We start from the raw sequence: 101,301 nt of genomic DNA on the forward strand, positions 1-101,301 counted from the left end.
CACCCACCTCCCCACGCAGCCGGCTCGAAGGCACGGACTAACACAGACGTTTCCCCCATCATCCCCCTTCCCCAGGCAGCACGGCTCAGTCCTGCTGCTTCTCAGCGTGTTGGTCATTCACATGAGCCCAAGGCTGGCGCAAAGCCCTCCCTGCCAGGTTGCGTGGCTTTGGATGAGCACATCCCAAGGGAGGTAAGATGACCCCCGTATCTCTCTAGAGGGTCGATGGCACTTTGACTTGCTGTGATGTTGCCCCAGGTTTAGGCAGGGCTGCAGTGTCCTCGTTCGGGACGCTGTCCATCCTTTTTGATTCATGGAGGGACACAGCACTTTCTCAGCTTCTGCAGCCCCCGGCTTGGGTCCTGCTTGGCAGGAGAAGCAGGCTTTTGTCTGTGATACAGCCTGAGTTCTGTATCAAGATAACTCATTGGAAATAGTTGTCTGTATGTCAGCAATTTTGGAGAGCAGGCTCTCCGATTCACTCTCAAAGCAGTAGTCAAGGTCAAACTGAGATGGCAGTTTTGGGGTTGATCTGGACTGGCCAAAGGAAAAAAAAAAGAAAAAAGAAAAGAAAAAGAAAAAAGAAAAGCAATTTGCCTCTGCTAGGATTTCACAGCTAGGAATTTCCCCTAGAAAGGGAAATTGATGTCACAGCAGACCTGCTTTTCTGTAATTAAGACATAACCTCTAGACCATAAATGGGGGCAGAGAGGTCTCCAAATTGGCAGAAGGTGTGGACTACCAATCCATCCCACAGGCAGGCAGACAGAGACACCCAAAATGAGCTTATGTTTGTTTTTCCAGTAAGAGAAATGCTATTTTGAATTCAGTGCAGGAAAAGAAATTTATAGACTCTTTCCACCCCAGTTCGTTTCCTTGCAGTCTGTACTTAGTCAGGAACTAGTCTTCACGAAATAAAGTATGAGATCAATGTCTCAGAGAAAAGGGATCCTGCTCAGTATAATGGCACTATTCATGGCATAAGCTTACCCCCATGTGCAAATATCTGCATATTCTGGTCATCTGTTGCTCACATTCCCTCATGTCTGCTTACACATGTCAAAAAGTAGGAACATTTGAAAGAAAGAATAAATCCAGGAATACAGGCAGATAAACAGGTAAGTTCTTTTCTTAAACAGCTGCACTATGCTATGCTGATAGCATCTGCAAATATTTGGAGGCATTACTACACATCTGTGTGTGGATGTTTTGACCATTCTTTGGGGTTGAAGAATATTTACACCACTGTAACCATAATGTGTGCTTAAAGTCCCACCCTTTCTTAAAGTCTCACAAATTCAAACACCATCAAAAATTCATCCTATCCAAACAGAAAAAGGAATGTTGAATTTGCTATAGCATATTTACAGATACAAAACTCCTTCCAGAGACCTGGCCTTAAAACGTGGCAGCAGTTTTGTCAAGTAACAGAGCTAGAGCTGTTCTGTGGGCATTACATAAAATGACAAGTTGTATTTATAAAGGAAGGGGCTAATAAAAGTGCAAAAAGGGAAAGAAAGTCTAGGGATAAGTCTTTGACTATTCAGAACCAGGAGGTACATGAGGGAAATAATTGTTTCCAGACAGGAGCTAGGCAGCAGTCCACATTGTGTAGTGAAGAAAGAGCAGACAGCCTTCAGCACACTTGTTTCCAAACAAGGGGAAACCAAATGTTTGAGGTTAGCCTAAATGGAAAACACAAACGATACAGGTTGCTAGTCCAATCCAGGGACAAGGATGGAAGCAAGAAAAGAGAAAAGTTTCTTTCACAGACACAGACCCTGGGCACTAGTACTGCTGTAGTTACTTGATGTTGTTGAGGCTCCTTCTCTGTGGCTTTGGCAGTGTTGCCTTAGGTGCTGTACAAAGAGAACAAAAAGATCGTTCCACTCTGACTCTCTCAGTGCACATTCTTCAAGTAAAACTCCAGTGCTGGGTGTTAAAAGATCTTGCTTCTCCTTAAGCTATGTTCTTAATTTAAATTTATACTTCCTGCTTCCAAAGAAAATACTATAGCGCTTAAGGATACTGAAACAGGCTGGGTTAGGGCAAACAGTTGATCCAGCCAACTTTCGTCTTGTCCTTATTCAAGGGAGTGGAGCCATTAAAATGAACAGGATCTTCCACTTAGGAAGGGCACATATCCACTGCAGAATGTATTTAGTCTGAAATAAAGTGAGGACAGACACTTAGAGAAGGGCATGGAGGTGTCCTAACTGTGTAACATCTCCCACTGACACACTGGCTAAGAGGCATTTAGGGAAAGAAATACCACAGCTGTCAAAGTTAATGGCCTCCCAGCACCTCTGTGTACTTGAAGGGAAACATGTTAATTACCATGTTTCATGGAAAATTAGTTGTCCTGAATGTGCTCACTGTGCCCCATGAGCAGCACGGGTGGCTCAGCTGTGCTACAGCTGCTGCACTCCGGGGCCTGGGGCTGCTGATCACTGCGGGGTGGTGGCTTTCTGTAGGAGTGATGGGGCAGCCCTGCCCAGTGGCATCCAGTAGGAGGAACAGGAGACCAATACAGTACTGGTGACACTCTCAAGCACAGGTAGAGCTGTCATTTCCTATTTTATACACCCTCTTTCTGTGGAGTTGAGGTCCTGGTCTGCATGGACTGAATTGAAGAAGAACCTCTTCCTCAATCCAAACCAAAGTAACAGGCAAAAAAACCAAATCCAAAACACCTACTGAAACAAGATCCTATACTGCAGAAATACCTCCTTCTGTGGAGAGGGGAGAATACTTGCAATACTTGTAATCACTTGAATCCTTGAAGACACATAATTAATATGGTGTAGGCTGCATTATAAAGCTAGAACAGGAGAGGATGGACCGCAATCTACTTAGCATCAATCCAGTTGTAAAAACGAATACAATCCTCAAGTACCCTCCTCAATCCATTCTTTCTTTATTATAAGATTCATTTTTTAAATTATTACTCCCTGTCATGTTTTGGACTGGTTGGGTAAGACAGCCTTCCCTGTGTTTCAAAGATGAGTTGTCTAAACTGTCACTGTTCATCCCATCCAGCATCAGGACCATCAGCACTCTTGCAGTGGAAGTCAGTATCTGACAGCATTTCCTCACCAGTGATCTGAATCTTAGGCTTATGTGAAATCTAGAAATTAATGGATAAATGCAGATTAATTAATTCTGCAGTCAACAGATTGACTTTGTGTTCATGCCACCATGACAGAGAGAGAGTAAATCTGGCTAATATTTTACAAGAAAAAGACCCACAGAAGACTCAAGTGAAAACACGACACTGAATTATGTGCTGAGAATTGTCTCTGTTCAGGCAGGTGGCTGTCACAGGCATGACACACATCTGCCCTGTTTGGGCTGGCAGAGGAAACAGAGGCCTGAGAAAAGGCCTCTGGGTGCTTATCTTGCACCAGCCTTTTTGCCTTCCTTCAGTGGTAAAACAGGTCAGAAAGAAGCTGGTTTTCCCAGCTCTCAGTGACCTCTGAGTTGGGTTATTCAGTCATTTTCTCCCTTCCCGCTATCGCACAAGAACACACATAATGGTAGAATTAAGCAGTGACTGGTTAATATTCCCTGTGCCAGCTCCTGTTCAGGGAACAAGAACACAGGGCTCTGCAAAGACACCTGTAGCAAGTGACTGTGATTTAGGGCAGTCCTTGTACTGCACCTACATCTGCCTGAGCTTGTACGTCCTCCAAGAGCACAAAGGAACCAGTTTTGTTCCCTGGGAGCCTCCTCCACGCATTCCTGGCTGAGCCTCGCCCTGTGCTGCAGCAAGACCTACAGCTCGGCTCGGCACAGCCAGGAAAGGCAGCCAAAGATCTCGGTGATCCGTTCTGGGCTCTGCCCCTGCTGTGCCATGGGGCCTGACCAATGAGGTGACTGCCCACCTGCAGAACAAGCAGGATGGACTGAGACATCCTGTGTCTCATTTCTGGGGACTTTGTGTCTGTGACCTGCCTGAAGGCTAACACACACCTGGGGGCCTTGAGGGAAAGCATACATACATATCACGTATCCATGCCCAGCACACATATGCAGAGCTTTAGTGCTGAGCTAAGAACGTCAGTTTGCCTCACAGGCTTCAGGATTTGCAGCTGCACTTTGGAGAACTGTTACAGAGCTCAAGAAATTGAGATGTATGTATGGAAAATATTATGCATAGTGCATTACTCTAACAAGGAGTTATGTACACACAATATAGGCAAGAAAGTTTAGGAACTCTTGAATAAGCACAGGATATGACATTTCCTCTTGATGCAATGCTTATATGGCTGTGGTACCTTTCCCTCAACTGGTAAAGTCCCCAGGGTGAGGATGTGAAGGTCTGATGTGAAAGCTTGGTTTTATGTCTGGGTATGGCCAGCAGTTTCAGTGCCACCCTTCCTGTTTTTTCTGGATTCCAGGGAAGAGCCCAGCTTTGTAGTTGGTGTGTGCCACAGCTGTGGTCCTCTGTGCTGCAGCGGGGCTTTACATAGGCACTTTGGCTCACAGTTGCTATTTGCAGATAATAGGAATATAAACATGTGCATGTTTGGGGACTAACTCATGATTCGGCATAAATGTTTCCTTTTTTTGTACAGACCAAACTGCAGTAGAAGCACATCAAGTAAGTATTACAAGTTTTACTGACATTCAGTAAAACTAAAACCATAAAGGGGAATCCTTCCCCATTGGGGCTTGAGGCTACTAAAAGTTGTTCCCAGGTCTGTTGCTGAGGGAATAAAACAATTAGAACTCAAATACTGCTTCGTTATCAGAAGAAGTTTTTCCTATTCATGGGCCACAGTTGTTCCACTAGACTGTGACCACACAGCCATAATTGAGCAGCTTTGCATTTATTTGAGATAGCTACAATCACAGCAGGAAAAAGACAAGCTGTTTTCCAAGTGAGCAGTGTGTGTCACATAGACTTTTTTGGAATCAGTAGTATATTAAGGGGCTGTGAGATTCCACTGCACCTTTTAGGGATGAGATGAGCATGGAATCACAAGAAATGCTGTCCAAGTTTCCACTCTGCAATGAGTGATAGCTGTGTTTTGAAGAAGTGAGAGAGAGAAGGCACTGAAGAAGACATGATTAATAATTTTAAAGTTCATACTGAGCTGTAGCCATTTAATTTTAAATAAAGCAAATTGGTTTTCTCCAGAAATCTATTTTTGCTTGCAGTATAATTATTTTAAGGATTTACCATAATATTGCTATGATGAACAGATGTTTATCTTTGTTCCTATGCCTTTGAAAGGAGAAAAAGCTGAACTTTGAAAGAGTGCAGCACAGTTAAATAAACTAGCAGGTCTAGGTCGATTCTTCATAACTTTAAATATCTAAAGCAATAGAATTATGAAAATATTCCTAAATGATGTTGCCAGACAGAAGAGTATTATCTGTGCTGTTTTCTGTATGCAGCACTGTTCATTGCTATGCAACAAATCGCAGAGGTCAGCAGACCCTGACCCTGCAAAGCAGCTGTGTTATAGCAGTCACTGGAAAACACCAGTCCTTGCACATAAAATTGCTTCAAGCAAGAACATCTTTCCCAGAAAGACTGAGATCTGCATGCTGGATCATGCTTTTCCTCTGAACAGCTAGAGGTAAGTAAAGCCCTTATGGAAAGAACAGCATACGTGTCCACCTAGGATATTTTCAGAACTGTCACAAGTTTCTATACATACATCCATACACACAAATATGCCCAGGCATAATAAGGGGGCATTTTAATAGCATAAAGAGCAGCTTCTTCAGCTGCAACTAGCACTAGTCAGAGCCTTATCTCCCTGCTGCTCCTTGCCTCAGCTCTGAGGATAACCAGTCTTGGAGCACTCTGGAGACATCCACTCTTGGAGCTGTGAACTGCTCTCTGAGCTGCCTCCCAGCTCTGGATTTGAGCAACAAATTGAGCAATGCAGCAAATCGAGCCACCTCCTCTGGCTGGTCTGCCCAGGACAAGCCTCCCTCTTGTGCTGCCCTTCCTCCTCCCTCAGGTATTTCCAGGTTGTTCCTGGATCAGCAGAGTTATTTATTGCTGAGAAGGCACCTGTCTAAGAGTTTTAAGTCACCATGGCAGAGTTTCAGGTCATTGCCATTTCCCACTCCACTGCCATGAGCTCTCTAATACCAGGCAACACTACAGCTTGAGTTTTCACCTTTGTGTAACTAAATTGAAGAGTTTAAACCTCAGGCATGTTTAGATGCCTGAGTTTGAAGACAGATGACAAGAGCTGGGATGCTCCCTCACACCACCATGAAGTCTGCCACTCTTCACGACTCTCTATGCTCCAAGGGAGGGGTTCCCAATCCTTCTTTTCCTTTGCAAAACATGAAAGATATTTCATGGTCTGGCTGCTTGAAATTAGGACACTAAAGACACAGCTGGGGAAGATGAAGGACTGGCCCAGAGAGGAGATATTAACCATCCATTTCCTATCTTGCTGAATGGGGGCTGATGAGCTAGACCACAGCATTAATGGTTCCTAAGTGTTATGTATTTTCTCCCCACTTCCTGCTGGATGGGGACTGATACCACAGAGTTCCAGTTGGCTGCTCTTTTCTTCCCAGGAGAATTCACGTATTTGCTTAAGTAACTTAATGAGATGAAAAAGCAAGTAGAGAAGAGGAGAGATGTAGGGCCTGCAGGTCCTCAGCAGAAATGTTGTGTTTACTTCCCACTTTTTCTTCACTCCTTTTCCATCCTTTGCTCTCCTCCTTTCTGGGCACCCCTATAGGGACTGTAGCCCTCGATGTCTGAACCAGATTCTCCCATAGTGCTTGACAGCAGCATTCCAGACTGGATTAGGTAGGACTTCAGGACGGCCTGAGCCAGGCAGAGCTGGCAGAAGATGGAGCTGCAGAGGGGCATGGCAGAGAGGCTCAACTCCTCCCTGGTGGGGAGCTCCCATGGCTCCCTCCAGCTGGGCCTGCACACTCTGGCCACTCTGCCCATGGGCTTCTGCTGTTGGAGAAAAGCAGGACTTGTCTGGCGAGTGGGACAGAAAGACACCCTGCCTGGACAGAAGGAGCATGGCAATGGGACAACCAGGAGAGCTGATGAGGCTCTGCTGGCTCCAGTGCCAGCTTTGCCCTCAGACATGGTGGCTTCTTTGATGCCTGTTCACCTACTGTGGACAAAGCCTGCACCCCCAGCTAGAGGCACTGGAAAAGCTGGCAGCTGTCATGGTCTTCTCTCCACTGGGAACAGTCTGAAACTGTTTTTTCTTCATGGCTGTTTTATCAGGAGCAGGAAGAAAGCACCCAGACAGAGCACTAGGATTAACTTCACAAATGTGTCTCCCTTTGACTAAATGTTTGAGCTTTGCCAGTTCCTTTACATTCTCTCCCACTGGCTGAGGACAGCCTTGTCCTGAATAGGAAAATGGGAACAGTGGAAGAGCACAGATGTCTGACATCTTCCTGTCTTCTGGCTCAGAGAGAGGGAGATTAATAAAAGCTGCCAGAGAAATGCCTTGGAATAACCCTTTCTGGTTGGAGACACAGTATCCTGGAAACACCCATCATTTGGCAGAGACACTCACTTCATTCCTTAGCTACACAAGCAAATTTCTTTAACTCTTCTCAAGATCATTTCTGGACTGGATTGCAAGTGTTTTCTGTTAAAACAAAAATAAACAAACAATCAAAATGCAACAACAACAACAACAACAAACTACTTTGTTTCTTTCTGTTTTACATATGTGGCATTTCCTAAAAGGAGCAAAATGTTGAAACAATGAAATATTTTTTCTTTTTTACAGCCCTATCTTTCATTAAGAGACAGTTTGCCTAACATCTCTTCTTCCCTGTTAAGATGATAGATGGGGCTGAACAAGACTTACAGGATCCAGTGGGGTGCCATTTGCGTCACCAGCAAGCAACAGTGGTCATCAGGGAATGTTCTACCATTTCAATTGCTTCAAAGAGAGATGAAGAGGAAAATGGAGCAAGCTAAGATTTATTACAGTGAATGGAACAGACTTTGAAGTTAGACAAATGGAAAATTCTATTATTTGCAGGAACACATCCTATGTGAAGCTGTTGAGTTAGGCAAGGCTCCGGTTTTAGAGGAAACATCACATGAATGTACTCAGACTTGAAAGCTCCAAGAACAACAGCTGGAGACTGCCTTAGCAATCTAGAAAGTGGTGCATCAGTGATGAACCAGAGAATGAAATTCATCATCACTGCCCTGCTCAACAAGCTGGGCCCAGCTCTCCCCTGGATGTCATTCCATTATAGTTGCTGGAGGGACACTGGAAGGGACTTCAGAATAACAGGTGAAACTCCAGTCTTCTACAATCAGCTTCCATTTTGCTGCAGAAGGCTTTCCTTTGCACACTTGAGACTACCAGAGAGGAGGAGATGAACTCTAACAACTAAGAAAAGGCCAGCCATCAGATTTACTGCCTAAACAGTGATCTCACCTGCAGAGATTTTTACATGGCCTCTTACACTTCCCCACTCCTAACCTGAAAGCCCTAAAGTACCTGCACTGTCACATTCCCATCCTCTCCCAGGGAAATCAACCTGGATGGAAAGTGACAAGTATACACAAGTTCTGTGAACTCTTAGGACCACTTCTGAAAGCTGAGCTAAGGAGAACGAGAGACAAAATGCTCATGTTACTGGAAGTGGTAAGTGCCCTAGGAAGCCTCCCTGAAATTCCTGAGGCACACATTTCCAACTCTTCCTCTGCTCATCCTCACTGAAACTGCTAAATTGTCCATATTTTGATGTTCCTTCCATGCCATTTTCTCTCCTCCAGTCCATCAAGCTCATGGACAGTTCTGCTCATGGAGAAACCTGTAGTAATTCCATGGAAGCAAAAAGACTGAATCTGATAGGAGTGCAATCAGACCATGAGGATTTAGTAGCAAATTTTACAGGGGAAGAGAGAACGGGGGGTTGGGGCTGTTCTAAAATAAATTGTTTGACCAAACACTTGGTATGTTCTTTCCTCCTCGTTCCTTTCTGAACACAGTTATTTGTCCCAGATTCACACACTTTCATGTCCAAGCTAATTTCTTTCACAAGATTAATCAGCAGCTGGAGGCAGGTGATATTTAGACTTTGACATTAGATTGTCAACAAATATTACATTTCTCTCTCTCTCTCTCTTTTTTTTTTTTTTTTTTTAACTAAACAGCTGCAGTGATGGCTTTGCTGGCTGGTGGCCAGCTGAGTCTCTTCACAGAAATGTAACAGTCATTGCCTCAGTTTTCCCATATTCCCAACTTGTGTGCTCTCTGATGGAAAATTTGACTTCCATGGCAAGACATTTAGTAGCACCTACAGTTGCAAGTCATCCAAGAAAAATACACTGCAAGGACCAGGAGAGTCCTTACAGCCTTGACAAAACAAGGGTTCATCCATTTTCCTTTGGAGGGAAAATAGTTCTGGGGCAGCTTCTGTGTCCTAAGGTAATTGAACAAACAGATTTTCATTTCAAATGGAAGATGGATGGAAGAAGGTGTGAGTCCCTTAGATGCAAGCTGTCAATATGAACACACATTTCAATTGCATTTACAAGGAAATAAAATCAGCCTTTGGACATCCAGAAAAATAATTATGATCCTTGCAGGAAGAGTGCAGGACAACTTTCTGTTGATGAAATGTGCCTGGCCGTTGTTAAAAGATGTCATCTACCAGGTTTACCAGAGAGAGATAATGTCTGGAGTCAGTACTGCACTTCATTCTCTGTTAAAAATCTGATTGATGACACTCATCTTTTTCTCCCTCGAAACTATACTCTCCCACTCTTAATGCTTAAATGATTCTCAGAGGGGTCTTTTTTTTTGCTTAAGCTTGGGGTGAATGGTACCGTTTGCCTGGTACAATAAATTGTAAAAAGGGAAGGTTGAGCCTTGAATTATTTAAAAACTACAGGGGCTTTGTCATGTTCTGTCTCAAACAAAGTACTGGTTTAAAAAGCCCACACCTGGTCTAACCTGCCCTCAGTGATAAATTCTGTCTTTGGGAAGGTAGTCTTGAAAGGTCAGTTTTGAAGTAATTTTCATTTTCATTTTCAAAGTGTGCATAACACACTTGTGAGCATAAATGTTGATGAGTTTTGGTTGATTTAGTTTAATTGAGACAGTAGCTGTATTGCAGGTAAATGGATCTGGAATAGCAGGAGCACTCAGTTTTCCAAATCATTACAGAAGGATGAGATTACAGTCAAATATTTTATGTTAATATGCTTAAGCACTTAAAATTATGGAAGCTTTTTCATCAATAAGTGCAAAATTATTCCAGCAATTCTGAGTATCAGCAGGATTTGAAAGCCTTTAATTAATTTTGTTTACATTTGAAATAATCAGAATAATTTCAGAATAATAAACTACATCAATCCCTGGGAAGACTCACACAAAGTGGATTACATCCCACCTGAAATAAGTTTTGGCTGTGTCACTTAGATAATCCATTAAAAATCCCCAAAAGGGAATTGTAACTGGAAACACGAATTATAGTCTGCATATGTTTCTCTGTTGTGTCCAATGAAAAATACCTACTGATTTGAATAGGCTACAGATCAGGTCTTATACTGTACACCTAAATTGGAAATTCATCTGTCTCTGGGACAGAAACTCATCAAGTTCTCTCTTCCAGAATTCAGTTCAAAATCCCTTCTGTTTCTGAGGAAGTAACATTTTCCACATTTCCTATTTTCACTTGTACTATTCAAAGATCGAAAGCAAGGATTAACATACAAGATGTTAAATAATCTGCTGAATTCAAATCAGTTTCCACTGGGTAGGTATAATTTTTTCCATCCACATTTAAGTTAAGCACACTGGACCAGCCTTTCTTTTAACAAGCTGATGCAATGTAAACAGGATGAATGAATAGGTAACTCCCTGCAGATGGAAGAGCTCTGAGCATTTGGCAGTGAGGAGGCCAGTCCTGCCCATGGCACAAGTCAGAAAACAGAGGGCAACAGCAGTGACAGTGATGGCCAACACAGTGCAGGGAAGCAGCAGCAGAGAAAGCAATAAGGCCAAGCCAGGATCACCCTGGGATCTCAGGACTGCATTGATGGCCTTGGCTCTTGTATTTAGAGAGAAGGACAGAGGTAAATAGCTAAAAATAGCTCAAGCCTTTTTCCTCATCCCTGTTTTCTCATGGTTACTTTTGCATTATGAACTTCAGTGAAGCCAACACACTAGGTGGGTTACTTGTACTTGTCCTGTGAGTGGCTGTTCTTTGACACAGGTATTGTCTGAGCTCTTGTTTTAGTAATTTATCTGCAGCTGCCTCGGCTCAGCTTGGCCCTGCCACAGTTTTTCAGCCTGCATGGAGAGCCTTTGTTTTCCTTCATATCCTCTCCCTGCAGGTGAACAGCAAAGTCCAGACAATTTGCTCTGTGTATCTGTCTGGGCCAGGCTTTCCATGGTGCTCAGGAAGCTCAAGGAGCTTCTTGCTCTGCCCAAGCTACCAGCTTCTATTAGCTCTGTCCATAATATTCCAGTACTTCTTGGGCTCACATTCATTCTCCTCACACTGCAGTTAGTGTTTCATAAAACTCACGGAGTCAGACCCAAATGCTGAAGGGAAGAGAATCACTGACTCCTACAGGCATTGAATCAAATTTTTCCTTTACTGAAAGACATGCAGTCTTGTAGAGCGGGTTGAATTTAAAAGCTCGGTGGAGCATCATTGGTTTTGCTGTTTGGGTTCCTGAAGGGTAAATGTCAAATAAAAGCATATGAAACCAACCCAAGAAAGGGCTGGAATGAGTAGGTCCTGTCTATTTCATTTTGAAAATGTACTTAAGCGACCTTTTATTTACAGTTAATCCTATGGAGCAGCCACTGAGACACTACTGAAAGTAAAGAGCATCACTTCAGTACGTGAAGCAGTGCTAATGAAACCACAGAGCTGAGTTATTCTACAGAAGAAATGGAGAGACACAGAAAACAGATTTTTGTTTTATTTTAGCTGGAGAACCCACAGGTAAATAGAAGAGTCCAGGAGGTGCCAGTCAAGGTACCACATGGAGAAGGGAAAGCCATGCCTAGAGGAGAAACAGCCCCACAAGCACAACAGTGGCTGCAGCCCCAGCCCTGCTGCTCAAAGCTCTGCCTGGGCAGTGAAGCAGGAGCTTCAACTCAAGAACAACAAGTGTACAAACATTTCTGCATAGGTGAAAGGTGCCCAGCAGAAAAGGTTCTAGTTTGGGGCTCTGCTACTTCTAACACTTTCCCTCTTCCCCCTGGGGCACCAGCTCCCAGAGGCAATTGGATGCAGCACTGACCTTTCAGGACTTATGAAATGCAAACACAGCTTTATTTACTTCCTGACCCTTGGCTCAAAAACATCTGCAACTTTAAATGAAAAGCAATCACTGTGATTTAGCAACTTCTTTGCCTCTGCTTCATTTTGCCAAAAGACAGAGGCCACGCTGTGATATGACTATGGGTGTTGTGGTGACATTTGAGAACTATCAGCTGGGCTCCCCAGGCAGCTGGCACCACTGCTTTTCATTTTGCATCTTGTCTAGCAGGACAAGGGTTGGCTGGTCAGGTAAAGGGCCACAGCTGGAGATTTCAGTCAAAGTGAGAAAATACATTGAAAATGAAGCCTTCTTCCTCAGAAACATCTTGAGTTTCTGTTCCAAACAAGACAGTTGAGTTGGCAGTCTGAACTTCTCTTGTCCCTCCAGTTTGTGACAGAAAAGCTGCTGCTGCTGCTCCTTTTGCACCTATACTAGAAGAAAAATCTGATCAAGTTTTGCCAGATCAACCCTGGGCCATGAGCATAGGTGCTATTTTTTTTGAGGAGAGCTCTTGATAAAGCTTTTCATCCCTTTTCTTCCTGAAGAAACTCTGGAAATTTGTTGGAAGCAATTGGTTCCAGTCAATTTGTTGTGGTGATGCTGGAAACTGCATAGTGGTCGCTGCAGGATTCTTCAAAAATAAAGGACTTCTGCAAATATTTGAAACTGAGTCCATGCAAATGCTCATTTGTCAACTTAATCTTCATGGTTTCAGCAAAATGGAAAGGGATTCTCCAGTATCTGCCTCATCTGACAAGCTTCAAGCACTAGCAGCAACAGGTTGTACTTTTGGCAAGGTAAATCAGTTCCTTTGCACATGAAAGAACTCTCAGGATGTCTGGTAGGACAGATGTAGGTACATACACGGTAAGCCTTTACAAGCAGATGAGGATGGTAGAGAATGTCTTGATTTTGTTTCTCAGGTTATTCTCAGCAAATCTTGATGCAGTATTTCTTAGCAGTAGAAATACTGAAAAAAATAGGTTTTGGTTATTTCTGATTACTTTAAGCCCAGGAAGTGTAAAGACAATGTCATTATATTTTTGTGCTTTTTTGTACTTAATCCATATCTTGCTGTACCAAAAATTTATATTTTCTTGTGGCATCTGCTGAATGCTGACAAGATAGATGTTAGCATCATGTTAGTACCTACAAGTCCATCGCACATTGAAGTGGCTGAAAACAACTAATATTTGTGTTTATACATCAATTTTGATGCTTTGGAAAAGTCTACACTTCTCTGCTCCCTAATGACAAAAGCACAAGGAGGGTTATGACTTAACCAAACTGTATTGTAACATTTTATTCAGCCTCAACTTTGGGTTCAAAATGCCCCTATGAGGCCTTTTTTGGTTTCCACTTTTGTCTTTTTTTTGGAATCAAATTCGTAGTTATCATAGCTTATCTTTCTTGGTTTGGAAATGATGACAACTAACTTGTGTCCTCTGCATTTTTTTGGTACTCTTCTGTTATGTCCCTTATTTCGAGAGAGATGACATCACTTGCCATGAGCCTGTTAGTTTTGTAAAAAACATCACCTGATGCACTCTCACCAGACCCAGGTTTGAAGGAAGGCTGCCTGAGGAGAAGTCCAGATATGCAGCTGTGGTAGGAACAGCTTCTGCAGAGGAGAATGATCCCTTATCACCATGACTCCACAGACACACTCTGGTTGGTGTCCAACTCCATCTGATATTTCACCACACAATAATAACTCTTTTCTAGTTGGTTTGTCCTGTCTCTCCAGTCTCTACACCCTGAGGGGCTGCTTTCAGGGAGATGAACTGGTTTGTCCCAGCCAAGGGAAGCCAAAGGCCCCAGGCACTAGAGGTGTGCTCAGCAAAATCCAGAAAAAAGGGCAGCAAGTGGCTAATGCAGGAGCTGCACCAGTAGCAAAGGCCATTCCCATAAAAAACATCACTCATATTTCCTGGTGTGCCAAGCCTCCTTCCTCCCCTCAGGTCAGACTAAGGGAGAGTGTGAGGCACAGATTCGGGGTTTTCCTGTCCATCCTACATTACGTGGGGATGTAATGGCAGCATTGCAGCTGGCAAAGCTGCACAGCTGTTCTAGAGGAGTCACACACCTTCCTTCCTGTCTCTGTGGTGAGTGAATATGCTTTTATGGCACACTGGAAATTACACAGTCCAGTGCTCAGTGACTGCTGAATGCTCAACAATGGCATCGATCAGGGACTCTGGGATTTGCCAGAACAAGTGTTGTTCAGGAAGCAATTCCCTTTCCACTCCTTCCCTTCCTTTGCTCCCCTTCTTCTTGCCTTTCTCCCCATCTTTCCTTCTCTCCTTTCTTCTTTCCTTCTCTCCCTCCTCTTTCTCTCCCTCCTTCTGGAGAATAGCTCACACTATTGTTTATCACCATATAGTATTGCTCGCCACGAGGAAACTTTGGAAACCAAGGAAAACAGAGACCTTGTGACAAAACTCAAGTGAACAATGGCTTCAAGGGCAGTCAGCTCTTGGCAGCATGAGCACCATGGTGAGCTCAGCATCTGGCAGGACAGACCCTGAATTAGGATGACAAGAGGACAAGGAAGCACAAAAGAACATTAAGAAAAGATGAAGAAAGATGCATTGATTTGAAGAAAGATGGGCAATGCAACCCTGCAGGTATTTGTTTAGAATTCTATGTTGCACCATGATCCATATACAAAAGTTTGATGTGTTTTCTCAGAACATCTGGCATAAATTGGACTGCAGACTTCCAAAAAGTCTTAGTTTTGAAGGCAGCAGAGTTAAAAGTTTCTGTATTGTTGATTCTTTGTCCCATCTGCCATTCTTTCTTTCTTTCCTTCTCTTTTTACCTCTTCTTTCTCCAGCGGTGAGGATTGGTCAGCTCATACAATGGTTAGAGTCAACTTGATAATTTGCAGACACTAATAGAGGTGTTTGGGTTCATTGTTGTGTATGTTTGAGTAGCTGCTCTTTATGATTCAATTTTTCTTCCATGAGTCAATTTATGCTTGTTTCAGACTTCACAAGAACTATTTTTCAGCAAAAAGTCTCCCATCACTGTAAGTCCTTCTATAAAGGTACACAGGAGGCTGCTATCATTTGTATGCTGTTTCCACTCCCTATAGATTTCAGTGGGAGAGTACATCCTATCTGTAGAAATCAATTGAATAGTTCTAATAAACCACATAATAAGAGATGCTGACAACTAAGGCATATGTTTAGAGTGATTAGCTGTCCATCAACTTTGCAATATAACTTGGCTGAAAAAATTGTTGTTAACATAGAAAGGAACTATTTCAGCATGTCAGAAATGTATTGACTTTACAACAAGATCAAAATAGATCACAACATCAGACAGAGTTCCTCCCTTTGACTAAATCTGGTGGATGTAAAATAGCTTTGAGAAGATGCTTCTGTGAGAAATGAGAGATGTGGGTCACATCCTTTCAGATGTGGGTTTACACTGCCTACATGACGGCTTGTGTTTGAAGAAGAGGTGGCCACTACCATCAACTATTTTATAATGTTAATCTACTATTTAACTTTCCTTTTTTTTTCACTATAAGAAGGAAGGATTTAATTTTGAGTTGAGTAAAGTATGTTCCACAAACCAGAGCAACATTTTACAGTTTTTCTTATGAATGCAAATACAACCCATATAGCTGTACTATGGATCAGTTCAAACTGATTTCAGTTTGAAATTTCAGTCCAACTCTGATTTACTTGGCTCAGCTACCCAATTCAAAATTGATTCAAATTGCCCTTTGAGTCAGAATCTCATAAACATAAGGGAAAAGCACGTGTATATAACATGCAGGAATCTCTCTGCACAAGAATTTACTCTCCAAGTCAGGTGTCAGAAAGGTTCTTATCTCTGTGAATATTTAGTAAGTCTGTTCAGGAATTGGGAAGCCTGCTTGGACTATGAATATTCTAAATCAGTGCCCAAGCCAGAAGCTCTTCTTTCCTTGCTGCCCAAATTTCCAACTTCCACTTCCTTTCTCCAGCAAAGATACTCTGGCTCTGGTGGTTCAAGGCTCTCAGAAGGGCCTTAGTGTGCACAAGGTAGCTCTTCAGAAGTCATTAGACATATTAGCTCAGCACTGGGATTAGAGTCAAACAGAAGTTCTGTGTTCAGACAGAACCTCTACAGCAGGAACAAGTTCATCTTTTCAAGGTCTAGGAGCACTCCTCTGCCATCCCCTACTGAGTGCCTCTGCTGTGGCACTGGCTGTTTTAACTGCAGCTTGGGATCTGAGGGCTAGACTTGATTCAGCACTCACAAGGAATCTTCCCTGATTAAGCAGAGTAGGCGTTGAGTTTATAAGAAGTGTCACAGTGGCTGTCTGAGACAAGAAATTACTTTAAGACGTGAAATGTTTTAACGGGTTTCTAATATAGCTGCGCTGGGTGAAAAAGTAAATTAATCTCAAATTGTTATGGAACCTCCTGTATACATGTTGCAATAAACAGGGGTGTGAAAAGCTCTGAGAAAGACACAGAAGAAAGAAATGCAGATTAGGGAGGAAAGCAGAGGTGGGTGAGAAATGATCTAAATGTTGGCATTGTGTGCAGTACAGTGGGCATTGCTCATCTCCATGAACAGCATAGCACTTTGCTCCCCCTTCCCTCCCTGGAGGGGCTGCCTCGAGACACTTCTCACTTGTGGGATTATCATCTTTCCCATGCAGATGGGAAAACCAAGGCAGGGAAAGGTCAAGACCAACATTTTAAAAACTGATTTTCGGTGGCTTGATTTCTGCATGTCTAAAAGGAAACCAGTCTTGTTTCCTTAACGAAAGCCATGACTTTCATGAACCTCATGACCTTCATGAACCTCATGACTTGCACAAGCATGGACTATTGTCTGCTCAGCACATATGAAAACAAGGTCCAAGGAGTCTCAGATTCAGCATTTGAGATGAGTACATGGGACATGTTGGTCTCTTAAATGCTACTGTAGCTCATACAGAAAGTTACTACAATTAGTTTCCATTTCTAATATAGTGAAGGAATCTTCTTTTTAAATAATATATCTGATTTGGATGTTACTTATCACAGCTTTTGTATTCACATTGTAATACAAGCTGTCCACTAATAACATGGAGGTATCTATAGAGTTGCATTTGCTTTTTCCTGACATTTGTATGAGTAAACTCATCTGACTTCATGGGGTAGATGAGGAAACTGCATCTTCCGAAATACATGCCATGAAGAACTGTAATTTTTTTTCTTTTGGATAGGGGTATTGCAGCTCCTTTGACAGCACTACACCCACCCTCTGTCTTGCTGAGTTTTACACTGCCTTCAGTGACAGCACAGATGCTGGTGACTGTCAGGCAACATGGCCACAGAATGGTGGCATTTTTTTAGCAAGGATTTCAAGAACGGAAAAGCTCCTGACTGAACTAAGAGGAAACCAAGCTGACTGCCTGGCACAGGTCTAGATTTTCTCAGGGCAACTTTGCAGTTGGAAATGTCAGGGAATTCAGACTGGATCAGTGAGCACCAATCCAAATTCTGGTGCCACACCTCCCTTTGCTCAGGTGCTCACTTTGGCTCTACCACAGTGCATTCTCTTTTCTGCTATTTTCCCAGCTTCCATATATTAGGCCCACACTGTTTCTATTTGTGCAAGTATCCAATTCTTAATATGGCTTTAGGAAAAAACCAGCACACCTCCACAGATACCACAGACATTTTGGAAAACCTGTAGCTTGCATTCAAATTAATCTTTGTTATTTTTATTTATTTGCAATGTCCTCTCCTCTGTAACTATCTATTGAATACTGACAATGTCAAATCTCTGTGATGTTCTTTCATTTCTCTCTCCTCAACTATTCTATGTCATTTTGTGAGCTGTTAAATAGCAGCTATACATATATATACATATAATGATCTCCAGGCTCTACACAGGCTTAGGAGACAAACACAGACAGGAGCAGATAAAAGAGTTTATCCTGCCCCAACAATCAACTCTGTCTGTTTGTGAAAACTGCAGCATTGTTGGAGAAGATTAAATAGGAAAGCCTTATAAATATGATTGCCTGGCAAAAGATTCGGAAAATACAGAAATTATAAGTGAGATTAAGATGAGAACAAGTTTTGAGATACCAAACCTTAGTTACTGGACAACTAGAAAACAATAGCATAGCCAGCTGTAGGCAATCCCCCCTTTGATTAAACAAAGCCCTCTACCTACAGACAGGTCCAAAGGTCAAAAGAATGTCCTGTCTGACCCCTCAAAATGTATGGTTCATCCCACACCTGTAACCCTCCCCTGAAGCATCAGGTATCTGTAATCCCATTGGCACAAATCTTGTTCCGCGTCCACTTTGAAGCCTCGATAAGGTGTGCCCAGGGGATTGGACTCTCTTGGAACGCTCTCTTGGAACCCTATCTTGGCATCCTCTCCCACCCCTGGCTACCTCTCTCTCTCTCTCTCTCTCCCCTCCTATCTCTCCCTGCCCCCACTCCCTGGGGCCTGCCATGAGCTGTGGCTGGCAGCTCCAAGCAGGGCCCCACACCCTTTACAATAAACCGTATATTCTAAGACCTGACTTCAGAGATCTCTCGTCTCCATCCATCCGGACCGGCCAGGAGCCCAGCGCTCCCTACACAGCATGACTGTGTTTCATGAAGACAGTTTTTGACCAAGGATGAGTGTCTCCCATACTGCCTGCAAAGTTTTGTTGCCCTGGAAACATGTATTATTGTTATGTGGAAACATCTGTGAGATGTATGGGAACACCAAGGTGATTTGGATGAAATATGGCAATGGAATGGCAATAAAGGTGTGCTTAACTGTGCTTACAAAAAGTTACAGATGAGAAGTATTATTCATCAGCAAAGTACAACATCGTGCAGAATTTTAAAATAATTCACTTCTGAAGTTTTTCTTTAAGCAAATTGATGCTTGTCAGATATGGAAAAGAGGAGGAAAGTTATAAAGAAGATGAGGAGGTAATAGTTACTGTTATTTCCTTAATTTGAGATCTATGCTTGAATGCCTTTGATATATAAAATAAATACTTTGTTTTTTTCTTCAACTTACAGCTTCATTGTACAAGAGGGGGAAAAAAGCCTCAAGGTTTTGAAAAGCTACAGTTTAACTGTGATTTAACGATAGATTTTCCTTTAACCTGCTTTATTTCATCAGTAGAAAATCCCTGTATAAACTCTCTTATTTAATTTATCATAATATGTTATAAACTCTTCAGTTACTGAATAATTGAGAATCAAACTAGCTTGATTCAGTTTAACTAGGTCCATTCAAAACCTAATTTAGGGCTTGATTAAATGGTGCTAATGTAAAGTTAAATAAACTAAGTGCCAGTAAAAGTTATTTAAGGAATTGCCACTCCTGCTGAAGGGTAAGGAGTTTAAAACAAACTCATTTTATTTACTTTAAAAGTTACTAAGATAAACTATTCTAAGTGCTTCTGTGCAGAAAAACTTGCAGAGCTATGACAATGGACTCAGCTGGAAAACTGCTCCTTAACATGAGCACATGAGTGAAGCACAGAAAATAACTAAACCTTACACCTTTTATAAACAAAAATCAAAATACAACACTTTTCCCCTTTCCCCTTAGGGGAATGAAAAATACAAATTTGCCGACATTTTCTCAGTTTTCTTGCCATTGCTGCGACAGTTGTGGCTCTAGCCGTGGGAGCACTGGTCATGATACAACTGTGCCAGCAGAAACAAGCTGGGCTCAGTCTGAGTCCTGACGAGCGAGGTGGAATCCAGCAAATAACGTGGCTTCAAATCAATCGTTCTTGTAGCATCAGGAGTTTCGCAGCACGAGCCATTTCACAGATACATTCTCTATAGAAGGCTATATGAGCAGAGAATGTATTTTGCAGGGATCTGATTACACTAAAAATTCCCTGAAAGGCTTGTCCCAGAGAGTCCCCGGGCTGAAGCTGCAGATGTCGGAGCTCATCCCACTCCTGACAAGAGGGATGTACGCGGCAGAGCTCTGTCCCCTAGTGGGCAAGCGAGACGCTCCTTCACAGCTCGTGCATGGGGAATCTCCTTCCAGTGAAACGGGGAAGGATTTATTTGAATATGAATGTATAATTCACAATCCTCACTCACGTCCCCCTCACCATGGCCACCAACAAGCCCAAGTCAATTATACAGTTCATTTGAGTAGTTATGGGGAACTTAATGAGGAATTTTTATTCCCTTTTTAGTTTTTCCTTTTCCATGTGCATTTTGAAAAGATGTTAGACATTTTCTTTCCTTTTTCCCAGGACAGACCTCATTTCAGTTAAAGTCATTGTCTTCAAAGAGAGCAGAGGAGTGTGAACTCAGTTTTCCAAGTCACATGAAGAGGCTTGCTGATTGCTCAGAGCCTGGGACTGCCTGAAGGATTTGTCCCAAAATCTGAAAAGCAAAAGAGATACCAACAACCTTAAAGGCATAGTGCTGCTTGTCAGACTGGTTCATTTGTCTCCTCTCCCAAAGGGAAATTTCATCCTTTAGCAAAACTGTACAGAACTTGTACATAAGGAGGCAGGATAAGCTGTCTGAGAAAGACAGTGGTCCAGAGGATACCATGGCTGCAGGAGCTCTGCTCCCAGGCAGGCACAGGGCACTCCCACTGGGCTCCTGCTTGATGGGCCTGCCAAGGACCTGTGCCTAAAAGCAAGATTTTGGTGGCATTCCATTGACTTGGATGCATCGCTGAGTGCTTTGTGACTGCACACTACCAGATTTAATTCCTGTTCCCTTCCCACCACTTTGGCCTTGTCTGTTTAGAGAGAATCTCATATTTAGCTCAATTCTATATCCTTTAGAAAGAAGCCATCTACACAGCTCCTGGGATGCTGTAGACCTGGAAGGAATGGACCATGAGGTGATCTCAGGTCTGTGCAACACCATGGGGGATTTGTATTGAGTGAACATTCATGACACATCTTATGAGTATCCCCTTAGCACGAAGTTGAGCTTCCAAGGGTCAGGCCCACAGCCTACAGTCTAGGGGACTTTGGATCTGTACTTAGCTCTGTTTTAGACACAAGGATACACCACACTCTTCAGTACTGGGGTTTAAATCTGAACTGGCTGGTCACATTTGAGGCATCAGGGATACACCAATGTGGGAACACTCTTTAAAAATCCACACAGGAGTGTGATGCCAATACATGATTCCCGCCCACAGGTGGCACTCAGTCATGAGCCCTGGCTGCTTGCTAAACCCTCTCATGAATGAGATCTCCTTCAGTTATGAGAAAAATGTCAGCTTTGGTACTCAGTAATGACCTTTCCTTGAGGGACTGCAGCTCTACGGAGTGGAATAAACTGGGCAAGACTCCTGGAAAGTACTGTCTATTCCAGAACAAAACTCCAGTGTGCTGGGCCTGACCCTATTCATATCTTCTGTGCAAGCACAAGAGGTTTTAATGTTATTTTGACAGGTGGTGTCATGTCTGTTTCCATTCAAAAGCCAAGGGAGTATCTCTGTTTGGATTTGTGTCAGTAGTCCTATTTCCGGGTATTATTTACATCTCCTGAAATAAAACAGTCACAATTCCTTGGATATATTTGAAGGACTGCAACAGTTTATGACCAAAACTTCCCTGAGATTTCCTACCATAAACATCTCAGGTCCAAAATGGAACACATTAGGGCAATCCCAGAGCACGTCCCTGTGTACTTCAGAACAACCACCAGCCTGGTGAGAGACACTGACCTCCCAAGTCATAGAGCTGTGATGCAGTTGGGCATGTGATTTCCCTGGCAATGAACACCCTCTGCATTATCTGTGAGAGATCCTTTAAGGAAATGACTGCACAGATCTGTTAAAAAAAAAAAAAAAGAAAAAACCAGAAATATATTGACATCCATAACATACAGTAAAAGGCTTTGCTCAAAGAGCCTGTTAACTTGCTCTCAGGTCAGATGCTTCTCATGTGATGCAGCTAGGAGAAAACATGTGAAAAGGCATTCTGACTGAAAGCTGCATGGAAGGAACAGTCATAGATGGAGACACCAAAACAACTATTTGTCTTCCTATTACCCACTTTAGGCTACATAAAGAAACACTGAGCTAAGATAGATTTTTGCCTCATGCTACAAATGAGGCAGGCAGTATATGCATTCTGAGAAAGACGGCTGGGTTTTACATAACCATTTTCTTGTGCTTCCATGAAGGTTAAAATACGTGAATTTTTTTCCTAAAACCCTTTGCTAGGTTGCATAAGACCTACACCTCTTTGCATTTGTCCATCAGAGTGAGAGCAAAAAGGGAGGATCTAGTCAGAATGTGGAAAGAAGCAAGGAATTTGTTTGTCTCTAAATTTTAGTCCAGAGTAGGCACCTGTGAGCCCTTCATACAGCAGAGCAGCACTTTTGAGAGAGATAAAAAGCTGCAAGTTTAGCTTCTAAAGCTGCTGATAAAGGGCAACTGGGCTTGTAAAACCAGTTCCTATCCCTTCAGCCCCTAGAAGAAGGAGCCTAAGAACAATTTCCCTATCTTCTGCACAGATCTATGGCGGGCTCAGCTGGACTGACAGCTGCCAGTGAGGTGAAGAGCAGCACAGTTCAGACTGTCAATGCTTTGGCTTTGAAGATGTAAAATGTTTTAAAACAGGTGATAAATCTTTTTACTATTATCCCAAATTTGTGTCAGATACTTATGCTCCATGTAAAAGTAAAGGGGAATAAAAAGATTGTCAGGTGTGGAAAATCTGAGTGCAGACAAAATTACTCCTTTCCCTAATGTTAATCTTAACAAAGCAGCTGAGCATAAAATGTGTGAACCATTCAATCCATCAGGAAAATTCCCATTAAAAAAAAATCTCCAGCTGGATCAAGTGTCCAGTGAAAAGGAACTCAAGACTCAGCACAAAGACAAAAGGTAGACACAGCCTTTGAGGGAAACCTGTTAGAAAGAGCTCTGATAGTGAAGAGCTCTTGGCTAGTGAAGAAGACAGTCAAGCACAGAGTTTATCAATTTTTCCAGACTGAGTTTACCTTGGCAAAGCCCAGCTGGCCATGCTGGGATAGGCAGCTCTCTGGGGCTCTGAAGAATTTTCCATGTAGCTTAGTTCTGTGTGCAGTGTTCAAAATAAGAATTACAGGTACAAAGAAGGTGTATCACTTGTCACTGATGGTGCGCAGGGAATTTGGGAAAAAGAATGTGATGGCCAACTTAAGATTTGGAATCTGCAGAAGATTCCATTTTGTCCAGTGATTTATAGCAGGGCACTTCATGTATTTGTACCTCGTGTCTCCTTCATTACCATCTTACTCTTCCTTCCATATACAGAATCATGGGTGCCATGGAGCAAAGAGGAATGTGAATCTCCCTGTGTCTGTGTCTGTGCCTGAGGTTCTTCCTGAAATGACAACAGCAACAGAGAGAAATTGCCATGACTCCAGTTCGTGTCTCTGCCCCCACAGATGATAAGCAAGTGCTACAGAGCTGCCAGAATCTTAATTTCACTTGGCTGCTGCTTGATGAAGCAATGGGAACAGAGGCAGGAGTGGTTTTCTTCTGACTGAAGAGCAATTCCATCTATCTACTGGATTATCTTGCTTACTATCATGCTTTTCTTTCTTCTTTTAATTTTTAATTTTAAACAAAAACGCTTACAGTCTGAAAATACAAACTCCCCACACCCATTGCAAACAGGGTGAAATTGTAATTTTCCTTATTCACCCCTCTGATTTCTAAACTGAGCAGGGGTCAGACAATTCCAGCAGAACTATTCCTTGGCCATTTCCTCTGGTTTCTCTGTTTACCCTTCCACACCTCTCTCTTATTATTCCTTTTATTTCCATCAGGATCTGCATGCTTGCATATAATTTTATTTACTGAAGGGATAAGTTGATACCCATTTAAGCCTTCCAAAACTTGAAAGGGGTCTACAAGAAAGAAATGGACTTTTTACAAGGGGATTTAGCGACAAGGGGGAATGGATTCAGACTGTAAGAGAGTAGGTTTCGATTATGTATTAGATATTAGGGGGCGTTCCGCACTGTGAGGGTGGTGAAGCGCTGGCACAGGTTGCCCAGAGCAGCTGTGGATGCCCCATCCCTGGAAAGTGTTCAGGAACATGTTGGACTGGGCCTTCAGCAACATGGTTTAGTGGAAGGCTCCAAGCCTTCCACTGAAAGGGGTTGGCACTGGATGACCTTCACGGCCCCTTTCAACTCCGGCTAACCCGGGACTGCGCCTGAGCCGGGGCTGGGGCACCGCCCGCACCCGCCCCACCATGGCGGCGCCACCGCCTCACAGGCGGCCACCGGACACCGGGCGGGCGGGGACAGCCGCCTTCCCATTGGCCGAGCCTCTTCCCGTTCTTCTCTTCTATTGGAGGAGAGCGGCTCGTAGGCGGGGACAGTCGCTGAACGACGGCTGGGGCGGCGAATGGGCGGGCGCGGCCGTCCCTCCCGGCCGGCGCTGGGGCGGGAGCCAATGGGAGCGGCGGGGGGCGCGCGCGGTGCCGGGAGCAGGTAAACAGCGGGGCCGGCCGGGGCGCGGGGCCGGGATGGGGCTGCGGGATCGGGATCTTCTGCCGGCAGGATGCTGCAGGCTGTGGGTGGGGCGGGACGGGCCAGGCCAGGCCTCGCCTCGCCTCGCCTCGCCTCGCCTCGCCTCGCCAGCCGCCGGCGTTCGCGCGGGGTCTCGGGGTCGCCGCGCTCCCAGAGCTGCTTGTATCTCTGTGTGTATATACGTACATATGTATGTCCTTATATAGGTGCATATTACATATAAAAAATGACATATTTCCATGTGTGTTTGTGTATGTACGTGCGTTAAAATGACTGTATACCTATTTCTCCTGGGCGGTGGCGGCGTATCCCGGCTTTCATTTGGAAGCGCCTGCGGCGCACCTTCAGAAGCAGCCAGATCTGCGTTCAGAAGGGCAGCTGGGGAGCAAGAACATCTGCATGGGAGCTCCTCCGGCCTCCTGCAAAATCTCTGCCTGGCGGGGTAGCGCTTGTCTTGGGGTTTTTTCCCCGCTTTTCTTTAATGTTTGTTGTCGGTGTCTCGGGCCGGGCTGGCCGTGCACCTTGGATGCGCAGGGACTCAGCCCAGCCCCGCTGTGTACCTGTGTCCCCTCGCGGGCCCAGGGGAAAGCAGCCACTCGGCCAGGACACAGGAGCTCAGCCCCAGCACAGGCGTCCTTGGGTGTCCCCGAAGTGTCACCCTGCTGGCTCTGATGCCCTCAGCAATATTGGGACCAATGTGAGCTACTGCTCCCGCATGAGGAGTGTGAGCCGGGCTTTGCGGTGTTACTTGTGTGAGTAGTTACGCAGGGCTGTGGTGCCTTTGTGCTGTGCAAGGAGTTGGCCGATAGAGTATTCAGGCTCAGTGCTGGCAGAATAATCCTTCTAACCCTCTCCTTCTGACCCTCTCTGATTTCAGCTCTGCCAGCAGAATTGCCCTTTGGGGCTACGTCTTGTGCCTTTCTTGTGGGACAAGAGAAAGTAGTGCTAGTTCAGCCACAATGAATAAAGAAAGATACAAATCTTTACAACTTCCCATAGCACATTTTTTTGTTATTTTTGTGATTGGGGGCTGAAAGTGAGTGGTATTTGCATTCCTGATACGGTGTGTTCCAAGTCCCCTGTCATTTTAGCAGCACGTCCATTCTGACTTTATTTATCGGCAAGAACATGAAAATCTTTCCTCCTAATTTTGGCCCCACCACTTCTGATTTCTTAAAAGTTTATTTTCTTCTCTTCATATTTATCAATAGCAGTGGTTGCTGCAGCCAAAACTTAAGAGAACATCAGGTTGTCAGTATCATCCCAAAGCTTTCTCTTGATCTAAATATAGCAAAGAAAATACATTTTTCTTAATCTAATTGCCATCAAAGAGAATGATATGGATAAGAAGGAATTTTAACTGTCAAGTGGATAATTAAGTATTTTGCCAGGCTATAGCAGCTGTTCTGTGCTGTATATTGTAGTGGTATTATTTGTGATGGATGAAATGCAAAGCAAAGGATTTAGATTGTTTGCAGCATGAAAATAAAAGGCAAACTGAAGCTAGATCTTAATGTTAGTGAACTGGCCCAGTTTAATCAAAATCCATAAAGCTGTTTTTTCACAGCTTAGGAAGGAGGTCTCTTGCATGAAGGATATCTGGAAAGAGAATCGGTGACTCCTGCTTCCCTTCAGGATTCACAAGACTGCTGCAAAGCAGGAATAATTGCATTCCCACCTCAGCTCCTCTAAGAAGCACTTTCTACTGGCCTAGTTTTTGTCCCCTTTCATTTTTGCCATACAGTTTTTAGAGCTGGGTCATTTTGCTCTTAAGCATTGTATGATTTTTTTTGAGTGGGACCTGATGGTTTGAGAGGCAGAGAGGAGAACCTTGCCTGATATAACTTAGTGCTTCAGTTTGATAATGGACTGGCACGTTGTTTAATGTAGATCATGCTCTAAAGCTTTCTGTGAATACACATACAGCTTACATTTATCTCACTGCTCCATGTTTTCAATTCCTGAGCTGTCCTTCCCCCTTTTTCAGCTCAGCCTAGAAAAACAGTCAATATGCACAGACGTGTTTGCTGTCATGAGCATGAGTAGGAAAGAAGGCTCCCTTGCTTTCCATTGTGGTGTATGCAGCATCCTTTTGGCAGGCAGAAATTATTTCCACAAGGCCCTTTTCCTTAGTTTAAGTAGTGAAATGAGACCGGAAAACAGTATGGCTTTGTAACACCCCTGTCTTAGCTGCCTAGTGCTCTGTGGCTCCCTTTTTGTTTGTCAGGCAAGTCCCAGGCTTTCAGTTCTTTCCCTCTGCTCAGCCCAAAGGGGGCTGTGGTGCTGGGCACGTGTGTGAGAGTGACCAGGGTGGTCCTTCCTCCCCTGGAGGACAGATTGCTCAAACCACAGCTCTCTCAGGCAGCCAGCACAGTCTTGGTGCCAGTTCAAAGTGCACCTCTGATGAATAAATAGTGGCATTAGACAAAATCCCTGCTGGGTCTGTGGTGAGGCAGAGGGGGAGAGCCAGTGTTCCTGCCCCTGTAAACCATGCTTAGGCCCCTGCTTAGGTAAGAGCCACAAAGCCACATTGCCAAGGGTTTTGCAGACCTGAGGTGAGGCTGCTTGTCTGGCAGCAAGCAGAGGGCTTGACACCTTAAGGCTCAATCCTGCTGGAAGGGGGATGCACAGTGCTCTGTATTCCTGGTGTGGGCATTGCCACTGGGGCTGCTCCCATAGCCACCCTCGAGGCCAGCCTTGCTGGGACCTGGCTCTGTGACAGCAAAGGAAAACTGGTGCCTCACTGCGTTTTCAAAAGCAGGACACAGCTGATGAGCACCTGGTGTTGGCAGCAGAGAGTTGGAGGGTGGTGAGACAACCCCTTTGGCAGGACAGTTTAGATCAATCTAAGGCAGCTGTGACTTCAGTGTCTGCCATAGGAGCTCCTGTAAAGTCTGGGATCCCGTGGGGTGTGTTTATGTCAACCCTCACTGGAACCACATCTGTATAAACATGGGACAGTGAAGCTGTGTTCAGGTCTGAATCTGCTTGCTGACCAGAAGTATCATGGCACCTTTGCATGTCCATATCCTTGTTGGGGCAGCATAGGAGAAAATGTGCTTAAAATTGTATTTCAGCATGAGTTTATTTCTTCCCATGTAACTGTGAAGGTTAGTAATTGGCACAGTGGTTTTGCTATTGGTTTAACTCCTCCAGTGGGCATAACTAGGGTATTGAAAGTAGGCTAATGGGCTGTCCCTTCAAAGTCCTCTGCAGAATTGCTCTCTTTATGTAGCAAAAATGATTTCTTAAATAATGTGAGAAAAAGTTCTTCAGTATTTTGATTGGGTTGTTGAAACCTAAATATTGGTTTCAAACTATCAGTAAATAAAGCTTTATTTATTTCCTCCCTGGTCTCTGGCATGAGCAGAAGGTTTGAGAGTTATTTAAATCCCATAGGTCACAGATCCTGTGGCATGCATAACTTATCCTGTTCCTAATCCAGAAGTATGTCATGATAGAATGGTTGTGGATCTGACTTCTTTAAAGACCTAAATCCTAGAACTGGAGTGGATTCTAGTGTCCCAGGAGTAAATTGTGAGCCCTCAGGTGCTCAGTCATAAGAGTGTGTTAAGTATCCAGAGAGGAGATCTTGTTCTCTGTAAGAAATAAGCACCCAAGTGTTAAGCAGCTCACTCGGTAAGAGCATGGGATTACTATGAAGCTGACAGGCCTGGTGTGAGGGTTAGCCCTGCTTCTGTTTCCCATAACTGTACCACTTTTATCACCAAAGGAGGAACAAAGTGATATAAAAAAACAAGAGAAGCCAGGGGAGGAGCAGATGTCTGAAAAATGTTTCACTTGAGTGGATTGAGGTGATGTTCTAAAATTTCTTGAAGGTCCAGATGCGTTGAGGAGGCTGTGAAAGAAAGCGGGGGGGTTCTCCTTCTTCTCCCTCTTTCCTTCCTCCAAAGTGAATTTCAGTTTCTTTAGTGAGAAGAAAGAATATCTCACAGATCTTCAAAGTATATACTCTGATGTCAGGGTGTGCTGGTTGGGCTGTGAATGTATGATTCAGATTTAAGTGACTGTGTCCAAATCACGTGGCTTCTTCAGCTTCCTCTTCTATTTCCTGAGACACAGGAGCTTGGGTAAGGTTCTGTTGAGGAGAGTTGTTGTGATAGATATAACTGCTAACAATGCATTAGAGCTATGGTTTTGCTTGTGGACAAATGGCTGAGTATCAGAAAGTAATTAATTACTTGCTTTGTTAAGGTGACTTAATAAATGGTAAAAGGAATTTTCCTATTAGTTGCATTTATAACTTCATGAAATCCCGATTTTAAGGCTGTTCTGCTGTATTCAGGGCAGTGCACCTTCTCCCTCTGGTGCCTAGAAAGAAGAGCTGTTCCTTTCCTTTCTGCACTCTGTCACTGCTTTGCCTGTTTTTCTGCTTAGCAGTAGATGAAAAGAGGCCAAGCATTTCTAGCCCCCACATTTATTCTCCGTGGTTTTGCCCATCCAATTAGTTTTGCTTTTAATCACAAGACAACATAAGGAAAAACCCACAAGTGGCTCTCCTGAGGAGACAGGCATTTCCCTTGCTATGCAAACCTCTTAATCAGCAAAGAGAAGCACTGCTAATAATATTAATCTGGTTAATAAACAGTCATAAGGCAGCATGTAGCTCCTGATTAGTGCCTTATGTAAAGCTGAGGCTCCAGGTTACTGAGAAACTTCTGCTCCTTGCTGATGCTCACGGGAGTGTTGTGTAAGAGGTGAGCTCTCTGACAGGCAGCCAGTGTGTGAGGTGAAGCTGTGTCTGGCTCCTGCCAAACAAACACTGAGCACTGAGAAACCTCCTTTGTGGAAGGTAAGGTGTACTGATGGGAGAGGGGAAATAGAGGCAGCAAGTGTGAAAGCTGTGGTAAAGATAAAGTAAGTTTCTTCAGTGCTGCATTTTGCTGATATCCGTGCCTGCAGCAGTCCCAGTGACTTCAATTGAACGGATTGTCATGCCTGGGTGAGGGCAGGATAAATCTGCTGTTGGGAGGAGATGGAGCTGCATGGTGTGCTGGAGCCTCCCTGCTGAAATCTGCTGAATCCTCTTCAGACTTTCAGTTACTTGCAGTGTGGTGTTCACTGTTTTCTTCCCCTCTGCTCTGCTTGTCCCCACAGCCTTGAGTAGTGCTTGGCCGTGCCCTCCTGAGTGCTCCCTTGGGAAGTGGCGATGATCACGTTCATGAACAATTCGGACAGCGAGGAGGAGCCCTGCAATGAGAGAACATCCCTGATGTCTGCAGAGAGCCCTCCAGTACCCTCCTACCAGGATGGCCTGCAAGCCTTGGAAGCAGGGGAAGCACAGGCACACAGGGTAGGTGTGTGTCCCTCATGGGGAGTGAGGACATGGGGTGTGGTGGCAGAAGTAGTCCTGCTACCCCTCAATCCCTCTTACCAGACTGGATTCTAGGATTGGCTTTGGTGTTGTTTCCCTGGTGTCACTCTCAGGCAGCAGCAGCACTGCCTGTTGCCATTTCCTCCACTCTGACTTTTTCCCCATTTTTATCTCCATATATTCTCCTCCCTTTTCCTTCCTTTTGGTAAAGATACAGGCTTTTAATCAGGACCTGATGCACATATGATTGTTGCAGGATATCCTTTTTAGCCTTCTTGTTTTGCCAAATACCCTTTGTCTGCTCTGGTCAGATGCAGCTAATGTTAGAACAGAATCTAGTCCAGCTGCCAGCAAAGCAGCAGGATAAAGCAAGCACAGCATTGCTGAGAGAGGAGGAACATGTCAAGCTTTTGTCACCTCAGATTACATATTTTCTGTCTCGTTCTGGGCATCTTGCCCTTCATGTTCATGTGTCTGTCTATATATGTGCATTTGAAGAGGTCCTTATGTACTCATGGAATTGGTTTAAAAACACCATTGCAACCTGTTTGCAATGGAATTTAATGGAATTTCTAATTGTATTGGTCAGTTGGTATCTTTCTATTAGGACTCAGCTGCTATTCTGTGGTGGCCTACAGGAGCCTTGTGAGATATGATTAAACACAAAGAAAAGAAGCATCTTGCACATTTGCAAATATTTCTTTTCAGAAGAGGCGAGCAGGCAGCAGCCGTGGCGTGAACAATATCGCTGGTGGAGAAATGTCTGGCTCGGGTGTTCCAGTGAGAGAAAGCGCCCTGGAAAATGAAGAGGAGGAGCTGACTCTGAAATATGGAGCAAAGCATGTAATCATGCTCTTTGTGCCTGTCACCCTTTGTATGATTGTTGTCGTCGCCACCATAAAGTCAGTGCGCTTCTATACGGAGAAAAACGGGCAGCTGTAAGTGGGGTCTGCAAACAGCCTGAGCATCTGGGACCCCCTGCTCCACACACACGCTCTGTGCATGCAGAGTGCTCCCTTGGCAGGCTGGGAGAACCTTTACACACGTAAAGGTGGCTGTAGAAACATACAGAGAGCTTACTGAAGTATGCTATGTTCACCTGTGTAAGTTTTTCCCATACCTGCATTACACTGATCCGTTAGCACTGTCATTTAGGGTGCCCTGAGTGAGGCCTGTGAGCAGCATAATAATGAAGCTGCTTCATTCTGCAGCAGAAAAGGCCCAGGCTGAACTCCTAGACTGTTCACTCACTAGCTGGCAGCAATCAGGGAATAGCATGTTCATTTGGATGAGTGTCTCATTTCCTGGTGATATTTCTGGTTCCTAAAGGCTCATGGTGTGGGTACGTAATTCCATCCAGCTCCTGCTGACAGTGCCTGGCTCCTGGGGCCTGGCTCCCGGGGCTGTAACTGTGCTTCACATATGGCGTGGAGAGAGGGGGACTGTGGTCCCTTGAACAGAATCAAAGGAACAAAATGGGGAAGGGTGTAGTAGGGTGGTGAGAAGGGATAAAAGAGTCCAAGACTCTCCTACCAAGTGTGGAAAGAAAGGGTGTCCCCATTTCAGAACAGCACTTGGGAACCCAGCTGCTCTGTAAGAACGTGCTTTTGATAGAGACCACTAATCTTTAGTTGATAATTAACTTGAGCCCAGCCTACATCTCATGTTTGCTGTCCTTGGCAGTCCTACCTCCCTTTCTTTCCCACACACAGAGAGGTCTGGTTTTATCTGGGACAGATAGTTGGAAGAGAATATCTATACTTTATATGGCTTTTGCTTTATCCTGCAGGATCTACACCCCTTTCAGTGAGGACACCCCATCTGTGGGCCAGCGTCTCTTGAACTCGGTGTTGAACACCATCGTAATGATCAGTGTCATTATTGTAATGACCGTGTTCCTAGTGCTGCTCTATAAATATCGCTGCTACAAGGTAAAGCACTCATGGCACAGCCTTTTCCACCTCTGTGCTGTGAGCCTGGGATCAAATGGGCCTTGCATGGCAGTGAGAAACACAGGCACTGCATTGGCTCATCCTCATCTTGGGCACAGCAGGAATCATACTGTGCAGAAGTCTTCGTCAGTAGTGATGGAGCTGTGGCTCTGAATAGGCTTTGCTATTATTTTGTCACTAATGGCAGGCCTTTCAAAACAAGGTCTGCTACTTTGTGTTAGTCAGGTCTGAGTCTTCTGCATCTGATCCAAATGTTTTGCCATTTGTACTTTTGGACTAAGTTGTACTATTTACTGTGAATACCTTCTATTAAGACATTTCACACAAGCTTTGTGGGAACTGGTATTTCTGCCTGTGGAAGCTATTGTAGAAGAGCACAAGGCTTGAAGGGAAAGGCACATTCAGGTTCTCTGGTGCTCAGGGAATTCTTGCATGTGGTACCAGCCCAGCATTTGAGCTCTGTCCATTCCTGCTGTTTAAACTTATCCCAAAGACAGAGTTTATTTTACAGCCTTGGGCAAACCCTTCCTCCTTCCTAGCAAACAAAAAGAATGTGCTCACCTGTATGAGCTAGCAATCTGTCTGAATACCCATGAAAATGCTTAGGCCAGAGACTGAAATAAACCCAAACCAGCTAAAACCCTAAGAGACAGAATACAAAATGAGAGTGGGATAACTGAGAGGAACTGGTTGTCCCTCCTCCTTCACTGACCATAGGGAAGGCAGGGTCTTTGGACACTGGAGGAGGAGTGCAGAAGGAGGCTATTGGGCAGCAGTTCTGTGACCTGTGCAGGGGTACAGCCTCTACAATCACTGTCTCTTCTTGCCCTCGATAGTTCATCCATGGCTGGCTGATCCTGTCCTCCCTGATGCTGCTCTTCCTCTTTACCTACATATACCTTGGGTAAGTGGGAATGGTGCAGGTAACCTGGCAGTTCAGGGCTCCTTCACCTCTTTGCTGAGAATACCCACTTTGAACAAGGAAAGGAATCTCTCCCCTTCTCCAAATGGACATTTAAGTGCTGTTAGAAGAAGATAGCTTTCTTTTTTAAAAGCTGGAAAAGAAGATCTTTAATAGTCAATGCTCAATTTTACAAAAATCGCGGGGAAGTGATACCGTGAGCATGAAATGAACAGGCTGAATCTTGTGGTACAGAGGCCCTGGATTGAGAAGCATGAGGAAAGGCACTTTATGTGCTCTGATTTGTCTTGTTTCTTAAACAACATTGTTTCTAGCTCATTCCCTTAGCTCCCAGCTCAGGTGAAAGGAAACTTTTAACTTGGTGACATTTGCTACGACATTTTCATTTTTAACTGTGAGCAAATTTCACCTCGTGGGATGACACTGACAGGATATCTTTGCTGTAGACAGTCATGTAGCCACAGGCCTATGCTCATTTAAGACTTGAAATCCTGCCTGCTCAAACCCTTGGAATTGTTGTTGAGCTGAAGACTGAGGCAGTGTGGTGATGGCCTGTAACACAGCACATCCATCTCATGCAGGAGGAACAGAGCTCAGAGCAGCCAAGTAGCCAAAGGGCATGTTCCCCTTTCATGATGACAGTTAGTCTATTCTGCTTCCTCCTGGTGTAGCTGGGGGCTTTTTTGTTTAACTACAGCCTTACTTTTTGTTTAACTTTGCATGTCACTTGCTTTCACTGCTTAGCTAAATTTTCTTGTGATATTCCAGTGAAGTATTGAAGACGTACAACGTGGCCATGGATTATCCCACTCTGTTCATAGTCATCTGGAATTTTGGAGCTGTTGGAATGATTTGCATCCACTGGAAGGGTCCCTTGCAGCTCCAGCAAGCTTACCTCATTATGATCAGTGCTCTAATGGCATTGGTGTTCATTAAATATCTACCTGAGTGGTCAGCATGGGTGATTCTAGGTGCAATCTCCATCTATGGTAAGTCTGGGTTGTGACTCTCAAGGTGTGGCTCCTGGAGAGGTTGCTCTGTGGCAATCTCAGGACTCTCTGTGTTTTTTTCAAAAAAACCCCAACTTTATGGTGCTAAAAGCTTTAGAAAGTGACAGATGGCAATTTAATTTGACTCCCTGCCTTGTCTCTTGCTAATTGTCCGTGTAGGTAGTGTACCTCAGCCAAGTCTTTCTAAGAGGATCACCAAGTCAGGGAAGGACTGAACCTCACCTAACTGCATGGTAGGGGTGGCTGGATTTTTATCAGTAGCAGACCTGACAGTCTTGCAGGTTTTGTTTATTGTTATCAAGAGATCATGGATTTTGGTATAAGTTTCAAGAGAACCTGCAGAACAAGAGGGAGGAGATCTGATGGAGGAGAGAGGGGAGGCAAAGAGGTACTGGAGTGGAGGCCTTCCTTCATGTGAAACACAGAGCCAGTGTACGTAGCGATGGATTGTGGAACGTGAACAAAGCACCCCCACTCCTCCTCTAATTAAATTTAACATCTCAGTGAAATGCTGCCATCAGCTTTCAAAGAACTCATGTGGTATTCTCAAGAGGCATTTTATAGGATTAGTGCAGTGAAAACTCTTATTATTACATTAAGGCTTGGAGACGGTATTTTAAGTGAACAACACTTTCAGGGACTAGAACAGCTAGAGTTATGCAAAGTGGTGGAAAGAGACATTCAGGAAATCATCTGGTTAATATGGATAGATGTAAATTTGAGGGGAGGATATCTTCTTAAAGATAAAGAATGTAAAATACGCTGACAGTTCAAGATGAGATTGGTCCTTTTCTTTCTGCAGATCTGATGGCTGTTCTCTGTCCCAAGGGGCCATTGAGAATGCTGGTAGAAACTGCGCAGGAGAGAAATGAGCCCATTTTCCCTGCATTAATTTATTCCTGTGAGTAAGATTACAATGTTAACATTTTTAGCCAGATGAAGCTCTATTAAACTATGTGTCAAAGCAAAGAGCACTGTCTTAGCTACTTTCTTGCTTTAAGAATGGTGCCCAATTATGTTCTGGAATTTGTAGCAGACCTTGTTTATCAGTTACAATGTTGTTAACTCTAATTATAGGAGGAGCCCACCTTTACCTTGTGAAGCTGGATGTTCAGAAACAGATTTATCCTTTCATGAATATAGTGTAGAATATAGCTCTTTTTTTCTGCACACAAAACCCTGCGTGAGGTGGGCAGCAGTCTTTGCCAAGTTCTGTGATGAGGTGATGCTCACTCAATACATTTATTCATGCCCTCTATACTGTACAGATGGCAGTGCTTAGAATGTATTTGCTTTATTGTTCATTGTTTGGATCCTCACTTTGCAAAGGGCTCCTTGAAAGTACTGCTCTGCAAACAGAATCAGTCATCTCTCCCCTTTCTTGGGCTGTTTGACTACCATGGTGTCTGGTGCCCTAGTCCAGAGGTATCCACGTGCCTAAGATAAGATTGTTGGAAGGGAGAAGACTCAGCACTCATGGGACCTGAACTCAAGTGGACCTTCATGGACCTCAGTGACTTTTTCATTACATCACTTGGAAGATGAAGGGTTACTCCCAAATGTTTGGTGCTAAGCTGAGGATGCCTACACTCTGTTTTTTTTTTTTTTTTTTCATCATTTAATGTTATATAAATGCTTTTATGTGTTCCAAGCAGAGTTTCAGGTCACCTGAGGTGCCTTCTCTTTTACAGGAGATTCTGTTACACTGACCTGAAACAATCTAGGTGAAGTCTCTCACATGCTTCAGTTAACAAACAAGAGCTTCCCTAAAGGAGAATGCAGTTCAGCAAATAATAAATACTGAACAAAAAGTTCTTGTGCAGAATGTCAGTGTCTCCATTGCAAGACTACATTCTGTGGCTCCCTCTAGATGCAAAAACATCACCTAGGCTGAGCTCATCATGGAATAGCAGGCACTGTGTTTGCTTTGGCTTATTTTGTTTAGCTTAGCTTCTATAAAATCAGGGAGACTTATGCACACTTAAATAAAAAGCTGATTTGAGTTCCCTTCTGCTGATTTTGGAATTGTTTGTATTCCTTTTCAGTTTAGGGATCCCAAGAATAAACCCCCAAACATCAGTTGCTATTGGAACCAAAACAGAAATATGCAATATTTTGACAGGATGGAGCCACAACAGGCAGAGAGAAAACTTGCATTCTGACAACTCTTGTAATCCCTCACTTCTGTGCTGTACCTTTAGCAGAACATGAGTAAGCTGTGTTAGTTGACCTCTGGTTACCTTTTGTATTACCATCATTCCCTGGGAAATTGTTTTCTTTGAAGAGAAGAGCCAGAAATCAGGAAGAAACCAAAGGAGTTGAGGACCCTGGTTCTGGAATTTTGCTTTCTTTAATCCACAGAGAAGATTATATTGACTCTTAGATATTTGTGCTCTGGGACTTTCTATAAACTGAATGGATGCATTGCCTTGGCTTTCTCCCACCTTGTTGTCTCAGTGTCTAGGGAAACCAACTGAGTGTTTTAAAGCATTTACAGAGGCAAGGGTTTGTATTTTTAGGGACAGCTAAATACTTATTTCTTCTGAGCTATAGTGGCCAATGTTTTATGCAGCTGATTACTTTCTTTCTTCCAGCTGCTATGATGTGGACAGTTGGAATGGCAAAACCAGTCACAGCAGCAAGAGGACCAAGTCAGCAGCAGACATGGGATGCAGGTTTGTTTGCATGTCTCTCTCCTATACAGAGCACTGTCCTACAGAAATAATAAATATGTTTGAGACTGAATGTAAACATAAGCCCCCAAATCCTGACGGATTAATTTTTTTTCAGTGTTGTTACTTGCAGAACTCAGTGATGTTCATAAACCTGCTGTTAGGACTGGTAGCAAAGATGAGCAGATTGTGTAGGAAGTTCCAGTAAAAGGTCACTTTTATTTTAAAAAACCCCAAACAAACAACAACTCAAAGAGAATTGTCGTTCAACTCACATGTTCAGTGTACTGAAGTCAAAGCTGAAAGTGGACTAGTGAGGGGTTATATTTTTCCATACTGTGGATGGCAAAGTACGACATAGGCTCCTAAATACAATACTGATGAGCTGGTGAACTTCAGTGTTGCATTCAGACCAGTGCCATGGAGCACCTCTCTGTAAGTACAATATGGCTCACCCTGCTAAAGAAAATAAATGTTTTTACCCTTGGGTAAAGCCTTGTGTTAAGACAGTTACCCACCAGCAGCTTTTGTGATTCAACTTTACATTGTAGCTGGTTCTGCAGCAATTTGCTTGCCATTGCTTTTGTCTTCTTAGATGCAAAGTAAATTGCAGTTTTAAGGTGATTGAAAAAAATCTTACGTGTGGTTTTGGGAGGATTTCCCATGTAGCCCTGTTGCATTTCAGAGATGACAGTACTTTTGAATGTTAAGGCAATAAATGTGTGCAAAGGCTGGATAACTGAAAATGCTACTTATTTCAGGATGAAGCAGCTGACATACCAAAGAATTACAGGGACACAATCCTGCTGTGAAATGGGGTACAGAATGCTCTGTGGAAGCTCTGTGTCCCAGATCAGTCTGCTTGCACCTGCAAGCAGCAGCAACCTGTCAAACTGACATGGACTGAAGAGTTTGTAGGAGCTTCTGAAAAATAGGAATTGTCAGATAAAGTCATATGTGACAGACTGGCTGCTTCTGAAAGTACTGCCAAAGGCTCTGTCAGATGTGCTTTTATAGAGGGGGGAAAAAGGTTAAATTTGTGAACAATGAAATGTGTCCGCTTTCTACATGTGAACAGTCTCCAAGAACGTCAGTGTGACTCAGGACTTCTCTCACAAATGGCAGTCCTCTTAGTCATCCATTTTGGTTATATGACTGGTTAGGGAATACCTGAGCACCTCCACCCCAAAGGTATAACGCTGTGGGAATGCACATTAACGTCAGTGGGTTTGCCTTGTCATTCTGGCCTGTGCAGAGCAATGTTAGGTCTGTGTACATGCTCACTTGTTAAAGCCATTGAGCTCCTGGGTGGCTGCCAGAGATTTTCCCTCAAAGCCACTAAATGTCTCTGCTTAACTGCTCCTGATGTGGAGGAGACAAAGGGCTTACCCTCTTCAGGGCAGCTTCACAGGAGTGTGGATTGCATGGTCTAAAACATGTTATAAATGTAGCTGTTTCTTGTGATTATTTTTTTTTTCTTTTTTTTTTCTTTTTTTTTTCTTTTTTTTTTTGTAATCCATTCTTGGCCTGTTTTTTGGAATCAAGCTGAGGATGGGAGACAACACCTCAGGAGCCCTTCACATGCAGAGTCTCAGATGTCAGAGACGAGGAGTCCTGTTCCAACCCGCCCCGCCACTTCTTTAGAGGAGCTTGAGGAGGAGGAAAGTAAGAGAAGCTTTATATGTCAGAGCCTGACATTTTTACTCTTTGTGGCTAACACTCTGTTACCTAGTTTGGTCTAATCACAGTTAATTTGAATAGTTGTGCTTGCTGAGCAATGAAGGTCTTGATTCTGACTGTGTATTACCTCTTGCTGCTGCATAATCTATTCTGGGATTGTGATTCCAGTGACATCTGTTGGCTACATGTACAATTTAAACAGTTCCTTTTTCCCTTTGACTCCTGTCCTTCTCTGTCCTTGTGCTTCCTCAGCTGATTCATTTGTAAAGCAGCCCAGGGAAGCACCTCAGAGAATGAGAGAGAACAAAGCAATTAGTGGGAAGAGGGGCTGGAAGTCTCAGGCTCATCAGGAATGTGTGGGTCCAGGTTGGTAGCCAGGACTAGAAATCTTTACCTGCTCCCCAGGGGACAAGAATTTGTTGAGGAGGAAGCAAAACAGGAGGCTGAGAGTTAACACTTGTTTTCTTTTTCCATTTCTTTCAGGGGGTGTAAAGCTGGGCCTTGGAGACTTCATATTTTACAGTGTGCTTGTTGGGAAAGCAGCTGCCACAGCTAGTGGAGACTGGAATACCACACTGGCCTGCTTTGTAGCCATTCTCATAGTAAGTGAGCAACTTTTAAAAGCTCTGTCACACCCTGTTCAGCACAGAATTGTTGCCAGAAGTACCAGCAGCTGAGCACTGCTGAATCAGTCCAGGTAATCTGCTAGGTATTTAGGAATACTCTGTCTCTAGGCTTTAGACAGCCGCTGCAGCAGAATGATCCAGGCTCATCAGAGCAGAGCCAAGCGTGGATATGGTGGGGGTGAAACAGCCCCAGGGAACTGCTGGTGTGTTTGCTTCAGCCACAAGAGTCAATATTAGGAACTCCACACTGATTAGCAAGTGTAGTTAAAAAGGTTAATGCTGTTATGCTAAGGGGTGCTGATAGATAAGAGGGTGAGGACTTATCTTATTCTACTATTTGAATGGGAAAAAAATGAGAAGGAAGACTTAGTTCCATGGAAATTATCAGTAAGGGCAGATGACTAACATACTGTAGCTGCTAAAGAGTCGGTCCTGCCAGGTCTAATGAAGACACATTGTTAAGCTTCCATCTGAGTGGAAAATAATTACTATGCACTTACTGTTTACCTCAAAATCCTCATGGAAATTAACCAGAAAGACAACAGCAGGATTTTTAGAATGTAAAAGAAAATCGATTGCTGTGTCCTTCTTGGGCCTCTTAGATCCCAAGGACAGTGCAAGTGACTGTCATTTGTGAAGATTGTGCATCAAAAAGCATGAGAACTAGAAATGAGCTGCCTTCACTGGAGTCTGTTCAGTGTAGCTTTCTGACCCCACAGGTCAGAGAAACCCACAGGATCACCAAACTCCATATGCTGCAGTCCAGCATGGGGGGATCCCTTTGCTGGGGGAAATGTTCTTGGTCATCCGTCTTGTGAGGCCACATGCCCCATCCAGTGTCCTTTTTGGTGCTGTTAAAGCTTGTTCCATCTCCTTCTGCAGTTTCATAATCTTGCTGCTACGTGGCTTTCTGGTTCCCAAAAATGCCCCCCCAGTTTCCCAGCAGTAAGCACATCTTAAAAGGGATATGAGATTTAAAGAGCAGGTGTAGGCCAGATATGGTCCCTGTGAGAATAAGAACAGAACTACAGGCTCAGGTAGATTGTGAACAAGTTTGCAATCTAGAAACACTGATTAAAAAAAAAGAATATAAAAAAATCCTGTCTGCTGATCTTTAGCTAGTGGATATTTTTGGAGCCCAGTGTCTTTGAAGTTTTGTCATCATGGAAGAATTAAAAAGGGTTCTGATAAGAGAAGGAATCTAGAGGTACTTAACCACACTATCTACCCTGAATATACGAGATCTTCCTCACATGCTCCAAAGAGCCGATCTTAGCCTGCAATCCAAGTAAAACCAGAACTCACCCATTGTAATAAGCAATCCAGCCAAAAGAACAGCAGTGGGTATTTGATTTGGTTTTGGTTTTTTTTTTTTTTGTTTTTGTTTTTTTTTTTTTTGTTTTTTTTACCCTAAGGTACCTTGTAAACTGGGAATGTGTTGTAAGTATTAGAGACCTTCAGTGGAACTCCTATCTTTGCAGGTCACCAGGATTTAAGTGCTTTTGTCTGCTGGATCAGTACTTCATAATGACACAGAACAAGGAGTAAAATAATGTGTAAAGAAGTTAACCTCTCAGGGTCAGCTGTACCTCTGTATTTGCTGTTTATACCACTTTCTCAGCAGAGAGCTGTGCTCAAGATTGCTGAGGAAAAACGTGGCCAACTTGTGTGAAAGATGAAGCTGTGGGCACCTACGTATTCTGTTGCTGGTAGCTCAGGCAGTCTGCAGTGCTCTACAGTGCATTTAGATAATTATCTGTATGTTGGCTTGTTGATGACAGATGTATTTCTGGTTGTCTTACTATTATCTCCTTGTGTTTTTTATTCTGTTCTCTCTGACAGGGTTTATGCCTAACACTTTTACTGCTGGCAGTTTTTAAGAAAGCACTGCCTGCTCTTCCCATCTCCATCACCTTTGGCTTGATCTTCTACTTCTCAACAGACAACCTTGTGCGACCTTTCATGGACACTCTGGCCTCCCACCAGCTGTATATTTAGAAGAAGTGGGAGTTAGAGGATTCTTTTTCAAGCTTTGCTGTGAAGTATGGTACAATGTTTGGAATAGGTCATAAAGTTTTTACACTTAGTGCCATATATTTGTAAGGAAAACACTAATTCCTTGATATGCTGTGTACTAAAAATCTAATAGTTACATGTTGAACTGAGATTTTTCACAGGACTCTTGGTGAAAAGCCTGGCTCCTTGCTGATGTCAGAGTGTTACTTTTATTTTATTTGATGTGCACAGTGGCTGTTGTGAGCACAGAAACCTGTATGTGGCATGGAACACTGGAGAGGTGAGGGGTCTGATCTTCCAGGAGCTAAGTAAGGTGTTTTAGCCCTGGAACTGCAGTCATCTTTTACCATACTCTAGAATTTCTAGGTCTTCACACATTTGAAGTGTTGTGCAAACATGAGGTACAAGTGATTGGAACAGCACAGCTGGCAGCATGCACAGAGCAGTGTGTGGGCCATTGGAGAAGTAAGGCTGAACTTCCTATGTTGGCTGCTGTGCACACAGCATCTGTTGAAATTGCCCCAAAGGCCCATTTATTCTGACCTTAGTTAGACATTGTGAGCCATGAGGGATCCAGACAGGATGTCAGTGGTGGGATGTTGGAACATCAGGCTCCTGGCTCTGAGCACATCCACCAGTGCAGCAAGCAGCTGATGGAGGCAGGGCTGCCCCTTCCAGCACATCAGATCCTCAGCGTGTGGGAACAGATACTGCTCTCTCCTCCCAACATTTTATTCTTTAGGAAATATTTTTCTGGGTCATTACTACAATCCTGAAGTGACCCTAAGGTGGAAATGACTGAACAACTCCAGTAAATCAGACCTGTAACTTACTACGTGTGTTTCTGGTCTCATTTCTGTGCATTGTTGTAATACTCCAAAGGAGGATTTACCTTCCCTTTATTAAGAGGTCCTCTCGTAAACTGACTGAGACTTGGTTTACCTAGGTTTTTGTACTGTTTAAAGATTATTTTTTTAATTACAAATATTAAAATAGCTATTTAGTGTCAAAGGACTCTTTTGGAAATATCCAGTCATAGTTTGTATCAAAATATTGGGGTGCAAACTTCAGTCTGTTGTTACATTACTTGTAGGAATAGCTGTACACCGTCAAGTGAGTTCATGAAGAAAATCACAGTGCTTGACATCAGTAAAAAATACATAGCACAGACTGAACCTTTATGTTTTGTCCACCATTGAAAATAATTTTGTTTCTACTCTTTGAGTCAGTTTTTCAATAGTTGCCAAAGTTCTGTGATTCTTTCTTTTCTTTTTACTTGTGTCTGTTACTCAAACAAGCTCAGTTTTCTTTGACAGCTGATCAGTGTCAGTAAATGTAACATTGTGTGAGAATTTATGAATAATGCAAAGTCATTGAGAGACATAGACCTTAATTTCTGGAAATATTTTTTAGCCAAGGCTTTGAATTACACATTTTTTATGTAGTGCTTTTTCCAGTAGACCTGTTCAAGCTCATCTGTTTTGATATTTAACAAGGACATCACAGGTGATTGAGACTAATTTTTAAAAAGTGCATAAGGCTTTTTACAAGGAGTGTGGGGGTGTGTGTATGTGTTTCTCAATCTGGACAAGTCAGTAACTCTTGCTCTGTGTTAGCTTTTTGTGCTCATTTCTCACATTTGCAATATTTGGACTTAACAACTGTAGACAGAGTTAACTATTACTAAAAGGTATTTCCTTTGGAAATGTAAATCAGTAGAGCTTTGTTTGCTGATTTTTAAGGTTTATGTGAGAGCTGCTTTTTCTATTTGTTTGTTTGTGTTTGTTCTTTTTAACAAAAACAGTTATGGGGCCAAATTGGACTAAAATCACTGGGAGACATAATTTTACTTTTTGCATTGCATAGTGTAGAGAGGATATGAATTATTTGTATCTACTGAAAGAAAAATCCTGCTTGGCTTATCAGGGTTGTATTTCTATGAAAGCAGAGTTGATACTTGAAGGAAACTGGGAGGGGAACCTTCACATATTGAAGATCACCACTGGTTTTCTGCAGATACCTGCTTGCCAAAGACTGGCCTTCCACTTCTGCAATTCTGCAGAACTTACAAGAATTTTAATTTAAAAGGTAACTGAGCAAGAGATTCTGGCAGTGCAACAGAATGTATTGTCTTGGTGAGTGAAAGGAGTATATCATGGATATATTGGAGTGGTTATAATTGTATAAAAGTTCATATGTATTTACTACAAATATATATTTGTGTTTGTGTGTGCATATACACACAGACATGCAAATTTTAAAATTACGTGGAGTGATTTCTCATCTCTTTAGATGTTTTCACCTGTGCATAAAATGAAGTTCTGTTTGTGATGCTAACATTGTGCAGCATGGCCTAAGATGTGAAATGCGGAGGGCAGGATTTACCCTACTCATAGCTGGCTGCTGCATGACATACTGACTCAGTGACCTGGCAACTTGAATCAGCAAAACATATCTCTGCCTAATGTGTTCATTCACCAGTGTCAACTTGCTGCATGCTCTGAAACAGCACAGCTGCCAGGTACACTCAGGTGTCACTCAACATCTGAAGTCCTGTAGGAACTGCTATGTGGTGGCATTTTCCTGTGAGATCCTGCTTACACTCACCCCTCCTCGCCAGTCTGAAATGAGTGTTTCATTGCATCTAGTCTCAAATGTAGCTTGGGCATACATCAGTCTTAAAGAGCTAAGACTGAAGCCAAGTCCGCAAACAAAAATGTAGTGGTGAGCCTGCCTAATGCAACCCCCCCCAGTGAAACTTCTGGTGGGAGGTCTGGGGTTGTTTTGTTTAAGTGTCTGCTGTGTGTTAAAGACTGGAGATGAGCCCTGTCCTCAGAGGATGCACAAGAATCATTAGAGTCATAATGAAAAAAACAGAAACAGGATAGTCCTTGCAGAAGCACACAGCTTTAATTTGATACTCATGGTCTCATTCATCCTGACTTCAGGCTCTTTGTTCTTGCCTTCATAGGTACTTCCAGTTAATCCCACTGTGTTTGCTTTCCTCTTCCTTGTAACTCAAACTGGGTTTTGGTTTGAATATAGAGTTATTTTTCTTTATTGTTTCCCTCAGTCCCTGATCTCAGTTTCTGCTTTAGAGATGCTCCTTGGCAGCCACGGGAGGGCAGTAGGTCTATGTGGAGAAGTATCAGCCATTTTAAAGTACTCTGCCATGTGCCCCTTGTTTTTCAGAGACGCTGGAGACCCTGGAATCTCCTTCGTGGCAAGAAAAGAAAAAAAAAAAAGGAAAAAAAAAAAAAAAAGCAGGCACTCCACACCCCAGCACAGCTGTAGTTTTGGCCCAGCATGGGAGAGACTTTCAGTGAGAACAAGCTCACACTGAACCAGAATTAATTTAAAACCAGCTGTTTTCAGTGTGATTCCATGTTCAGCACTGCAGTCCTGCATGAGATGCTGCTGTTACACTCCATTTTGTTTGGGCTCTTTCCCCCTTTTTTTAATAAATCATCCAGTCCTAGTTTCATTCCTCAAAGCCCCAAGCATAAGCCAGGGGCTCCTCCAGGCATTGCTAAATTCAATTTATTACATAAATAAAGGTTTCTTCTGAGCATCTTCAAGAAGGAAAGGAATAATTACACTTACAGATTTGTCATTCTTCCTCTCACTTCCAGTCTCCTATCCCAGTAGGTCTTGCTAATCTGGGAGGAAAAAAGAGCACACAGCTGTCCTTCCAGCTCTTGGCACTGAGAAATCTAGGGATCAGCTAGATAATGTTGGATGGGCTTTGAGCACCGTGGTCTAATGGAAGGTGTCCCTGCCCATAGCAGGGGGGTTGATACTAGATGGTTTTTAAGGTCCCTTCCAACCCAGACCATTCTATGATTCTCTGTTGTTTGTGTCCTCAGGAGGACCAGAGGGTATCTTATTTTCTTGAACTTGGTTGTTTTGTAAGAAAGCAGTCTGGAGAGATGTGATATCTTTGCCAGAAGTTCTCCTACAACACTATATATAACACTGTATACCCCCAACATACATTGTATTCCTCATTGAATTTATCCTTTCTTCCTCTGCCCTCAGTCAGATAAAGTGATGTGAGCTGTTCTCATTCTACAAGTGGGAAACAAAGCAAGAGAGTAAATCATGGAATTGTAGAACAGTTTGGGTGGGAAGGGACCTTAAAATCAATTAGTACCAACCCCCTCGTATGGGTAGGGACCTTCTACTAGACCAGGTTGCTTTATCCAGCCTGGCCTGGAACACTTCCAGGCATGGGCATCCACAACTTCTCTGGGCAACCTGTGCCAGTGTCTCACCACTATCACAGTAAAGCATTTCTTCCTAGTACTTAATCTTAACTTACTGTCTTTCAGTTTGAACCAATTCCCTCTTGTCCTATCACTACATGCCCTTGTAAAAAAGTACCTCTCCCTCTTTCTTTTGGGCTCCCCTCAGGTACTGGCAGGCCACATGACCACGCTGGGTTTGAGCTTGGATACATAAGGAAGATCTGTCAACATCAGATCATGGCATCAAACACCATCACACAAGTTACTGTTACTTATTCTTTACATATTGCTTTGCTGCAGGTTTGCCATTACCCACCTTTTGCCACTTCAAATGCAAGATCTTTGCCCTGAGCACTGAAGGAGTTAAGCAAATATGAACTGTTATCTTCTTTGTGCAACACATTTAACAGGTGCCCAAGAGCACAATATGGGAGGTATCAGTGCTCAGCACTATTTGTGGCTCACTGTTAAAAATATATAAATAAACAGAGACTTTGAAGTGGAACTAGCTAAACTCCTGGATATAGAAACCTGAGACAGGTACAGGGCCAAGTAGATGGAGTGGAAGTTTTCCAAAACTGGGAACTGTTTGAGCCCTATCAAATGCAGCCTGAGGTAAGTGACAGCTCCCACGGCCAACTCGGGATTAGATCTCTGATGAAATAAATGCCAGGAAGCCTGGCACTCATTAACCTGCCTTGCAGAAGGGGGTGGAGTAGGGAAAGCATTAGGCCTATTTTCTCCTGGATCGTTAGTTTCTATGATTTCAAAGAGACCTTGCTCACCCTGGTCTAAAATATGAGTATCTCCACAGCTAACTTGAATTTAAGCAGATCAGGAACAATGCATAAAGTGAAAGTGTGGAAAACTGATCCAGCCTATTTAACTTATGCCATGCCATCTTCAGCCTTTACAAAGCTTAAGCTACATGCATTTAAAATTCTCCCTGACTTCACAGAGCTGTATCTGTGTATGAAGGAATATGAGCCTTCCTTCAAAAATGGTGTAAGACAAGCAAGATCCCTGGAGCTGAAGGTAGGATTATTTTAAAAGCTACCTGTCCTGTGTACCAACACTTAGTAGAAATAAAATGCCAGTAGCATTAACAGAACTGTTCTAAACAGGAATGTCATTCCTTCATCAAGCCAGAAAAGACATGCCCTCTCTTTAAGCTCCTACCAAATACAGTCTTTGTGATATTCTGGGAAGTTCAGATTTGAGCTATTTTTGTTCTCCAGCTATTGTGCTAATAGTCTTCCCGAGTGTTCTGTGAGTGGCATGACGGGCATGAAAACTGTTTAACCTTCTTTTTTAATACAGAAAAGAATTGCCCTGATTTCTGCCCTGTGCAATTTGGGTGGGCAAGCAAAAATGAAATGGCAAATGCACCAAATCAGGACTTAAATAGGATGAGGAAATGAGGGCATTTAGCACGTAAAGGGTTAAGGTACCTTCTCTGCTACTCTTGTATGCACATTCTGTGTACCACTGTCATGAAATAGGAGTGCTGCTGCAGAACCGTGAGAACATCTGTATTCCAGGAAAGGAGTAACATTTCCTATGCTGGGAAAGCAGACCACCAGCTAAACTGAAGCCAAAGTTGCTACAGTGCATTGAGTGGATGGTGCAGGGTATAGTAGCTGTCCAGACTGCATCATTAGATACTGTGTCTGGTAGGACTGCTGAAGGAAAGGGTCATCTTTGTGCTCACACCTTGGACTCCTCTGGGCTAGAAATCTCACAAGTGTCTGGGAGTTGATGGGAGAGTGAACCTGCAGTGCTGGTTCTCAGCACTGCTGTGCCTGAAGGCAAACCCTTTTCCCTGCACACTAGCATAGAGCAGGTTGAAATTACTCTGCTGTGCTTCCACTGAGGCTTTCCAAACACTTCTTTAGGCATCAAGAGCATGACAGAGCAGAAGAATGTCATTAACCCTATTTTACAGATAGGAGTTGAATCATTTGCTTAGGGTCAAATGAAGGGCTTAACCTGGATGTCTGGAGCATCTCTCAATCAGTCACTCCTACCAGAGGCTTGTAAATTGCTGGTGTCTCCCTCTTAGTCGCGCACTGGTACGTGTCAGTCAGGATGTTCTGCCACCAGTTGGTCTCTGTCCAGGTATGCAGACACAGGTGTAGATAGCAGAGGTTAGATTATGCAGTCCTGCTCAATTGGCCTCTGGAATTGGATTGATGGCCACAGCAAAGCAGGAAAAGGGTCAGGCAGCATCCAAAGGTAGCAACAATCCTGCTTTCCCATACTGGTTTTGGCTTTTGGTTTTTGAAGCCACAACATCCCTGCACACTGACTGCTAGAAGTAAACTGTCAGGACTATCTGTGAATCATTGTCTGGCAAGTGGATGGAGGTTGTGAGTTTGTCCATTTGCCACACAGGCATTCAGGAACACCCTGCAGCTTTCCATGCCTCCGTCCCACACCTTGCTGTGTTTAGAACAGCAAGGCAGGAAGCCAGGAAGCCAGAACAAGCACTGGTTTTCAGGGCACTGAAAGAAAACACGGTGTCTTGGGGATGATTCCAGGCTAGGGCAAGGTGGCTCACTGCTCTCCAGCTCTGTGAGACATGGCAATGCCGTGCCAAAAGCTGGGGCAGTGGCTGAGTTTGGCAGCACGCTTTGCCATTAACCAGCAGAACTGTGATGACTAGAGTAATTCTTAGTTCCAGTAAAGTGTTCAGAAATAACTTTGTTTCTCCCACGTTCTCTGGCTCCAGCCTGCCTTCCCATTTAGAACTCTGCCCAAACTGTTCAGATAACCTTTCTGTCCTTGGCAAAAGGCTCCTCAGAGTGGCTAAATGCAGGCAAACAACTTGTTTCTGTTTGCCTAGCTTCAAAATTAATTTGCCATGTTTGCCCAGGGGGTGAATGGCTTTGCCAGTTATCATCTGTAAAGAGAATCCTAGCTGGAAGCTACAAAAGAACTGAGTCTTTCCACCTTGTCCATGCAGGATCGATTGAGGTACATGTAAACAATCAGGTGCCAAGGGGAGAGAGCAAAACACCAAACTATGCAAGCAAATGCAATTGACAATGAGCAGAAACAACTGATCTGTCTAGATCAGACAAAGAAGAATTACAGACTGAATAATGTTTAACTGAGTCCAACAGAGAAACAGAAATGCCATGTTCTTGAGGCACACAGCTGCAAATCAGGCTACTTCACTCTTCATCTCATTCAAAATGGCTTTGCTCAACACCCATAAAAAAGCACTATTGTGCAACACGATTTGAACTGGCAAGTATAATTTTGTGAATGTTTTACTGTATAAATTGCTAAGGTGGCAGGGGCAATGGTGCCTGTCCTTGTGCACTGTCCCACACACTAACCCAAGGACTGGTTTCCCTTTCTTCCTTTTAGTGCTTGTATCTGCACCTCTTCACCTGGCACTGTCCTCTTAACATACTCCACTCCCATGGGCTTGTCTCCAATTTCCAAAGCACCCAGGACCCACTTGGCACCCACATGGTGAAGGTTGGAGGAGAGGTGGGTGGCATGAGGCACAGCCACACCTGGCGTGGTGGTGTTTCCATGGTGTGCTGCACAGCCCTTTCTGGCAGCCTCCTGTCACTGAGGAACACGGCGTAGCTTGGGCTTGTCGTGGCTTGTTACCACCTCACCCTGCCAGTAGCATCTAGTTTTGTTTTCTTTCATCACCCTTCCTTCCCCAGAGCAGCTCCTTTCTGGCTGATATGGAAAGGAGGGAGGTGTGAGCAGGGGCACAGAGAGGCAAGGCAAAACATAGGGGGCAAAGGGAAGGTTTTTGTGTCGTCTTCACCCTCCCTTTTTTTCAATTATGGGACAAGACAACCCTTCAGCAGTCCCCTCCTCCACAGAACCTGACAGGCACTTCTGCTCACCTCTTCCCAGCCAGGGGTCCTGGAGCCCTCCACTGGCATTCCCTGCCCTCTCCAGCTGTGCAGAGCAAGGCTGCTCACTGAAAGCTCCAGAAGGAAAATAGGGGTGAGAATCATAAAATTTCTCTGTGGTGACCAGTGACATGACCTGAGGGAACGGCATAAATTCATGTCAGGGGGTTTAGGTTAGATATTAGGAAAAAATTCTTCAGCCAGAGGGTGGTTGGGCACTGGAACAGGCTCCCCAGGGAAGTGGTCACAGCACCAAATCTGACAGAATCCAAGAGGTGTTTGTCAATGCAGTCAGGCACATGGTGTGAATCTTGTGGTGTCCTTTGTAGGCCCAGAAGTTTGACTTAATGATCCTTGTGGGTCCCTTCCAACTCAGCATATTCTGTGCTTCTAGGAAATATCTGTCCTGCTCCCTGCACTATATTTTCTTCTTGGATAGAAAATATTCATCTTGAGAACTGCCACACCACCCGCTTCAGACAGCACTAAATCATCTTAAAGTGCTAACTGAAATGGCATCTTGTCTCTGTCCCTGGAAGTGAGTGGAGAGAGAAAAAGGAAGGACAAGTGCAATGAATGCCAGAATGCTTTGGGATGAAAATACACAGTTCAGAAACCAGAGCAATACTAAGCTTAACAAAAATAGCTCATCATTTGGATCCTATGATGATACTGGATGTGCATCTAGTATTGACTGAGTCAGTGAGATGCCATTTCTCTGAGAGCTCTTGCTCTCATTCTTGGCCATAAAGCCATATAAATAACATATGGTACAAACAGCATCACTGACACCTGCCAAAGTTTTGAAATACCCACAAGCTAACTACTAAAACCAAGCCACCTGTCCAGTGACTTCCACTTGAGTTGTTCCACTTCATCATCCCTATATTATTATGTTGATGGGATGCCAAAAATCTACATAGTCGGAGAAGACATTCTATCTACCCTCTAGAGAAGATGAGTGGACTCAAGGCAAAACCCCTCAAGAGGTAGCTCATCCTCAGAAGTTGCTTGGAGAAGGAGGACTGAGGGAAACACTTCCAGAGGAACTTTTGCTTTGTGGTTAGCTGTATGAACATGAGAGAAGGATGGTGACATATATTAGAGAATTCTAGAATCATTAAGGCTGGAAAAGACCCCCAATTCTTTGAGTTCCACCATACATATTGTGGTTGGAGAAATAGCTTGGGCCTGTCCTATGCAAGAGAATTTCTGAGTGTTCTCTGAACAGCCTGGATATTTGTCAACCTAATTACATGACCAACTGCTGTTTAATTGAGGCCCCATTAACTTTTTTTCTGCAGGTGAGTAGTCTGCCTGGTAATTTTCTGTTGCAATGGAGGCCTTCTTACTGCAGGGCCCAAAAATCCTTCCAGGCTCTGGTTCTCTAACTTTTTCTGTTGATAGAAATTTAGGCCTTCTGGCTCATTCCTCTCTGTCCTCCTCTCTGGGAACATGTTCCACTTTGTACAAGGCTTTGAGGAAGTCAGCTTTCACCAGGTGCTTCAGTCAGCATCAGCACTGGCAGAGGTTTATTTGGGTGTTCCCTGGCACCCAGTAAATGGTGAACTGATCTCTGGTGAGCAAACAGACTCCTCTCAGAACTAACAGTGAAAAGGAGGAAGAAGATCCCACCCAAGGGACCCTGCTGGAAGACACAGCCAGGGAGACTTGGGCTGGCCCTTACCAGTGCCCTTCTTACTGTTCCTACCCCAGACCTGCAGCAGAGCTGTTTATGCACGCCATGAAATTGCACCATTGAGCCCTTCATTACATAAAGATCAACAAGCAACATGGGATGGGGATAGGATGGCACAGCTAAACCATCTGCTGTGGAGTCAGGACTTCCAGCTGCTACATGAGGCTTTCCCACTGACCTGCAAAATTAGGATATTTTGAGAATTAAATGATCCTGAACACACCATTTTAACATTAGTAGGGAGAAGCCTCTGGGTGAGTGTGACTACAACACTAGTTAAATTGCAACTATTAGTTATAATTTAAATTTATTATAATTTTGCTTATATTTATATATATTATGAGGATACATAGATCATTGTAGTATTTATAGCTTTACAATAATTAATATTACTAGAATAAAATTCATAATGATTTTATTATAATTTAATAAAAGACTGATTTATATATTCCTCATAGTTGTAAGTTGCTTGCTAGAAATGCTCACAGAAATATTTCTAGATAATGCAATATGTTGAAATTTGACTGAATAGAACACTACCAAGCAAGCTACAAGAAGAAAATGACAGCTGTATTGCCAAAAATGTGTTTTAGCTGATTTATTAATAATGTTCACATCTTACTCTTATAGCTAATCAAGAGACTCCTCAAAGTCTACGAACTTGGTTTTTCACAGGACTGCTTTGGCTTGCTCCCTGCGCTGCAAACGCCTCCAAAAGAGTGCAAGTATAGAGCACAAAAATTACATGAGATTTAGACAATGATGCAAAACCTTTTAACCTGCAATAACCTCATTCTGCTGTCACATCCCACTGGAGGCACTAAAGCATGAATGGATATCAATGTTTAGGTATTTACAAAGAAGTTTCATAGAATCAGAGAATAGTTTGAGTTGGAAGGGACCTTAAAAGTTTGACTAGTTCCAACTCTCTGCCATGGGCAGGGACACCTTCCACTAGACCAGGTTGCTCAGAGCCCCATCCAACCTGGCCTTGAACACTTCCAGGGATGGGGCATCCACAATTTCTCTGGGCAGCCTGTGCCAGTGCCTCACCACCCTCACAGTAAAGAATTTAGTTTTAATATCTATCCTAAGTCTGCTCTCCTTTAGTCTGAATCCATTCTTCCTTGTCTTGTCCCGACAGGCCCTTGTAAAAAGGACCTCTCTATAGGGACAAGATTTCTTCCCTCTACCCTGCTTGGAAGGAGTTTATGTGTTAATGTTTGCCAGCACATACAGCAAGTCAGTTTCTACACAAACCCTGGCCAGATCCAGTGCCTGGATGAAACTGCTGTTTCACCTACACTGCTTTGGTGGAGGGCACAAACCCAGAATGGGGCAGCCTGGGCTGATCCCCACTGGACTCCTGTCCATGTCTCCTGCCGCTGGACAAGGCACAGTTTGCACAGGGCCTGACTGCATATGTGTCTGGGATTTGGATGGGATTGGAGGAGTGCTCCATTCTCATTTCCTCTTGCTGAACCTTCCCATTAAATAACATGAGGAAGGCTGAAGAGAAAAGACAAGAGTATGCATAATGATTAGGGACTCAGGTGCGGGGTGTTGTTAAGTCTTCACAAGCAGAGAAGGGAACCTGAATTTGAACACCCCAAAGCCCAGAGGAACAGCCAACAAGGCTGTTACATAAACCACTGATACCCTTCCTGAAGAAAAGGATGACTCCCTGGTCTATTTTGCAAGTACAGCACTCTACCCTTCCTTTTTTCAGGATCGAAGGCCGTCAAACTCATAATTGGTAGCACTAAACCAATCCCAAATACTGACAATATTTTTTCTCTATTACCATTTTTCTCAGTTTACAGGGAGATCTGCCATGGAACAGCTCTCCCAACACTTCACATGCATCATGTTCAACCATTTATTCAGGATTGTGGACAAAGTAGGCAACCGTCCCCACAAAAATTAGCCTCTGGATTCTGGATTGAGCCCTGGGTGTCCTGTCCCTATTCCCCCTAAGAACTAAAAAGTAACAAAGAGGGACATACACTATTTTTTCCCAGCAGCTTCAGTCCAGCTTTCAGTCCTACCTCTTTGCACTCCAAATTAGGTGGGAATACAAACACTTCTCTCTTCTTTATGTACAGAAAGAGCTCAAGTTCAATGGGTCTTTTAAGGCTGCAGAAAGTCTGACAGGAGAAGATGTGATGCAAATTGAACAGCAGTGGCAGAAATATCCAATGGTTTACCACGTGTGAATAAAGGGAGGCAGCCAGGCCTGTCTTTGAGAGATGGGGAGAGCTTCACCCTGTGCTTGTTCTACCTCCATCTCAAACTATGGCAGAAACCTTCCAGTTCTCCATGCTCAGCACAGTGAGTAAGACGTTTTCACAATTAATGCCGAGCTGACGCAAGCAAAGTGATGTTACACAGAAACTGAGCACTGACATCCAAATTCAGCACAGGAATAGATAAAAGGGTGTCGTTAGAAAAGACACCTAAAACTTATCTCTTTCCAGATGAGGGCATATATGATCCTTCCTTTATTAGAAATAGTATGAACCTAACCACAAATAGAACGATTAATTTGTGTGAATTTCCACAGGTGTGAGTATTGAAATTAAGAAAACTAGGCATTTCTTTGACAAAACTTTTCAAGGCTGGTATCTTATTACAGTCATGTTTTTGCTTCATCTACATATTGAGTCTCCATCCCCTTATCAAAGTATTGTGTTTGCCCTTTCCATTTCAGATATATTTTGTCTACACATAGCCTTTGAGCATTTAATGTTTCTTTTTTCACCTTTCAAATTCAAATCCAGCCTTTTTAGTCCTCACTAGGGCTGGCTTCTAATTCAATAATGTTTGGGTGATAAATGCTGCTAAATTTATTCGTAATTGTCTGTTCAGTGCCTTATAGAGACCTTCTCAGGGTTTACATAGGAAGCTGAGAGGGGCTTGGGGGAGATGTAAAATTTTTTTTTTTTTTAAACACGAAGGAATATGTGTAATACTTGAACAATATTTGGTAAATACCAGCCAAACAATCTTTGGTCAGAGCAGCTGGAGATAATAATTGTCTCCCTCTAAAGAGGAGGGCAACTTTGGCAGTAGCAGATTGGCAGTAATATTCACAGGTTTTGTACAGTTAAACACCTCTACACACCAGACCATTTATCCATTTTCCTTCTTCACAAATCTGCAGCATCCACAACTCCTACTGGCTTAGATACAGGTCCTCTGGTGTGGATTTAAGTGCTCAATTCAAGCTACTAGTTGGCTGAAAAGGTCGGCAAAAGCAAGCAATTGATAATGGTGAAATTAAAGCTTGGGGCTGTTTGTTGGTCACTCCTGCAAGTTATGCTACGACTAGAGAAGGATTATGATTCCTGTTTGGTTTAGGAAGGAATGAATGATTTAAACTCCAAACCTCATCCAAATGTACTCGTGCACTGATGCGGCCATGTGGCAAACACACCAGAACGACAGTATTGTTATTTTTCAGACGGGAAAGCTGCTGACGGAGGCGGGCGCTCACCAGAGCATCCAGACAAGCACGGAGCTGGCTGTTGCTGTGAGCCCCTCGCAGCCTCTGTGAGACGCCTCATCCCTGGGATCGACCTACAGGGAACGAGGCACTGCATTTGTTTCCAACGTGCATACGAGCATTTCCCAACAACGTGAATAGTTCCCAATGCCTGCGTGAGAATATGCTTTGAAAAACCACACAGACAGCCACAAAGAAAGTTTCCTGGACACGGAGCGCCACGGACTGGGAGTTGGTCCCTTCGCCTGGCATCTCCCTGGAGCCTGCCGGGCGCGGAGCTCCTGCCCATCTCCCCATGCACATTAATGGGGAACGTGGGACGGCCGGAGCAGCGACACCCCGGCCTCCCGAGCCCATTTCAGCCGTGGGGTGCGAGCACTGCCCACCCCATCCTTTCCCACCGCGGGACCACCCTCCCCCGCCCCGCCAGCCGGGAATGCGGCGAGACGCCGCCACCTCCGACTGACACCGCGACCGGGCGGTCCCCGTTCGCTACAGAAGCCGAGCCCGGGGGGAGCCAGCCCAGCGCCGACAGACGGCGGCTGTCGCCGCCCCGCTCGCAGCACACGCTCCTCACGCCTCACCCGGCTCCCCGCGCCCCCCCCCGCCCGCCGCCGCACGGACCTCACGGGCCTCACGTCCCCCTGCAGCCGCCGCGCGCGCCGCGCCGGGCCCGCCCCGCATTGGCCGGAGCCCCGCCCGAGCCCGCCGCCCATTGGAGGAGACGCGGGGCGCACCAGCTCCGCCAATGGGAGCGCGGCGGGGGCGGGGCGGGCGGCCCGGCCGTGGCCGGGAGCGGTGGCGGCGGTAAACAGGCGTGCGGGCCCGGGCCGTGGCCGCCGAGCCCAGCGGAACGGAGCCGTGCCGGGCCAGGGTATGGGAAGCGACCGCGGCAGTGGAGAGGCCGGGCCGGATTGGCCTGTGCCGGGCTGTGCTCTGCTGTGCTGTGCTGGCGGTGGGGTGGGGGCAGCGGAGCAAAGGGTAGTGGTGGTGCCCCCGGTAGTGGTGGTGCCCCCGCTGTGGGAGTTCGTCCGTTGCGATGCGGGGAAGCGATGCGGGAATGGATGCGGCTGATGGCGGCGCTGCCGCAGGGAGGACGCCCGTGCCCGGCGCGGCGCCTCGGGCCGGGGGTCGCTCGCCCGGGGCGCGTTCCCCGGCGTGGGGGACGTGTGCGGGGCTCGGCGGTCGATGGCGGCCGCGGGGCAGCGGAGCTGCGCCCGGGCAGGAGGCTCCCGAGGCTGCGGCCTTCCCGTGCCCTTGGCCGCGTCCCGTCGGGGTGAGAGCGGGGCCGGCCGGGTCCCGCCTCCTGCCCGCGCTCGGCAGCGCCGGGCCGGGAGCGGGGCCGGCGCCTCAGCACAGCCGCTCAGATGCGCGGGCTGGGCGCGGAGTGCAGCCGAAGGGTGATCAGGAAAAGGGTGGAATCCGCTGTTCCGCTCCGTAGGGAATGCGCCTTGCCCAAGGGTATCACGCGAACCTGGTGCTGTGCTGCTTTCCAGGCTGCTCCGGCTTGGAGCCTCGCTCCGCTCTCGCTGGGACCGATCCGCGCGTCTGCTTGGAGATGGCTGTAAAATAAAGCTGTTGGCTGTTTTTTTAAGCTTTGCTGGTGGCTGAAATGGGGGTAAAAATACCCCTGTGAGCCCCCTGCCTCTGGTAAAGTGCCTGAGAAAATAATCTTTTTTTTCTATAGGCAAACGGGCTTGTAAAGTCTTTGTAACAATGTGAACAGGAACTGATGGGGAGATACTTAGTTTTAAACAGACATCGAACAAGCTACCTATAAATAACTACAAGTATGAAAGTTTGGTTTCAAACAACATTCTATACTGTTGTTTTCATGGTTACTGACCATTTTCATTTCTGCAGGATTGTATCATAAGGAATACCACTATTTCTGATACCTCAACAAGGTTATGTGCCACCCGGCAGCAATGTAGGTAGAGAGATTCTTTGTATTCCCCTCCATGCAATGAAAATCCAAACTTTGTGGTCAGTGTTAGGAAATTAAAGCTTTTCTTTCGATAACTGAAAGTATCATTTTCCTAAAAAGAATTGACCTAACAATTTATGATTTTTTTTTCTGAGCTGCTTGTCTTTAAATTATATTGTTTTACTAGACTCAGGTGTATTAATTGAGAATATGCAAAATAAGTCTTAACACTGGGTGTAGAAGGATAGTGGCCAAAGTCAATAGTAGCTCAATAAAAGACAATAAAAGAAGGGATAAAGAAATTGCTGTTTATACAGAGTGAATGCAGATTGGTGTCTAAGGGTATATCGATAGTTTTGCATTTCTCTGTCATGGGGTAAGAACATTCATATGTTATCAGAAGGAGTTTAGTTCCCAGGAACTGCAGCTAGCAAGAGCAAGCAAGAACCGTTTTGCTCTTAGACCAGAAGAGTACTTTTTGTATTTTGTAGATGTTTTTTTCATTGCTGTTAATTAGCAGTGACCTTGGTAAGCTTGAATAAAGTATGCTTAGAATAAACAGTTTTATATTGTCCAGTCTTACTTGAGACAAAAAGGCAAGTGGTGGTCTGTTGTTTCACACCCTGTTTGTCAGGCTGTATTATTTTTCTGGAAACTGAGAGGGAACAGCCGAATTCCTGCTTCTTAATTTTTTTATGTTAAAATTAGTTGATTGCTTATGGAGTTGGGATTTTTTAGGTAGAGGTTGGTGGTTTTTTTTTCTCTGTCTGCATGTGTTTTTTTCTTCATTGTTTTAACCAGGGTGCAAGGGCTGACGTGTGTCTCATGGTCTGTCATGTTGTGTGTCAGTGTGTGTGGGATAAATTGTTTGATCCAGGTGGCTTGCAAAATGTGTCTCAGGACTTAGCTTGGTGCATGAATAAGCATTTCTCATTTTCCTTAAATCTGTCCTGCTGAGTGAACAGTCCAGCCTAGGATGGAGGCAGTGAATCTGAAGCAGTATTTAGGAATCACATCTCCAGTGTGATGTAGGTCTTCTTGTCTTCTCCCTCTAAAACTGCAAAAGAAAGAAGTCTGGAAGAGGAGGCTTTTTGCCTTAAGGAGCTGTATATTCTGGAACAGAGCAGCTTTAGGAGAAGGTAGCTTCTCTTTCAGCTTGTTTTATAAAAGTGCTGCCTTGTGCTACGAGTGCCTGCTTTCCTTCAGGATCTGAAGAAGAATATCAGTTATTTGCATGTGGAGCTAAAATGCAAGCTGGCAGTGAAGCGCAGTAGTTTGAGGGCGTGGGTTCAATCACTGTCTGCTTTCTCACCCGGCATTGAAAGCTTGTTTTATAGGCACATTCCTATCTTCACATTCATTTTTTTTTCTTTAGCTCCTCAGTTTTTTAGATGCCACTTGTTTTGTTCCTCTCACCTCCCCTTCCCCCGTATAGTAGATGGCAAAATTAAATCAATCTGAGCTGGTGACAAAGACCCAAGAAATAACTGGATACACGAGTTTTGCCCTTTCTTTGCAGTTGTGTTTCTGCACTTCATTTTAATGGCATTCTAATGGCTTTTGTGTTTTGTCAGTCAGTAGAGGTGTGGAGCTAAATAAAGCATGTTTGGTTCCCAGCTATCCAGTCTCTGAAATGTTCTGTGTACTTCTCACAGCATAGAAAATGATATTACTTGCTCTGAAAAACTTAGCTGTCAATGTGGGGAGCTGGCTTTTAGAAACCTTCCAAGTTTGTATGTCTACTTAAACAAGTCTGCATGCATATCCACAGTTTAAAATCAGGTGGTTTTTTTTTCTGGAAGCTGCATAAGATTTTGTATTTTTTGAGAAGACTGTGTAAATCTGTATGTGGAGACACCGGGAAAGGTGATCTGCTTGTGCTCTTATGGTCCTAGAGCTGTTTTGTGATGTGCAGGTGATAACTTCCACTTACAAAATTCTCCTACTGTGTTTGTTTTGCCTCTGTAGTTTGTCCTGGTTTTCGGTTAGATTAGATCTTTATGTGGCCTCTTTAATTGCCATTAATGCCTTCTTTTTAACCAGTTGCATGCCTTGGTTTTTTTCTGGGTCTGCTGAACAAGTGAACTGTAAAAAGGCTTGGGGCATTGTACTGAAATGTCACAGCTTTCCTGCTGTCTGGATTGTGCCATTTGGAAGGATTAAATCCTCATCGTAATTTGATATGGTCAAAGTGCTCATCAACAGAGTGCTTGGGATTAGGGAAGAGATAGAAGGGAGAATGACAGCAGTAAACTGCAAGTGGATTGAGTGTTTCCTTTAGAGAGCCCTTCTGAAATCAGTAAGCCTGTTACAATTTTACATTGCACAGCAAAGCTTTGTGGAGCATGGCCTTTCAGAATTCACTTTGGGAGTTTGGGGATTTTTATTTTTTTAAACTGTATAAGCTGCAAAAAGCTTTGGTTTTTCTAGTTTGGAAAGGGACTGTATTTATATTATGCAAATGTGATTTCATAAAGTCTATACATAGAGAGTATAAACAATTGTAGATTACAGATTCTGTATCAGGTGTGAGAGGCTTAGCTGTAAGAGAAATACAGAGCTTGTTACTCTCATTTACCCTAGTGTCAAAAGTACCTATGTGTGGGGAGCAGAAGCAAACAGAAATAACTTGTCTGTGGCAGAGCTGCTGTGCAGGAGCTGTAGGTTCTGATAGACCATGCTTCCCTGCAGCACAGAGATCATCTTATGTCTTCTTGAGGTAGTCTTTTTTTGCCTATGGTCCTCTTCTTGCAGGGAGAATTTGGCACAGCCAGAAAAATGGAAGCTCCCACAGCCAGGGTGCTGGTATGTCAGGGGGCTATGAATAGACTAGGACGTGTTGTCAGTTGCTAAATTGGAACTTAACCCCAGTTTCCCGGGCAAGATTGGAAGCCATGAGATCTATACAGACATGAATGCCTGCAGGATCTGTACTGGGATCAGTGGCTGTGGTGTTTGCCTGCTGCTCACAGTAGTGGCAGAGGGATTGCTCTCAGCACAGGGGTGTGTTTGCCACCCAGGGAGACCTGTGGCGGTGCCACTTATGGACTTGGTAACAGCGACTTGGGGTGTGCAAGGGTCTGTCCTGGTGTACACAAAGGGTGATTAGCAAAATACCTTATTATTCCTGAGGAAGAGCAGGTGTACAGCTCAGTTACAGGCTGTGTCTAGTTCTTAGAAAGGTTCTGACTAGAAACCATTGCTTCTAGCGTGGCATTTAATGGTGACTGTTGGCAATATATTGTTTAGGCGGTCAGCAAACCAGCTCTAAATCCTTGCTTGTCTTTGGATCTATAGAGGTGGGTGTTTAGGCTGTGTGCTGTAAGGATCAGTGTACTGTGGAGAGCATTGGGATTCTGTTCCCGACCCCATGCCTGACAAGCAGTGTAATTTTGGGTAGATCACCTGTTCTCCTCCAAAGTAGACAACTGTGGTATCAGGCCCCTTTCCTGAGCTTTTTGAGAGTTATAAGTGAAGAGGTATGTGTGTTTAAATGCTAGAGGAAGAGCTGCTATTTTTCTCAAGACTTTTGCTTTAAGTAGTGGTGTATTTGAGTCTAAGGGAATCTGCACTTGTTTGTGAGGCATAGCACTTTATCAGTTTCTAGTTCCTAAATTAACCTTGGTGTGCTTTTGGAAAGTCAAAACTTCCAATGAAAACAATTGTAGCATAACAGTGTATACAAAAAAAAAAAAAAAGCTGCAAGTTGTTAACCTCTTTCATTTATTCTTTATATTCTAAGTCAGAGTACAAGACCAGTTAGAGCTCTGCTGATTCCTGTGCAGAACTGTGCATCAGAGGGAGCTGAGCCTTGGTGGTCTCTTTTGCTCTAAGTGCTGAAGTGACTGAGAGAATAGAGCTGCTCTGCAGACTTGGGGAAGGTGTTTGTAGTGTGCAGATTTTGTTTGAAGCTCAATGTTTGGGTTTGATCAGTGAAGAGCTTTAGTGTAACCTTTTATAAATACTGCTAGATAGAGTTATTCCATATGGATGTGAAGGATTTATCTTCTCAAGTAATGCTGTATGTTACCATTGGGGTGATTTGGAACTAGTGAACTGTGCTTTCCTGTAAACTTGCCATAAACCTAAATAAAGGTTTCATCTTATAGTCGTTATGTTTCTTAAGTACATGCTTCAAGTATTGTATCTGCCAGAATCTCATATTAATCTGTCATGCTCCATTTGGATTTTAATATACTGTTGTCCTTGTTGCTGAGTGAATGATCTACATGCATGGGAAGTAACATCAATCCAGAGTTCATCAGAATTATTCATGTAATTAAAGTTACACTTAAGGCTTTTAAGCTATGCAGAGGATGCAGTGCAATGCACTTACAAGCACAGCCCACTGCATAAACAGAAGAGAACCCCCTTTTTTTTTCCTTGTCCTCTTTCTCCCTTCCTTCTTGGTAGCAGAGGTAATACAAAGATTGTGTGTTGGGTATAAATACAACGCCAGATTGAAATCCGTCTGCATGGTGCAAAACTTTTGCCTTGCAAATGAGATACATGGATTTTTAAAAATTACTATTTTGGGCCCCCAACTGCAAAGACTTAATTCTCAGGAGCAGATAGAGATCACATTCTTGGGGAAAAGTGAATGAGCAGTGACCTTAAAATCACAGCAACTGAGTTGGATCTACCTCAGTGTAACAGCAAACAGCGTGTGCCCAGGACAGGATTTATTAGTGTACTGTGTCAAGGCATATCAGAAGTGACCTGTAAAGAGGCCTCTGCCCTCTTAATTGTGGTAAATCTTATTTGTGGATAAATTATTTCTGGATCTGTGTAGATTATTTCCATCTGTGGGTAGAAGGATACTGTGCTAATTCCAGGCATGTGGGTTGTGACTATGCTATTGCATTCTGCAGACATTGTCCAGAAAGAAGTAAACAGCACTATTGGTCCAGAGCATTCAGGGGTGTATCTGTGCCTGAAATAAAGCAGGCTGTGCTGAAGTGTCCAATCCTTCTTTTCACTCTTATGTGTGTCAAGCCATTTATGGGGAAAACTGGGTTTTGAACTAACTGTCATTTGCCAAAAATGAGTGCTAAGCCTTCTGAATTTTGTTGGAAAGAGGCATTTGTCTGCCAAGCAGCCCATTTTTATCAGTGTGTGTACTGCTATTGCAGTGATTAGGGAGCAAACCAGTTCCGCTTGCCCTTCAAAGGTGTTTGTTTTAAATGGCATTGGCAAAGTGCTTTGTGGAAGGGTGGTTGTAAAGCAGCTTTCAGAGACTTGATGAATTCAGCTTAAGGGGGCTTGAGTGCAAGCCACGGGGCAGGATCAAATATAGGGGTCCTTCTGTTATAGGTCACATCTTTAAAGCCATCTCTTTTGGAGCTGCAATGTGTAGGAGTTATGGGGAAGGGAAGAATGAAGGATAAGCAAGGTGGATTTTCAGTTTGATTTGAAGGGTGATGGCAACTTCTTTCTTTTAAAATGCTGGTTTTGTGCCCTGCATGGTTAAAATTTGGGTCAGCTGCAACCCAAGGAATCCAGCTAATGAAAATACATCTAGGCAGGGACCTGGCAATCTGGTATCAAAGGAACTAGTGGGGAGGTGTGTGATGGAACTGAAAAAGGCCATGAATGAAAGGATCACATGAAAGGGTTGCTATGGCAACAAACATAAAAAGAAATGGAAAAAATCTGTAAAAGAACAGTTACAGAGCAGCTTAATGAATAATAGTTATATTGAACTTAGTCTACTGTTGGTTCTTGGCCATGGACCAATGTCCTGAGTATCTGGCCTTCTGCATCTTGTTTGTGTATTTATTATTTTTATTTCATTATACTCTTGCCATGCTTGCTCTGATGGTGTAGGTGGTTATAACACTGAAGCCAGGGTTTTAGTCCTTGTTTAGATACAACTAAGATAACAGGGATTGTAATAAAGGATAATGGAGGGAGGGCAGATGTAGAGGCTGTTTTCCTGATATGTGATATCTAATGATCTGCCTTATTACTGTCCAAGCTAATATTATTTTATTATTTATTTTCATTTATTTAGAATAAAAGTTGAAGATAAAGAAGGCAGCTAAAGCTGCAGACCTGAGAGGGGGAATATGGGCTGCTGTAAAACTGCTCTGGTTTTGTTTGGGGGATTTTTCAATGTTTTTTCTTTGGCCAGTTATTTTGTGTTATGTTATTTGGTTATTCAAAACAACACTGTTTTGAATACATTATTCAAAATTATTCAACAGTGTTTGGGTGTTTAGGAAAGTGTTGATAGTAGAAGTAGTTCCCATAAACTGAAAGAGGCGGTGTCACCATGCACAGGAAACTTTCAGATATGTTTCTGTTATTTGTATGATTAGAAATCTTGTTTTTAAATCTTGTCTTGGTCCATCCTATATACACACACACACACACACACACGTGTGTGTGTGTGTGTATGCAGGTGCATACGTATATCTGAGTAAGACTTTTCACTGTACAAGTGAAGAAAGCTCATGGAGTCTCAAGCAGATCTGTGTGTATGTAGGAGCACATACTAGCACATGGAAAAGAAAGGGAATGAATGGAAGAATGTGTTTTTAAAGTGGGACAAATACATGATTTCTTGTGTTGCTTGTAGTGAGGCTCTTGGTTTCTGTTATTGGCCTCTGATAAGCTGAGTGATAAGCAAGCTGCACTTGCTTAAACCTTCAGTCCAATAGTCTGGAATGTTGGGGAGGAAACACTTGGCAGTCAGTGACTCTAGAGAATGGTGGGTTGTGAGGCTGAGGATTGCTGCACACAGGAGGATCCCAGGCATTGGTTTAGTTTTGCTGTTACAACAGGGCTCTGAATCAGGTGGCATCTATCGTGTAGGAGTGCCTCTGCCCACTGTGTGGACCTTGCCTGGTGTCCGAGGATGGCTTGGCTCGAGCTTCCCCATGCTGGAAGGTGTAGGGGTTTTCCAGGGGTTCACTCAACTGTGAGAAGTTTACTAAACCAAATTTGTGACCCTGCCTGTTTTTGGAAGAGGGCTCACAATCAACACTTGTCAGCCCTCTTCAGGCCAGGTTAGAGGCACTCTGACAGCTTGTGTAGACACCACTGACCTGTCCATGCTCTGTGCTAGCAGTGCCCAACTTTGCTAGTGCTAGATAAAGAATCCTCAGGGAGCAAGTCATAGACTTTGTACACTTGGACTAATTCCATTTGGAACCACTCCTTAAATCTCCTTCTGATAGAGCTTGCTTATACAGTATTTATTGATTTAGTAGGGTATGAATAGAACTTGTTTTAGGGGGAAAAAGTACTTTGCCTGTTACCTGTGTGGGGTATTAACACAAGTGTAGTTGTTGAGTACAGTACCAGCCTTCTCAAAAGTATGTGCTCCCTCTGTCTCATTTGTTGTGTCTCTTGTCCTTGTTTGTGCTTACTGCTTTTTCATTTAAAAAAAAGGTAATTTTCCTAATGCTTGGTTATTTTTTTTGTGTGTAGTGTTTTACCTTCTTGATTATCTAGGATATATTTTATTTAGAATAGCCTGTCTTTTGGCAGCATTGCATAGGAGCATGTTGCTGATGCTTCTGAGCTAACAAACCACTTACCTGGTACCTAGGTGGTTACAGCTGCTGTGCAGAGCAAGTGGGGTTGATAAAATGGAAGTCAGAGAGAGATTGGTAAGGAATTGCCCTGTGCAGTGTCTTGTACCAAATCTGTGTAGGGCAATAGGTCCTCTTTGCAGGTTGATATATTTAGCAGTGGAGGGTTGGATGAGTGTTGTGCAATGCATGTTTTCTACTTGTGGCTGCATTAGCTTCCCTGAAATTTTGCTTGGAGATTTATTTATTTAAAAAACCACACATTTAGCATATCATAACTGTCACTTTATTACAAGGTCTTTGGCTGGTTTTGGGTGAAAGAAGTGTATAGTTTTACTACTGTTGATTAATAAGAATACGCATTAAAAGTGGATTTTTTTTGTGTGTGTGTGTGTTGTCCAAGTCTATATTGGCTTACTTTTTGTTGCCCTTCTTGGGATTCTTGGGATTTTGTTGCACTTCACTGGGAGGAAATGAACTTTTTTTGCACTCAAGCTTTCCTTGTTGCTAATATTTGTGATCACAAAAGCACTTATTTCTTAATAGTGGCAACCTTTGAATGGTCTTATTTCAGCTGGGACAGTATTGGGTTGTTGGCTGATTTCTTTGCCTGGCTCTGAATTGCAGGGACAGCCTGCAAATAAATGCTTTGGGTGAGATCCATGTGGAAATTTCCAGTGTGAAGATGTAGGGGTAGAAAAACACTTCCTGTTGACAGAGTAGATTTCCTTACCTGACAGGCAACTTTTGAGTTTAAAAGTGCATTATACAAGGTTAAAACAAATCATACTGGTTAAACTCAGAGAGATGCAGGAGTAACACTTTAGGGGTCTGGAGCATATGGATAGGTCTTGTAATGAGAACCACAGAAAAATGACCTAGGTGGGCTTGATTTTTATTTTTGCAGCTAACCTGTTATGCCCAGATTCATTGTAAGCAGTTGACTGTCCTTTCAAGAGTGTACTTACAACATGCCAGTGTGACACTTCCTGGCTGCAGTGCTTCTTCCCGATTTTGATCACTGATAAAGCAGTGGTTGAACAAATATCCCAGTAACTGAATTTGCAAAATAATGTCTCTCTGAAGTTCAGCTGTAGTGATCCGTGTAGTTCCTGTGTGATTGCAGCAAATTTGTGTACTTAGACAGAAATTTAGCTTTAGCAGTCCATTCTTCTCTTTCATGACAGGTAAAGCAGACATGTTTGAGACAGGGCTTGTGTTTCCTGAGAAGGTAACTGGATCCAGTTGCTTGTGGTCTGCAGCTGGGTGTAATACCAGCTTGTGTGCTCTTGACTGAGGACCATTTGTATCACATCAGTGTATTAAAATTTATAATTGAGTACATGTGCATGTTAACAGGTTATCTTCTCAAAATTAATTGATACCTATATACCTACCTAGGAAATAACTTAAATATGTGGCCTTTGACTAGTGCCCTGTACCTACTGCAGTCAGAACATTTTTTTTTCTCTCCAAATCATTACAGAGACCGCTGTATGGGCAAGGTTGGACCTTAGTCAGCATCTTGTTCCAACTGCATATCTCTGTCTTCTGTGTCAGCTAAGATGGTAACATGTGCAGCTGAGCCAGTCCTGGAACCTGACCCTGTCTGTGCTTTAAAGGTGTAGCAGATGAGTGAAAAAAGTAGGTGAAAATCTCCCCTGCAAAATGGTTTTGCACCCCAGCCACTGGATTTCTTTTATGTGAACCACAGTGATGTAGGAGAGCCAGTGTCCTGAGCCTGAGCTTGGTTCTAGGCTGAGCCAAATGAGCTGATGGAAAGTACTCTTGTCAGACACACTCTGTCCTGCATCCTGCAGTGCCCAGTTTGTATGTGAGGACACTGAAGTGGCACAGGCTGTTACAAATCTGAGATGGAACCCCTTGAAAAGGAAAGGGGACTGAGTCAAAAATTCACTGTAGTGCACCACTTTGGGAATGCTGTGGTAGGTATATGAGCATGCTTAAACTTTCAGTTAAAAGTAGCAGAGTGAGCTAAAAGTTGGGGACAGAACAGACTGTGGAGCAGGCTACCTTTGGAGGATGGACAAAGCTTAATCATTGATGCGGGAGTAAAGAAATTTGGCTGTGTAAAATGAGCAGGCACAACTCCAGGGCAGGAATGGAATGTGACAGTGAACTTCATCAGTGCTATCAGGACCTGAGAACATGTTCCAAGGCCCCATAATAATGAAATGTCAAATGTTAATGTTTTTAATCTACTTCTAACATCTGGAAGGAATCAAGACAGTCTTTGCAGTGTTTACCTGTCTTTGCTTGCCCTGGTCAATGGTAACTTGGATATTTGTGTAGAGTCCTGGAAAGTTATCGTAACTCTTGAGAACAAGGAGAGTTCTCTTTTCCTGGTAAGATCAGCTAACTAGGCCCTCAGGCTGGCCTGGGTGCTATCTGGGCTGCAGACAAGCTCCCATGGTGGCTGCTTGCCAAAGCAGGAAGAGATTTGCCAGGGATCTGCTACCAGCTCTTATGGGACATGAAACCTGCTGCAAACTTGTTCTTGACATCTTGTCTCCCTGCTCCTTCTCCCTTTTTATCTTTCAGCACAGAAAGCCATCAGTCATGGCGGGTGATGCCATGATGGTCATGAGGGGCTTGACCAAGCTCAGTAAAGCGATCCTGGAAACCCAAGCAGGACAGCTTCGGCAGGTGCTCCTCGGGGGAGATGCAGTCACCATTGCAAAGACTCTCCAGGCCACTGCTGAGGAACAGTTTAGTTCTGCCTTGGGGAAGGTACAGGTAAGCAAAGCTCTTTGTGCACACTCTAGTCTGATGTTTTGCTTTTTCTCCAAGTACTTTTTTGGTTTTGTTGGGAACTTTGGTTTTGTCAGGGAACTCACATCTTGAATGAGAGCCTAGTTCTGAAGTGCGGGATTGATAATAGTAATGTTGCAGTGCTCTGGGAATTCTTTGGAACCTGTGGTGTGTGGAAGTTGCTTGGACAGGAATGGGAGGGGAATGTTAGTGTTTCCATGAATTAAAAAAGATTAAAAAGAATTAAAAAGATTTCCTGAATTAAAAAAGTGCTCTGTTCGTCTCGTCAAAAATCGAGCTCTTGCTAAGACTGGTCAGCAACGTTGTTATTTAGAGTCTCCTTTAAACTTCGGGCTTTGATTTACCTCTTTTAGAGTGCACTGGATGAAGGAGCTCTTCTAGAGTGCATTGGATTTATCTCAGTGCTGCTTCCTTTCTTGGCAGAATTGGTGCACATGATATTTTTCAGAGTGGCTCAGGGTCAGGTGTTTGCACGTTCACCACGTACAGCCCAGGCTGGATTTTTGGAACTGGCTTTCAAATGAGGAACATAAGGAAAGCCAGACAGCAGCTTCTCTCATTGGAGATAGGGATAGATTTATAAGAGCTTCGCATTTGCTGTGCTGCCATCTTTTGAAAGCAAGGGGCTTATCTGTCGTACTTCTCTCTCATCATCCTTTAGAAGGAGCGTGTAGCTCAGATGATCATTTTTGAAGCAGAAACTAACGAATGAGATTTGGATGGTTTTATACAATGAGCAATCTATAGCTTCAGTCCTAGAATCTGGGCCAGTGTTTTCTTGGTTCTATTTAAGCTTGCAGTAGAACTAACTTCTGTGTTTGTTTATGGGGATAGTGCTTTGTCTTGTCACTGTCCTCCTCTTGCACCTAAGAGGAGAGAGATGTTCTGTTTCTGTGCATGTTTCTCTGCACAAGAGAAGCCCAATGAGCACAACTGCAGAACACTTGCCCTGCTTTCTGTAAATGGGTTGCAAGAGAAGCTGTTGCCAAAGCAGGGCTCAGTAAGAAATATAAACATACAGCACTTTCTGTTTTGTAGAGAGGAAGATCTTTTACATTAATTGACAGGGTTTTAGCTGTCTGGCATGTTTCTAAAAGTTTAAGTATGGAGGTAAGAAAGCTTTCTTGCTTGTAATCACTGGTCAGTATTGTGGGTTACAGTCCCCATCTGTAAACATTTCTCCTCTCCTCCCCCACTGTCATGTTGAGCTTCAGAATAGTATGAGACCTGCTGAATAACAGGAAAGACCATGTTCTGTTTTTTTTTCTCTAAGGAAGGGAAATGTAATTAGTGTTTAGGAAAGGGCCTGAAATATGCTGCCTGCTTGCCTGACCACAGCAGGATTTAAAATCCTGTAATAGTCATCAGTTATTTTATGGTATTGCCACTGCTGAGATAGGTGACTAGAATATGTCAAGGAATAAGTGAACTAGAGATAATGCTCTGCTGTTGATTTTTATTTATGTATTTATTTTTGACTGAAAAGTGTTAAGAAATATCTGGACTTTGTGGGGCAGCTTTTGCAAGGTTAGGACAGAAAAGAGTGTCAGGAGAAGCTTGCCTGGAGTGCTGCTGTGCCTGATGCTGTTATCCTTGCTCCAGGCACAGAATTTTATTTATTTTGGGATGACAACACATAGTTTGGTGGTTGAATAATGGAATGTGTTTTGCAGTTGGTAATGTTATGACTGTGAAAGGCTGAGCTTACTCTGCCTGTAAGTAGGTATCTGGTATTGCTTCAGGTGGCTTTGGGCTTGGAAGTGCTCATGTTGTCTGACTGAAAACAGGATGGGAGAAAGGAAAACGTTACTCTTATATGATATTGCAGCTCCAATCATCTGTTGTTTCTGAGCAGTGCATTGCTTCTAGTGAACTCCATATTTAGTGACCCTTTCTGGCAGTGTATGTAAAAACAAAGTATCTCCAGTTATGGATATTTGAGAAACTGTTAAAGAATTTGTCCCATCAGTGGAGTTAAAAGGCTGTCAGGGATTCCAGGCATCTTCAGTGTCTCTTTCTTTCTTTCTTGTCTCTTACTGTGAATGTCTGCAGTGCCAGAATCTCTGTCTCCACAATTCTTTACTGTGGAGACATGACACCCAGCTGCATGCTCTTCTCTGATGACCACGGGTGGGTAGGGAGCAAGGTTTAAGATCTTTTCTTAAAGTATTTCAATTATTGTTTGCAGGAACTAGGCAAGCAGCAGAACTTCACTGACTTTGGTGAGGATTTTGTGAAAGACTATGACTTCTCAGCCCGAGAGCCATCAGATGCTCCAATGGACTTCTCCAGTGCCCCTGGCAAGCCTCACGAACACAGCGCTGAAGGCCCTGCTTATTCCTACACAACAAATGGACCTTTTAGAAAGATTGATGAGACTGGAGATTCTGGCATGGGTCAGAAGCCTTTCCCTCCCAGAATGGATGCAAGGTTATTTGGAGGCATTAGGGACCCTGGAAATCCTTTTGCTACTGCCTTTGGACAAAATAGAGCTTTTCACCAAGACCATTCGTCTGTTGGTGGATTAACAGCTGAAGATATTGATAAAGCCAGACAGGCCAAAACAGGTTCAGGGCAGAAACCCTACAAACAGATGGTATGTTGTTTTAATTAATTAAGGATTAATTCATTAAGGATTAATTCATTAAGGATTAATTAATTAAGGATTTAATTAATTAAGGATTCTCAGTACTGTGGTGTCTATACTAGATTGCCCTTACTCACCTTCTCCCATGTTTCTCTCATTTCTTCCTCTTCCACTATTCCCTTTTTTGGAGGCAAAAGAGGGAAGTGTCATGCTCAGTAGCCCTGTGATATTTGTTCTGTCAACAGCTTTTTAGTTTCTCTTTTCACACTTGCTCCCTCTATATCAGATATTCTGATGTGAGAGGATGTTTAAAAAGTGTACATAGGCTTAGAATTGGACCTAAGCTAATCACAGTGGAGACTGGCTTCTTGTGTGGCATCTTCCAGTTGTAGATGTTGAGGCAATGCTGCTCTGAGCATAAGTAGATTGGAGAATAGCATAGCTCACAATTGTCACTTTAGTGCTTGTGTGAGTGCAGAACCCACAGTGCAGATACTTGTCACCTTGTGCTCCTTCCCCACGTCCAGTATCAGATGCCACTGTGGGCTCACTCACTCAGGATATTGGATGAAACTGTATACTTAACTGCTCCTGCTGTTGTGCCTGGAGGAACTGTCTACAGTCCTGTGAATCTGATGATCCTCCATGAGTTCTAATTCCATGTGTGGAAGGGAGCTTGGGTTAGCATTGTGGGGCTTCTCCAAGTTCAAAATACAAGGGCTGCTGAGTTGAAAGTGAAAATGGGGTTTCCAAACATGGTTATCAGCTCTTCTGTCTTTCTCACCCTCTTGTCCTCTCCTCTGCTCAGTGTGTATTTCAATTCATGATGTGTCTATTCTGCTCCATATTCCCTTGAAAATCTTCCACTAGATACAAGGCTTGGGTTCATGGAAATCTTTCTGCAGCATGGAGTTGTTCAAGTGCTCTGGCTTGTGCTTTGCAGGTGTCTGACCACATGCCCAGTTAATTTGTGGATTTCTTGTTTTGTTTTTCCCCTCTCTCTCCACTGCAGCTCAGTGAGCGAGCCCGGGAGAGGAAGGTTCCCGTCACCAGGATCGGCCGACTCGCCAACTTTGGAGGTCAGTTTGCCCTCCCAGTTTGCCATGGCACTTGCACGTGCTGGTAATGCCTGGCTGTGACAGGGCTCCTGCTCTGCAGCACTGGGTGGTTCCATCTGCCAGTTCAGCTTGCTAATAGGAAAGTGCTTTCCCACAAACAGCTTGATTCGAGCTTTTTCATTGCTCTTAAGAGTTTGGGGTAGACAATTTGGGGGTGCATAGTAGAGCTGCACATCTTCATGGTGACACATACCATGTGGGCTGTGCTGTTTTAATGGGAGACTGAGGTGCAGGTTGTTCCCCAGCCTGTACAAATACCCCAGTCTTGCACATGTGATTGCACTTTGAGGAAACTCTCCCAGTCCTTACAGTTTGCTGTTACTGTCAAGCAGAGACAGCTGGAACAGCTGTTATTTTAAGTAATCTTTCCCCAACTTTATCCTTGCTACTTCTCTGAACAGTGTTTAAATATAAATATTTCCTCCTGGTATTCCTTTTTGAGCATGGGGAGATGATAATAGTCAAGATTTGATTTACTTAGCCATTGCTTGTAGACCATTTTCTCCCAGGAAGGATATAAATTCTGAGTTTGTAAGATCAAGCTAGCTGAAATAGAAATTAATTTTACATACAGAATGGGACTTAAGTATATCAAAAAGCAGCTAAATATCTTAAGTAATATTGACAGATGATGCTTATTTAATGTATTGTATCCAAAATCATCAAAGGACTTAACAAGTTCCTAAGGAATAAAGTATCACATATTGCAGGTGGAGAGATGAGCACAGCTAGTGCTACTTAGGGAATCCTCCTCCTTGGATGAAGAGTCTGTCTGTTGCTGTGGGTGGGTTTTTTTGTGACTGTACTATTTTGGGATGATAGTGGCCTATCTAGGTTGTGAACAGTCTCTTGTGGCTCTTGTGATTCTCTTCCACAAAATTTGATAGAGAAGCACATGTACAAAGTAGACATCTTTGTGTTACAGATCCCAGAAGAAAGAAAAATAACCTGTCAAATGTAATTCAAATCAACTATTATATAAAAAAACCAGTTATTCTGTCTCTGTGTGTCCTTTTGTTAGACCGATAGGCACACTAGGAGGAGCTGGGGCAGGGGCTCATCCTGTGCAGTGCAGGAATAAACAGCAAGTGAATTTTGTGATAAGTTTTTCATGCTTGTCAGATCTCTTTAACCCTGTAGTCTGTTGCAGGCACTCTGCCTTCACAGCATGCTTATTATTCCTTAAGGGAAAGCAGGGTTCATGATCTGCTTTTTGGAGTAACAAGACATTACTTTAAAACTCACTTGACTATGTTCTTAAGCTCTAGTAGCACATAGGTCTTCATTCTTATCTAGCCTTGAATGTTATGGGAAGTATCACAGCACTTTTAGCTGTCATCTGAGTTCATCTGTTGCTGCTTGCTGACAGCTGGTGGATGTGAAGTGGCAGATGACCAAATTTTCTGTGAACTTTGGGTTCCAGTGCTATTGCTTTATGTTCCAGCTTTTGGCACCCAAGGCTGTTGTGTGAGGGAAGGCTAACTCATGCTTCTAGGGGAAGTATAACCTGTCTTCTCCTAACCTCAAGGTAAAAACCAAAACAAGTAACCCCATCAGACCAAAAACCACTAAGGGAGAGTAGGAAAGAAAGAGATTGCTTATAAGCAGCATCTCTAGACATCTGTGTGTCCTTTTGTGGTTTTTTTTTTTTTTTTTTTTTTTTTTTTGGTCTTGCTACTCTCCTCCTCCAGTTCTCTGCTTTATATGATTAGAATGGCTGCCAAGAGAGAGTGCTTGCTTTTAGAGGGCTTCTGGGGGAAAATTCTTTTGCAGAAATTGTTCAGATTCTCTGGTCTCTGTGATCTCCTGTTAGCATTCATGGCTTATCTTTCTCTCTGAATTTTAATTTGCAACAGCAAAGAGAGTACTGTCAATACAGTGGCTTAGCACACAACAGATGCGATCTATAGGTAGTTTATTTCAGTTTAAGATATCCCTTGGTAATATTTTGGGACTTTTTACAAGGACCTGTGGTAACAGGATGAAGCATAATGGCTTTAAACTGACAGAGGGCAGGCTTAGATTAGTTGTTAAGAATAAATCTTTTATTCAGAGGGTGGTGAGGCACTGGCACAGCCTGCCCAGAGAAATTGGGGATGCCCCATTTCTGGAAGTATTGAAGGCCCGGTTGGATGTGGGGGATGAAGAAATATTGCAGGAAATATCACTGTTAACCTGTGGAATATTAGTGAGACAGCTATGTCCTTGCTTCCTAGAACATTCAAATGATTAGACTCAAACAAGGGATGGCAGAGGTGGGGGGGGTGATTATTTCCTGCTCTACTGCCTGGCTCTTTATATTGCCTTAAAAATAACTAAGGGCAGGGGGCTGTTCCATATCTGTGAGGGAATGTAGCTTAAAGCAAGTAAACTTTTTGTGCAGGAATTTTCTTGTGTGCTTTGGGATGCCATCTTCATTTGAGGACCCCAAGAAATCATTCTGGGAAATAAAGTGGTGGATTCTTCTCCTATAATCTCCACACCAGTCAAACTAGCATTTGATTATTTTTTAACACTTAAAAAAAAAAAAAAAAAAGTAAAACCCACTTTCCCCCTTTATTTCCATATTAGAACAGTATTATTTTAATGTTTGATAAGATGGAGTGATGTTGAGTAGGCCAAAAACAGAGTTCATTTAACTTTCCTGAGGTTCAGATAGCTGAATTTGCATGCTATTGGCATGATCCCATTCCTCCTCCTGTCTTTGCATGTTTTCTTTCAAAAAAGAAAAACATTTCTTTCCCTCCAGTGTTACAGGGACTGTTCAGCTGTGTCTCAGCCATTATTGCAGAACACTCTGGTGGGTGATGGAAAAATTAGCAACAGGAGGCAAAAATACTTGGACTGCTGAGTTTGTCTGGCTCTCAGCTCTTCTGTGGGCAAAGAACATTTTACTGGAAAGACTGAAGATCATGTTTTCCAACACTTGCATGTAATACTGAGCTAATATTGCTCTGTGATCAGCACAAGATCCTCTACTGAACTTCTCAGTCCTTTATATGTATTTTTGTATGCTGCTTGCAGTGGCCTGAGTCACTGCTGATAGGTGTATTTATAGTACTAAATAGCATCCTTGATTTTTATTTATTTATTCTTCCCAGGATTGTAATTGACAAAACAGATTTTTCTGCAGTTTTTTTGTTCCATGCTTGTTTTGTAGCCTGATGGGTCATCAGTTCCACCTACTCAGTTCTTGATGTTTTTATTTCCATTCTCCCTTCCTTGCCTTATTTGACTTTTCCAAGCTGTTCCTGTCTCCCTTAATCATATTCCTGGTTTCTAAGTTTATTATTTTAATGATATAATAATATTCTTTTGCAATAAAAAAAATTCAGGAAGCTTGTGGTGAAGTCTAGATTTAGTGTGATTTTAACAATTTTGAAAACAAAAAAAAACCAAAAACCTACCCTGTTGAGGTATGTTAGTAAAGTATATATAGGCCTGACAGCTGCAGGATTCAGATATTCATGTGAGTGGCAAGTGAGTGTTTTGGGTTTGCTTGTCAAGGGTTTGGCTTGTCAAGGGTGGCTTTGGTAAGAAGCTGACAGAAGCTTCACTTGTGTCCAACTCCAATATGGCTCCAAGCCAAGGCCATCAGCAATGGTGGCAGCACCTCTGGGAAAAGAGTTAAGAAGGGGAAAAAATCCAGAAAAAATTGCAGCTGGAGAGAGGAGTGAGAGAAACAGCCCTGCAGACACCAAGGTCAGGGAAGAAGGAGGTGAGGAAGGTGCTGGAGCTGAGATTCTCTGGCAGCCTGTGGTGAAGGCCCTGGTGAGACAGCTCTGCCCCTGCAGCCCATGGAGGGCCACAATGGAGCAGTTCCACCTGCAGCCCAGGGAGGAGCCCCCAGTGGAAGAGATGGATGCCTGAAGAAAGCTGTGTGAAGCCCCCACTGGAAGAGGTTTGCTGGCAGGACCTGAGACCCTGCTGGAGCAGCCTGTTCCTGAAGGATTGCACCCTGTGGAAGGGGCCTGTGCTGGGGCAGTCTGTGAAGAACTGCAGCCCATGGAAAGGACTCAAACTGGAGAAGATTGTGGAGAACTGTCTCCTGTGGGAGCAACTCCACGCTGCAGCAGGGGCAGAGTGTGAGGAGTCCTCTCCCTGATGATGAAGGAGCAGCAGAAACAATGTGTGGTGGAATGACTGTAACCACCATCCCCTTCCCTCTGTGTTGCTGGGGAAAGGAAGGAGGTAGAGAATTCAGGAGTAAAGTTAAACTCAGGAAGAAGGGAGGAGTAGGAGGAATGTCTTTTATGATTTAGTATTAGTTTCTCATTATCCTACTTTGATTTGATTAGTAATAAATTGAGCTAATTTATTATTTATTATTTACAGGTTGAGTCTGTTTTGCCTATGATGGTGGTTACTGAGTGATCTCCCTGTCCTTATCTTGTCCCATGAGCCTTTCATTATATTTTTCATTGCTCTGTCCAGCTGAGGAGCTTTCAGTGTGTGCTGTGTGGTGATTGTGGTATTTTATGTGACCAAAACCAGGGCACGGGCTGTTCCAGGGGAGGGTGTTGCTCCCACCCTGTGCTTGCCATCACCTGGCAGGCTGAGCAGAGTGATAACAACAGCCCATTCAGCTCCTGTTTGTTTTGTTGTCTCAGTTGCTGAGCAAGAAGTTTTGCCATGAACAAAACTGGTTCCATACCATCCCTTGATAGGCTTGGTTCGAAGTATACCAGATGCTGCAGATGCCTGGAAAATATTCTAAGAGCCATTCTGCTGGTATAGAACCAAGTGGCATTTTCCAGGCCTGAAATAATATGCATGGAGTGCAAAATGCAGGAGAATGACTTTATAGAGGTACTTAAGGATATTATTTTTTCAAGGTGCTGAACAATGGCTGTTGAGCAATGCTGAGAACTGCCCTAAAATGATTAATATTGGAGGAAATACACATCTTGCAAACAAGGGAAGTGAAGGACATCAGGACTGTCCTGTGCAAGTAGATTAGTGGCCCAGAGGAGGACAGTGCTTTTGTAGCACTGCAGGTTCTTTGGAGGGGTGACTTGTTCCTGGTAACAGGTGAACAGCAGCAGCTAAACCTGTAAGCTGCTATAGCTGCTTACTCATTCTCTCCCACTGCAGGAAGGAATAGGAAAGAGCAAAAACTTGGAGAAAACTTGGGAGCTGAGATAAAGACAGTTTAAGAGGGGAAGCAAAGAAAGCTCCATGTTCAAGCAAAGCAGCAAGAGGAGTTCATTCATGACTCCCTACTGGCAGGCAGATGTCCAGGTACTTCCTGGGAAGCAGGACCTCAGCATCTGTAGTGGTTACTTGAGAAGGCAAACATCTTAACCCCAAACATCCACCCTTTTACATCCTCCTTTTCTGCAACCTTGACTGCTAAGCAGCAGCAAACACTGTGATTATAGTTTGAAGATTGTCCAAGACTGAGCACCAAGATGTTTCCTATTACCATCCGAGTAGCAGTTGCATCTGGACAGTTTTCCTTATCTCCTGTTAATAGGCCCATCAATGTCTCGCCTCATGACTCAGAGATAACACTCTCCAAGAGCCAGTTCTGTTTAACAGGTGATTAAGAACACACCTCAAAATAACATCAGCCCATTGTGAGATGCTCCGCCCAGGGGGAGAAGCTAGGCATTCCCACCTGGATAAATCCAGGAATTTCTAGAGAGAAAGGCAGCCTTTCCACAGGTTTCCAAGAAGACACAGCAACCACATCTGCCACTCCAAGAGGACTGCAGCCACTCCAATTTGGACTGCTACCAGCATGCTGGCCAAAGCGGGTGTCAGGTTGTATTCTGACTTTGCCAGTGGTCTTCCTTTTGTATCATTGTGTGTATTTTTTGTCTTTTTCCCTTTTCCCAATAAATTGTATTTCTGACTTGGAGTCTCTCACTGGTTTTGCTTTCAAACCAGAACAAAGATGTTTGAGGCCTTTGTTTAAACTTCAGATCTTTAAAGCTTAGCAGCTGTTTAACGAGCACTTGGTTTTGCCCGACTTTATCTAAAACTGTTGGTTGATTGGTGATTTGGGTTCATTTTTTTGGAAATTGGACAGAGTGAGCAGTGAGGAAACTGTAAGAGCACCTATTGAAAAATCAGCTCTTTTTCTAGTGCAGCCTACAATATTAGTACAGATGCTTAGTTGTGCACATCCATGAGAGGGAAGGTACAAAACATGTTCATTTGTAGTCTGATCTTGCCCACACTGATGTAAACCCAAGCTGCTTTTAAACAAGCTGTAACCTCTCCAGCTTTATTCTGCAAGACAGAGTAGAATCTGGTTCATAGACTTTCATTTACCTTTGAAGTGGTTTGTGTCTTAATGATGAAGAGATTAGAAACTTCTGATATGTTTTATTTTATGTCCACGCTATCCAGTAAATCCAGTAATTTTTAATTTTAGACATTGACATTAATTTTAGACATTTAGACATTGACCATAGAACCTTTAGAAGAAGATGTGATGTTTTTAATTTGAAACCAACTTTTGAAGAAGATGTGATGTTTTTAATTTGAAACCAACTGCTGCCAGTCAGTTCAGTCTAGCTCTGATAATGACCAAGCTGATTTATGGTGGGGGAGCATTGTTTTGGAGGTGGTAAAAGTGGGATCAAGGCCAACAAAAATGTTCTGTGAGCAGTATTTAGTCTAGAAAATCACATCTTATTGATATGTATTTATTGGCTTCCTGTCTGACTCTTGGTACTTCCAAGTTACTGTCTTGCATGTGGGATCTGATTGGAAATCGTGTATCAGCATTTTAGTAGGTGTTTATGCTTGAAAAGCCTTTTTGCTTGTTTTCTGTGAAGCCTAGGGGTATTTTTCTCACTTTGTTTAGCTAATAAAATCTCCGGATTTCTGGTGCAAAGCACTTGCTCATTGGTGATGCATGGTTTGGCATAATTGAAAGGTCTACACAAGTTAGTTACTAATATCAGACTTCCTTCAGTGCTGCAACTCCATAGAAAAATTTGCAGAAAATATTGAAAAATTAAAAAAACCCAAACCTGAAACAAAAACCGTCCCACAAAATCCTCCACACCAAACCAACAAACCCAAACCCCAACCACCTTGTAATGTCACTGATGCCGCTTGTGCTTCACCTTATGCAGGATTCTCTGGTCCCAGTGCATGTAGTCCATAAGATTAAAAGTAGAGCTGTTTGTGAAGCAGACAAATTATACAAGCCTGAAATTGTACTGGGAGAGAGGAAAAACTCCATCCAGGATGAGGGTCACCTTGTTTGTGGCCAGGCTTTCTCACTTGAGTCCACAAAACTTGTGTGTGTGGTTCTTCCTGCACACGTGCAAAATGCCATGTGCTGGACAGCTCTGCTTCCTTCATTGTGTTGACTTTGTTCCCTGGTTGTTTTACCTGGGAAGTTTTCCAGTACTGCCTTGAGGAGAGCTTGGGGTGCTTGGAAAGCAGGTACACCCAGTACTGTCAGCACTGTGGGAGTAGAGCACAGCGGGATGCACCACTGCTGAGGAGACATGGAGCAGCACCAGTTCTGACCGCCCATGCCATTTATTATCCAGAAAAAGAAATATTTTGCTATTGGGAAGGCAGTGAGACCTTTGGTTGTATGGATTGCTGCATGATTAGATCTGTGCCTCATTTAATGTTGGGTGCCTTTGCTCTGGTTAGCGGAGGCAGATAACGCTGCTTTTGTAGTCCTAGCTTAACCTGTGGCTGTGAAACCACTCTGGAATTCACTGCTTGCCAGGGTCATAGTGTGTGTGGAGTGCTGGTGTTTTGTCTCCTGTCTTACTGCTGTGAGGGATTACTCCCCAGCCCAGCTCCTTGGACTACAGGTTGCAACACTGCTGGTGTAAGGTGAGCCTCGGGGAAAAATATGTTTCTGTTCATCACAGTAAATGAGCTCATGGAAGGAAGAAGCAGCTAATGAGTACAATTAAACCTAATGCTTAGACAGCAAGGTTGCACAGCTTTACACTCTATTGGCAGTGGCTTCATCCTAAATAGAGTTTTTCCTTCTGCTGTTGTGCATGGCGGGGAGTGAGAGGGATTCTGTTCCTTCTTGAGAATTGTACTTTGAGAACCATGTTTGTGGGAATTTTGGCTTCTTTTTCTTCCCTTTTTTTAAACTCCATGATTTGAGTCTATAGCAGGACATCAGCCAGAGCACAAAGCTCTGAGTAACGCTTTTGACATGCTTTATAAAAGCCAGATGTCCCAGACTGGCCTAGCCTATGATTCCTGGTTGGCATGCTGGGCTGAAGAAGTACAGGAGAAAACTTCAGTGTTGAGTGAAGATGACTCCATTGCAAAAGCCAGGAAGTTCTAATAGAGCTGTTGTGTGTTTGAATGTGTGGTTTAAAGTTAATTACCAAAAATGCCTCTGTATGTGGCCTGGAAGGTTTTTTCATTCTGACTTGAGTCTTTTTCTTCTTATTTTAAAGGACTAGCTGTTGGTCTTGGCATTGGGGCGCTGGCAGAAGTGGCAAAGAAGAGCCTTAGACCTGAGGAACGCAATGGTGAGCCATTTCAATGTCCTTCCATTTTCTTTTTTCCCTCCTCTTTATTTTATCCCTGGACACAGTTTACCTGCATTTGCAAAATTTGTATTCTTTTGAAGGCTGGGTAGTGAGACAATAACAGCGGATATGGGTAGTTCTTCTATTTTCAGTATTATTCTTCATCTCTTGGCTCTTCTCTCATCTCAGCCTCACTACATAGACAGAGGTCAGAGGAATATTCCAGAGCATGTTGGTGCCAGCACAATTTGTACAGCTTTACTTTCCCATAGCCAGTCCTGAGGTTGAATACTATCCCTGTGCCCATTCTTGGATTGTCTTGACTTAACAATTCTTTTTAAACTGTTCAGTGAAACAATGCATTTCTATCAGTACAGAAACTTTAGATGAGCCTGTGTGTCTGAAAATTTTGTTAGTGGTTGTAGTCTGTTTGAAATTAAAGGATATTCTCCCTAGGAGGAACTTGGAGGATGACTGCTCTCTTGTAAGAGAGACAAAGCACTTTATGCTCCTGTTAAATGGGAATTATTTATTGCTGATATCTGTCTTTTGCTGCCTTCTAAAGGATTCCCATAACATGCAAAAGGTTGTGCTGTGCAAATTGACCTGATCCTCTTTTCTTTTCCAGCTTATTTGAAGTTGGAGGTAAAATGTTCCTAAATTGTACCTGATGATGTAGTGGTGGCTTTCTTCTATGCATTGTGTTGGTAAAATATTGTGGGGGGTGTGTGGGTGAATGGTTTAGGGCACAGAAAATCCAGGTGTTCTTCTCCAGAACATGAGATTGCTCTAAAGTTTGTGGTTCCATTCACTTGTTTGCTATCCAGAAAAAGCTTTGGTGGGATACTGCAAAATGTCAAGGTCTGTTACAGTTGCTCCAGGTTGTTTGGTCTTCAGCTGGTCTCTCGGGTTTGGTTGTGTGTTTAGGTTACTTCCAGTGACTGCAGGGAGCTGATGAAAGGTTGAAATACTTGTAGCTAGAAGTAAAAATGAAGTAAAATTGTTCCTGGTTCAGAAGCATTACGTTCATATAATGACAACTGCTGGGTCCTTGTAATTCTACTCTAATTCAGTTTCTGTCTTCACCCTGGTCATCTTTGGGGGTGGAAGAAGGATGGAAACTGAACCTCTGTTTCAGGAGATACTGGAGTGGCTGAAAAATGAAGACATTTGGAGGGGGGAAAAAACACTGAAAAAACAAAGCAACTGAACAAAAAAATCCCAACCAAAATAAATTCCCAAACCATAAGACAACACTTCAGGATATGAAACACATTCCCATTAGTGGGAGGCAGAGGTGGATGACCCAGGACTCTGCTTGTATTTAGAGTACCAAAATGCAAATATTAACAGCAAGGCAATACAGAGCAGCCCAGCAGAGAAAAAGGATCCTTGGCAAAGAGTTCTTGTTTCCCTCTAAGACCTGAGGTGTTTGAGGATGGCTAGGTTTCTTTGCTTTATTTTAAAAACATGCACTCAAGCAAACACAGTTCATCCTGTAGAGAATCCTTGAAGGCTTTTTGCTTTTAGCACTTGGGATGTTTGACAGGTTGTTGATACCTGTTGGAAGCTGATGATTTGTGTTGCTTTTAACAGAGGCAGAATTGCACAACTGTTGGTATTTCTCTGCTTGCCAGAGTATTTTCTAATTGGGCACACCCCAAGTGAAAACATGAGCTTGCAGAGCTATGAAGTTTGAGGGAATAACATGAGCTTTGTTCCTCTCTCTTACAGCATGAGAAGGATTACTTTTATTTTTTTTTTATTTAGAGGGCAGAAGACACTTTCTCCTTGCAATAAAGCAATTGCTCTACCTCTAAACTTTTATCATCTTGAATGGGAAACTACAGTCTTGAATCCTGCTTCAGGAAGAGTGACTTTCTTGAACAAACTTGATTAAGAAATAAGGCAATGAGAACTGCCAACTTCAGTGCTAGACAGGGAATTAGAAAATGACCTGGCTTTTATTTTTAGGTGTTTGTTTGTCTTTCCTTGTGCTTCCTCTCTTGCTGTCAAGTCTGCTTAGATAAGATCTTGGAGCAGTGGTTGTGCTGTAAAGGAGAGTTATATCAATAGTGGAACTGAGAATGGGCCAAGAGCAGCAGGTGTGGAGGTGAGGCAAAAATGAAAGACTTCAAGCCTTTGTACTCTTCTGGAGCTTCTCAGGCAAAAGACACAGAAGGGTTTCCAGGTGACTCAGCTACAGCCTCTAGCTAGTGTCCTTGGATGTGTGTTTTCCACAGTATTTTAGAGTGGTGGGTAAGGCTGCATGAATGAGAGCTCTCTCCATGGGCTCTGCTCGTGCAGAAACACACAGCAGAGGATAGGTACACAGTGGGAGTCCAAGATTCCATTTTCTTACTGTTTTTCTGACAGTACCAGCCTGAGCTGTTGTTGGGGGAAATCACATTACATAAGTACCTTTGCATTTCTTTAAAAATACCTCTGCACCGCTTTCCTGATTTCAGCTTGAGGCATTTGTTCTCAAGTTTTGTGGCTGCCAGCACCATGAGTTTGGGCTGAGACCTGTCTCTTTTGAGAATGACATATTGTCCTGTATCTGGGAAGCTGCTGGAAGATGTAATTTCTCTCCTTACTGCTGCAATATTAATAGTAACTTCTTGGCACTCCAGACTTAAACAAGTGGGATGTGCGTATATGCCCAAAGGCATGCCTAAGAATTTCACACTCTCACTGGCATCAAGGAATAATGAGGAAGAGTTTTCTCTTGGTTGCCTTCCTCTTGCCTAGTTAGTACAAACAAAAGTTTCTTTACACTTTTAAAATGGAGTTAGAAACACTGGTCCTTTAGTCCCAACCCCTTAGCCAGACACTCCTGAGCTGCTACATGATCCTGATAGCACAGCTTGTACTTCTTCTTTCCATTGCTGTTATCAGAGGGACTGCAAATTCCTACTCTTCTGCACATTTTCTAGCAATTGTGCTAGTGCTGATCTGTTTTTTCCTGCTCAGCTTCTCCATCTTTGTTTAGTAGCTGCAGGACCTTTCTCTCCCTACTTTGAATTGTCTCTGTTTCCATAAACAATTCACTTCTTAGGGACTTAGCCTAGAACAAATATGTCTGGTGCAAGAGTTGGTGAATTTCTTCCTTTTCTGTCCAAACCTGATGTCCGGACATAAATTCATTCTGCTGCCATCTTTAAGTGGTTTGGCTCATTTTATCTTGTTAAAAAGAGTATGACTGACTTGATTTCCAGTTTGAATTTTTCTGGTAGGCTGATAACCTCCTCTGTCACTGGTGACCTTGATGGCAGCCTCAGTATTTAAAGTGTGTATGTAAATACACACTTGTATGTCAATACAGTATAAGGCCCACGCAGGGTGGGAATGGGAAAATAGAATAAATTCCCAGGAATTAAAATGAGAGTGCCCAAATAAACATCTGCTGTTACAAGTATAGAGACTGGGTTCAAGGACAACTTTGTAATTTATTAATGATCTGTCCTGGGCAGTTCTTCAGGCACTGTACAAAATGCCAGGCTGGACAGAGCCCTGACAGGCTGGCACTTGGCCTGGATTTGAACACAGTGGGATTTTCTTATGAAAGGCAATAATGCAATATTCTTGGGTTGTCAGTCTCAAGTGCTTAGGCCATGTTCTTGATATTCCTTTGCCCCAAAGTTTCTGTGGCAGATGGTCCTAAAACAAATACAGAGTCTAATCACTAGTTCTCCGTTTGACAGTGGCAAAGAAGGTGGAAAAGGAGCGATGCAGCAGTGAGTTCCACACAGGTTTGGAAAGGTTCATGCTGATTCTGAATTTGGAAAGGAAAAAAAAAAAAAAGAGCAGGTCAAGCACTAGTGAGGGTGTCTGCCTGCTGCCTGTTCTGTGGAAGAACTCACAGGCCCAGGCACTGTGGCTGCAGGAGCCTTAATTTCTGAGGTGTCCTTGTTGCCACAGCTTGTATGTGACTTCTATTTGCCTTTTTTCCTTTCCCTGGTGATATAGGTGAAACTAGCTTTGTGATCTGAAAATGGGGAGGAAATAATGTGAGGCACCAAAAGGTGCCAGTCATCTTTGGGTAAAATGTTAACTCAATGAAAATTGGTATATTTTTTCATGAACTTGTGGTGGGTTTTATCCCCACTCCCTTTCCACCCAGCCTTGGAAGCCTGTGTCTGTTTTTACTCTGTTTGCCATTGACATAGTACTGCTTTTCACTCTTGCTTTCAGGCCACCTTCTTGTTCATACACACTTGTAGCAAAGTACATAAGCAGGAGCTGCTCCCGTGCTGTTGGGCTGCCTGGTGATCAGGTATTGCCCCTGGTGGCTTCAATGAGGAGCCTGCCAGGAGAAGAGGATTTGGGACTGCCTGTGTTTGGCTCTTTCTCTGTTAAGAGTTAAAATTGTCAGGGTTCACTGGATTCTGGATGTGGCTTTAATCATTAACTAACCCCTTTATTCTGCTACTGACTCAAAGGAGGATGTTTTTGTGTGCAGCGCTGTGAAGGAAGATACAGCTTTGATTCAGTACTTTCCCTAGGTCCTGTGTGTCATCTCATACAGGGATTTGCTTCATCATTGCTAAGGACACAGTTTTCCTGACAGGACACTTGAGAGACAGATCCTTCTGCCCTGGGTAGCTTTACCTGTTCAGTCTCTAAGTCTCCTTACATCTATTATCCAGAGCAAAATGTACTCTGAGGATTGCAATGTGCTGGAAGTGGTGAATTCTGGACCTGTCCTGCTTTTCCATATCTTGCTCTTAAGATATGGAAAGAACAGGATAAGCAGATAAGAGCAGGATGGCTGTCCTGTGTATTCCTGGTGGTTTTATTCCTCTTTTTCCTCTACATCCTTGACTTAGGACAGGGATTTGTAGAGAGAGATGTCTCACAGGCAGTGCCATCTTGCTGCTATCCCACCAAACAGTTGAAAGAAAAAAGGGGGATGAAGGGCAGGAGAGCAGCCTGTACCTGACACATCTGTGCTCTGCCAGTGGAGAGTTCTGTGGAATCACTTCTGCAGGGAAGGTCTGTAAGCAATCCAGCTGCTTGCAGGGACTGAAGGGTGTCTGTCAGATCAGTAACATGCTTAGCACCTCAACAAAATGGTACCAAGTTGTGGGAGCTAAGAGAGTTTAGACAGCAGCTACTTCAGTCTGTCTCTGTTATTTCTCCTGTCCCCTGGCCAGTCTAAGTCCCTCTGTGTACCTTCCTGAGAACTACCAGGAGATGGAGAGGATCTCTGGCTGTCCTAGTCAGCACATGACACACCAGTAATTTCCATCTGCTGCCTGAGATCTCCAGGGCTGTTTTCATCTGCCGTGCCTTTTTGGGTGCTGCTTATTGTTTATGGGGGCTTTAGCTGTTCTGTCCTCTGTTCCTCTAAAGTATTCTGAAAACAATGTATCTGCAAGAGCAGCATGTGAGCTGTGAGCTCTGCAGCCTGGCTGCAAGGCCTGACCTTCCTCCTGCTTGGCTGGCTGTCAGCAGGAGCTGATCTGCAGCCCCAGCAGAAGAGATGGGTAGTTGTCTGCCTGCCCCCTCTGTCCCTGCTCTACTGGGCATTGCCCTGGAAGATAGTTCTGGCTTGCTTCTCCCAAAGGGACCACAAACTAGAATCAGGATCTCCTTCCCCTCTGCCTTAAAAAAAAATTAAAGTGAAGTGCTTCTTATGCCACACAACTGTTGCATACTTGGAACTGTAGCACTGGTCACACATGGCTGTGTGAACTCTCTGAGCCTGTCAGACATCAGGCTTTACACATGCTTGGAGACAGGAAAGTGTATGTTTGAGTGCGCATATTTTGGCCTTGTTCTGTGTAAGCTTCCACATTAAGAGGTTGGAAGAGGCCTGTTGGTCTGTGCCAGTGTGCTTCCAAGGCTTTTGAGGATTCCCCCTTGCTGTGGCTCACTCCTGCTGCCCTTCTGAGGCTATGGCTGTGCTGCAGCCCGTGGTGTGGGACTCAAGACACCTTTGCACAGTGTTTTAGGCTGTGCTGACTGGCACAGTGAGTTCAAGCACCAATATCTACCCAGGATCCCAGACAGTTTGCAGAGCAGCACATTCTTGGAGGCTGTGACTTGCTGCTCCTGGCCCTCAAGCCAACGATGTCAAAGTTGTCTCAAGGCACATGTGCAATTCAGTCTGTGGCCCTGGGCTGCAGTGAAGGCACTCAGTGTAGTCCTGGTTTGATTTCCCTAGGGAAGGGCAAATCTGTTGAATGTGGACTAACACAGTGGAGTGGGCTTGCCAAGATAAGGTATAGCTTCTTCATTCATACTCTGTCTCCTTGCCCTCAGGGAAGAAAGCAGTGATGGATTCTAGCCCATTCCTGTCAGAGGCCAATGCAGAAAGGATCGTGAGGACCTTGTGCAAGGTCCGGGGAGCAGCACTGAAGCTGGGACAGATGCTAAGCATTCAAGGTAAGTGGCAGCAGGTCCTCAGCTGTCCTTAGTGCTGCCAGGTGTGACACAGGGTCAGCTGTCTGCAATCAGGCAGTGTCAAGTGAATGGGGAGACTCTGAACAAATGGCTTTCTCCTGTGAGAGCAGTGATGCAAATGTTTGCGTTCCATCTAATCTCAGTATGAAATAAATAGATGCATGTACTTATATACCACCACTCTCTCAATGTCCTTATTGTGTGTAACTGAAATTGGTTGACAATAGGGTGACAATGTGAATTTTAGTCTGTGTTACAAGCAATTGTTAAGAAGCAGAGCTGTGTTACACTCTAATTGCATATGTCCTGCTAGAAAGGAGGGTGACAAGAATGTGATCCTGTTCTTTGTTCACCAAAAGTGGTCAAGGTTATATCCACAATACTCTCCCATTACAGCAACCTGTTTGTGGTTTATGTACTCTGTGAACACTGAAGCTTTACTGGAAAGGCCAGTACAGCTGATAGTCTTATCAGGTATAAAACACTTGTTACCATCCTGAGAAGACTTCAAATTGCTACTTAACCCATCGAACTCTGAGGCCAGTGACCACAGGTGAAGGCATGAATGACATCAGTGCCTGCAGTAAACTGTTAGGTTACTCCTGGAAGATGGCAAGTGTGCTCAGTTCAAACCTGATCTGGATCTTTGCAATTTGCCTTCCTGCCCAGCCTGATAGGGAATGAAAGAACCAGCCAAAAATAGTTGTAACACTTGTCTGGAACTAGGTTTCAATATGTTTATGAAATTGAGTAAGTGTCTGAGTGTTTGAAGTACTCACTTTGTTTGGCTTGTGCTTCTACTTAAATTTTTGTAGGTATTAGCTGATGAGACTGGATCTAGTAGAGTGTTAAATACTTTGGGCTTGCCAACAAAACAAGATCAGTTCACTGAACCAGAGAGCCCTGATTGGCATTTTTTTTTTGCTAATCAATTGGTTTAGATGGTTGCCAGGCTGATGGCCACCTGGCAGATCCTAGTGGGAGGCATTGGCTTCCGTGTCAAAGGCTGCCACCCACATGCTGTTTTCTCAGCCTCCAGAAACTGGCAGGTGCCACTGATGGCTCACAGTGCAGATCCAAGAGGAGCTCCTGTGCTCTTTGCTTTCCAGTGCCTCTAGTATGTGGGCTGAGCAAGCCATGCCTGGAAATGAGCTCTGCAGTTAAACTCTGGTGGGATTAATTTCAGATTCTTGGGACACCACTGAGTTGTGCCTGCTGTATCCCCAAGGTTGGGCACAGCTGCCCCGGGCCTGGATGTGAGTGTAGAGGAAGGAGCTATGAAAGGCTGTCTCTGAGGAGCAGAAATGTTCTGGATTTTTATAACTTGCCTGCTGTCTCCTAATGTTACGGTGCTCTGGCAGGAGTGTCAAATACTTGGTGATTGACTTCACTCTGGTGTCAGGAACAGCAACCTCAGTGGTTGTACCCAGCCCTCATTTGGACTCTTGCTGTAAGTGTGTGGACTCTGCTGTGCCTGGCAAAAACACAGGCCCATAGTGACCTTGATGGGGGACAGCTGTGGTAAAATAAATCAGACACCATCAACAATGGAGAGTGTCTGTTTCTTGGGCTGGTTGTTTGGACAGGAGGGTATCATGCCGGTCTTACCACTTCATGGGCTTCTCTGGGGCCTGGTGAATTTGAATTCAGTGCTTCTGTCAGCAGGTCTGGGTGCTAACAAGGGGCAGGGGCTCCCTGTAGCTGAGCACAAGTCACAAAGCCGTGTCCTTAAAACCCTTGATGTCTGTAGTGTCTCCCTGATGTGGGAGTCAGTGGATTTGTTAGGGACCCACATTCCTAAAGGTCATGCACGGAAAAGATGGCAAAGGCCCCCAGTCATCCTGTGTTTTGGGAGATGTTGGAAAGGCAGCTGCATTTGCCAGCTGAGAGTGCCCTACCTTGGCTCCTGCTTTGTGTTTTGTTCCAGTATGGCCTCACCAGTTGACCACAAAGACGTAAAACCTTATTCATCAGCATGTTGTAAGCCTGGCAGAGTTGCTTCCACGGCAAGACTGATTTTTGACATTGCTGCTGAGTTTCTGTACAGTCAGCCTGGACTTGCAGGTTTCTTGGCTATTTGACATTGTGCTCATGAACAAAGGGTGGGGGTGGTCAAGAACCCCAGCTAAGGATGGATGCCCTTCCAGACTAGGGGTTGAAACCCCCTGAGAGGTTTATGGATATCAGCAGTGAGCAGAAAAAAGGAAGTTGATCCTGAATGCCTGTGGCAGATGCTGATGCTTTGACACAAACAGCTTCTGGGAGTGGGAGTCGCTCTTAGTGAGAGCCATTCTCCTTTTGCCCAGTCACCCTTGGCAGTGCAGGTGACACGTTGCAGCATGATGGTTAATACCTTCACATAGCCCTGAGAATATTTTTTAGCATGTTCAGAGGCTGGGCAGTGATACACCATCAGTGACAGAGCAGGTCTTTCTTTCAGTGTTCACAGTGCACACGCAAATGCAATGTCTCACCTTCTTGCGGGTTTGTAACGTCACAGCAGGAGCTCTACTCACTGTTCCTGCAAAGCCTGCTCCTCTTAAAAACTGTTGGTTCCACAGTGGGGTTGTGTTAGTACTTTTAAATGCTGCTATGGCTTCAGTGTGAATTTGTAAACAATGCTGAGTCTTAATGTCACACCTCTGTATTATTTATCTTCTTTTCTCCATTCCTTTCCACCCTTCTTCCCAGGACAGTCCTCTTAAGGTCACTGTTTGTTTCCTGTTTCCTAGGATAGACATAAGGTGGTTCATGCATGTGTATTTAGAGAGGAACAATAATTTTTTGTTTGAATGTCACAATTGCATGTGCAGGTTCAGTTCTCAGGATCAAGGCTTGTAGCCTGGACTTTTCCAGTGTTGGGAGAGTAGCAGATAAATCTGATTCCTCTATAATCATTTATGAAAATAAAAGTTTGCCAGCAATGGTAGTTTTTCTCTGAGTTGATGTAGAAGAATTTGCTCAAGCAGAGGACTAATCTTTCAAGATGCCCCAGCCCCTCCTCTTATGAGTGTAAATATTTGTTTGCTAAATACTTCTAACTTAAAAGTTTGGGCTCAGCTGTGTTCTCTTCTGCCCCCTTGTAGCTGCTCTGCATTTGGGCAATTGTTTACAGTAGCAGATGCTGAATCCTGGTTTCTCCAAGAGTTCAGTACTTGTATAACTGGTGTTTTACCAATGCACAGCATTCTAGAGGAGCTGCTGCCCCTTAAAATGAACTGGATTAAACCACATTGGGAACCTCAGAGCGTTGGGATGGCTCTCCAGGGGTCCCTTCTGTGACCTGCATTTCCATGAGGCAATGGCCTCTCCTAGACCTGGATGTTTTACTGCTGCCAGTCAGAAGATGGGCAGGTGTGTGACAGAGGCAGAGCTCTCCGCTCTTGGGTCTATGCAGCCTGTCACCACACCAAAATAACTAAATAATTACTTCTAAAACCTTCACTGGGTGTGCCTGGGGCAGGACAGCCTGACTTGTCTCAATGCCTTAATGCGGGAGCACATTTCTTTGTGTGTTGAAGAATGCAATGCCTGCACTGACTGCTGTGTGCTTTTCCTTGGCAGATGATGCCTTCATCAACCCCCATCTCCAGAGGATTTTTGAGCGTGTGCGTCAGAGTGCCGACTTCATGCCAATAAAGCAGATGATGGTGAGGAATATTCCTGAGTGCTTATCAGGGAAAGGGACAATGGACAGAAGAAATGCCACCTCCCTCAATAAGGGAGGTGGATGGGGATTTTATGGAAGATTTCAATAATGTTACATATTTTCAGTGGGGGGTAACGTGTGATTCCTTCTCTCAATTATGTGTTGTCTTTCTTCTCAAAAAATGGAAGTTTGGGTCTAGACAGAGGGGGGGAAAAATTGGGAGTTTTTCATGTCCTGAGATTAATGTTGATATGGAGCAGGATGCTGCCACAAATATGATTATAGGGCCTTGTTAAGTGTAGCTTCCTCTTGTGTTTCCTCTTCTCTTTCTTGTGGGTCTTAAGGTGGTGTTTAGGTATGTCTACATCCCATTTTAGAAACAGACTTACAAGCCTCAGTCTGCTGGAAAATTAACAGCAGCTTTGTCCCTACCATTTTGGTTAACTTGCCATCAAGAAAACCTAGATTGAAGCAAAGTTTGCTTTTCCCTGTGTATATGTTCTCTGTAAATTAACGTGTAAAGGGTGATGCCAAAGGAACTGCCAGCACTACTTACCTTCTGAAAGACACTAAGCAGAGCTAGAACTTAAATATGGCAGTCTGTCAGGGTAGCAAAAAAAAATGTTAAAGCAGGCTGCGATATTTAAATGTCAATATTGCCTTAAAGAGAGTCGTACCTGGATTGCTTCTCTTCAGCTTAGCAGCATGATGAAAGAGGAGAAATAGCTAACTCATTTTCCTTGTTTATTTTCTGGAAGACAGCGAGTGACACCTAAAAGAGGATGTTTGTATGCCAAGGCAGCAGTGTTTGTGTTCAAGATTTCTGTCCTTTAGGGCAGAGCCCCACAGAGATCTGATCTGATCAGGCACCTGTCCAGGGCTGGGGCAGCATTGCTGGCTGCACCACTCCTTGCCTTGGTGTGCAATGACAAGGCACAGAGGATGATCTAGAAAGCAGGTTATAGGTAGTCAGAACTTGGTCACCTTAGAGGAACGTGATTTCCAAGACAGCAAGTCTTAAATCTTTGCTTCCCATACCCTGATCCTTTCTATTTATTTGTAGAAAACTCTGAATAATGATCTCGGCCCCAACTGGAGGGATAAACTGGAGTCCTTTGAAGAACGTCCCTTTGCTGCTGCTTCAATTGGTCAGGTTCATCTGGCACGCTTGAAAAACGGGAAAGAAGTTGCCATGAAAATCCAGGTGGGCTTTACAGAGCAGCCATGTCTTGTTTGTGCTTACAGAAGGGCAGGGGAGCTGCATCAGTACTGCTAGACAAATAAGAAACATGTTAATGGAAGTGAAGATGTGATATCTTACCTAGTGCAAGTTGAGTGGAAAAGACAGGAAAGGGCTTTGCAGCTTGAGCCAGTCTGAGTCCAGATGAGCAGGAGACATCCCATAGATATTTCAGTGCAGTATGGGATAATGGTGCTGAGGGACTGCTTGTACTTTTAGGGCTGTATGGGAGGGTCCCACCTGCTCCATCCTTTCTGGGATGTGCACATGCCCCAGGCCCCTTTCTGGGTGTCAGCAACCTCAGGTGGCGGTTTCCAACAAACCTACGTTCTAGAGCTAAAGCTCCTTGTACAGCATGGTTTATAATCCCAAGGAGTGAGGTCCCTTGCTGACTGAGCGGTATCGCAGGCAAAGCTCATCAACTCATTGCTGGGTTTTTGTAGTATGGGGAGACTTTAGAAATAGTACCAGTGGGTGCTGATGTCTTCTCAAGCCATTTGTGTCCCAAGTGCTCTCTGAAGTCAGGCCAAGGTAACAGCAGCAGAAACTCAACCCTTTGGCATCAGCACACATTTTCGTCAGCCGTGCAGGCTCCTTCCCTTCTTGACAGACAGGGTGAGAACAGGATGAGGTGCCTTTGCCAGGACTGGGCTGGGGCCTCACCACTTGCCCTGCTGCTGGGAATGACACACTGGAGCTTCCAGGGGTGTGTGCTTTCAGCTGTGGGAGGGAAATGACTGACTGTCGTGGCTGTTGTGAGATTTGTGTGTCTGAGAACCGATCATGTGTTGGAAGAATTCCCATTAGAGGATCTGAACAAAGCCATTCTGATTGCAAGGAGCTGCATATTAGCCTTTCTCTCTGTCCTCTGGTTTAGATGCTGGGCTTTGAATAAGCTTTTAGAGGAGGAGGGATGTGTGGCTCAGGAATACCCTGGCTCATTGCCAGGCTGTAGGTGGCTGTGATGTGGGGGCAGTGGATGCTGAGCCATGTATTTTTATCATGCCCTGTACAACCAGGCCATCTAATCTCAACATTGCTCTCTCACATTCTGTCCCACAGTACCCCGGAGTCGCCCAGAGCATCAACAGTGACGTGAACAACCTGATGGCTGTCCTGAGCATGAGCAATATTCTCCCTGAAGGTAAAAAGACAGAGACCCTGGTAGGCCCTGTGTTCTCACTGGTGCAGGTCAAGTTCTGCCAAGCCCTTTCAAGCAGCACATTTCATGTGTCCCTCCAAAGATTGAGGAAACTGACTAAGTCTGCCCAGGAGCAGATTTCCTGCAGAAAGCAGAAGAGGGAGCAGATGTGGGCCGAGGGTGCAGGGCCACCTTGGGGAGCCATGCTCTGTTCCCCTGTTTGGCTGCAGAGCTGCTGCTGCCTTTGCTGGGGCACATGCCTGCCCCAGTGCCCACTTGGTGGGGTGGGAAGTGCACCTGTGTGTTTTCTGGCCATGTGTATGCACACACCTGCCAGAGTAACCTGCACTTGTCTCTGTGTGTTCTCTATAGAGACAGACCCATAGGGATTCTTGGCATAAAATAAAGTGCCTGGGAATACTCACTTTTCATGGCTTTCTAGGCTTGGAGTGTGGGCAGTGTTCAGGTGAGGTAGTCTTGCTTTGTCCTGTTACTTTCTGGTACATTTGGCAGAACTCATTCTTCTTCATGTTCCCTTGTAGCTCTCCATGCCTGCCATTCTGTGCTCTTCCCAGACCTTCTCTATTCTTTCTAATCAGAGCTGTGGAGAACTGTCTGACTTAGAACTTGCTCAGTGTCCCAGCACATGGAAAAGTCCCTTTTCCCACAGGGAATGCAGGACTTACTACTCTTTTTTCCAAATACCTGCCTGCAGCAGCTGTAAATAGTAGTGGGAGTGTAAAAATGCTGCTCCTAAAATCAGGGTGGGTGCTGACAGAATCTGGGACTGTTCTCTCTGCTGGCTGGGCAGAGCCCTGCAGAGGTTACTGCAGCCCCAGCTGTGTCTGGCCCAAGAAGTAGATTGGTTTTCCAACTTCAAGACTAAGAAGACTGGGCTTGGCATCTCAGGCCCTGGCTACGTGCTGCTGCTGCAGTGCGCTGTATTAGTCATGCTGACTGTTTCTACCTGGCAGTGCCTGCTGCCACTTGGAGGCAGATATGGAGCTGTTTTTGCTGCTTTTGCCCAGTGCTTGGGTGCTTGTCTTTGGTCTGTGTCCCTGCACAGCCATGCCAATAGCAGGAGCTTGGGCTGTGGGGTGGGAGCTGGGAGAAGACAGAGCTCTGCTGCACAGAGCAGTGGTGTTGATGTACCTTGGCTTAGGAGCAGCTATGTAGCCTGGGCCTGGGATTACTGCACAACCTGCATCTAATTGGAACTACACTGTGGCGCTCTGGGGCCTCCTGTACTCCTCAGCTCAGCTGACTGGACAGCTGGCTGCTCCTCAGCTGCAGCTCTGGAAAGCTTAGCCTGAGGAGATCCTTTTTTCTAAGCTTGCTCTCTCCTGTATTGTTTGACTTTCAGGTTTGTTCCCAGAGCACTTGATTGAAGTTGTGAGCAGAGAGCTGGCCCTGGAGTGTGACTACCTGAGAGAAGCTGCCTGTGCAAGGAAATTCCAGTATGTTCCCACTATTGCCGTTAACCCCTTCTGTGTGTGTGTGTGTGTGAGAGAGAGAGGCAGGAGAGGTTGCTTAACTTCAGGGATGGTGGGGAGCTGACTACTGTGCCCTGCCATGTGGCACACGGGAAGGGTGCATGGTTGTGGCCTGAGCTGTCCCCCAAAATCACCTCCTTGTCTCAGCTGGGCATGGCTTCAGTCAGCTGAAATGTGGTCACCTCCTCCCATGCAAATCTGTCTGTTCTGCCACATGTGAAGGTGCTGCAGTAACTCCTGAGGCTGGGTTGCAGTGCTCTTCTGTGTGCTCTTATCTCAGCCTGTTGTTAACTTCTCCCATCCTTCAGCCTTCAGCCTAGGAGGTTTTCAGTTCAGCTCTCTTAAAGCAGTTACCACCTCCAGTGCTGCCTGCTCCCTTAGATTGCCATAGCATCCAGATTGTTTGCATGGTGGCTGGATGCTCTTCCTGTCCTGCTGCAGAACTGCCCCTGTGGCACTGCTCCAGAATTACTGCGAAGTAATTCTTCCATGTGTGTAGTCTGGCCCTAAAGCCAAGTGGGGTGAGCAAAAGAGCCCAGTGCCCCTTGATGCACCGGCCTGGAGCCTTCTTAATATCACTGCTCTGGCAGGAGATGTGACCTCAGGAGCTGGCAGCAGCTGTAAGTCACTGGCAGGGTTTCTGCTGACTTAATCCCTACTGTAATTGCTGAGGAAAACATCCTGGCAGCCCCAGCCAGGGTGTGGGGAGAGGCTGTGAAGGGCTGTGTGAGGTGTTGCTGATGGGATTGTCTCTTCTCAGGGCTCCTAAACCTTTTCCTCTCCTTTCTTCATCCCTAGGGAGCTGCTGAAAGACGACCCCTTCTTTTATGTACCAAGAGTAATAGATGAGCTGTGCAGCAAGCACGTGCTGACCACAGAGCTGGTGTCTGGCTTTCCCTTGGATCAAGCTGAAGGGCTGAGCCAGGAGATTCGAAATGAGGTAGATTGGGGAGGCTGTGCTTCTGCCCTTGCTCAGAGCCCTGTGCTCGGCCTGTCTGTGACTGCCAGACTAGGGGATGCCTTGTGGCACAGCAAACCCTGAGCAGGGCTGGAGTCAGGGACTGTCTGGAGTCTCTAGGAAGACTTGTTTAGGGAAGGCTTGTTTGGGCCTTGCAGGCACCAGCATTCAGCAGGGAGGGGTTGGAGGGCTTGAATGGCAAGGACAGCTGAAGGGGAGGTAGCCTCACTGTGTGATGCCATTTCTGATGACCTTAGGTTTGGGGGACTGTCAGTAAGGGAAAAGGGGTCTAATGCAGCTGCTCTTCTGGGCAGGATTGCAGATTCATCCCAGTGTAAGCAGTTGGGTGTCATTACTGCAGGACTGACCTGTGTTGCACAGGGCTGCTGGAAAAGTACCTGTCAGTAAACAAAAGCAGGGATGTGGGGATAGGTGGGTGTTGATGCTGAATATAGCCAGGGACTGGAGTGCTGTGGTGGGACAAGCAGCTGTTCTAGTGGCAGAAATAACTGTCCTGGTATTTGGATGTGTGTGTGTGTGTGTTTCTTGGTGTGAGCTGTCAGCTGTTAGCAGGACACTAGGGAAGAGGACAGATTATGTTCCTCTAGTTAAACAGATCTCAGTGTCACATTAGATTTGAAGCTGTGCCAGAACTGGCTGGCTATTCTTAGGGACTGTCCCCAGCAATGAGCTGCTCTATCACCAGGAGTCATTTTAAAAGGCTGTGAGCTGGGCTGTTGTTGCAGGAACAGCCCTTCTTTCCTGTAAGCCACTGGCCTGGCTGACCCTCTGCCTTCTGACCCAAATGGGAGTGTCCTGTAGCAGGGCTGGGCTTGCCTTTGGTGCTCTCTTCCTTTCACCCTGGATATGATGTTTATTCAGCTTTGCAGAAGCTGGAGAGGGTCAGAGTGAGGCTGGCAGCTCTGCTGAACAGGCTCCAGCTTAGCAATTGCCACAGAAAAGCTCTGCTGGAGTGTCTGCTGGAGTGTGTATTTCAGCAGGAGGGTCTTCAGGGACTGCTACCCTTGCTTCTGTTGGTCCCGAGGTGTGGCTCTACTGCTCCTCCCTCAAGCTGGGTCAGTGCTGAACCCACAAGAGTGCATGCTGGGTCTGTGTATCATGCAAGATTCCCATTCTTGCAGCCACCCAGTGTGTAGTCAATGCTGGAAAGTTAAAAGGCAGGACCAGAATGCAGTTGGATGAGCACTGGACCATCTGTGCGATCTGCTGAGGACGCCCCATGGCAGGTGTGGGCTGGGAGTTGCTGAGAGGTGCTCCTTCACCTCTGCAGGAGTTTGGCAGCTTAGAGAAGATGGCTCCTGCTGATGTGGTGACGTGTTCCCTGTTTGCTGATGCCTGCTCTAAGTTACAGGTGTGAGTAGGGCTCGCTGCTCTCCTGACTTGTTTCTTGTCTCTCCTTGTTTTAAAAGATCTGTCACAACATCCTGGTGCTGTGCCTGCGGGAGCTGTTTGAGTTCCGGTACATGCAGACTGACCCCAACTGGTCAAACTTCTTCTATGACCCACAGCTGCACAAGGTAAGCCTGAGCAGCCACTGTTCTGCCTATACAAACATTCATTTTCATCAGCTTTTGATTATTCCTCACTCCCACTCCCCACTTAATGAGCCCTGACTGAGATTCCCTCAGATTCCTGTCCTTGAGATATGGGCAGATAGCACAGGGAAATGTCCCTTTGGCACTTGCCCTCACTAGGGCTCGGTAGGAAAGCAGGGCTGCTGTAACCCTGGCCCTTGAGCAGTCACAGCTACTTCTTAACCTCAGGATCTGTTTTGAAGAGGGTCACTGGGAAGCTGCAGCAGGCACTGCTCTACCAGGACACACCTGAGCCCAGGACTATTCAGTTAAATGCTCTTGTGCTGTGCTGAAGATAAGGGTAGCAATTGCTGCTCATTGGTTTGGCTGCTTGTCTGTGCTCTGTAGGGCAGATGGAATTGCTTTTTATTCCTGAGGTCTGTGCGGCAAAGTGCTGGGAAAAGGTTCAATGCTGCTCTGTCCCTGCACATGGAGCCTGAGTGGAGCTGCCAGCAGAGCAGGTGTGGCAGTGTGGGCACTGGGCATTGGCCATTCCTCTTCAGCCCTGTACTGGTGCAGCTGTTGGGGCTGCAGACTGGGAATAAAGGACTTGGGGGCAGTTGGGATGCAGAGAAGAGCTGGGAAAGACAGCTGAGCTTCCTGAAGAAATCAGGAGCATTCTTAACATCAGGTTCTACCAGAACGGTTGACTGTAATATAAACACTTTTGTCCATTTCCAGGTGGCTCTGCTGGACTTTGGAGCAACTCGAGGGTTTGATGAGAAGTTCACAGATGTCTACATAGAGGTGAGGTTTTGCACTGTGTCCTAGAGAACTGCACTTGATTTTGCAAATACTCTTATCTGTTATCACTCTGTACACTAATACACTTTGGGTGTGGAGGGAAGCAGGGCTGGAGGCAAGAGAGTGGTCCCTGTTCCTGTTTCATCCCTTGCCATGGCTGTCTGCATATGTGCTGCAAGCTGCTGGCTCTCTGAGGTGGGATATTCACAAAAGTGAACTGCAGTGATGCTTGGCTGGGGGCCTTAGGCAACAGGGTGTATCAGAGCACTCACAATTCTGTGATTTTTATATGAGGATATGCAGGAATTGCTTGTTCCCCATCTCTTCTTGAGATTTCCAGCTTTTCCACAGATAGATAAATTGATGTGAAGCCAGACGTGCTTCCTTTGTGATCACCATGTTCTGCACGTGGTAACTGAACTGCCAGGACCAGCAGCTGCCACCTAAAGCTGCTCACAGTCGGCTCTGCTATTTCTTTCGGGGAGGGCCTGGCTATTTGTGCAGCTTTTTGGCTGTCTCTTTCTTTCTCTGGGCCATGTGTAGCCCTGTTGGGAAGAGGTGGATCTTTCAGCCAGTAGCTCTTAGACTGCCCAGCATGCAGGCCCCTGAAGAGAGGGCAGAGGCAAGGGAGTGAGCAGGTGGGTGGTGTTGATGTGTGTTCCTGTGGCCTGTGCAGCAGTCCTATTGTTCAGTCCTCTCTTGGCTCTCCTGAAAGTATTCTTCCTTCTCAGGTAATCAAGGCAGCTGCTGACATGGACAGAGAGAGAGTACTGAAAAAATCCATTGAAATGAAATTCCTCACTGGCTATGAAATCAAGGTATGGAGCAGAAGGGTCTGATTTTGGTGTTGGCCACAGATAAGGTGATTGCAGATCTGTGAAATTCCCCATATTTCTTGATGTGGTTAAAGTGTCAGTCCAAAAGCCCTTTTGATAAGCATGAGGGAGGAGGATAAAAAACGTTTTGGCTTTTGTTCTCACTTCCTTTTGGGAGCAGGAAAAGTAATGAGGATACAGCTAGCCCCAAAACCACTGTCCTTCTTCCTCTCCCTGTGCAAGACCCTGCAGCTGATGACAATTCCAACTGGGACTATCTTCCCAGTTTCATGACTGGGAAGATGGTCTTCTGGAAGGTTTAGTTGCTCAAAACTGTATGAACTAGATGTTCCTCAGTCTTGCTGGGAGCTGGAGGTTCCCTTTGTCGTGGATAGGGCTGTTTCTTCTGAGCTGCTGCTGTTGCACTAGCATTTCTTTTCCTCCTTTGTGGTTGTCATGGCTAGTGGTGTTACTTATCCCTCTTTCCTTTTGGGCAGGAAATGGAAGATGCCCACTTAAATGCTGTCCTCATCCTGGGAGAGGCTTTTGCATCTGAGGAGCCTTTTGATTTTGGCAACCAAAGCACCACTGAAAAGATCCATGGTTTAATCCCAATCATGCTGAAGCATCGGCTCATCCCCCCACCAGAAGAGACCTACTCTCTTCATCGGAAGATGGGTGGCTCTTTCCTGATCTGCACTAAACTGAAGGCCAAAATTCCCTGCAAAAACATGTTCCAAGAGGCATATAGCAAATACTGGAGCAGAAGGGGCAAGAAGCCAGAGGAGTAGTAAGAATGAACTTGTCTTGTTCTGAGGGCCTGGTTCGGCTGAGCCTTGCAGAGAGCGTTCTAAGCCTCCCCTGCGTTGCTCCCCAGCTCTCCATCCTCTTGAGATACAGCAGCCCCATGCCCTGGAAGCCAAGTGTGCATTCCACGAGGACAAAGCTGCTCTTTCCTGCTGTGCCTGTCCTGCCTGGACTGCCAACACAGCCCACAGCTTGCAGGAAACTGAGTGCTTTTGTGCTGCTTCAAGGCACCAGCTGACTACCTTGAATGCATTCGTAACATTGTGATGGTGGCTGCATATTGAGAGGGTTTTGTAACAAGTAGGGGAAGGAGGATGAGAGCAGAATTTAATATTGAAACCTATTTGTAATTGTCCACAAATTGTTTTTTAAAAACCTTCCCTCTTTCAAGCTGAGGTGGAATTCAAGTAGTTTTCATACTGTGAATTTAGATAATGAAATACCAAGGTGTTCCCTACCACAGACACATCCAGCACCTCCCCCACATTTTTGTAGGTCAAGTGGTGGCAGTCTGAGAACCCTCCTGGATTCTACTGACATTGGTTTTATGCAAGGGGCGTGTGTGTAAGTAGAAGTTTTATGCTTTCTGCCTCTTTTTGGCTTGCAAGCTAAACATAGGAAATATTTTAAAAGGCCGAGAATTGAATGCCAGTCTCTTTTAAACACACACACATACACACTCTCACAACCCATCTCAGTTCTGGGAGTCAAACATGTAATCAGCAGAGCTGTAGCTGAGCACAAATAGTGGGATTCTGCACTGTCTGGTAGGTATCAGCTTTCCTGAGGGCAACTTAGATAAGCTACAACTCTGACACCCACTGCTTGCTGGACTCCTGATTAAGACCCTCCTCTGTGTGTTTCCCTGTAAGGCAGAACTTGCAGCATGGCGAACAAATGTCCTGCCTCTGAGCAGCTCCAGCTGAAATGTCACACAGTTCAAACCAGACGCACAGTTTTAAACTCTTGGAGTCAAGCTAGGAAATCGACTTTTGTAGGTTTTTGTACAAAGCCTGTATCTGTACGACTTCCCGATGTCAATAAACAAGTGCTTGTGCGGTGGGCCTGCTGCCTGTGGCTGTGTCATCTTCTGGTGTGGCAATGGGCACTCAAGTGAGCAGTGTCCTGTTCTGGGGGATAAACAGCAGCTCAGCAGAAGCTGAAGCTTGTTCATGCCATGAAAATCCCTGGTAGTTTACTTGGTTTTTAATCTTCCTTGGTTTAATCACTCTGTTAGCAGTCTCCTGAACATGTGTCTCTTTGCCATTCCTGCACTTGTGAAGGAGAGGCTGTTGGAGTTGAGGCTTACCTGGTGCTCATAAGGCAGGTGTCCTTGTCTGGCAAGTGCCAGGCATTTATTTACCAGCAGGCTCAGCTGGTTCTACACAGTAACAGAGCCTGGAAATGGCCAGGTTGCCTGATCTTACACTTCAGCATGTGTGAAATCCTGACAGCTGACACTTCAGAGGGAGAGAACAGGTAAGTGAATAAATGGTCTCTGTCAGGAGGGACCTCTGAGAAAAAGGAAAACAGGTTATAGTATTATCTTTATTCCAAAGCCATAAACATATAAACCACTTCATTTAAGACTTTGTTGAACAAGATGCAGTGCAGTTCAGCTCAAAATATCAGTCAGATTACTGCTAACCTTTTGAGAAGAGTTAACTCTGCTGTTCAGTGAAGTAATAGTTTTGCATCAAGCAGTTACACAAAGTTACAGTAACTTTCCTTGTTTTGAGTTCTGGTAGACATTGTTTAGTTTCTCTCCTTTGGATCTAGACCTTGCAGCTGTAAAAACAGCAGAGTTGTTTGAGCTGTTAAATGCTTATGTTAAAGTTTAAAAAGCAAAGTATAAAAAGCTGACAAGGGAATTAGATTAGGTGAGTTTCAGAGCAGATTTTCTGAAACTGAAGATTCAAGGCCAGCATGTTCAGAGAACTTGCAAAGGTGGCAGAGTAAGCTGGAACATTGCAGTTGAGTTTTCCACTTGTCCATGTGAGCCCAGATTTTGTGTATACCATGCTGGGGCAAGAGTATTCAACTCCTGGCAAACACTCTCCTTCTGGAGAGTGTTTAGGAATGACATCCAGCTGAAGAGTGGAGTTGTTTTTTGCATTTGCAAGAGGGTAGCAACTTGCAGAAGCTGAGATGTTGCTTTATTAGGAGAGCTAATTAGAGCTCTCAGTCACTAATTCTCCTGACCTTTTGTGTATGCTCTGAAAGCATTAATAATGGCTGTAGCTTTGTCCAGAGAGATTTGTGACAGGAGGAATTGCATGTCAGAGAACAGCCATGTAGAAAACTTGAGCTAGGAACTCTGGCTTCAAGTCAGAGAAGTTGTGACATTGTACAATGAGGAGGAACACTTGGTCTGTGCCAGCCACTGCATTTGCTTGAACTGTGCTTGCAGGGTTGAGGATGTGGCTGTTTCTATGCTGCAAGAAGCTTCTATGGTCTAGAAAAATCTCTTCTGAAAACATTTCTTCTTTGCACAGGGCAAGCTGCAGATTAAAGCTGCCTCTCTCTCTTATGACTTTCTTCTTTGCACAGGGCAAGCTGCAGATTAAAGCTGCCTCTCTCTCTTATGACTGTGATTTTCCATTCTAAAGGATCAAGACTGAGGCTACCTCTGGTAGCAGTGATTTTCCTACCTTCTTTCTTTAGTCAACCTGGCTGCTACATCAAAACAGAAACTAAATGCTGAGGAGCAGAACAGGAGGTAAACACACAGTTCACTTTCTGCTTTTCTAATGTCCAAATCCCTGACACTACAAGGCCCATTTCCCAAGACCTTCACAGCTGTGATGTGCAACTGGACCCCTGGGAAATCAGAAATAAAGCACTGATTGAAAAGTCAGAGCACAGGAACCAGGGTATGTCCCAGAGCTACAGCAGCTGCCTCAATGGGATGGGCTTAAATCCATGTGAACTGGAGTGAAGGACTGAGAAAGTAAACATTTTGCCCAAAACAGAGGGACAGGAGTAAGGCAGCCTAAGGCCTTGGAAGAAGTGGGAATCATGATGCCTGGTCCTGGTAGGATTTGGAAGTGGAAGAATGCCCAGGCTGGCACTGCTGGCAGTGAGGGATGAGTAACAGCCCAGTCCTGTATTCCTGCTGCAGGGGGGTCACTGAAGCAGGTACCAAAGCTAGGACTTACCCCAGAATCACTGAGGTTGGAAAAGACCTCCAAGATCATCCCAACCAACCCTGAACCCAGCACTGCCTTGTTCACCATTAAACCATAACCTTAAGTGCCATATCCACACATCCTTTGAACACTTCCAGGGATGGTGACTCCACCTGAGCAGCTTGTTCCCATATTTCACAAGCCTTCCTGTGAAGAAAATTTTCCTAATATCTAATCTAAACTTCCTCAGGCCCAATGAGGCCATTTCCAACATTACACCAACAGGGGAATAAATGAAGAGGAAGATGTACCAACACTTTGTAGTACGGGAGAAATTCCAGGCCGACTTGTGAGGAATGGGTGGATGACAGGAAAGGGTCAGGGCACATGCAAAACTTCACAGGTATTCTGAGATGTACTTAAAGGTGCATCAAGGCCAATGTGATGGTGGTAGCTCAGAACTAACTAACAATCCAGCTTCTAACACTAAGACAGATGAAATATTTGATGTGTAACTACAAATGAAGGAGGAACACTGACTACAACTGACTACAAAACTACTGACTACAACTACCTAACTACTTATTTCCT

General features: G+C 44.3%; 2 protein-coding genes, 1 long non-coding RNA gene and 1 pseudogene across 6 annotated transcripts; 3 read left to right on the plus strand and 1 right to left on the minus strand.

Moving 5' to 3' along the window:
- The first annotated feature begins 12,561 nt into the window (after window positions 1–12,561).
- Window positions 12,562–13,083, plus strand: LOC128804933 (heat shock transcription factor, Y-linked-like; annotated as a pseudogene).
- An 11,554-nt stretch (window positions 13,084–24,637) lies between these two features.
- Window positions 24,638–43,223, plus strand: PSEN2 (presenilin 2). 2 transcript variants are annotated; one of them, XM_053973669.1, is made up of 11 exons: window positions 24,638–24,705; window positions 29,863–30,058; window positions 30,788–31,017; window positions 31,869–32,010; window positions 32,868–32,935; window positions 33,722–33,942; window positions 34,766–34,864; window positions 36,558–36,638; window positions 38,181–38,300; window positions 38,799–38,917; window positions 40,784–43,223. In XM_053973669.1, the coding sequence occupies exons 2-11, from the start codon at window positions 29,915–29,917 to the stop codon at window positions 40,937–40,939; spliced, it is 1,380 nt and encodes a 459-aa protein (XP_053829644.1). In that variant the 5' UTR covers window positions 24,638–24,705; window positions 29,863–29,914; the 3' UTR covers window positions 40,940–43,223. The 2 variants fall into 2 exon arrangements, with proteins under 2 accessions (XP_053829644.1, XP_053829643.1); XM_053973668.1 differs by lacking the exon at window positions 24,638–24,705 and adding an exon at window positions 29,412–29,462.
- A 625-nt stretch (window positions 43,224–43,848) lies between these two features.
- LOC128805160 (uncharacterized) lies at window positions 43,849–54,963 on the minus strand. Its single transcript, XR_008436310.1, has 5 exons — window positions 54,917–54,963; window positions 54,284–54,366; window positions 49,080–49,224; window positions 44,561–44,616; window positions 43,849–44,173 (listed from the first exon to the last, which is right to left on the minus strand). It is a non-coding gene; the product is annotated as an uncharacterized LOC128805160 (long non-coding RNA).
- A 95-nt stretch (window positions 54,964–55,058) lies between these two features.
- On the plus strand, window positions 55,059–98,646 carry COQ8A (coenzyme Q8A). Of its 3 annotated transcripts, none has more exons than XM_053974122.1 (16): window positions 55,061–55,166; window positions 56,156–56,226; window positions 66,320–66,514; window positions 68,739–69,146; window positions 70,150–70,216; window positions 78,658–78,732; window positions 85,000–85,122; window positions 88,705–88,790; window positions 89,853–89,993; window positions 91,092–91,173; window positions 92,534–92,627; window positions 93,462–93,603; window positions 95,052–95,159; window positions 95,898–95,963; window positions 96,692–96,778; window positions 97,273–98,646. In XM_053974122.1, the coding sequence occupies exons 3-16, from the start codon at window positions 66,338–66,340 to the stop codon at window positions 97,564–97,566; spliced, it is 1,950 nt and encodes a 649-aa protein (XP_053830097.1). In that variant the 5' UTR covers window positions 55,061–55,166; window positions 56,156–56,226; window positions 66,320–66,337; the 3' UTR covers window positions 97,567–98,646. The 3 variants fall into 3 exon arrangements, with proteins under 3 accessions (XP_053830096.1, XP_053830097.1, XP_053830098.1); XM_053974123.1 differs by having other exon boundaries at window positions 56,156–56,222; XM_053974121.1 differs by lacking the exon at window positions 56,156–56,226 and having other exon boundaries at window positions 55,059–55,166.
- The last annotated feature ends 2,655 nt before the right edge of the window (window positions 98,647–101,301 follow it).

This window comes from Vidua macroura, chromosome 3, assembly GCF_024509145.1.
Source record: "Vidua macroura isolate BioBank_ID:100142 chromosome 3, ASM2450914v1, whole genome shotgun sequence".
Lineage (NCBI taxonomy): Eukaryota > Metazoa > Chordata > Aves > Passeriformes > Viduidae > Vidua > Vidua macroura.

What these genes read in the sequence shown, in the direction of transcription:
- PSEN2 (XM_053973669.1), top strand. Translation starts at nt 29,915, where the DNA reads ATGATCACGTTCATGAACAATTCGGACAGCGAGGAGGAGCCCTGCAAT. An exon ending in ATAAATATCGCTGCTACAAG is followed by an intron (nt 32,011 to 32,867) that starts GTAAAGCACTCA and finishes TGCCCTCGATAG; the next exon opens with TTCATCCATGGCTGGCTGAT. An exon ending in CCCTGCATTAATTTATTCCT is followed by an intron (nt 34,865 to 36,557) that starts GTGAGTAAGATT and finishes TCTTTCTTCCAG; the next exon opens with CTGCTATGATGTGGACAGTT.
- COQ8A (XM_053974121.1), top strand. Translation starts at nt 66,338, where the DNA reads ATGGCGGGTGATGCCATGATGGTCATGAGGGGCTTGACCAAGCTCAGT. An exon ending in CTGCCTTGGGGAAGGTACAG is followed by an intron (nt 66,515 to 68,738) that starts GTAAGCAAAGCT and finishes TATTGTTTGCAG; the next exon opens with GAACTAGGCAAGCAGCAGAA. An exon ending in GCCAGGAGATTCGAAATGAG is followed by an intron (nt 93,604 to 95,051) that starts GTAGATTGGGGA and finishes TTGTTTTAAAAG; the next exon opens with ATCTGTCACAACATCCTGGT.